The 144,179-nt window shown below is 43.0% G+C and overlaps 4 protein-coding genes and 1 pseudogene across 5 annotated transcripts; 3 read left to right on the forward strand and 2 right to left on the reverse strand.

Annotated features, from left to right (window-relative positions):
- Positions 1-39,562: 39,562 nt before the first annotated feature.
- cd109 (CD109 molecule) lies at positions 39,563-61,657 on the reverse strand. Of its 2 annotated transcripts, none has more exons than XM_029677219.2 (33): positions 61,542-61,657; positions 61,192-61,361; positions 60,958-60,986; positions 60,237-60,476; positions 59,963-60,088; positions 59,485-59,524; positions 57,822-57,903; positions 57,517-57,610; positions 57,233-57,371; positions 56,989-57,098; positions 56,327-56,605; positions 56,068-56,169; positions 55,759-55,821; positions 55,461-55,637; positions 55,105-55,257; positions 53,614-53,691; positions 53,419-53,488; positions 53,203-53,317; positions 52,895-53,012; positions 52,184-52,297; positions 50,678-50,896; positions 50,308-50,449; positions 49,412-49,588; positions 49,243-49,324; positions 48,873-49,101; positions 48,596-48,767; positions 46,627-46,817; positions 45,577-45,732; positions 45,375-45,440; positions 42,889-43,022; positions 42,531-42,687; positions 40,462-40,564; positions 39,563-40,357 (listed from the first exon to the last, which is right to left on the reverse strand). In XM_029677219.2, the coding sequence occupies exons 1-33, from the start codon at positions 61,637-61,639 to the stop codon at positions 40,161-40,163; spliced, it is 4,422 nt and encodes a 1,473-aa protein (XP_029533079.2). In that variant the 5' UTR covers positions 61,640-61,657; the 3' UTR covers positions 39,563-40,160. The 2 variants fall into 2 exon arrangements, with proteins under 2 accessions (XP_029533079.2, XP_029533078.2); XM_029677218.2 differs by having other exon boundaries at positions 53,203-53,320.
- A 520-nt stretch (positions 61,658-62,177) lies between these two features.
- LOC115139623 (N-alpha-acetyltransferase 20-like) lies at positions 62,178-63,908 on the forward strand. The gene is made up of 6 exons (XM_029677223.2): positions 62,178-62,281; positions 62,652-62,676; positions 62,815-62,905; positions 63,019-63,154; positions 63,358-63,503; positions 63,582-63,908. Exons 1-6 carry the CDS (start codon positions 62,229-62,231, stop codon positions 63,665-63,667), a joined length of 537 nt encoding a protein of 178 aa, XP_029533083.1. The 5' UTR covers positions 62,178-62,228; the 3' UTR covers positions 63,668-63,908.
- A 64-nt stretch (positions 63,909-63,972) lies between these two features.
- Positions 63,973-70,117, reverse strand: LOC115139622 (crooked neck-like protein 1). The gene is made up of 14 exons (XM_029677222.2): positions 69,927-70,117; positions 69,377-69,529; positions 69,096-69,187; positions 68,810-68,968; positions 68,445-68,611; positions 67,414-67,592; positions 67,141-67,311; positions 66,820-67,011; positions 66,648-66,707; positions 66,464-66,544; positions 66,140-66,379; positions 65,870-65,971; positions 65,474-65,722; positions 63,973-64,734 (listed from the first exon to the last, which is right to left on the reverse strand). Exons 1-14 carry the CDS (start codon positions 69,972-69,974, stop codon positions 64,147-64,149), a joined length of 2,481 nt encoding a protein of 826 aa, XP_029533082.2. The 5' UTR covers positions 69,975-70,117; the 3' UTR covers positions 63,973-64,146.
- Positions 70,118-72,013: 1,896 nt separating this feature from the next.
- LOC115140625 (cilia- and flagella-associated protein 61-like) lies at positions 72,014-103,298 on the forward strand (annotated as a pseudogene).
- A 7,552-nt stretch (positions 103,299-110,850) lies between these two features.
- Positions 110,851-113,284, forward strand: LOC115140520 (insulinoma-associated protein 1a-like). The gene has a single exon (XM_029678853.2). It carries the CDS (start codon positions 111,005-111,007, stop codon positions 112,421-112,423), a length of 1,419 nt encoding a protein of 472 aa, XP_029534713.1. The 5' UTR covers positions 110,851-111,004; the 3' UTR covers positions 112,424-113,284.
- The last annotated feature ends 30,895 nt before the right edge of the window (positions 113,285-144,179 follow it).

The following is a 144,179-nucleotide window of genomic DNA, read 5'->3' on the forward strand; positions in this document are numbered from 1 at the left end:
CCAGGCTGTGGGGAAGCAGTCACCCCAAATCCCTTTCTAGATGGCATAAAAAAAGACACAAAGTGTGAAGTACATGGAAGGAAACAATGAAAAGACAGGCTGAGCAGGGAAAAAAACAGCCCAGAGGAACACTTTGTAACAAATGTTTACAACGGAGGAAGTGCTGACTCCCAGCCTGCGGAGCATGGAAGAGTGTTGTGGGGAATGTCTGATGGTCTTTTGATGAGCCCAGCCCCTGAGGTGGGTTCACAGTGGTGGTCCTTCGGCGTCTATGATGCGACATACTCAGGTCATAGGGCTCTGGTCAAAAGTAGTGCACTATATAGCGAATAGGGTGCCATTTGGGATGAATCCAAAAGTCAGTGTGCTGGACTGTCTTATGCCACCACTTACAAAAAACAGCTCAGGATCCCAGTTTTATGATTGGTCATTTAAAGGCAGGTGTTGATGTGTCTACAGATGCCCAGCTTCTCTATGAATATTTCCTTCATCACACTGAGAACAGTAGAGCCAAGGAGGGTAAAGGCAATCATGCCATGACTGTTTAACCACATGGATTAAATATGCAAATCCTCAATGATATCATCCATTTGTAAACTTAATAACAAATAACTCCCTTTGGGGCAAGTCATCTGCTGTAGATAAGTAATAACACCTGGATAACTGTGCCGGGCGAGAAACAAGTTTAAGGTAAAAATACATTTCCATTTGGACTTTTTGGCTCCACTCCCAGATATACCGTCCTGTGGATCCATGAAGTTGTGAGGGCAATGAGATAAGCCACCGGCACAGAACCCATTACTCATCCTCACCTTCCTTCCCACTGTGCCCCACAGCAGTGGAAAATAAATAACAAATTGAGCTTGTCAATTCCATACAAGTTTCAGCAGCAGTAGCAGACATTGATGAATTGCCTGGAGACCGTGGCACATACCGGTACACCCGCTGGCCACTGAATAAATATAGCCTAGGAATAGGGCTGTTGCGGTGACCATTTTACCGCCACACCGGCAGTTATGAGTCATGACCGCAGTCAAATTCCACGTGACTGTTGAGTCATGGTAATCTCCTCTTATGGACTTTGGAAATAAGCTAACGATTTTCCCTCTAACCTCTCTGACATCAATGCAAATGCATTAAAAAAATCACATCAAGCACTTCATCAAAACTGTATTACGCATTTATAACTCACTTCACTGAGGTTCAACTGAGTGGAAAACATGGTCGGAGTGGATGTGGTTTAAAGCAGAACACAACAAAATGAACAGTGCTTTCTAAAGTGATGATTCATTCAAAACCCCCATAGGCATATGCTGTGGGGATGATTTTTCAGCGGCAGGGACTGGGAGACTAGTCAGGATCGAGGGAAAGATGAACGCAGCAAAGTACAGAGATATCCGTGAAAACCTGCTGCAGAACTCTCAGGACCTCAGACTGGGGCGAAGGTTCACCTTCCAGCAGGAAAATGACCCTAACCACGCAGCCAAGACAGTGTAGGAGTTGCTTCAGGACAAGTCTCTGAATATAATTGAATGGCCCAGCCAGAGCACGGACTTGAACCTGATCTAACACCTCTGAAGAGACCTGAAAATAGCTGTGCAGCGACGCTCCCCATCCAACCTGATAGAGGTTGAGAGGATCTGCAGAGAAGAATGGGAGAAACTCCCCATATACAGGTGGGCCAAGCTTATAGCGTCATACCCAAGAAGTCTCAAGGTTGTAATCACTGCCAAAGGCACTTCAACAAAGTACTGAGTAAAGGGTCTGAATACTTGCGTAAATGTAGTATTTCAGTAAAAAAATATATAAAATGTTTTTAAAAAACTGTTTTTGCTTTGTCAATATGGGGTGTTGTGTGTAGATTGATGAGAGGGAAAAAACTATTTAATCAATTTTAGAATAAGGCTGTAACATAACAACATGTGTAAAAGTTGAGCGTAAGTCCCCCCCCCAAAAAACAAAATATATGAAGAAGCCCTTTCCTGTAGTCAAATGACCTAGTGGCCTCGTGTGGAATGTTAATAATTAAATCACATTCTTTCAAAAAAACTGTCGAAATTCCAGTATTTCAAATGGTTTTGTTATACACTGTAAAAAACTATAAACGGAACAATTTAAGTTAGAGTTTAAATAAATGTAAATAAATTACCCCTAATCTATGCATATCACACGACTACTGGGAATACAGATACCTTATAAAAAAAAGGTAGGGGCGTGGATCATAAAACCAGTCAGTATTGTAATGAATACTCATGGATAAAAAGGTATAGATTCACGCGCAGAGCATGGAGTGTGTTCATTTCGCCTTTGCAGAAGGCAGGAAATTGTGGTCACAGGCAGGCAATGGTCATACACTGGTAGGCAAACAGGCAGGTGAATCAAAACTAGGACTGAAAGCAATAACTGGTTCTCACAAACGAGCTAGGAAAAGGATTAGTAGAGTCAAAAGGAACAATACCTCAAAGGCACAAACAGAATGAACTGAACTAAATAAGGAGCTGATGAGACCAGGTGAGTAACTTACACAGGTGAAATCAATGAACAAAATGATTGACAGGGCTATGTTCAAGAACACAAAGAAATAGAACACAAGGTTGACTAAGAAAATAAATACAGAACCTTAAAAGTACATGGTGTAACCACCAATTACCTCATGCAACATGACACATCTCCTTCGCATTGTGTTGATCAGGCTGTTGAATGTTGTCTCACTCCTCTTCAATGGCTTTGCGGAGTTGCTGGATATTGACGTGAACTAGAACAAGCTGTTGTAAACGTCAATCCAGAGCATCCCAAACATGCTCATTGGGTGGTATGTCTGGGTGGTATGTCAGGTCATGGAAGAACTAGGACATTTTCAGCTTCCAGGAATTGTGTGCAGATCCTTGCGACATGGGGCCGTACATTATCATGATGAAACATGAGGTGATATGAAATATGTTCAGTTGTGAATCAAATGATATTTGTCACATGCGCCGAACAAAACAGGTGTAGACCTTACAGTGAAATGCTTACTTACAAGCCCTTAACCAACAAAAAAAATATTGAGCAACAATAAAATAACAGTAGCAAGTCTATATACAGGGGGTTCTGGTACATAGTCAATGTGGTTAGTCGAGGTAATTGAAGTAATATGTACATGTAGGTAGAGGTAAAGTGACTATGCAAATAGTAACAGCAGCGTTAAAATTGGGGATGGAGTGGGGACAATGCAAATAGTCCGGGTAGCCATTTGATTAACTGTTCAAGTGTCTTATGGCTTGGGTGTAGAAGCTGTTAAGAAGCCTTTTGACCTAAACTTGGTAGACCCGGTACCACTTGCCATGAGAAAGCAGAGAGAACCGTCTATGACTAGTGTGGCTGGAGCCCTTGGCATTTTTTGGGGGCCTTCCTCTGAAGGCCCCCCAAAAAAGCCATGGATTAGGTGTAGGACTCTAACCCGGAAGCCGATAAGAAATCCTGCTATGTCTTGCAATGAACCATCAAACAGGCAAAGCATCAATACAGGGCTAAGATTGAATCATACTACACCGGCTCCGACGCTCGTCTTATGTGGCAGGGCTTGCAAACTATTACAGACTACAAAGGGAAGCACAGCCGTGAGCTGCCCAGTGAAATGAGCCTACCAGACGAGCTAAATCACTTACAGTGGGGCAAAAAAGTATTTAGTCAGCCACCAATTGTGCAAGTTCTCCCACTTAAAAAGATGAGAGGGGCCTGTAATTTTGAACATAGGTACACTTCAACTATGACAGACAAAATCCAGAAAATCACATTGTAGGATTTTTAATGAATTTATTTGCAAATTATGGTGGAAAATAAGTATTTGGTCACCTACAAACAAGCAAGATTTCTGGCTCTCACAGACCTGTAACTTCTTATTTAAGAGGCTCCTCTGTCCTCCACTCATTACCTGTATTAATGGCACCTGTTTGAACTTGTTATCAGTATAAAAGACACCTGTCCACAACCTCAAACAGTCACACTCCAAACTCCACTATGGCCAAGACCAAAGAGCTGTCAAAGGACACCAGAAACAAAATTGTAGACCTGCACCAGGCTGGGAAGACTGAATCTGCAATAGGTAAGCAGCTTGGTTTGAAGAAATCAACTGTGGGAGCAATTATTAGGAAATGGAAGACATACAAGACCACTGATAATCTCCCTCGATCTGGGGCTCCACGCAAGATCTCACCCCGTGGGGTCAAAATGATCACAAGAACGGTGAGCAAAAATCCCATAACCACACGAGGGGACCTAGTGAATGACCTGCAGAGAGCTGGGACCAAAGTAACAAAGCCTACCATCAGTAACACACTACTCCACCAGGGACTCAAATCCTGCAGTGCCAGACGTGTCCCCCTGCTTAAGCCAGTACATGTCCAGGCCCGTCTGAAGTTTGCTAGAGAGCTTTTTGGTAAAAACTCAACTCGTCGTGTTTGGAGGATAAAGAATGCTGAGTTGCATCCAAAGAACACCATACCTACTGTGAAGCATGGGGGTGGAAACATCATGCTTTGGGGCTGTTTTTCTACAAAGGGACCAGGACGACTGATCCGTGTAAAGAAAAGAATGAATGGGGCCATGTATCGTGAGATTTTGAATGAAAACCTCCTTCCATCAGCAAGGATATTGAAGATGAAACGTGGCTGGGTCTTTCAGCATGACAATGATCCCAAACACACTGCCTGGGCAACAAAGGAGTGGCTTCGTAAGAAGCATTTCAAGGTCCTGGAGTGGCCTAGCCAGTCTCCAGATCTCAACCCCATAGAAAATCTTTGGAGGGAGTTGAAAGTCCGTGTTGCCCAGCAACAGCCCCAAAACATCACGGCTCTAGAGGAGATCTGCATGGAGGAATGGGCCAAAATACCAGCAACAGTGTGTGAAAACCTTGTGAAGACTTACAAAAAAACGTTTGACCTCTGTCATTGCCAACAAAGGGTATATAACAAAGTATTGAGATAAACTTTTGTTTATAGCCACTTCATATTCACACTCGCTCCGGAATGGGAAAATATCCTTTCTATTTTATTCAGCTAAGTTAAATTATATTCTTCTTCCTATAAAATCATATAATATAAAATAATGGCATGGAACTTATAAGCATATCTTGTCTGCTAAATGAACTAACCTACAGCCTATGGCATGGCTCATAGCCAGATAACATTTGTTCTTCTGAAATACGTTTTGTTCATATCCTAATGTTACTTTAGACATGCCTAAAATATATAATGGATTTATTGCGATGGCGTACATTAAATGGGTTTATTCTCATTTTAAATGTAGATGTTCCAAAGGCACGCATCAGCCGTGGAGGCCTGGAGATGCTAAACATGTTTATGTTAATTAACGTTCACTGTGAGACCAGCAGTCATTTGCATGACAATATCTCATGACTGCCACAGCCCTCCCTAGGATCAACAGAAATAACACATGCCAAAAGGGTCTGTGATGAGGTGTGCAGGCTGTCAAATGTCGTTACATCTGTTAGCCAAGTATTCCCACAAATAAAATAAGAGATGTGATCGTGTCCCATTGATTTGAATCTGGATTAGCTATCCAGGCCTCAGAACAATTTAAGGTAATATGCATTGATTGTAATCTGACTCAATTGATCTGGAACTTCACACGGTTAAAGTTGATAAACCCTGTTTGGCTTCTCATTGATTGATTTAGTTCTTACTAACAACCCCCATAAATATTTGTCTAGTATTTGCATATGATCTCAGTAATCATTGTCACATAGCATGTATTAGAGATACGAAACAGCAAAAATACTAATCAGCGTTTAATTAAGAAGATCACTTTTTTAAATGTATCTCCTCAAAGGGTTTTTACATGACATGATTTAGCCACCGTCTCCTGTATTCCTCACTCTGAGTTGGCTCTAGAAAATGTATCCTCCATCTTCATTCCTCTGGTAGGTACACATGCCCCTTTTAAACAATTCAGAGTCAAAGATGGATCTAACCCTTGGTTTTCTTCGGAGCTGTCTGAGCTTATATCAGATGAGAAATGAGGCCTGGCCCAAAACAAGGAAAGCTGACTCTGTAGTGGAATGGGAATCTTTCAGACAATTGAGAAACAGATGTACTATCTCAATCAAGAAAGCTAAATTAATTGAGGAAAATAGGAACAATCCGAAATTCCTTTTTGATACTGTCGCAAAGCTAACTAAAAAGCAGCATTCCCCAAGAGAGGATGGCTTTCACTTTAGCAGTGATAAATTCGTGAACTTCTTTGAGGAAAAGATCATGATTATTAGAAAGCAAATTACGGACTGCTTTAAATCTTAATGGTTGTACAGTCGTCTCAAATAAAACTGTCAAGGACCTTGGCGTTACTCTGGACCCTGATCTCTCTTTTGAAGAACATATCAAGACCATTTCAAGGACAGCTTTTTTCCATCTACATAACATTGCAAATATCAGAAACTTTCTGTCCAAAAATGATGCAGAAAAATTCATCCATGCTTTTGTCACTTCTAGGTTAGACTACTGCAATGCTCTACTTTCCGGCTACCCGGATAAAGCACTAAATAAACTTCAGTTAGTGCTAAATACGGCTGCTAGAATCCTGACTAGAACCAAAACATTTGATCATATTCCTCCAGTGCTAGCCTCCCTACACTGGCTTCCTGTCAAAGCAAGGGCTGATTTCAAGGTTTTACTACTAACCTACAAAGCATTACATGGGCTTGCTCCTACCTATCTCTCTGATTTGGTCCTGCCGTACATACCTACACGTACGCTACGGTCACAAGACGCAGGCCTCCTAATTGTCCCTAGAATTTCTAAACAAACAGCTGGAGGCAGGGCTTTCTCCTATAGAGCTCCATTTTTAAGGAACGGTCTGCCTACCCATGTCAGAGACGCAAACTCGGTCTCAACCTTTAAGTCTGGGTGGGGTTATATCCTTCCTGTTTGGCCCTGTCCGGGGGTGTCCTCGGATGGGGCCACAGTGTCTCCTGACCCCTCCTGTCTCAGCCTCCAGTATTTATGCTGCAGTAGTTTATGTGTCGGGGGGCTAGGGTCAGTTTGTTATATCTGGAGTACTTCTCCTGTCCTATTCGGTGTCCTGTGTGAATTTAAGTGTGCTCTCTCTAATTCTCTCTTTCTCTCTCTCGGAGGACCTGAGCCCTAGGACCATGCCTCAGGACTACCTGACATGATGACTCCTTGCTGTCCCCAGTCCACCTGGCCGTGCTGCTGTTCCAGTTTCAACTGTTCTGCCTTATTATTATTGGACCATGCTGGTCATTTATGAACATTTGAACATCTTGGCCATGTTCTGTTATAATCTCCACCCGGCACAGCCAGAAGAGGACTGGCCACCCCACATAGCCTGGTTCCTCTCTAGGTTTCTTCCTAGGTTTTGGCCTTTCTAGGGAGTTTTTCCTAGCCACCGTGCTTCTACAACTGCATTGCTTGCTGTTTGGGGTTTTAGGCAGGGTTTCTGTACAGCACTTTGAGATATCAAATGATCAGCTGATTTGATTTGATTTGAAATCAAGCAACTTTTTAAGCTCTCTCTGACACTGCTGGTGATCCTTCAAAAACTTTTGAAAACAGTAAATGCACTAAAGCGTACAAATTCCTCTTCTTCCCTGCCTAAGCAAGTTCTTTCTGACTCTGGCATCATAAGAGAAGAATGGGACAAGTGATGCTTTAAATCATAATTTTTTCTCTGTGGGCTTTTTATTTGAGAGAAACAGTGCTTTAATTGACCTTGGTCAGTCCATCGACTGCTCTTCCCTCTGTCAGCCTCTAGCTGACTCAACATTTTTTTCTTCTTTTCAACAATTTACTATCTGTGATGTGCGAGATGCCTTGCTAAAAAAAATCCACTGGGGCTAATATGCTTGTTCCAATTTTTCTGCAGCTCTCTGCCCCCCTGATTGCTAAATAATTAACCAACATGTCTAACCTGACAATTATATCTGGTACTATCCCCAAGGTTTGTAATGTGTCCACGTACTCCCCCTTCACAAAGGTGGTGACCCTTGTGACCTAAATAATTATCGCACCATTTTATTCGAATCCTTGATTCATTCTAAATGTACATCAGTCGGGTTTTAGACCAAGTCATATAACTATCTCTGCTGCATCCCTAGTTATAAATTGTGGTTAACTGTATGGATTAAAGGCAACATTGTGCTGTCCTCATCATTGACCTGTCAAAGGCTTTCAATCCTGTTGATCACAATGCAAATTCAGAGGCCTTCCTCAATTGGCTTAGACCAGGCTGCATGTAACTGCATAAAAAAATGACTTGATAGATATAACTGAATGTGTAACTACTGATGGTGTTAAATCAGGTTTCCTGGATATTACGAAAGGTGTCCTGCAAGGGTTGGTTCTTTGTCCTGTACTTTTGACTGTTTATATTAACAATATCGACTGGTCTGTAAAAAACTGTAACTTGCACTTTTATGCCGATGATACTGTTGTGTATGCTATAGCCCCCACAGTTGACCAGGCTGCCTTCATTGTATTACAAACCTTATTGAATGCAGGTAAAACTAAGTATATGCACAAAAATGACTGATGATTTAAGCATATGTACTTTGGATGGTGTCCATATTGATTATGCTTACAAATTCCTGGGCAACTGGATAGATGGAAAGCTGTGTTTAAAAAGCATATTGATGAGTTAATTAAGAAGCTAAGAATAAAAGTGGGATTCTTCTATAGAAATAGGTCCTGCTTCTCACTAAATAGTAGAAAGCAGATTATTCAGTCGACGTTCCTATTGGTCCTACACTATGGCGACATCATCTACTATATGAACACAGCTGCCATTTCATTAAAGCTGTTAGTTGCAGTTTATCATAGCGCACTGTGCTTTATTGCGGGCAACAATTTTTGTACTCACTGCATTCTCACTGCATCTCTGCATTCTCTATCAGAAAGTTGGTTGGCCGTCTTTGATGTCCCGTAGGTTTATACATTGCTATGTTTTCATTTATAATGCCCTTTTTACAAAAAAATCCCACTCTACCTAACATTTTTACAAAACTTTAGACATAGGAGTTACCACACCCGGTTTCAGGGATGGTTAAATCTAAAAGTTCATTTGGTCTCTACTGAGTTAGGTAAATCAGCTTTTAGTTTTCTTGCACCTTATTTGTGAAACAATCTCCAAAATGTTCTTCAATGTGTTGTTTTGGTGCCTCGAGGGCCATTCAGAAAGCTGATTCAGGAACTTATTACTGATGAACGCGTTTGTATTTTATGGCTGTGTTTTTCTTTCTGCTTGAATTGTATATTTATATTTTGATGTGTGTATTTTCTGTAATTTACGTTATTCAGGGCTCATCTGTAAAAGAGACCTTGGTCTCAGCATGACTCCTTATTAAAATAAAGGTTCGTAAAAAAAAAAGAAAAAATAAGGTTTTAGTTGTGGTCAATTTGCAGTGTACAAATTATTATAATTATGTTCTGGCCCTGCAACCATCCGCTCCGACAAAAAACCCTGCATTACAATATGTGTCCCATTGGGAGACACTGCTGTAAAACAGACAATGAGGATGCCCTTCATCACAGAGACGTGGTTGTTATTGTTACCTCAGAACGCTCCAGGTATGAATTGTGGGTAAGCCTCACTTACATATAGATAGATTGGCACGGTCTGATTTAAATAACACAGATGTTTTGAAACCACAGACTCCCATTTTGGCAAACAAGTTCCTAAAGCTCCAAAAGTATCAGTGGGGTAACGCTTCGCTTTGGGCATCTGACAACTGTGTTTGATCGCACTGATGTTGTTACATCAGAGCAGATGGCATGTGTGTGTGTGTGTGTGTGTGTGTGTGTGTGTGTGTGTGTGTGTGTGTGTGTGTGTGTGTGTGTGTGTGTGTGCGTGTGTGTGTGTGCGCGTCGGCCAGCAGGCGGGCTGGCGGGAGGTGTGTTTGGCTGAGATTCTCAGGGGCAGAGAGCAGTGACGCATTTGGAGCTTTAATTTTAAATACCAAAGGAAGCATTTCCCCATTAAGGGAAATAGTGAAAATTTTTAGACATCTGCATATCCCTGAAAGTATGTCAATGATTAACAATTTCCCTTTATATGACCACCACAACCCATCCATCCAAAATGCTTTTTCCATGAGGTTTCACATTGTGTGAAGTATTCCATCTTTCACACCCCCCCCCCCACCTTTTTCCAGTGACACTCTTTTCCATACAGGAAATTATCAAACAAAACAGGAGTTATTTTCACTAGGACAATCCTAGTTTATTTCTAGACCATTATAATAGAAAGGTATGGAACATGTCTGTCATTTCAAATATACAGCTATCCTCTGAAACCGATTGGAAAGAGATTTAGAATTGCAAACACACGTGCGCGCGCACGCACGCACACACAAGACACTCAGATACATGTGACACTACGTTACAGACACACAGACAGCCTGGTGCCCAAGTTAAATCTGACGTCACTTCAGTAAATGTGCTTGCGCCAGGTTTTTAGCAGCATAGGTTCACTTCAGACTGCGATCACTGGCACTACAGCGGTATTGGGTGCATGTTGCTTGTTCTGATGGATGACCTCTTTGGAGATATTGTGTTTCCAGACGCGGTCGCCCTGAGGTGAAATGCGGTAGTGGAAAAAATGTCCTCCTCTCGTCTGTGTGCCTGTCAAAATGTTCTGCACTGTGGACCAAGAGAGTGGGGAGTAGTGTGGTCTAGGGAGTAAGACCGAGAGGGGAACAGAAACCCTTGAAGTTATATCATGTGAAAAAGCAATATTTAGCGGCTCGTTCGGACCCCCTTATCGGGACTGGAGCCCCAGCAGAGCTATACTGACACCTAGTGGTAGCTCTGGATGAGGGCCAGTAGATTGACAGAGACACGACTCAATCAGCCACCATGATGAGACGGTTCAAACACATAAATCATCTCAGACACACTGCATGCTACTAGAGGGTTTGTGCATGTAGTATGACTGAGCTAAACTAAGAAAAAGGAATTACGATCAGGTTTCATCTCACACTAGTCTTACGGGTTATACAGTGAGTGTACAAAACATTTGGAACACTTTCCATGACATAGACTGGCCAGGTGAATCCAGGTGAAAGCTATAATCCCTTATTGTTGTCACTTGTTAAATCCACTTCAGATCAGTGTAGCTGAAGGGGGGGAGACAGAAGGTTTTTTAAGCCTTGAGACAATTGAGACATGGATTGTTCAAATCCCCGAGCTGACAAGGTACAAATCTGTCGTTCTGCCCCTGAACAGGCAGTTAACCCACTGTTCCTAGGCCGCCATTGAAAATAAGAATTTGTTCTTAACTGACTTGCCTAGTTAAATAAAGGTAAAATTTAAAAAGTTAAAAAAATTGTGTATGTGTTCCATTCAGAGGGTGAATGGGCAAGACAAAAGATTTAAGTGGGGTAAAGTAGGACATGCCAGGCTTACCGATAAGAGTGGGTCAAGAACTGCAATTCTGCTAGGCTTTTCACCCTCAACAGTTTTCCATATGTGTCATGAATGGTCCACTACCTAAAGGACATACAGCCAACTTGACACAACTGTGGGAAGCATTGGAGTAAAAACGTGCCAGCATCCCTGTGGAATCCTATCGGACTTCTGTAGAATCCATGCCCTGACAAATTGAGGCTGTTCTGAGAGCAAAAGGGGGTACAACTCAATATTAGGAAGGTGTTCCTAATGTTTTGTACACTCAGTGTACATCTGTAATATGAATGGTTTAACAGAACAACTAACCAATTGTACTGTAATTCCAGCATACACACTGTGAAAAAACGGTTTAATGGTAATTTTGTTGTTCTTTAATGACAAGTGTAATAAAGTTCATGAACTTTACTTCCAAACTTTCCCGGGTTCCTGATAAGACTTTGGGACACTAAATCAGTAGCAAATGAGATGTCTGACAGAGAAAATCCCGAATGCAATCAAAACCTGTGGAGAAATATTTTGCCCGGCAGATCACTGAAAGAGAGACACTGTGTGCTAAATGAAAAATTGGATATCTGATAACAATGGCAACAGAAATCCTTTCACAACAGTAGCAGGATAATTTCATTTGGATCTCCCAGTAACATTTCGAAGTCCAGTAACAATATACATCATTAGGTTATACTCATTAACTGGTCTCTGTCTACTTTTGCCACGTCTAGGAATAAAAATACCCACTTTTCTCATAGTTAAACGCACACTTTGTCCAACAGAAAAGTATATCAAATTCAAAGAATTTCTAGACAAGTAAACAAATGATCCTTGCAGATAAGTTTTTTTTGTAGTTCATTTGACATATCCAGTCCCCATCCATTTGTGTGTGACCAAGCAGAACCGGTGACCTTTCTGATCTCTGAACTTAACAAAGAATTTGAGGCGTCAGGGTACAAATGAAACCATCAACTCTAATGGCTGAAGTTACATCAACTCTCTGGCATGTGTCTGTCTCTAATGACACCATTATCCGCACGTTCATTCAAAGTGGACCATGTTTCAGTCTAGTCACCACTGTCTGTTTTCCCCCAGCATACTCCACATTCCTCAGGGTTTATCCACCAGCCCTGGTTCTCTTTCCTCTGTGTGTTCTGTTCTGCCACGTAGCTGAATCAGATAGTAGCGCTCTCCACAGGTTATCCCCCAATAATCCCAACATATCATTTCGCTCACAATAATGCAGTTTCTGGAATTGCTCAAATAATTTCCCATATTTATTCATTCACTTTGTATGAATCATTTTCCACCACTAGTACAACACTTGCCTTATAAAATATACTGAACAAAAATTTAAATGCAAAATGAAAAATTTTCTAAGATTTTACTGAGTTACAGTTCAAATAAGGAAATCAGGCAATTTAAATTCATTCATTAGGCCCTAATCTATGGATTTCACATGACTGGGAATACAGATATGCATCTGTTGGTCACAGATACCTTTAAAAAAAGGTAGGGGCGTGGATCAGAAAATCAGTCAGTATCTGGTGTGACACCATTTGCCTCATGCAGTGCGACACATCTCCCTCGCATAGAGTTGATCAGGCTGTTGATTGTGGCCTGTGGAATGTTGTCCCACTCCTCTTCAATGGCTGTGCGAAGTTGCTGGATATTGGCTTGAACTGGAACACGCTGTCGTACACATCGATCCAGAGCATCCCAAATATGCTCAATATCTGGGGAGTGTGCAGGCTAAGGAAGAACTGGGACATTTTCAGCTTCCAGGAATTGTGTACAGATCCTTGCGACATGGGAACGGGCATTATCATGCTGAAACATGAGGTGATGGCGGCGGATGAATGGCACCACAATGAGCATCATGATCTCGTCACGGTGTCTCTGTGCATTTAAATTGCCATCGATAAAATGCATTTGTTTGTTGTCCGTAGCTTATGCCTGCTCATACCATAACCCTACCGCCTCCATGGGGCACTCTGTTCACAACGTTGACATCAGCAAACCGCTTGCCCACACTACGTCATTACATGTGGTCTGCGGTTGTGAGGTCGGTCGGACGTACTGCCAAATTCTCTAAAACAGCTTTGGTGGACATTCCTGCAGTCAGCATGCCAATTTCTCCCTCCAAACTTGATACATCTGTGGCATGGTGTTGTGTCACAAAACTGCACATTTTAGAGTGGCTTTGTATTGTCCCCGGCACAAGGTGCAGCTGTGTAATGATCATGCTGTTTAAGCAGCTTCTTGATATGCCACACCTGTCAGGTGGATGGATTATGTTGGCCAAGGAAAAATCCTCACTAACAGGGATGTAAAGAAATTTGTGTAACAAATTTGAGAGAAATAAGCTTTTTGTGAGTATGGACAATTTCTGGGATCTTTATTTCAGCTCATGAAACATGGGACCAAAACATGTTGCGTTTATATTTTTGTTCAGTGTAGTTGGCCCTCTCATAATTGAGTCTTCTTTTGGGGGTTTTGAGAAACAGAACATCTGTGAGCCGGTCATGAATTGTGCTGAATTGTTAAACTCTTCCAAGCAGTCTCCTCCTCTGGTTTGACCCGAGCCTCAGGGTTCCCCACCTCCCGATGAGACTGCAGAACTGAGCCGATAGTTCTTGAAGGCCGTAGTACTTCAAACAGTTGCAGTTATGCATACCAGTATGCAATGATATGAACTGACAGACAAAGTATGTAAGTCTCTGTCAAGACACACACACACTCAGTCCTGTTGCTGTCTTCCTATGTACAGTATGTCATGGACCAGAAGCACACATATTTCAACATGAAAAACTGTTTCTCATAAATTACAAAACATTCCGGCAGGACCTGTCTTCCCCTCTCAATCTTTCCTTTACATTGTATAATCTGTACAGTAAGACTGCAGGGCAAGAATTTCTCAGGTACAGACCTGACACCCCTTAATCTACTCAGGCAGGCACACTTGAAACAAACCTTAACCTATACACAAACCTTAACCTATACATACTTTCAAACCTTAACCTATACATGTCTTCTCTAACATCTGTCCAGACCACTGTTCAAATGCTATTTGAAATCATTTCAAATGCTTTAGCTGGGCTTGATTGATTGATTGATTGATGAACCAATAGAATAACCGCACAACTATAAACCCTGCCCATCTGGCACTCCAGGAGGAAAGCAAACGTTTAAAGTACTTGAGAGATTTAACTTAGTATTTGAACCCAACTCTATTCCTCCCATGACACAAAATTAAACTGGCCCTCGAGGGGCGCGTTCACACTAACATTAGCCACTATAAAGATATAGCCTACTCATCATATAGATTTATTTGACGGTTTCCTAGCTGTGGGATGTGAAGTTATGTTTGTCAGGGAATTTTAAAAATAGACATAGGAGCACATGGGTAACCATCATATTTGAGTTCTGTTTGGTTTCATACGTTCTGCATCCTTCCATTTGTTGTCCAGTCTCCCCATAGCCCCTCCCATTCCTGCCATAAAGCAGCCGTCATTGTCTGGAATTGAATGACTTCTGCACACTCAATGGGAATACTGAGTCTGGGATGAGGGATACATCTCCAGGCCAAGTTTCAGGAAAAAGCTGCAATAAATGTATGAGCCTTTTCCGTGGATAAAGTTGTGCATGCTGAATAGGAAAGAGAAAGTAGAGACACTTCCATGGTCATAGACCACCTGCAGTCTCAGTCATTCCAGACCTCGTTGGAGAAAGCTTTACGCACTCTCACCGTGCCCCCGCCTCTCACTGTGAAGGGGCTACGGCGGCTATCTGCCAGCACTATCAATCTTCTTTAATGTGCACAACGACAACAATGAGCTAACATGCTATATCCACGGCCATGTGAGCAGGCTTTAATTTGCCTCTGAAGTTTTAGCACACATCTGGGAGACATTTTGTTATGGTTTACATTTTGAAAAAACAAAATAGTTTGTTGCTAGCGCTAGAGCTAGGCTAATGATCCCAGTCTAGTCTAGATTCAGCCGAGGTGTATATACATTTCCCGGGTCGTTTACAGTCCAAAAGTTGTGGGAGTATATGGCAATGTAACCATGGTGACGTAGAATTGTAGGTATGCAAAAAAAGAAAATCAGGACAGCTGGACACAACATGGTTGAACAGTTATACCAAGTTTGTGAACTTGCCTCGTATCCTTCTGTGTATCAGCCCACTACCAGTTGAGTTTAATACACTAAACGTGAGGAGCTGTTACTGCACAAACACGCAAATCAATCATAGCACGAAATAGGATTCCCTGGTTGCAAGACACTAGGTCCACTGAAGGCGTTTTATTAAACCCCAAAGAACCCATTCACCTAATTATCAAACACAAGGATGGACAAGTTCACGGTAGTTAACAATCTAACATCCCTGGGGGAACTTGATCACTAGTGTATCATGTGTAGATCTGCGATGACACTAAAAGTTATAATGCGTGAGCTTTTAATGAGTGGAAAAGAGAATTGAGCAAAGTTTACTTCGCTGGGTTGGAAAGTATTCCAAGCCCTCTGGCAATTGGTAAACCCGAAATGTACATGTAGCGATTAATACAGCTGGCATCCAACACTGCAAGGCCCTAGGGTGATAAAATACCTACTTGTCGAGGGTTTGTGTGTACATGCATTTCACGTTTGTCTACCTGTCTAATCATATGATTGTGGGAGTATCGTTCTCATGTCATTTAAGTGTTTTGAACTCATTTGTTTACCAGTTATGTGGGAGGCATAACAAGCTGAATAAAAAGGCTTTCCTGTATGCTGTAGGGAAAGGGAAGGCAGACTCCCATTACTGATTGTTTTATTCCATGAATACCCTAGTATCCTTTGAGCTGATGTAACGGCTGCATTTCACACATAATAGAAACCCTTGGCATCCAGAGTGTGGTATGATATTATGGCAGATCTTTGGATACCAGAGATAAATACTCTGGGGTCATGAGTAGAATAAGGAAACTAATTGTTTTTGCATGAATGTTGTAATATTACTCACTTTAAAAAATACTTTAATTTTACAACCTATGCCACTTAAAATGTTCATGAAAAGCAGATTTTGGAAGTGAATCATTTGAAGTCCTTCCAGACGAGGGATTTTAACAGCATCTCAGAAGGGCCTTATCAGTCCCATTCATTCATCGGATATTACCTCATCTCTTCCAAAGCTTCTCTAATAGGTCACTGTTCATTTACGAAGCGTTGCATTACATCAGGACATGTAATGGCCTTGATCTAAAGGGGCAAGTATGACATTTAAACTGGAGCTTATGCTAAAATGAAACATTTGTACCGGATTACCAGCTGCTGAGGCTGCAAAAAGTGTCTGAAGGAATGACCACACCAGCTATCTCCCCATCATGCCAGACACGAGGTCACATTTGTTGGCCCCTGCTGCTTCCATCTCTGATCATTTAATTTCATTGGACTACCCATTTAACTTAGTAGCTGAGTAGTTTTGTTGGTGATGACCAAAGAAAGAAGCATGATGGCACAGTAAACAAATGCTTATGCTGAGGTCACGGTCACACACACACACACACCACCCTCCCCCTCCCTCCCTTCATCCCTCCCTCCCTCCCTTCACCACCAAAAGTTGTTAGTGTCTCTCCCTTCTCCCAGACAAAAACACAAAGTATTTGCGACATCCGAACAGAACAGATTGTGACTTTAAATCAAATCACAGATGAATCACTTCAGAATCACCGCCTCTTTTAAATGTTCTGGTCAGTGTGTGGTGCTCACTCAGACAGCGTGGGAACACTATGTCTGCATCCCAAATGGCACCATTCCACTGACTAGCAACAATTATCCCTCTCCCTGATCAGTGACAAGGCATGCTACTGCTGACAGCAGACATGAGGGTTGACAGGCCGGGCCAGTGTTACACAATTCAAGGGAATGATACAATGGGAATTATACAATTCCCTCCTTTTTCATTGTTTTGAAGGTCATTATGTGACAGGTCCTTCTGTCATCTTCTTCTTCTTTTTCTTTCACTTGACCTCCATGTTTCAAGTTCGACCTTGCTGTCCAGACTGTCCGAGCGTTGGATAGGTCAGCTGTAAAACCATGCTAGGTCACCACATCAGAGGACAGAGAGGAGTCCTTCACAGTGACAACATGGTGTGTCGGCACACAAGTACAAGACATCATAGAGCATCCCATCTAGAGAAGAGTGCAAGGGAGGTCAGAGGTCAGGGACATCTGGTTAACGCTTTACATTTGACATTTTCATCATTTAGCAGATGCTCTTATACGGTTAGTACATTCATCTTAAGATAGCTAGGTGAGACAACCACATCTCAGCACCCTTTCAGTCAGTCAACTTCGGTATATACTTGAAGGATTTACAATCACACCTGTAAAGGGCAATGAAATCCGCGCCTTACTGGAAGCCCCGCCTTCCACAAGTGATAAGCGTGAGGCTCAGATTCATTCCTTCAATTATTCTCTCTTCACCTCGGTGTGACCAGGAACGATTCACGCTACTAAAAACAAACAATTGGAACACGAGACTGTCTTACATTGCAACAGCTAAACTGTCCCTTAGTGCTTGAGTATGCTCAACCCCTGGACGCTGTGTGCTAAAGTTGAATGGTTGTCATTAGTTATTATTCAAATTGTTTGGCTATAGCAATAAGTAAGATGGCTAATGCGACTGACACGACGAAGACTAACAAGCCAGGTTTGGGTTCACGACCATACCCCAATTAATTCAATTATACTCATGTTGTTCGCCCAGCATCGTCCCGGGTTAGGGTTTGGCCAGGGTAGTCCGTCATTGTAAATAAGAATTTGATCTTAAGAGAATTAACCAATAGTAAATAGTAACAATAATAGATAGTATTAATATAAATAATAACAGCACAATCTTATAAATGCATCCTCATATTTAGAAAGTTCTAGCAAGGCTAGAAAAGTTTGGAAAAAATGAAGAGAAAACAACCTAAACATATCACAAGACATATTTCATGTAGTCCTTATTATATCCTGTTGTATTCCGACGGAAAAAAGAAGAAGGAAAAAGGAACATAGATTCTAATGGCCGCAAGAAAACAAAGGAATACCTAAGTTTAACTTACAAATCGACTCTGACACAACCATGACACGATAGCCAAGAATACATGCAGTACTGACAATCCAGAGCGAGTAAACCTGGAAAACCAACCCTCTCTCCAACCACACACTTTTAGTTTTTTATTCCAGGGTCTATCACCTTGGCTATTTTACACCTACAGGCCAATATCATTAGGATCAAGAATATAAAAGGTATCATAAATAGCTTATATAGAAATATACAGTTGAAGTCGGAAGTTAAATGTATTTGGCTAAGGTGTATGTAAACTTCCGACTTCAACTGTATAATAATATACCTCTCTGGCTTAGAGAAGTGCTTCCATAAGCCAGTTGTTGTGTTAGTTCTACCGTTAACTGTAATCAGTTTATCCCAGTGTTAACCAGCCCACCACACACTAATAGAGACAACAGCCCTGTTGACAATACCTAATCCATTTGCCGGTATGTATTGGAACAATAATCATTCTTTCATTTTTTAAATATTTATATATATTTGTTAAATGTAAAAGGGTAATGACACCAATCATTTTGGGATCGTTAAGGCCTATTCCAATAGAGAACCTAGGCAGGATCTTCATTCTAAAATCCTTTATCCTTACAATAAATCTATTCATATTTATTCAGTTTATCTTAAAAGCTAATCCTTCCGATTCACATCAGCGAAAAAGGGCCACACTATCTAACAGCTTTTAAGTCATAATATACCCGACCTCTACAATTAGGCCATATCATATCAAACAAAACAAAAACCAATCTTGGTATTTTCAATCTTCAAATTAAATAAATAAACAATCATGTTGGTCCATATAGTCCAACATTCCATTTAGCCTAAATAGAAAAAGGATAAGTTCATCATACCCTTTCTGCATTACCATGAGTCCAACCTTATTTTAAGTCCACGGTTCTGTACTGCATGATTTTTGAATCCATATTTGTACTGTGTAATGCCGGGCAAATACGTATCGGGGACTACTTCAACAGGATGTAGTTATTACTCACAGCCACGTTGTAATCTTCGAGTCCTTTAACATTTGGTGGTTTACGTATAATTTATTGACCACTAGATGAGCATTCTGCTTCTCTGCTCTGAGCCTTTTGAAAGTGGGGTACGGGGCACGTCATCTCTCCACTATTTCATGGTGAAATTGTTCACTAATAGAGAATGGGGTGTTCTGCAACTAAGCACTTAGTTAGTGCCTCAAATTTTGCAACAATGAGATTGTACAACAAAATTTATATACAGTAATAAGCTGTTTTAGATGTGATCAATGTACCCTCAAAACATTTTAGGTGCTGAGAGGTCTGCACAGTGCAAACTTTAATGTTGTGAAAATTCTGTGCAGCTTCCAGTGCGTTTACTGTAAACACTGAGGCTGTATCCGCTTTAAATTACAGTTTTCACAGCGCCAAGTAAGCTACTGTGGCTATTTGATCACAATGTAGGCCTACCAGGGTGGCCTCCCATTAAAAACAATGGAGAACTCACTAACTCGCAAAGGATATGAACAAATGTGCACACGTGGCTACATGCAGCTCTCGCTTTGATCTCAAAACAAAAGCATCTTCTCAGGACCGCCTATGTTGTAAACACAGTCCAGTTCAAAGTGAATGGCACAAATCCATATTTGGCAATGGTCTATTTGCATATAGGCCTACTGGAGCTCTGATTGGTTATGCCACACAGGTGTGTGTAGAGTACAGGCTGAGTCGTGCCTGTCAATGCAATAGAATCCTATTCCGATGTGTTTTGTCTACAACAAAATCTCTTGCATAGTTTGTTTTGTTTGGGTATGTTGCATTGAAAGTGGCTAATATTGTATTAATTCAATCCCAATTCCCACAGTAAGGGGAAACGTTGATAGTGTTAACTCAACTCTAAAAAGTTGAGTGGTATTCAATCTCGTACTTCTCTGCGCTGTCTGATATTTCTCCTGCCCGACAGTCCCAGGGGAGCTGCGTGCCCGCACATGCACGCACATTGGATGGGATCCTTGTGGAATGAAATATGATATAGCAGAATTCCAAAGTAAACACTGAACTCTGACAACTAGATCCTCACTCTGAAGACAAATCCCCTAAAAACATTGTTAGTGTAGATTTACGTTTCATCACCCTTTCAACATACTCAATCTATTCCTCTTGAATGAATGGTTGTTTTGTTACTATGCTAAAAGCCTACAGTAACTAAACCCCAAAGCAGAAACCCAGCCCCAAAGTTCGAATTGTGGTCTGTTATCTACAAGGTTCCCAACCTTTTTTCCCCATGGCCACCTTTTTCACATTTGAAATGGTTTATTTTGAGGGAGCTTGGAAAATGTTGTTGTTCTGAAGCTCATTTCCTGAAATTCCACGTAGTTTAACAAGACACATGACATCTTATAGACAGGCTATTTAATTATGATAAAAATAAAACAAAGTCTCGACCTGATTTCACCCAATGTTATTCCGCTACCAAATATGTTAATTATTATTATAATTTCTATGAACCCTCAATTTAATTACACATATTCTCTTTTACAGAAGGTGAATAGATCAATTGATAGTGACGTTGTATAAGATAACATTTTTTTGGACTCTGTAATTGCAAACCTTTATATTATCTCCAATATATCATCCATGTAAAAAACCTGTCTGATCAGGATGATCAATATCTGATAAAAACCTTTTAATTTTATGTGCTATGCATTTCGCCTGGATAAGTGTTAGAGATGGTTTTTTAAATGGACTGGATCTTTATACTTAAATCCTGAGTCCTGTTGTAGTAGTAAATGAAATCAGGCCTTCTTGTTGAGTACCTGAAAGTCTACCATTTGTATAGGTGTAATTAATCAATTTGCGAGTCCCATAGAGTGGTGCACAGTTGGCCCAGTGCCGTCCGGGTTTGGCCAGGGTAGGCCGTCATTGTAAATAGGAATTTGTACTTAACTGAGGAACCTTGTTAAATAAAGGTAAATAAAACAATTAAAACATGCCAATAATGGATCTATAGGTCTGATATACAGTGGGGAGAACAAGTGTTTGATACACTGCCGATTTTGCAGGTTTTCCAACTTACAAAGCATGTAGAGGTCTGTAATTTTTATCATAGGCAAACTTCAACTGTGAGAGACGGAATCGAAAACAACAATCCAGATAATCACATTGTATTATTTTTAAGTAATTAATTAGCATTTTATTGTATGACATAAGTATTTGATACATCAGAAAAGCAGAACTTGAAATTTGGTACAGAAACCTTTGTTTGCAATTACAGAGATCATACGTTTCCTGTAGTTCTTGCACACACTGCAGCAGGGATTTTGGCCCACTCCTCCATACAGACCTTCTCCAGATCCTTCAGGTTTCGGCGCTGTCGCTGGGCAATACGGACTTTCACGGACTTTCAGCTCCTTCCAACGATTTTCTATTGGGTTCAGGTCTGGAGACTGGCTAGGCCACTCCAGGACCTTGAGATGCTTCTTACGGAGCCACTCCTTAGTTGCCCTGGCTGTGTATTTCGGGTCGTTGTCATGCTGGAAGACCCAGCCACGACCCATCCTCAATGGGGTGGCAGGGTAGCCTAGTGGTTAGAGCGTTGGACTAGTAACCAGAAGGTTGCAAGTTAAAATCACAGAGCTGACGAGGTACAAATCTGTCGTTCTGCCCCTGAACAGGCAGTTCCCTAGGCCGTCATTGAAAATAAGAATTTGTTCTTAACTGACTTGCCTAGTTAAATAAAGGTTTTTAAAAAATATATAAAAAAATGCTCTTACTGAGGGAAGGAGGTTGTTGGCCAAGATCCTCCCCTCAATACGGTGCAGTCGTCCTGTCCCCTTTGCAGAAAAGTATCCCCAAAGAATGATGTTTCCACCTCCATGCTTCACGGTTGGGAGGGTGTTCTTGGGGTTGTACTCATCCTCATCCTCATCATTCTTCTTCCTCCAAACACGGCGAGTGGAGTTTAGACCAAAAAGCTCTATTTTTGTCTCATCAGACCACATGACCTTCTCCCATTCCTCCTCTGGATCATCCAGATGGTCATCAAGAAAATGCAAATTAATTACTAAAAATCATACAATGTGATTTTCTGCATTTTTGTTTTAGATTCCGTCTCTCACAATTGATGCTTTGTAAGTAGGAAAACCTGCAAAATCGGCAGTATATCAAATACTCCCCACTGTACCTCTACTGGTATACTGTCAAGCCCTGGTATTTTTCCAGACTCAAAAAGTTCCTCTTCTGTAAGTTGGCCTTCACACGGGTCTTTATGGAAATTTGTTAACTTTACATTATTATTATTATTAGGAAAGAAAATCCTTAGTTAACATCATTCAGTGGAAATGGAGGAGACTGAAAAGAAAACATATGCTTAAAATATTTTGCTTTCTCTTCCAAAATATAATTTGTTGAATCATGGATGACGCCATCATTTGTACTGACATTCTGTAAATTATTTTCGGTATTATTTCTATGTTGAAGATTCTAGTTCTAATGTATCCATGATCTTCAAGATATCCTTTAGTGCTTGGGGTTGATAGTTTGTAGAGTGATTTCCTTTACGATCCATTGAGGTACTTAAAACCGTATTATAATCTCCCACCATAATAATAGAATCATTCGTTGCTTGTGAGCTCAATAGATTATTATATATATTTCCAAAGAAGTGTGGATCATCGTTATTTGGCCCAAATAGATAAATTAGCCAGATCTGTTTTTATCAAATAGCGTATTTAAAATAATCCATCTTCCTTGAGGATCTGTTTGCACAGTTTGCAGAATCGGATCAAAATTGGTTTCAATTATTATAACCACCCCCTTTGAGTTTCTTTGCCCATGACAAAAATATATTTCTCCCCCCAGTCCTTTTCCACCCCACCTCATCTGTATTTGTAGAATGAGTTTCCTTTAAACAATATATATTATATTCTTTCTATTTTAGCCATGTAAAAATGTACCTTCTTTTTTTATGAAGTGACGCATCTGGCGGGGACAGGGGTCTGCCATCGGCCATTTCATTTAGTATCCATTGGGGTTGGGTTTGGGCGTGATTATATTTCCCCATAATATGTTTTACCCAAGTTGACTGACTGAAAGGGAACGTAAAGATTGGCAGGGACTCTGCTGTCCTCAGGAGGGAGCTTGTTCCACCATTGGGGTACCAGGACAAAGAAGAGCTTTGATTGGGCTGAGCGGGAGCTGGCCACCCACAGAGGTGAGAGGGCCAAGAGACCAGAGGTAGCAGAACTGAGTGCTCGAGTTTGGGTGTAGGGTTTGATCATAGCCTGAAGGTAGGGTGGGGAAGTTCCTGTTGCTGCTCTGTAGGCAAGAACCATGGTCTTGAAGCGGAATGAAACATTTGGCTGGAAGCCAGTGGAGTGTGCAGAGAAGCGGGGGAGACAAGGTACAACACCTGGGAGGGAAGCGAGGTACAACACCTGGGAGGGAAGCGAGGCACAACACCTGGGAGGGAAGCGAGGCACAACACCTGGGAGGGAAGCGAGGCACAACACCTGGGAGGGAAGCGAGGCACAACACCTGGGAGGGAAGCGAGGCACAACACCTGGGAGGGAAGCGAGGCACAACACCTGGGAGGGAAGCGAGGTACAACACCTGGGAGGGAAGCGAGGCACAACACCTGGGAGGGAAGCGAGGCACAACACCTGGGAGGGAAGCGAGGCACAACACCTGAGAGGGAAGCGAGGCACAACACCTGGGAGGGAAGCGAGGCACAACACCTGGGAGGGAAGCGAGGCACAACACCTGGGAGGGAAGCGAGGCACAACACCTGGGAGGGAAGCGAGGCACAACACCTGGGAGGGAAGCGAGGCACAACACCTGGGAGGGAAGCGAGGCACAACACCTGGGAGGGAAGCGAGGCACAACACCTGGGAGGGAAGCGAGGTACAACACCTGGGAGGGAAGCGAGGTACAACACCTGGGAGGGAAGCGAGGCACAACACATGTTGCCTGCCGTATATTCAAGATACAAATAGGCATAAAAGGCATAAATAGAGAAATATACCAGTTTCATTTGAGGACAAAAAACTACACTTGATTCAACACTTAGAGTTTTTCCATTTAAATTATTATATACAATTCTTGCCACCCACAGAATGCTATATATATATATGGGGGATAAACAATCTCAGCTCTAAATTTTGCTGCGAATAGACAGAATCAATAGAAAATGTATTCAGGTATTGCCCCTATGTAGCTTGTTTCTGGTCACAGGTTCAGGAATGGTTAAAAAATTATACACTTAAAGTATATGGAATGGGTGGTGGAGGGGTTAATTAAAAAATTACAAATAATAATAATAACTAAGTGCAGACGTCATTACAAAGTGTATTTTTTATTTGCATTTGGTTGCTGTCAACTAACGTGAATTGAATGTGAAATCAAAAAACATTTCACCATGTCATTAGATTTAGGTTCAAAGGTGAAAATAAATACTAAATTCCCTTACACTGATGACTTTTTACAAATCCAGTTAGTTTTCCACGTTGACTTAACGTCATCCCGTTTTTAGGTTTTGTTGAATTGATGAGGAAACGACATTGATTCAACCAGTTTTTACGTTAAAAAAAGATGTATAAGACCAGTGAGGGCCATTCAAGTTTCAGTCAAGATGAGTTACATTTGGTGAATTAAGATCTTGTGTTAATTTCTTCCAGGGATCATAATTCTATATGTCATCATCATTCTGTGTCATCATGCATGGGAATTTATATGTTCTTTTAGCCGAAACAGATGTATCATAGAGTTTGTCTGACTAGCATGTGGGATTGTTTAAACACATAACAATTCACAACGTAGCTTAATTGTACCATCCTTTCTCTGGTGTTGACCAAAAGATAATGGCCTATAAAATGGTTTGGATGGAGGATCCGTATCACCAGACAGATCGCTTCATGTGGAGCTCAGATGTTCGAAGTGAGCCATCAAACGGAAATTCCTCAGAGCACATAATTCTACAGAATCTGGCAACACCATGGTATGAGGCACCTTACGGACAGACGGACGGAGGGGAATCAAATGCTCAAATCTCCCTGGAAAAACATTCTGTCTGTATATGTGAGGATTCCAAACGCAACCCCATGTTAAAGTGGGCATTGGATGGCCAGAGTCCATGAAGTCATCACAAATCATAACCCACAAGAAAATGTGAATAGTAGCACTCACAGATCAGCTCTCACAGACACAGTGCATGCATTAGTGTTAAGGACATATCATGATATGTAATACAGTAGTTATACCATGTACAGTGCATTCGGAAAGTATTCAGACCCTTTTACTTTTTCTACATTTTGTTAGGTTAGAGCCTTATTCTAAAATTGATTAAATTGTTATTGTTCCTCATCAAGCTACACGCAATACCTGTCACGGTTTTCTTGCGGTGAAGGAGAGTCGGACCAAAATGCGGCGTGGTTATTTAGATACATCTTTAATGAAGATGAAACACGATCAATACAAAAACAATAAATGTAACATGAAAACCGAAACAGCCTATGCTGGTGCAAACTAACACAGAGACAGGAACAATCACCCACGAAACACTCAAAGAATATGGCTGCCTAAATATGGTTCCCAATCAGAGACAACGATAAACACCTGCCTCTGATTGAGAACCACTCCAGACAGCCATAGACTATGCTAGATACTCCTACTAAGCCACAAACCCAATACCTAACAAAAACCCCAAGACAAAACACACCACATACAAAACCCATGTCACACCCTGGCCTGACCAAATTAATAAAGAAAACACAAAATACTAAGACCAGGGCGTGACAATACTCCCATAATGACAACGCAAAAACAGGTTTTTAGACATTTTTGATAATTTATTAAAAATAAAAAACAGAAATATCACATTTACATAAATATTCAGACCCTTTACTTAGTACTTTGTTGAAGCACCTTTGGCAGCAATTACTTGAATCTTCTTGGGTATGACGCTACAAGCGTATCATACTAATTTCAGGGTCACAGATTTACTATGTTACGTGTACCCCACGTAACATTTCCATATGGTGTAAAGTACTTAAGTAAAAATAATAAAGTACTACATAAGTAGGTTTTCAGGGTATTTGTACTTTACTATTTATATTTTGGACTACTTTTACTTCACTACATTCCTTTAGAGAATATTGTAGTTTTTACTCCATACATTTTTCTTGACACCAAAAAGTACTTGTTACATTTGGAATGCTTAGCAGGACAGGAATATGGTCCAATTCACACACTTATCAACAAAACATCCCTGGTCATCCCTACTGCCCCTGATCTGGAGGACTCACTAAACACACACGCTTCATTTGTAAATTATGTCTGTATGTTTGAGCATGCCCCTGGCTATCTGTATATTTAAAAAATGGTGAATTTGAAATTATTTATACTTTGACTTTGACTTTTGATACTTAAGTATATTTCAAACCAAATACTTTTAGAAGTTTACTGGGTGACTTTTACTTGAGACAGTTTCTATTAAGGTATCTTTACTTTTACTCAAGTATAACAATTGGGTACTTTTTCCACTATTGTCCATATCACAGTCGGGTTTACTATATGTTTTTATAAACTCAGCAAGAAAAGAAATGTCCTCTCGCTGTGTTTATTTTCTGCTGCTGTGTTTTTTTTCAGCAAACTTAACATGTGTAAATATTTGTATGAACATAATAAGATTCAACAACTGAGACATAAACTGAACAAGTCCCACAGACATGTGACAAACAGACATGGAATAATGTGTCCCTGAACAAAGGGGGGGTCAAAAGTAACAGTCAGTATCTGGTGTGGCCACCAGCTGCATTAAGTACTGCAGTGCATCTCCTCCTCATGGACTGCACAGGATTTGCCAGTTCTTGCTGTGAGATGTTACCCCACTCTTCCACCAAGGCACCTGCAAGTTCCCAGACCTCTCTGGGGGGAATGGCCCTAGCCCTCACCCTCCGATCCAAAAGGCCCCAGACGTGCTCAATGGTATTGAGATACTGGCTCTTTGCTGGCCATGACAGAACACTGAAATTCTTGTCTTGCAGGAAATCACACACAGAATGAACAGTATGGGTGGTGGCATTGTCATGCTGGAGGGTCATGTCAGGATGAGCCTGTAGGAAGGGTACCACATGAGGGAGGAGGATGTCTTCCCTGTAACGTACAGCATTGAGATTGTCTGCAATGACAACAAGCTCAGTCCGATGATGCTGTGACACACCGCCCCAGACCATGACAGACCCTCCAGCTCCAAATTGATCCTGCTCCAGAGTACAGGCCTTGGTGTAATGCTCATTCCTTCAAAGATAAACGCAAATCCGACCATCACCCCTTGTGAGACAAAACCGTGACTCATCAGTGAAGAGCACTTTTTGCCTGTCCTGTCTGGTCCAGCGATGGTGGGTTTGTGCCCATTGTTGCCAGTGATGTTTGGTGAGGACCTGCCTTACAACAGGCCTACAAGCCCTCAGTCCAGCCTCTCTCAGCCTATTGCGGACAGTCTGAGTACTGATGGAGGGATTGTGCGTTCCTGGTGTAACTCGGGCAATTGTTGTTGCCATCTTGTACCTGTCCCGCAGGTGTGATGTTCGGATGTACCGATACTGTGCAGGTGATGATACACGTGGTCTGCCACTGCGAGGACGATCAGCTGTCCGTCCTGTCTCACTTTAGGGCTGTCTTAGGCGTCTCACAGTACGAACATTGCAATTTATTGCCCTGGCCACATCTGCAGTCCTCATGCCTCCTTGCAGCATGCCTAAGGCACGTTCACGCAGATGAGCAGGGACCCTGGGCATCTTTCTTTTGTTTTTTTCAGAGTCAGCAGAATGGCCTCTTTAGTGTCCTAAGTTTTCATAACTGTGACCTTAATTGTGTCTTAACGACAGTTCCACAGGTGCATGTTCATTAACAGTTTATGGTTCATTGAAAAAGCATGGGAAACAGTGTTTAAACCCTTTACAATGAAGATCTGTCAAGTTATTTGGCGTTTTACGAATTCTTTGAAAGACAGGGTCCTGGAAAAGGGACGTTTCTTTTTTTGCTCAGTTTATAAAGCAGTTGCAGTATAACTGTGCCAATACAGGACCGTTAGAAAACTACATTGACTTCAGAAAGTATTCATACCCGTAGACTTATTCCACATTTTGATGTGTTACAGCCTGAATTCAAAATGGATTAAATATATTTTTTCTCACCCGTCTACACACAATACCCCATAATGACAAAGTGAAAACCCATTTTTAGAAATGCAAATTTCTTTAAAAGGAAAGACAGAAATATCTCATTTACATTACACTTCTGAGTAAATACATGTTAGAATCATCTTTGGCAGTGATTACACCTGTGAGTATTTCTGGATAAGTCTCTAAGATCTTTGCACACCTGGATTGTACAATATTTTCCCATAATTATATTCAAAATTATTCAAGCTCTGTCTAATAGTTTGTTGATCAATGCTGGACAACCATTTTCAAGTCTTGCCATAGAATTTCAAGGAGATTTAAGTCAAAGCTGTAAGTTGGCTACTCAGGAACATTCACTGTCTTCTTGGTAAGAGTAGATTTGGCCTTTTTTTGATCTGCTGAAAGGTGAATTAATCTCTCAGTGTCTGGTGGAAAGCAGACTGAACCAGATTTTCCTCTTGGATTTTGTCTGTGCTTAGCTTCATTACATTTTTTTTATCTTGAAAATCTCCCCAGTCCTTAATAACGATTACAAGCATACCCATAACATGATGCAGCCACCACTATGCTTGAAAATGGTACTCATTAATGTGTTGTATTGGATTTACCCATACAATAACACTTTGTATTCAGGACAAAAGTGAATTGCTTTGCCACATGTTTTGCAGTATTACTTCAGTGCCTTATTGCAAACAGGATGCATGTTTTGGAATATTTGCATTCTATACATGCTTTCTTATTTTCCCTCTGTCATTTAGGTTAGTATTGTGGAGTAACTACAATGTTGTTGATCCATTCTCAGTTTTCTCCAATCAGAGCCATTAAACTCTGTAACTGTTTTAAAGTCACCATTGGCCTCATGGTGAAATCCCTGAGTGGTTTCCTTCCTCTCCGGCAACTGAGTTAGAAAGGATGCCTGTATTTTTTTATTGACTGGGTGTATTGATTCACATACACATAAATCTCACTTGAAAGGTTGATTTACTTTAAATAAATGCAAAACATGTCTGAAATATCCTTGTTGCTGACATGGAGCCTTGCATTTTATCCTCTCTATCCATATTCATGTCATCAGCAACATTTACATCAGTCGGTGCTGGCTGCAAAGCCAAACTGTATGGAGCTTGAGTGTGCTTTTAATTTCTGATAGCTCTTTACTATGCCCCTGAAAAAGGGAGGATTCTAATCTATGTGCTTTCAAGGATGACATATTTGTCCAATCCTCGACAGTATCAAGCAATGGGGAAAGAATGCATATGGTGAGGAGCAGAGGAAGCAATACTTGACCACTGACTGAGGGGTATGTTCTCTACATACATATATATACATAAATGTAATATTAGCTTGTCTCCCTCGCTCACATTTTTATTATATTTTTCCGTCTTTAAAGTTGAGGATGTGCCAAACAGTTTGAGCCAGAAACTGGGGAAATTTATAGCAGTGTGATTGATACCACATTGTGGAAGAAGGCCCCATATTCATTGGGATTTGGAGCCATAGATCCCTTCAGAACTGTTCGTCAAGCTTACATTGTTCAAATGTGACTATTCTAGATTTGAGGGTAAAGACACGGTGGCTAAACCATTAAATTAATGTCATTAGATGATACAGAGTTCTGACATAAAGCAGTTTTTAATTACAATTATAAACAACATGGACGTACCTATACTCCTTATACTGTCTCCTTTGACTTAAACATGAACATAAGCACTTATCAATTTAATAGCAGTTTAATAACAGTTCATCATCATATTGACCTTATAAAGCTACCCTAGCAGCTTTCTGAATGAAAATATCTGCATCAAAGAGGAAGAGGATTTGTACATTCACACGAAAAACATTTTCCCCTATAGTGCAGCAGATCTGCCTGTTCGTCGGTAACTTTCTTTATGGCTTACAATGTAAAAGTGTAGGCAGTCCACATGTCTTCTGGGCCAGAGAATGGCGTCGTCCCAAATAGCACCCTATTCCCTATGTGAACTCCTTTTGACCAGGGCCCATGAGGATCTGGGCAAAAGCAGTGCACTATGTAGGGGGTAGGGTGACATTTGGGACCGAGCCTATATGATACTACCCACCCTGCAGGAATGGGGCATCCGGAAAAATCTCCTCCCTGGGGTCCTGCTCTCCACCCTAAGCCCTAGCTTCCAGCCAGCTCTGCAGCACTGGAAAATGTTGCTTCTGGAAGTCTACATAATCTGGCATCATACCACTGAGGCGTTAAATAAGTGATTCTATCCAGTTCTGCAGCTTTAAAGTGAGAGCCCTCCACAAGGACAAATGTGTTGCCATTACTGTTTTAGGAAATTGTTGTCTTTATTAGAATGTTGGATGAAGATTTGATGTTATGATGCATTCACCCAGAAAGACTGAAGACTGATACTTTTGAGAATGGCTATTGTTTTTGTCACGCACAAGGTGAAGGAAGCAACGCTGTGTGAATCAGGCATGGCCACAGCCGTCATGTTTTCCATACATTAGTCCATTCACATGTGCAGTGGCGACACGTGCCACCGAAGATTAATGCAGTGGCCTGTTTCTCATTATCCTAAATTGGTGATTGTGTTAAGGAAAATGTAGGGCAGCTGTCTAAATTTGTACGAGTAAGCTCATGTTGGGCTTGGGCAAAATAAATGAAAGCTCTTCTGCTAATAAGAGAGCCGGGCTGAAGCGGCAACTTCCCAGCAGCTTCCCTTGCCTGGCAGCATCTAAGAACCTAACAGTTAGCTAAGGCTTTTGAAAGCTCTAAAGCCGTTTTCAATGACTTTAAGCTGAAGCCTCTCGTTTTACCTTTGGTCATATTTGGCCAACCCATGAAGAATTGCCCCCCCCCACCACCACCAACACTACTACTACCACCCAGCCCCTAGCAGCATAGCTAAGCTCCTTTCCCAAATCTTCTCCTTTGAACTCAGTTTTCCCCAAATGAGAAACACTCACACTCCAAGGGACCATAAACGAGCCTCTCCTCCTAGCATGTCGGAGAATGATTTACAACAGACGGCCTGCGGACACTGCCAATCATCCATTCCTTTGGCGTGTATGCAGGGAGAGGGCCACAGGCACTCCTGGGCCTGCCCTTTTGCCCTTTCGGTGGAGATAGGCAGGTTTTTTCCACAAGATGTGGGTTTTTGACCCTGTTAAAGGTTTTCCATTCATAAATCATGGCTCCAATCCATACTTACATCACTGACAGCCATAGTAGTTATCAATGAACTGTATTATTTCATGGGCATCTAAGGAATGGAATGGATATCTAGTTGTAGTACACAATAGTTACTCAGTTATATACTATATGCTATAAGTAGGCAGTAACTTGTGGCGGTAAAAAGTGATTGTGTTGTGCTGCGTTTACCAACAGTGCTCATTATCTTCAGAATGACCATTATCCCATATTTTCAAAGAGCAAAGGTTCCATGGTAATCACAGTGAATAAGTGTAACTGCCTACTAATAGTACTAAATTAACCCAATTTACTTAAATTGACTCAACTGAGAAAACCATCAGATCTGTTCTGGGCTTGCCAAGTGAATCGCTGTCTTGACAGGTACTGTGATCCCCGTTGTAATCACAGCTGTTTCAAGCCTAGCGGCAGAAAAAAAAATAGACATTATTTCCATCGACGCTTTAAGTAAAACGTGTTGTATAACTCCCACAACGTTGTCTCACATCACAACGTTCTCTTTGATCTCTCAGTGGTGCTCCCAGTAGTGTGGCTAGCCTAGTTGACTTGGTGTGCTTGGCCTGCGAAACCCTAGACTGAATTATGAGTTAGCTGGTGGGAAGAGGACCAGAGGACTTTCCATGACTCCCCGGGATGAGATGAGCGAGTCCTGCCAGATGCATGCATCATCATCACCACGTCTGGCGAGCCACACTAAGGTCATGTTTGGTTCTTTGTCAGAAACAAATGAGAGCTCCCCCATGGGCTTTTCCAAGGGATGGGATGACATAATGAGTTGGCTCTGGGCCAAATCAGGGTTATGCGGGTAGGGCATGTTTGCTTTTGATTCTTATGTAGACAGCAGTGGGACTTTGTGTTCGGGGGCTATCAGCTTAATCTAAAGATAATCATTACACAGCTGCAATTTTGGGCTCACAAGATGAAAGGAGGTATGTGAAGGGGATGAGTAGGCTTTTATAGTTTAAGGGAGTTTTAGAGAAATGTAATCAAAGTTCCATCACTTGTCCTGTGAAGCAATTTTGGAATATTAAGATAATGAGACTTGGGTTATTACAGTAAAACATGTATGGCATTGATACTGTAAGCGTTACAGTGCCCCGAAAGCGATTTAGTGATACCTTTTTATAAATATCTATGAAAGCTAGCGCTCAACCTTTGCATTTATTTCCATGGCAATGGTTACGTATGTGGTGGTGTTGCCTTTTATGATTAAGGGCAGGCAAAACAACTGGAAATATTTGTGACTCCAAGGTTGACTTAGTTGCAATTACATTCACCGTTTTAAGTAGCCTACCCACAATTGATCATGCATTAAAGCTCCCTCCAATTCAAATCTGTCAGAGCATTTCTGTATTAAGTGATTCTTGGTAGGTGTTGAATTTTTATTTGTTTATGTCATCTGCATCCTCATGGTAACTCTTTTTTATAGGTGTTCTTTGAGGTCTTTCTTCGTTCCTGGATATCATTAAATGGATGTGCCTCTAGTGAAGTTATTTGATTGTGACACATGCTCTTACCTAGACCTCCTATTGTGTTCTGTTGAACTGCGGTGTGTTACACATCGAGCCAAATACAACTAGCCAATTACAAACTGAATCCAAATGCCTTGGGTAGTGAGCTGTTTTACATACCCCCCAAAATCTGTTAGCTAATAGCATTTTCAAGGTTTAGTGTTCTTGGACCCTGGAACCTTGGAAACACATCCCATAAGCAATGTTTAGACGGGAACATTTTTAGTAATGTTTCCCTTCCCTGATTTCATCAATGTAAACAGCACAAACACATGTCGACATGTGATTGAGTAAATAGCTGCATCCACGACCACTCATGCTTGTTTCCATAAACGGCAACCTCAGCTTGATGCAGTAAGTGCCACTAGGGTAATGGTAATGTATTATTTGGAGACGCAACACAATTATAAAGAGCATGGCCATGGAAACCAATAATTGGAGGCTGGGGTCTCCCATAGTGACTGTAAGTTGTGTGTGGGATAATCAGGGGCCCCAGTGTTGGAACATGTCATCACAACAACAGTAGCTCAAACCTCTGGACAACCAAACCCACCTGGACATACCGGACAGTTTAATAATGATCCTCTAAGGATCCATTTGGATTTTCCTTTCCCTGACCTGCCTCTGCGGATGACCTCGAAGAGGCAGCTTGGGGTGTGCCGAGGGGCCACAGTGGCTTAGTGCTGTAACAGGATCCTGAGAGTCAATAGTCCTTGGAAGCCCCTGGGGTTATGGATTGACTTCTATGACCTGGGCCCCTGAGTCGAGCTGAGCTCAATACTAATGAATGTTATACATCACCTCCAGCCAGGACTGCTCTGCTCTCTCCAATGGTGGGATGGACTTGTGTTGTAACGATGCTTTCACTCCGCAACCCAAATGGTATCCTATCCCTTATATAGTGCACTACTTTTGACCAGAGCCCTGGTTAAAAGCAGTGCCCTGTATTAGGAACAGGTTGCCATTTGGGACGCATCCTGTGTGTTACGTTACCAAACTGCCTCACTCCCATCCCCGGGGAAACCTTAATGATACATTTGTCTTTTATGACTTCCATTATCCTAGTCGGCAAAATGAATGCTACATTCATACAATCACACTTGAGTCGTCGGCCATGTACGTATACATCCAGGCCTGGATCTCATCTGCTAGGCTCTGGGGTTTATGGAAAGCTGCGCTGCAAATCTGCCTGGTTCAGTTCACTCCAGATTCCTGTAAACTGGGGCATGAAGAAGAAGCATCCCTTGTTCTGAGGAGCGCCTAGCTGACCAAGATTCACATGACAGTTTAGTATGAATAAAAGAATGGAACGAATTGAACGATAACACTTGCTGTTGCCAGGCAGTCGTTAAGTAGAATGAGAAAATAACTTCCTTGGTGCATTAACGAGCCTACCACATTTGTTTTTTTTATTGGCTCTCCCCTGACCTTTAGTGAATCTAATTACTAGTATGTTTTAGTTGTGAGAATGCTTTCAAACAGAGCAAGAGCAGTGTTTAATTGTCATGGTTACCCTTAGCCTGGTCCCAGATCTGCTTGTGCTGTTATGGCTGCTTTTACAAAGGCAGCCCAATTCTGATATTTTTTCCATTCATTGGTCTTTTGACCAATCACATCAGATATTTTCACAGCAGATCTTTTTCAGAGCTGATCTGATTGGTCAAATGGCCAATTACTGACAAAAGATGTTGTGTAAATGCATCCATGTCAACGTCGTCTCATCGTGGCATGCCAAGGAGTGGCAAGGAGTAGCATGATGGCACAAACAGACTGATAGCCAAGTTCCTCTCACCCAAGGTCAGTCGTGTCACTTTTCACTGTAGATAGACATTATATGAATACACTTGTAATGTAAAATGGCATGAGGATATCCACCCCAAGAGAACCTTAGCACACTGTGGATTTGTTGCTAGACATCATAGGTGTTTCTGTGTTACGTGCTACACTTCCACTGATTCCATATTTTCTTAATTATTGTGTTGCATTTGGTCTATGAGTCTCTGGCAGTGATCTCGGCCCATCTGCCTTCGATTAACAGGGACAGTCAAAAAGGCTCTCTTCTCACACAGTTTGACTTACACAGGCGATGTGAAAGCATCTATAAAAAGGTTCCTGTTGTTACCTTTTTTTGTCATGGAAAGTCATTAAATTTTTCTTTCTCTCAAAACTTTGCCTTGAGCAAGTTTGCCATCTAGTGGTGAAATGGATGACTATGATGGTCAGCACAGAGGGAAGAACATCCAGGATCCACAATGTATGAATGAAATCTGAGGGAGGGTTATTTGAACTCGTTTTCTCGTTGCCCCAGAAGAAGAGGTGTTGTGATTCTTGTCTCCCTCATCCATCACTAGTAAGACCAATCTTTCCCAATCTTTAGTCCCAGAGTAGCCCAATTGACACTGGTTTTGATTGCAACAACTGCTCTGACGATCAGTTATGTCGGATTGCCTACGAGATAAACTCAAATGGGATGGGTGTCCTTGGTAAATGAATTAGTGTGGCTTGAGCGAAAAATGCTGGATGTCTTGTTGGACAATTGGAGCCAGGTGGTTGCTGACAGTATCACATTATTTTCTTCTCTGAAATAACACTGAACCACAGAGTCATTTTGACATTCCTGCCTGTGCATTGTTTGATGACCAAGGGAATGACCAATGTGGTCTGTGCTACATGTGTCGGTGGGGGTGGAGAGATGTAGGCTATACAAGAGGGTCTGTTCTATTTAGAATGACTAACGATGAACCAGAACTTTGTGTTTGTGTAGAGTAAGATTCTCCACTGAGGAAATATTCAGCCTTTATTGTGTTTATATTCCCACAAGGTCTAGACACACGATTTTCTGGCTGGGCGTGCTGCGAGCAAACGTGTTTATTTACAGGGACGTATCGTCCCTTTTTGTTGGACCTCGTTGGAACCAGAGGTCAGTCTCTCATGACCAGATACACTAACAAGTAAACAACCCTTCCTCTTGTGTCCTTATTGCAGACATAAACCTCACGGTTTTATTCCATACCGAACAGTACTGCAATGTGTGCATGATAAAGCTGGAAAAAACAGGCAAGTTGCTATCAAAGCCAATGTAATTACTATGGTTACGTCCCAAATGATGCCTTATTCACCATATAGTGCACTACTTTTGCCTGGTCAAAAGTAATGCACTAAATAGGTAATAGGGTGTCATTTGGAACAGAGCCTATGAAATAAAGTGCTGCATGCTCTAGTCAGTAACATATGGCCCAAAGTCCACAACACACCTCTGTAATTCACAGCTGCATTGAATATCCCTCTAACTGCTCTGCTTCCTGGTTTGGCTGCTCAGGACTCCCTGGTTGCCTTGGTCATTTCTGAAGGCATATCTCCTGAGCATGACATCCATCTCCGCTATCTCCGACTGAGTCCAATGTTGTTCTGTTAACAGTGGGAGATGACATTCAGACCCATTTCTACTGTTGATATACCCTGAAGCACCTCCTAACTACAGTGCATTCTGAAAGTATTCAGACTCATTCCCCTTTTCCACATTTTGTTACGTGACAGCCTTATTCTTAAACGGATTAAATAAACAAGTTGATCAATTTTAGAATACGGCTGTAACCTAACAAATTGTGGAAAGAATTAAGGGGTCGGAATACTTTCCGAAGGCACGGTATATAGGAAATAGGGTGCTATTTGGGACGCCCCCCTAACTGAGATCAGAGGCAGGCTGAGGGGCAGGAAGTGATTTTTGGACGGACCTAATTGAGAGACGCACCCAAAGTAAAGCCCTGTCTGTGCCATTTGGTGCTGATCAGAGCCCAGGATATGTCCAGGTCAGACCCAGGCCTGCAAGGCCTCAGGTACCGGTAAGCAAAGACAGGGTTCCCCTCCTCTGGAAGAAGCAACACTTCGGCTCATTGACATTTACACATATACAGAACCTTGTGGCTTATTTGATTGTATAGTAGTTTGAAGGTTCTTTAGATGATGGATGGATTACTCTCCATAGACAAACACTGGATGGACACCGATCTCTCTTTTGAGCTGACCATATTCACATCCATGCATCAACTCAACTACTTCTTGTTCTGTCCCAACGATTAGCCTACATCTGAGTAACTAGGTAGATAAGAGCTAAAAAATAAATAAAAAAGTAGCTAGACAGATATTAAATGACCCTTACTATTCCAAAACAACAGATTCACCATATTTGAGAACTACAAAACAGTGACTTAAAATAATCCTACATAATCAACAGGGTAGATGTATGTCAACTCTGCAAAACTATAGGAATGAACAACATCCATCACACTTTCTGAGTAATCAGCGTTACAATGCTGGTACTGAGTACAATATCGAAGAATCGTAACAAAATGATTCTACCAATATCTGCCATGGAAGTACACTACCAGCAAAGGAGTAGTATGTAGTGATAGAAGTGTTTCCCCTGCTGTCAGAAGGAATGCCAATAAATAAAAACAGCAGTGTGAAACAGCATGCCAAGGACCAGAGGGCATCCATCGACCCAGAAAAACCTCAAAGGAACTACGAATATTACAAAGGATCCAGAACATGAGGTCAAAAATGACCTAATAGACTAACGTCATACACTACACTGGGCACAGGCGTCAATTCAACGTCTATTCCACGTTAATTCAGCGTAATTTCCTAACAATGAGGTGGAAACAACGTTGATTCAACCAGTGTGTGCCCAGTGGGTTGGTTCCTTGACTTTGTTCGGTCAGGGCCAGCTCTCCAAACCCACTCATATTTTTTTGTATCGATGGAGAAAAAAAAATGTTATCACCTTATTCACGTAACTCTCTCTTCTTCTCATTCTGCGTCCAGTAAGAGCAGTGTGATTGTTGTAATTCATCGTCATGGAGACAGCTTGCTTGTATTCAACAACAAAATCATAATGGAGACAGCATGCTTGTATTCAAGAAAATATTTACCCGTTTTGAATGATATATTGTTTTCGTGCATCTGTGAGCGATGTTCTATCGATTTCCATTGTCATGTCATGTTTTCATGTGTATCTGAGCTATTCAAGCAGGCAGAAGTACAGTGAGCAAAACTTGTCATACCAGCTGTATTTGTGTCTGCTTAAACGGCTAGCTCAGATACACATGAACACATGAAATGACGCCAGGAATCGACAGAACATCGCTCAGAGATGCACAAAACAATATCAAATGGGTCAATATTTTCTTTAAAGTGCAGTCAAAAGCGCGATTTCCTGTGTTTTATGTATATTTCCATACTATGAGATTGGAATAATACTGTAAGATCCTGAGTTTATAAGAGTGGATATTGACTGCCGCACGAGCATGCTTTTGCGGCACAGTCGATAGCGCGCCAGACCTCGGGCTAGAAGGCCGAGGTGTTCGAAACCTGCTCCCTGCTGTTTCATTACAATACTGTGAAATTACGATAATGATGTTAACGCCCTTTTTTTAATGTAAGAGCTGTTTGAAGAGACTGCCTGAAATTTCAGCTTGTTTTGCATGGGTCGGGTTTTGGACCACCTGGCTACATCAACAGGTGGTATAAATTAATAGGCCAATAACCAAGAGAGTTCACCCTCCCTCTGCCAATAACAGCTAGTTTTCAGGTTACATATCCCTCAAATTAGGCTCCTCAAATTAGGCCCCTAGGTCACTCAGACCACTCCCAGAAGAGTCCTAGCAAAATTCTTGCTTGATAAATAGCTTTTTGCTAAAAAGCATTTTTTTTTAAACAATTTTAATTTAAAACAATCACAGTAAGGTACTTAAGTGTTACCCAGAAATGATTTGATATTGAGATCAAAACAGCTGCATTGGATCTTTAAAACACCACTCTTTCTGCAATGGGTAATTAATTCCCAGAGAGTAGGTCTGCATGAGAGGCTGAGAGTGTTGTGAACTATTTGTTGTCTGATCTGTTCTGCCGTTTCCAGTCGCCAGCCACTTGAGTATATACAGGTGTAGGATCTTAAATTGACCAGTTTGTCACAGCAGGAAAATAATCCTGCAGCAACAGGAAATGTGAATTATTGTGTGGATTATAATGAATAGATATTTTTGTAGAGGTTGATACATTTTTAGTTAGGGCAAATCAAGTCTGACATGTTTAAGTGGAAATTACAAACTTTAGAAGACTTTTTAAACCTTGAACATACTAAACATTTTAATTTCCCACTGTGCAGAACATTTCCTGCAACAACAGGGTGATACAATTAAGATCCTACACCTGTATTACTAAAGTGCTCTCAACTCCTCTCAGGTCAGTCAGTCTACTCTCAGAGAAGGGTGTCTTTCTCTTTATTCAACAGACTTTATATTACATCATACCCAACATATGAAGACATATCAGATTGTGACAGTCAGTCATTATATTAATTGTGAAATACTATATTGTACTTTTCATTAATGCCTTAAAAGTGATGAAGAATTAATTCAAATAAAGAAGAATTCAAATAGAAGAACAAGAAGAATTCAAATAAATGCATAATATGCCTGTAATTTGTATTTATCTGTTATTTTTACCAGGTAAGTCGACTGAGAACACATTCTCATTCACAGCAACGACCTGGGTAATGTTCTGCGCTCTGGTACCTCTATTTATATTTCACTTAAAAGTCCAATAAAAAATTCTAAACAGTATTTACAAACATTCCAGTGCATGACTGAGATGCCTAAGACAAAATATACTGCAGAGCGAGATTTAATAAAACCTTGATTGAAAAAAAAAATACCTCACACTTCCCCAACCTATTCAGTAAAATCACAGTTTCCACTTATTTATTATTAAACAACCTAAATGGTATAAAAAGTCTATACAGATCTATTTTACAAGCTGCAGGCCGCCAGGAGGACAAGGAGAGAACAGGCAAGAGTGGCCACATGGTGGCAATGGTGGGAGACAGATACACTGTTAGACACATAGGCCATCTGTCCTTTACACTGGCTGCAGTCTTCCCCACAGAATGAGCAGGCGTCCATGTCATGCCTCCAATAGGACTGGTATGTCCTCACCATCTTCCTCCCTTGGTATGAGACAAGAAAGGAAACAATTAGTTTACAGGCACAAATCCACCAAGTAATCTCATGCCTCATTTTGAATGTGTGTCGAAACTTAAGTATTGTTTACTGGGCTCGTAGTAATCATAGATGAGAACCGTTGCATCCTGGACGTTGGCAACCTTGAAGTCCATAACTAGAGGGATTTGCACACACATCTCCTCTGTCGTCACCTGAGAGTCAACGTGAGAAATAAAACGAGAGTTGGTTTCCCTGCTGAACAGTGAACTTGAGGTCATGTAACGCAAGTTTTGACTTCTGACTAATGTTTCCAAGGCCTCCATATCTATAATGAGTACCTATGACAACAATTGTGTACTCAAGAGTTTCAAGATCTATCTCAATGAGGGATATGTTTCCTCCTCGCCATTGTCTGAACGAGAATGCCACAGGGTATATCCTATTGACGGTCTTGTTACATGAACCAGTAGACATGCCACACAGTACAGTAGTAGAAGACACACCTCACACCACACATAGACAAACAGAACCACACGGAGGGGAAGAGGTGAGGATATATACAGGGCATTTGGAGAGTACTCAGACCACTTCCCTTTTTCCACATTTTGTTACGTTACAGCTTTATTCTAAAAATAGATTTTCTTTGTATTCCCCTCATCAATCTACACAGAGTACCTCTACAAAGCAAAAAAACGTTTTTTAGAAATTCTTCCAAATGTATTAAAAATAAAAAACAGAAATGCCTTATTTATGTATGTGTTTAAGTATTCAGACCCTTTGCTGTGAGACTCTAAATTGAGATCAGGTGCATCCTGTTTCCATTGATCATCCTTGAGATGTTTCTACAACTTGATTGGAGTCCACTTGTGGTAAATTCAATTGATTGGACATGATTTGGAAAGGCACATACCTGTCTATATAATGTCCCACAGTTGACAGTGCATGCCAGAGCAAAAACCATGGCAAGAGTTCGAAGAGCTCCGAGACAGGAGCTGTAGAGCTCCGAGACAGGATTGTGTCGAGGCACAGATCTTGGGAAGGGTACCAAAAAAATTCTGCAACATTGAAGGTCCCCAAGAACACAGTGGCCTCCATCAATATTAAATGGAAGAAGTTTGGAACCACCAAGACTCTTCCTAGACTTGACGGCCCAGCCAAACTGAGCAATTGGGGGAGGTGACCAAAAACCCAATGGTCACTCTGACAGAGCTCCAGAGTTTCTCTGTGGAGATGGGAGAACCTTCCAGAAGGACAATCATCTCTGCAGCACTCCACCAATCAGGCCTTAATGTGGACAGACGGAAGCCACTCCTCAGTAAAAGGCACATGACAGCCCGATTGGAGTTTGCTAAAAGGCACCTAAAGGACTCTCAAACCATGAGAAACAAGATTCTCTGGTCTGATGAAACCAAGATTGAACTCTTCAGCCTGAATGCCAAGCATCACATCGGGAGGAAACCTGGCACCATCCCTACGGTGAAGCATGGTGGTGGCAGCATCATGCTGTGGGGATGTTTTTCAATGGCAGGGATTGGGAGACTAGTCATGATCGAGGGAAAGATGAACGGAGCAATGTACAGAGAAATTTTTGATGAAAACCTGCTCCAGAGCACTCAGGACCTCAGACTGGGGTGAAGGTTCACCTTCCAACAGTACAACGACTCTAAGTACACAGCCAAGGCAACACAAGAGGGACTTTGGGACAAGTCTCTGAATGTCCTTGAGTAGCCCAGCCAGAGCCCGGACTTGAACTCGATCTAACATCTCTGGAGAGGCCTGAAAATAGCTGTGCGGCGACACTCCCCATCCAACCTGACAGAGCTTGAGAGGATCTGCAGAGAAGAATGGGAGAAACTCCCCAAATACAGGTGTGCCAAGCTTGTAGCATCATACCAAAGAAGACAAGGCTGTAATCACTGCCAAATGTGCTTGAACAAAGTACTGAGTAAGGGTCAGAATACTTATGTAAACGTGATATTTATTTATTTTTTATTTAGCAAAAATGTTTGTTTTTTAAAACAGCTTTTACTTTGTCATTATGGGGTATTGGGTGTATGAGGGAGGAAAAAACTATGTAATACATTTTAGAATAAGGCGGTAGGTAACGTAACAAAATGTGGAAAAAGTAAAGGGGTCTGAATACCTTCCGAATTATATATATATAATAGTAACACTTACAGAGTCCAGGTAGAGGATGACTTTCCCCGGAGGCGTTTCCACTCTCCGAACCAGATCGTTGGTCTCGATGCCATCCTGAGCCAAGATGAAGCCACTGAGAAGGCCCACGTCTAGAATGGCCATGCCAGTCTGGTTAATGCCTTGGCCCTCCAACAGACTGGAGGAGAAAAATACATAAATAGCTGTCTCAAACGTGGCAGGTATTAAACCTTTAGTAGCATACTGGCACGTCAGACCATGTGGTCCTTTCCAATATCTGTCTTATTTAACAGCAGGCGATTGAAAAACAGAGTTGTCTCTCTTGTTTTTCATTTTTAAGTTGTAAATGTGTGTTACCAAGCCAGACCCTAACCCTTACCTTGTGCAAATGTAAAGATGGATGTAGTACATGTTAGTGTCAAACAACTCTATGTGCAAATCAAAAGCCTCCTGTGCAGTGTCTCTCCATTTCCGTGACAACCCTCTGCTCTCTAAATTGTAAAACACATTCATCTAGAGCGAGAGAGAGAGAGAGAGAGACAGAGAGCGAGAGAAAGAGAAAGAGAGAGAGAAAGAGAGAGAGACAGAGAGAGAGAGAGAGACAGAGAGACAGAGAGAGAGAGAGAGAGAGAAAGAGAAAGAGAGAGAGAGAGAGAGAGAGAGAGAGAGAGAGAGAGAGAGAGACAGAGAAACAGAGACAGAGAGACAGAGAGACGAGAGAGAGAGAGCGAGAGAGAGAGAGACAGAGAGCGAGAGAGAGAGACAGAGAGCGAGAGAAAGAGAGAGAGAAAGAGAGAGAGACAGAGAGAGAGACAGAGACAGAGAGAGCGAGAGAGAGAAAGAGAGACAGAGAGAGAGACAGAGAGAGAGACAGAGACAGAGAGAGACAGAGACAGAGAGAGACAGAGACAGAGAGAGAGAGAGAGAGAGAGAGAGAGAGAAACAAATCATTTGAGAGATATAAATAAAGGACAGGAAAAGCAAAACAATTTACAGGCAAGTTTCATTTCCATTGTTTAACTGACAGACAGATTGTTTTCTTCAAAATGACTACGGGCTGATTTATTGCAGCCCGTTCACACAGGGATGAAAACAGGTCAAGAAGACTGAGACTAAAGGCCACTTTCCAGCAGGAGGCTCCACCATAAACTCCCTGGGACACAATCAGACAGTGTCAGCATGAAATAGTTGTACTCAATAACATGGCAAAGTGGACATTTTTACTATATATTTTGGTTATTTCTTATCCTTTTGATATGAGTTTAGTCATTGGTATGATGCAGGAGGCTGTGTAATCATTCATAGCAGTTGAGCTAGCTAAAGCTAACTCTCTCTCCTCTGCTCTCATCCTTCTAGACCTATCGGCTGCCTTCGATACTGTGAACCATCAGATCCTCCTCTCCACCCTCTCCGAGTTGGGCATCTCCGGCGCGGCCCACGCTTGGATTGCGTCCTACCTGACAGGTCGCTCCTACCAGGTGGCGTGGCGAGAATCTGTCTCCTCACCACGTGCTCTCACCACTGGTGTCCCCCAGGGCTCTGTTCTAGGCCCTCTCCTATTCTCGCTATACACCAAGTCACTTGGCTCTGTCATAACCTCACATGGTCTCTCCTATCATTGCTATGCAGACGACACACAATTAATCTTCTCCTTTCCCCTTCTGATGACCAGGTGGCGAATCGCATCTCTGCATGTCTGGCAGACATATCAGTGTGGATGACGGATCACCACCTCAAGCTGAACCTCGGCAAGACGGAGCTGCTCTTCCTCCCGGGGAAGGACTGCCCGTTCCATGATCTCGCCATCACGGTTGACAACTCCATCGTGTCCTCCTCCCAGAGCGCTAAGAACCTTGGCGTGATCCTGGACAACACCCTGTCGTTCTCAACTAACATCAAGGCGGTGGCCCGTTCCTGTAGGTTCATGCTCTACAACATCCGCAGAGTACGACCCTGCCTCACACAGGAAGCGGCGCAGGTCCTAATCCAGGCACTTGTCATCTCCCGTCTGGATTACTGCAACTCGCTGTTGGCTGGGCTCCCTGCCTGTGCCATTAAACCCCTACAACTCATCCAGAACGCCGCAGCCCGTCTGGTGTTCAACCTTCCCAAGTTCTCTCACGTCACCCCGCTCCTCCGCTCTCTCCACTGGCTTCCAGTTGAAGCTCGCATCCGCTACAAGACCATGGTGCTTGCCTACGGAGCTGTGAGGGGAACGGCACCTCAGTACCTCCAGGCTCTGATCAGGCCCTACACCCAAACAAGGGCACTGCGTTCATCCACCTCTGGCCTGCTCGCCTCCCTACCACTGAGGAAGTACAGTTCCCGCTCAGCCCAGTCAAAACTGTTCGCTGCTCTGGCCCCCCAATGGTGGAACAAACTCCCTCACGACGCCAGGACAGCGGAGTCAATCACCACCTTCCGGAGACACCTGAAACCCCACCTCTTTAAGGAATACCTAGGATAGGATAAAGTAATCCTTCTCACCCCCCTTAAAATATTTAGATGCACTATTGTAAAGTGGCTGTTCCACTGGATGTCATAAGGTGAATGCACCAATTTGTAAGTCGCTCTGGATAAGAGCGTCTGCTAAATGACTTAAATGTAAATGTAAATGTTGATAATTACAATGTTCTAGGCACTGGCAACCTCTATGTCATGGGGTTCATGTGAATACTACAATAGCCCAGCAAGGGTGGCTTAGCGTTTGTCTGTAATGTCATGTAATCTCTTACTGACGCAACATTGCTCGGCATGGTGGGGTTACTATTATGATCATAAAACCAGGGTGACAGGTTTTCATTATTGAGATTGATGGAAATTGCTGGCAGACGTGACATCAAGTACATTTAGGATTATCGGTACCTGAAACAGAGCGAATCCTTGGCCCGTGGCAGAAACCTTTAAGCGTACCTCTCTGCCTGTCTCGATCTGAAATGTAAATCACAGCAATCAGTTGCAACATCATCACTAAGGTGTCACCAACCTGGAGAATCATGCGCTGCTTTGTTCTTTATCGGTAGACAGTTTTTAGATATTTATTTGAATGGGGATATTTTTATTTTACCTCTTGGCTTTGGTATAGCAAATAGTTGGTGTAGTTGATGTGGAAGCTGGCCACTGTGGTTGAGGGTGCTGTGTTGACTGTAATGTGGAGATTGATGAGTTGAGACCCACTGTAGGCTGCATACTCAGACAAGGCCTGCAGGGCTATCACTGTATCCTGAGGAGAGAAAGGGACAATAAAGCAGCTAGACTCCGGTTGAGTCCCAAATGGTACACTATTCCCTATATAGGGCACTACGTTTGAACAGGGCCCTAGAGCCCTGGTCAAAAATAGTGCATTATGAAGGGGAATAGGGTACCATTTTGGACAGCCCTAGACTTAATTTCCAAATGTGGAGGCAAGAAGAGGCCATTTTCGGGAAAAACCCTTTCAATAAATGAATGCCAATTCCCACAGAATGAAACCAATATCTGTTTTTTGCTTTGGATGTTGTTTGAGTGTCTGAGCACGAACTGGGCTGCTTACAATAACTTTTATTTTAGCCCAGCCAGCCAAAGACAGTCTCCCTAACGATTTGACACAGACAGAGCAGCTGTTCCCTCTTCCCCATTGGTTATTATTATCCTCTCTCCAGCTCTACGGGTAGCTGCATGCCAGCTCAATATAGCCTGTTGATCCTTACTCCTATCTTCACTGTGTATCTCTTGTAAGCCCTTGGGCCCCTAATATCCTGTTATACCCTAACTCTGTCCGTGGTGGGACTTTGGGTAAAGTGGTCCATTTTATCACAACGTGCCTCACAGTACTTGAGGGACTTCATTTCAATCCCTGTGACTGACACAGAACAGGCTCCATAGACACTAAACTAGAGGATTGTTCTTTTGGGTTTTGTGAATGTTCCTTTTGGTTATATTCAGTGAAACTGGAATAAAGTATGTTCTGAGCCAACTTAACTGATCTGGACTCAGAGATTGACTCTTTAAATGCTTCTATTCTGACCAAGTCTAACAGATCTGGGTTTCGTCACTGACCCACAGTGACCCTTGAAATGCATATGTTCTGAACCAGCCTTGCTGATATGGGATCAGAGACTGACCCTTCCTTCCTTACCTGTGTGGAGCTGTATCCTCCCAAGTAATTCCTCTGCTGGCTGAGCCACTTCATGAGGCTGAAGCCCTCCTCCAGCCTGGATAGCTTGTGGAGGGAGAGCAGCAGGTAGGCAGCCATTTCGATGTCTGCGGAGCGCGGCTGCCATGACTCAGAAAGCCCTATGCCTGATGAACTCCAGGATGGAACACTGTCTGCAAACAGAGGAAGTAATGGTTGGAAACACAAATGAACTACATCAACATTTAGAAGACAAGGCTTGCGCTGTACAGTTGAAGTCGGAGGTTTACAGACACTTAGGTTGGAGTCATTAAAACTCATTTTTCAACCACTCCACAAATTTCTTGTTAAGAAACTATTGTTTTGGCAAGTCGGTTAGAACATCTACTTTGTGCATGACACAAGTAATTTTTCCAACAATTGTTTACAGACAGATTATTTCACTTATAATTCACTGTATCACAATTCTAGTGGGTCAGAAGATTACATGCATAAAGTTGACTGTGCCTTTAAACAGCTTGGAAAATTCCAGAAAATGACATCATGGCTTTAGAAGCTTCTGATAGGCTAATTGACATCATTTGAGTCAATTGGAGGTGTACCTGTGGATGTATTTCAAGGCCTACCTTCAAACTAAGTGCCTCTTTGCTTGACATCATGGGAAAATCAAAAGAAATCAGCCAAGACCTCATCCTTGGGAGCAATTTCCAAACGCCTGAAGTTACCACGTTCATCTGTACAAACAATAGTACGCAAGTATAAACCCCATGGGACCACGCAGCCATCATACCGCTCAGGAAGGAGACGCGTTCTTGTCTTCTAATCCCAGAACAACAGCAAAGGACCTTGTGAAGATGCTAGAGGAAACAGGTACAAAAGTATCTATATCCACAGTAAAACAAGTCCTATGGCTGCATAACCTGAAACGCTGCTCAGCAAGGAAGAAGCCACTGCTCCAAAACCGCAATAAAAAATCCAGACAACGGTTTGCAACTGCACATGGGGACAAAGATCGTACTTTTTGGAGAAATGTCCTCTGGTCTGATGAGACAAAAATAGAACTGTTTGGCCATAATGACCATCGTTATGTTTGGAGGCAAAAGGGGGAGGCTTGCAAGCCGAAGAACACCATAACAACCGTGAAGCACGGGGGTGACAGCATCATGTTGTGAGGGTGCTTCGCTGCAGGAGTGACTGGTGCACTTCACAAAATAGATGGCATCATGAGGCAGGAAAATTATGTGGATATATTGAAGCAACATTTCAAGACATCAGTCAAGAAGTTAAAGCTTGGTCACAAATGTGTCTTCCAAATGGACAATGACTCCAAGCATACTTCCAAAATTGTGGCAAAATGGCTTAAGGACAACAAAGTCAAGGTATTGGAGTGGCCATCACAAAGCCCTGACATCAATTCTACACTAAATTCGTGGACAGACCTGAAAAAGCGTGTGCGAGCAAGGAAGCCTACAAACCTGACTCAGTTACATCAGCTCTGCCAGGAGGAATGGGCCAAAGTTCACCCAACTTCTTGTGGGAGGCTATCCGAAATGTTTGACCCAAGTTAAACAATTTAAAGCCAATGCTACCAAATACTAATTGAGTGTATTTAAACTTCTGACCCACTGGGAATGGAAATAAAACCTGAAGTAAATCATTCTCTCTACTATTATTCTGACATTTCACATTCTTAAAATAAAGTGGTGATCGTAACTGACCAAAGACAGGGAATTTTTACTCTGATTAAATGTCAAAAACCGAGTTTAAATGTATTTGGCTAAGGTGTATGTAAACTTCCGACTTCAACTGTATATAGAATAACATACTATTAAACATGCAGAAATCAAGAAAGTTTAATCAAGAAATAACAATTGTGTGTTTTCTAAATTCCTCTTGAAATGTTTTTAGATGTAACCAGCACCTTAGTAAAGAGGTGTCTCATCCATCCCCATCCAACTCCCCAAGTGTTTACCCTTCATCTCTGCTCGTCCCATCAACTGTGCCAGCGCTCGTTCTGCACTCTCGCTGTTGGCCAGGGTCAGAGCGTAGGTGGTCAGACACAGGCTGTAGTTACTGGAGATGCCTAACGCAAGCCTGGTCTCCAAAAACACCAGGGCCCCGGAAACCTGGCTCGCATACATGTTCTGAATAATAGAAACAGAGAAAACGTCAACCACAGAGATTTAACAGGCTCAGATTTAACAAACCAAATAGTGTAGCACAGAATCTAATGGTAGCATGACTCCCACCTTGTAGATGTCATCCTCCAGTAGAGCCATGAGAACGTAGGCTGTGAGAGATACAGGGCCATCCAGGCCTCCCTGGAGCTCAGTGTGAATGACCCGGCCGGGCTCCAAGAAGGCCCCATCATTCCCCTGCTGGGCCCCCAACCAGGCAGCAGTTCTGACCAGCACTCTGTCATCAATGGAGATGAAGGGCCTCGCCTGCAGGAAGCACTTCAGTACGAACGCAGAGAGCCTTCAGAGAGAAAACATGGATACAGGGTTACAGACGAACAGAACAGAACCGGACGGACGGACGGACGGACGGACGGACGGACGGACGGACGGACAGACAGACAGACAGACAGACAGACAGACAGACGCCAAGTTTTCTCACCATGTGCTTCCAGAGTAGTCACTATCCCCAAAAGCACTGAAGGAACCGTCATCTCTCTGGTAAGACAGTTCACGTTCATAACCTACATGGATAAGGGACAAAAAGGTTGAACTATTCATCTTCATCATACAAATTTCCGCACAATGGAATGAGTTGGTATTATTAGCACCTTTCATCATGTAAGACGTGGCTTTAATCAAGGTATCGTGGTCAGCTTGTCCAGACGCGGTCAGATACTGGATGACATATATGTTGGGAGCAAAGTGGATCATGTTCTGCTCCCCGCAACCAGAAGGCATCTGGATGAGGGACTCCAGGCCCGTGATGGACGGTCCAAGGATGTCACCTTCTCCACCAAGAAGGAAAATGAAGAAAAGACGACAGAAACCAGAGAGAAATCATGAGAAATGACATCTTGGTCTAACTCTCACAATGCATCCCCAGACTGAGACAGCTCATCCCAAAGAATTAGGAATTAGAACACTAACAATTGAATAAGATCTCTATGGCCTGTCAACATCCAAAGGAGCCCACGTGGTGACAACTTAACAAGTTAAAAAAAATTTTAAAAAGGGCTTTCTTTTAATATGGTGACAAACAATTAGTCAAACAAGTAACAACCAGACTTGCTCTTCCCTGACATATTTACAAGATTTGCCACTTAAAACAGCAAGCATGTTTACCGGACAACGAACACAAGCATCCAAAGTAGGCTGCTAGATTGACAGGTTGACTAGAGTGACAGCACTCTTTTAGGATTCCATTCTCCGAAGGGTAAGAAAACACTCACACAGCTGCTGACCATAAAAAGAGAACGAAACATTGCCAAACATGTCCTTATTTTCCACAGAAATCTATGATTCAACGTGTTCAAGGCTTTGTCTTCGCTTGACATTCTTTCTCTGTGTTTTCAAAGTGTTCGCTTCAACATTTTATAGGGGTAAAGTGGTGATAAAAAGGTCTAATATATTGTGACCGTGCTCGTTATAAGACCATCGAAAATGAGTTTTTGGTCACTAGCTTGTGACTGGAGTGGAAGAGGCCAAGCTGGATGTGTTTACGTACCGACTGCAGTCACTTGTGCTCGCTGACTGCCCTCCACAACATCTGTGGGGAAGGTAAACGCCACTTCCCTGGAAAGCATTTTCTCTGACCCCACCAGCTCCAGAAACATGGTCTTCGAAAAAGACTGCTCAAGTCCTTCAGGCTACCAAAACAACATGGACGAAAAATTATTACGCACAAAGGAACAATACTATGCAATACAACCTGGGTGAGACTGAAAAGTCCTTTGAAGAAGTTTAACAAGAATGAGATGTGTGTGTTTGAGCTGAAATAACTAACACATTCATTTGATACTCCAATTAGGAGAAAAATGAATTGCTTTCGCTGACTTGTACGTTCATCAAAGTAAAGTGAAACTTGTGACCTGTACCTTGACCAGAACCATCCGGCGGACGGCGTCAGAGGCCACAGACGATTTGGCTTCGACTGAGATTGGGATCTCCCCCAGGGCCAGTGGCCTGATGGGAAATAAAACAGAGGTCCCATTCTGACTCCCCACAGACACAGTACGTGTACTGGCCATAGAGAGCTCCTCATTGTCAGGGAAGACAAACTCGAACGAGTCACTCTGGGAAACAATCACCATCACCTGGAAGTGGAGAATAAGAGCAAACAAAGAGAGAAAGGGAAGAAATGGAAGTCGCCCAGATCACATCACACGCTTCTCAAAAGACATGGAATGTATTTAGAGGTAAAACAAACGGTTCTTTACCCCCAGATGTTTGTCCCGTAACAATATTACAGATTAGAACTATGATAAATGAATTGTCTTGGGTCCTGCTCCACATAGAGGGGAGTGATATTCCTGGGATAGGTCCCTGTTGGATTAATAGGTACAATGCTTTGTTACCTCTAGCATATAAACATCCAAACTGGTTCATTCTTGTTCTGGCTGCAACTCCATTACAGGATTCTATTTGTAATTGTAAACTGGGTGGTTCGAGCCCTGAATGTTGATTGGCTGAAAGCCGTGGTATAGCAGACCTTATACAACGGGTATGATAAAACCTTTATTTTTACTGCTCTAATTACATTGGTAACCAGTTTTAACAGCTATATGGCACCTTGGGTGTTTGTGGTATATTTCCAATAAACCATAGCTAAGGGCTGTATCCAGGCACTCCGTGTTGCGTCGTGCTTAAGAACAGCCCTTAGCCGTGGTATATTGGCCATATAACCACACCCCCTCGGGCCTTACTGCTTAAATATGTTATGATGAATGTGTCAAAAAAGGAAATAAATACTGTTAGATGTACTATAGTCAGTGGTGGAAAAAGTACCTAATTATCATACTTGAGTAAAAGTAAAGATACCTTAAAAGAAACTGACTCAAGTAAAAGTGAAAGTCACCCAGTAAAATACTACTTGAGTAAAAGTCTAAAAGTATTTGCTTTGAAATGTACTTAAGTATCAAAAGTAAAAGTCTAAATCATTAAATATTTCTTAAACCAGACAACTTTTTAATTTACGGATAGACAGGGGCACAGTTCAACACTCAACATAATTTACAAACGAAGCATTTGTGTTTAGTGAGTCTGACAGATCAGAGACAGCAGGGATGACCAGGGATGTTCTCTTGATAAGTGCGTGAATTAGACCTTCAAAACGTTACGAGTACTTTTGGGTGTCAGGGAAAATGTAAGGAATAAAAAGTACATTATTTTCTTTAGGAATGCAGTGGAGTAAAAGTAAAAGTTGTCAAAAATATAAATAGTAAAGTAAGGCACAGATACCCCAAAAAACGACTTAAGTAGTTCTTTGAAGTATTTGTACTTAAGTACTTTACACCACTGACTGTAGTGAGAGATTCTCAATATCAAAGTGGCTATGCCAGAGACATCTGACAGGCACATTGATGCCAGACAGTGCAGCTCACCTCGAGATCCTGTTCGAGGTAGTTGAAGAGAGTGACCTCCACGACCAGCAGCTCTCCTCGGATGATGAAAGCAGGTAGATTCAAGGACAGAAAGAAGTCCTGGAACACTGTGAGCTGAAAACACAAGAGGGAGGGAGAGGAGAGGAGAGGAGAGGAGAGGAGAGGAGAGGAGAGGAGAGGAGAGGAGAGGAGAGGAGAGGAGAGGAGAGGAGAGGAGGGTATAGTAGAGTACAGTACAGTAGAGTACAGTACAGTAGAGTATCGTAGATGAAAGTAGAGTAGAAAATGGTAGAGAGTAGAGTAAAGTAGAGTCGAATAGAGTAGATGAAGGTAGAGTAAAGTAGAGTAGAGTATTGTAGATTAAAGTAGAGTAGAGAAGGGTAGAGTAGACAAAAGTAGAGTAAAGTAGAGTAGTGTAGAGTAGAGTACCGGAGATGAAAGTAGAGTAGTGTAGTGTAGAGTAGAGTATTGTATAAGAAAGTAGAGTAGTGTAGAGTATCGTACATGAAAGTAGAGTATCATAGAGTAAAGTAGAGTAGAGTAAAGTAGAGTAAGTCTATCTGGGAATGAACAATGACTTGTATGGCGCCAACAATGCAAATCAGGGCGTGTGTGAAGATATAGTACAGGAAAAGTTGGTAAATAAATATTGCATCGGCGCTATTAGAGTGTACAGCTTTTCCTTTTCTTCTAAAGGGTATAGTACAGTACCTTTGCAGGGGTCTCAATGATGCCTATGCCCAGATCAGCAGACATGACAAAGGCAGTGGCTACCCAGGTAGTAATGCTGTCTGGTAAAGTCAGAGGAAACTCAACTGTGGTAGAATCCCTGTGACCAAGATAATGAAATGCATGTTGTCAGTAAAAGTAGAATTAATGCACATTTAATTAAAGTGTGTGTGTCTGTGTGTGTGTGTGTGTGTGTGTGTGTGTGTGTGTGTGTGTTTGCGTGTGTGCGCGTGTGTGTGTGTGTGTGTGTGTGTGCCAGCGTATTATGGACCATGGTTCCTGTCCCTCACCCTGTGTTGGTGTCCAGCCACAGCCAGGTCTCAGGGAAGTCCCTGCGTTCCCGAGGCTCCTGCTCCTCCTGTTCCATATCATCCCCCTCATCTCCAAACAATTGGATTCCCTCCCCTGCTGTAGGGAACACGGGGGTCAATACAGCCAAGACAAATACTGCACATAGGCGTACTGGAATCACAATGTGCTTTGAGGGTCGTTATATCTGAGCTTACGAAATTGAGGTCTCAATTGCTCCCCCATCTTCTCCAACTTGGCATCTGTCAAAACCATGATGCCAGATGTCTGGGGATGTAGCAAACAATCACAAAGAGCATAAGAAACATGCACATTTTCCTAGGAATGTGATATACAGTATGTGTGATGGTGTTATGGCATCTGATATGCCTGTCAAGGTCACAGCTAGCCACCGTAAAGATGGAGTAGGGATCTCCCATTCTCATGTCGCCTGTCGTCTTTCTGCCGTACTCTGCCATCTCCTCCAGCACCTGAGAAAAAACACCTACTGTTACAACCTACACAGCACAACAAAACAGCCAAAGACAAAAATATAATGCATTGTTGGTCAGGTTCAAAACAGACAGTTCATAGTGACTTCGTTTACACTTGACCGATACTTGGGTGGGGGCAATAGAAAGTGATTCATAGGTGTACTTGCACGGGAAATTATATGTTAAATGGCCTACCTGGTTTAAATAAAGATGAAATAAATCAAATAAAAAAATGTGTGGTGCACATTAAAGTCAGACGATGAAAAGCTGTAGGGAATCACAAAACAACAAAAAGCTCCCCCCTTTAGTACGCCCGCGGATCAATTTCCAAATATCACCTGATCCATGAACTGTTGACAGGGGGGTGAGGGAGGACAGGAAAGGAAAGGAGGAGAGGATAGAAGAGGGTTGAAACAACAATAAAAACACTAAACAATATGGGTCTCAACTTACTGTTGAGAGTTAGAATAGTAGAATACACCAGGTGCAATTTAGAAATGTGGTTGTGCATCAGTAGCTTCTCTCATGTTATGTCAGTTACTGACAGTCACTCAATTAACCATGTCAGCTAACAATATTTTGATTGGTGTGTTAGTTTATCCAGCTATCTAAACTTGTATTAAAGTTGGCCGAATACCAACCGTGCATGTGCCCAGGGAACCTGACCTCCAGTGGGCCCCCATTGATTTTGTTTGTCCTTCTCACTCAGATGTAATATTAACATGGCATAAGTCATGGCAAAGTGTGTAGAATTGCAAGACATTAGCTTAAAAACAGCAAAAATGTCTGTAACCCATGGCAAAATGAGTAGAATTGCATTAAATGTGTTATACAGTTGCAAAATGTGTAGATTTGCAGTAAACTGACTTTAAAACTGCAACATTTTCTCTCTGCCCCATGGCAAAATGTGTAGGATTGCAGGAAATTTGCAGGAAAAATATATCTCCACCTTCAAGGCGGCAGGTAGCCTAGTGGTTAGAGCGTTGGGCCAGTAACTGAAAGATCGCTAGATCAAATCCCCGAGCTGACAAGGTAAAAATCCACTGTTCCTAGGCCGTCATTGTAAATAATAATTTGTTCTTAACTGATTTGCCAAGTTAAATAAAGGTTAAATAAAAAGATGGGGGCCAGTAAAATGTTTTGACTAGATGTGTGGGTAAATTCAGATTTTTTTGTGACCCCCACCCCCAACAAAGTTGCCCATCCCTGTGTCATCACTGGTACTATCTAGTCCAAGGTCACAGAATGGATCGCACTCTTTTGTGAAACAAACAATGTCTTTCAAAACAAGAAGTACATACAGTATCTGCTTACATGCATTTTCCTTATATTACTGAAATTCTGTGGCAGTCAAGTTCACGCATGTTTTTAGGTAGTTCTTTTTCCTTTTACAACATTGGTCTTCCTCACCATGTCCTTGGTGATGTCATTGTGTGAGTGGGGCCAGCGTGTTGCCTTATCCACCACCAGGATCCCCACCAGTGAACCGGGCTCAGCAACAGACACCTTGAGAGACACCTCATCAGCAGGCCTGGCCCTGTCCTCACTCCAGCTCAGAGACACCTGCCAGAGAGAGGTCACACCACGATATACAGCGGCAGAATATCACAGTCAGGATCATGAATGACTACACTGCTAGGTTAACTGCTACTTATTCCAACGATTTCAGTTGAGAGATTTGATGAAGGGCAGCGGGGGTCTCAATCTGCACCTTGAACTGGCGCAGCACTACAAATGTTCAAGGTTAAACAGCGGGTGGCAACTACCTTGTTTTTTAGATCTTGGGCGATGGGAACATGCAGTGCATCATTGAAGATCTCGCCATCTGAATGTACACAGTACACGACAATGCAGGCCAAGGGAGCCCAGGACTCCTGTGGGGTCAGGGTGAGGGAAGAAGAGCTGCCTCTTCCAGAAGACAGCACCTGTCCCCTGGACATCACCTGAAAACAGGGGAGACAAGAGAAGAATGCTGGACCTTTGGATACTAACTGATGAGATTAACATGAAGATCAATCTTTTAAGGTATCATTATAAGACAGGTAAACTGCTTGAGGTACTTACCAGGTAGTGAAACTCTTTCAATGGGAAATTGCTCTGCAGTGTCAACTGGAGCGGGACATCAACCTTCAGAAAATCAAAGTTTGGTTTATCACTTAGAGTAAATATATCACGAGGATCTCGCCATGTTGCTAGCATTTATGAAATGGTCCATTTTTAGCACAAGGTGCTCAAGCCTAAAGCATCTCACACATCTATGACATCTAGGGCCTCAGTCTCAGCATGACTTCCTTCAATCTCCTAGGAGGGACAAAGTCATTTGGTAACATGTATTTAATCACTGGATGTCTTAACCATCCCTGTGAGATTTACCTGTGGAGTTGAACGGGACTTCTGGATCTGCAGGTACAATTTACTGGGGGACTTGTAGCTGCTATAGACCTGTAGCATCTTATAGCCGTCCTTGAATGAAGCCTAAAAAATATTAAATATTATCACAAATGATCATATCTTTATTTTGACCACGTACTGCGGTACCTAACCCAGGTACAGTTCAATACAAAGAGAGATACTGTACATTGTTGGAAGTTGGCAGTGATTTTGAAACAGTCATTTTGAAATTGCCACTTACATCTACAGTGAGTGTTGCCACCTTATCTGAGAGCTGTATGTGAATGGGGATGACCCCGCCTGCAGGTACAGGTAAAACCATTGTCTGGACTGGTATCTCATCTGGCATTGGAGGGAGGCCAGGACCAGTAGAGTTCAGCAGCACACGAGGCAGCATTAACCCCAAGTCGTCCAACTTCCAGCTCCATGGACTGTGCCTTTGCTGTGTTACGGAGATTGTAACAGTCTCCCCCTGATCCTCTCGAGTCAGGGGCCACTTGTTGTACGTGGATATTTTCAGCTGCAAGAACAAGGGGTTTGTAACTAAACGTGTTTCAGGACATGACATCCATACTCCAAAGATCATTAATGACTTCTAATGTTTTCTGTGATGAGAATTGGAGTCGTACAGCATTCTGTAGCTCCTGGGTATGGCACAAACACTTACAGTAGTACGTTGGTTTCCATGGCATTGATATGAGGTAGTCTGAAACAATGATATGCCCTACTCATGCATCACTGATCACTCTGCATGAAAACAGGTGCAATAATACAAAACGTGAAAAAGCTACTTAACCTACTTTTGTCAGAGCTGCGCCGATATATTTGGTCATGGAAAGATGAACATTTATTTCCACACACACGCAACTGAACAATACTCTATAGACTTGTAATTTTGCTTACCTCAGCGGTAAAGTTCAAAGAGGGCTTTATATAGCTGGGGTATCCACGGAAGGCAAGGTCATATCTACATTTTACCACACCCACCTCCATAGTGCTGTGATAGGTCAGTCCTTAAAAATCAACACACAAAAGATTCTATAGATCAGTAACAGTCGACTCTGAATGAGAGCGTTATTCTTCATTCTCAATAAGAAATGAGTGTACAGAATCTAACTTATATGGTTTGAAATAACTGTATGATTACCTGTCAGGGACTCTGTGACATAAACTATGATGGTAAGAAACTCATCGTTCTCATAATCCTCATACATGTTGTCTGCAGATCGTTTATACATGACCTGGTAGTCAGGCACATCAAAAGAGAACTCCGTCGAGCCGTAAATCTGTATAAAAATGACAAACAATTAATCATCTTTTAGAGATCTCCACTTCAGGTTTCATGAATGTCATTCAAATGCCAACAGGATCCCTTATGTGATTCATAAGACTAAAACTACAAATTACATTTGGGAGGGGGGGCAAACGTACCTCTTTATAATCATCAGAACTCACACCGATGTCATGAAAACGATGCAAATAGGTTATGTTCATGTGACCTCGTACAGGCTTCCCATACATGTATCTGTGAGAGAGAGAGTAGATTACAATCCCTCTTGCTGCAGTGGGACCTTCAAATGATCGGAACCAAATAGTTTTGATTGAATTTTCAGTGTTATACACCATTTCGCGCCCAGCCCATATGGGCTTATAAGACACTATTTCTTCAAGTATGTGTGCACAAAACACATAGCCTTGTTCAAACCATAAGGTAAAACGTTATCAAACTGATTTACTTAGCAGTGACCACGCCCCTGAGAGTATCATCATGATGAAGGACACTGGGAGCCTCTATCCACACCTCAAACCTGGGCAGCACTGAAACAAACACAAAGAACATTCATTGAAATCGATTACAATCACACACAAACCTCAGCAAAAGCTTTCCAAATGTTTATTTTTATTCAAGATACACTACATGACCAAAAGTATTTGGAAACCTGCTCGTCGAAAATCTCATTCCAAAATCATGGGCATTGGTACCCCCTTTGCTGCTATAACAGCCTCCACTCTTCTGGGAAGGCTTTCCACTAGATGTTGGAACATTGCTGGGGGGACTTGCTTCCATTCAGCCATAAGATCATTAGTGAGGTCGGGTACTGATGTTGGGCATTTAGGCCTGGCTCGCAGTCGGTATTCCAAATCATCCCAAAGGTGTTTGATTGGGTTAAGGTCAGGGCTCTGTGCAGGCCAGTCAAGTTCTTTCACACCAATTTCGACAAACCATTTCCGTATGGACCTAGCTTTGTGCATGAGGGCATTTTCATGCTGAAACATGAAAGGGCATTCCCCAAACTCTTGCCACAAAGTTGGAAGTACAGAATCGTAGAGTGTCATTGTATGCTGTAGCATTAAGATTTCCCTTCACTGGAACTAGGGGGCCTAATCCGACCCATGAAAAACAACCCCAGACCATTATTCCTCCTCCACCAAACTTTACAGTTGGCACTATGCATTTGGGTAGGTAGCGTTCTCCTGGCATCCGCCAAACCCAGAATCATCTGTCGGACTGCCAGATGGTGAAGCGTGATTTATCACTCCCGAGAACGCATTTCCACTACTCGAGTCCAATGTTGCTGAGCTTTAGTCCACTCCAGCCAACGCTTGGCATTGCACATGGTGATCTTAGGCTTGTGTGCAGCTGCTTGGCCATGGAAACCCCTTTCATGAAGCTCCCGATGAATAGTTATTGTGCTGATGTTGCTTCCAGAGGCAGTTTGGAACTCGGTAGTGAGTCTTGCAACTGAGGACAGGCGATTTTTACACGTTAAGCGCTTCAGTACTCGGCGGTCCCGTTCTGTTAGCTTGTGTGGCCTTCCACTTCACGGCAGCCGTTGTTGCTCCTAAACATTTCCACTTCACAATAACAGCACTTACAGTTGACTGGGGCAGCTCTAGCAGGGCAGAAACTTGATGAACTGACTTGTTGGAAAGGTGGCATCCTATGACAGTGCCAGGTTGAAAGTCACTGAGCTCTTCAGTAAGGCCATTCTAATGCCAATGCTTGTCTGTTGAGATGGCATGGCTGTGGGCTCGAATCAGCAACGGGTGTGGCTGAATTAGCCAAATCCACTCATTTGAAGGGGTGACCACATACTTTTGTATATGTAGTGTATATTGAAGTACACAATAAGTAAATGCCATGTACCAATCTAAATGTACCTTATTGAATGTGTTTGGCTTATGTAAATGGGAAATGTATAGCTTATTAGCACTAGTTGAATGTCTGAGTAAATAGTTCAGCTTTAGTCATGTTCAAAATGAGAGAGCATCAGTGAGTATCCCCTGGTGGGTCATCTACCTTTGTTCTGAACAATATAGGGAGGAACCAGAACGTATGGAAAAGGTACAGGAGCCCTAAGTTTAACAATGATGTAACGTTGATGAAAGCGATCTTACCATAATGTTCCACGTTGAATTGGTTTTCACTCACAACTTCCTGCAAGACAGAGATAAAATGTGAGAGGTGACCACATTTCAGCACAATGAACTATGTACTGCTTGTTTCTAGCCCTCCTACAGGAAGACTTTTAAAATGTCTGGACAGTTTTGTTGTAGTTATCTACTCTCCCTTGATTAAAACAACATGAGGGAGGCTGTCTTTGTGTAATAGTTCGCAGAAGACACGTTTCAGTGAAGACACATTTTTTAAATAACACTCATTTATTATGAGTATTTAGTGTCAATTATTCCTGAAGATTTGCAGACAAAAAAACACATTCAAGCCCCAAGGCCATCTGTTAACGAGATGAAATATCGCCAAGATGAAATATATAGCCTGCATAACCCTGAAAAGCCTTAATAAAGCTATAATAACCACTCAATGTTTTGAGCAGCAAAACGTTAGCATAGTCCTTCAAATTGTAAGAGGACTTACATTGACAGAAGTCACAATGGTCCACTTGCCAAGGGATGGATTCTTAGACAGCTGAAACTCTTTGGACAGAACACCCAGAACACTGTCCAATGACAACCACTGCCGGATCATGTTTTCCTTAGGATCCTGGCTCACAGCGTTCATAAAAGGAAATGAGAATGATCAACTGGCCGTCATAGTTTCATATCTCAAGTTTCCATTCCATCCGCCTGCTATCACTTCCACACTGAATGTTCATACAATACCTACTTGACATGGTGACAGTAACACACACCTTAATGATAATATCTATCTTGCCCTTATATGGCTTGCCATCTGGGTAAATGGACACTGCCCGGATCTTCACAACCTGCCCAGGCCTGTAGTTGGCCTTGTCTGTCTGAATAAAAGTGGATGAGCTTTTGGGGTTAAAACTCAGGACCGTAGAGTTGGTGAACACCATATTGCCCATCCCGACATAGCCCTTGACCACCAACGTGTAGGGGTGGCAATAGCTCAGTTCACAGTCGGGGATCTGTAGAGGGGGGGGTAGCAGAATAGGTCAAAGGTCAAAGAGGGTCAGGAAGAAGAAGTATTCAAGTATTCTGACAGACACGAGTCAAGGCTAAGGTGCACTGTTATCTCAGACACAATGGTGGACGGTGATATTTCGAACGCGACTTACTTTGTCATGTTTGTGGTGGTTTATAATAACCCTCTTTTTAATGCTAGGAACCTCAGAGTTGAATATCAACACTGAAGAGGGAGTTTCTATGTGCCTGTGACCAACAATACTGTGATCAACAGCACATACTATAAAAATACTGTCTCAACTTTGAAAGGGGGAATTACAACTCAAGTAACCAAAATGGTAACAACATCACTGCCACTATAACATGTAAATGTGTATCTTCATTCATACCATGTATAGATGATAGGTTTGGCATCTAATTGCTACTTTTATTTCACGAATTGTTTTTATATTGTATAAGCATTTCAGAAAAATACATTCTTACCGGTGAAAGAACCAGCAGCTCAGTCGAACCTGTATGAAGAAAATGGCATAAATAAACAGGGATGTTTATCATCGACTGAGTCATAATCATAATTAGTTAAAGCACTGATAATCATATATCATTTTAGCGAAATGTCAAGGTTGCTGCTTGGCGTGTGAAACAAAATTCAAGCAAACATTTAGCGTATAAACAGTTATAGAAATATGAAAAGTTGAGTTTAAAATAATGTCTTACCTCCTTGAATTGTGGTTGTTTCTGTGACAACAGTATTATTACCATTAACAATCTCAGTAACGACTTGGACTTCCACCGCCTTGGTGAGGATAGTGACTGATAGTGTGAAGGGGACACCAGGCCCTAGGACCCTCGGAACAGAGATCAGGTATGAAGGGCTGGGGGCCATGCTGGGCATGAAAGAAAAGAGGATAGAGAACTTTGAAAATAAGGGAGGCAATTTATTTTTTTAATCCTCTATAACAACAAATATAGAGGATCTTCGATAATGAGCTTCGATAATGGAAAAAGTATAGGATTGCAAATACATTTGTCTAGAATACTTTTGAAGTGCCATTTTTTCCCCATACCTTGGTGTGTTCTGGGCTCCACTGAAAACAACAAATAATCCAAGAAATCCCAACACTTGAAACCACTCCATTTGCATTAACAACACACCAAAGTGCATCACTGATTAATGGAACCAAGTCCTTTCAGTGACAGTCTTCACACATGTTCAAAAGTAACTCCACCTACTCTGCCCCCAGAGAATACATATTATGCTCTCCACCAACCATATCAAAGGAAAAAAACACCTCACTTAAAACCTTTCTTTCCTAAAAAAAATTATTGTTCAATCAATATTTTTATGTTTGGAAATTTGTAGTTCAGTTACTGCAATTAGATGCATGTATTTTTTCCCTCATAGGCTACTTACCCAGGTATTCGTTTTTCATGGAGGAACAGCTAGCTACTGGTTTTTATATTGCCACCTAATGAATGCATTTTAATTGGATCGGACACTACTACAGTATCAAGCATAAGTCAGCCATCCATTTGCTTGTGAATTCACTATTGCAAAGTAATGGATTAATATCTAAACTTTCCCATACAAAACTTGATTAGATAGGTCACACACATCATCGAAATATCTTGTGTATTCTAGCCTGCTATTCCTCAGTCAAACGGAAGATGGCAGTAAATCAGTCAATGACACCTCCCTAACGATAGAGGGCATCGACGTTTTGGTCGCGGCTAAAGTTGAATGGTCAGCGAAAATGACAACGTTACGAGCTTTTACGTGCGATGATTTGTTCAAGTTCAACAACATGTGAGTTCATTTCGATTTGTTTTTAATACTGTTGATAGGCTAACCTTCTAGCTACACAATACCTATGTTTTAGTGGACCATACCAATAGCATTTTGCTTGTTGGCTAGTTGCAAGTATAGCTAGCTAGGCAGAAGCTAATTCTTTGGCCATACAGAGAGATGCATAGACGCTATTTTAATAAACGAGTCAACTCTGTTGCTATAAGATACAGTATTTGGAATGTATGGACAATTGCTCACTAGCTGGCTCTCTCTTTCAAAGGTGGCTAGCTAGGCATAAATACAGTAAACTGAAGTCTGCTGCCCCTCGTCGTCAGGGTCATTGCATTGAATGCATGAAACATCTCAAACTTTGTTTCTACCTTCACAGCAACCTGGATCCATTAACAGAGACTGTATCCTTTCACACGTACAAATTGAACCCCGACATTGTAATAATATACCACCTGTCTATCTATGCATGGAAACCCCAGATAATGTAAGCTTTGTCTTGTTATATTAGAAGACAAGCCGTCCTTAACTTTCTTTTACAGTATGGAATCCCATTTTACCTACAGTACCTGGCCCACTGGCCTGAGTACTTCATTGTTGCAGAGGCCCCTGGTGGAGAATTGATGGGTTACAGTAAGTACATGTCATATGTACCATCCTATATGATGATTGCTTTAGAGAAATGGCAATAGCATACACTGTGGATGGCCTCCATCAAAATGACACTTCTGACTTTGTCCTTGCAGTCATGGGAAAGGCGGAGGGATCAGTGGCGCGAGAAGAGTGGCATGGGCACGTCACAGCTCTCTCAGTGGCCCCAGAGTTCAGACGACTGGGACTGGCAGCCAAGCTTATGGAGATGCTGGAGGAGATCTCAGAAAGGTGGGTCTGACTTTTACTAAGATCAGTGTAATTTGGTACCAATATATATATATTTTGTACTGAAACCAGGTGGGAATACAAATTATAAACCCTTATTGTTTTCTGTTTCAAACCGTTTTGCTGTAGTGCACCCTACTGAACATGACCATGTTATCTAGCATACTTCTTGGCTTATTCTAATCTGTCATGTCTCACTGTTTTAGGAAGGGCGGGTTCTTTGTTGACCTGTTTGTTCGAGTCTCCAATCAAGTGGCGGTGAACATGTACAAACAGCTAGGCTACAGCGTTTACAGAACCGTGATAGAGTACTATTCTGCTAGCAACGGAGAACCGGATGAAGACGCCTATGGTAAGATGAACCCCTTCAAATCAATGTAAACATTACTGTAGCTCAATCATTTTGTTGACATGTGCTCACTCTTTGTAGATATGAGGAAAGCCTTGTCGAGCGACACAGAGAAGAAATCCATCGTTCCTATACCACATCCTGTCAGACCAGAAGATATAGAATAGACGGCGGAACACAGACACTTTTATATTTCTCTCGTCTGCATTGGTGAAGTGTGATTAGGACTAGTTTTGAGGGTGTGATGTGTGAAAGCTGACAGAATATCATTGTACATAATTTTTGAACTATCCAATAACTGGTCCTTTGTGAAACTAAGATTATTTTTGCCAATGAGTCAGTCACTGTTTGGAGCTATATGGAATTGAAAGGACTCATTCAAATTCAATAAATTATCTACTTACTTGACTCACCCAGGGACCTGCTGCTTTGTCACAACAATCAATTATGGTTCATTTTCACACAAAAAATAAATAATGGATATCAGTGTTTATTTATTTACATTGTCATTGCACTACAGTAACTAAAACATGGAATACAAATTCACATTAATAAAAGAGGTGTTTGTAAAAAAAAAAAAAAAAGCACTAGAAATTACCTGATGAGGTACTCAACTTGTCACGAGTGAAACATTTTCCCAGACAAGCTAATCATTCACTGAATCCTTTTTGCTCTTCCTGGGCTGTTTCTCACTGCCATCTTTGTCACGATCACTACCGCTGCTGCCACTACTACTGCTGCTGCTGCTGCTGCTGCTTTCATCAGAATCATCGCTGTCATCATATGTGCTCTCTTTGGAGTCTTTTTCAGGCACAGGCTCACTGACCATAGGATTTTCTGATGGTGATGCAGAGTCTTCGGACATTTCTTTGTCTCTACTCCTCTCCCCTCTTCCATTTTCTTCTCCATCTCTCTCCACTCTTCTGTTATCTTCTTTCTCCATTTCTTTGTCTCTACTCCTTTCCCCTCTTCCATTTTCTTCTCCATCCATTTTTTCATCTCCATCTCTCTCCACTCTTCTGTTATCTTCTTCCTCCATTTCTTTGCCACTACCTCTATCCAGTCCTCCGTTGTTTTCGCCTTCCTCATCTTCTTCCTCCTCCTCGTCGTCGTCTTCTTCTTCTTGTTGCTGCCTCTTCCACATCTTGGCCATGGCGAGCAGCTTGAGGTTGGGCTGGTTGGCTGCATCCTCAGGGAAGATATAGTCGTAGTACTCCTCCCACCCTGCATCCGACTGTTGAATCAAAAATGAAAAGTAAATTAGTGATCAATCGAACCACATCATGACAAACTTGCTGAGTACCTCGACTCCAACTAACCGCTGACTCAATATGCGTGGATAATTCAAAAATGCAAATTCTTAAACCCTTTACTGCGTACCTATGTTTTTGCGTGCCTTTGCTGAAATCCATACTTTTTAATCAAATGTTAAATACAACCACTGACTGTTTCATTACTGCTGTTGCTCTAAGATGGCAACTTAGCATGGAAGGTTATCACTAGCTTCTATAGCCACAGTCATAAAACCCACCCATTTCTACAATTTCTTATTCAAATTGATTTTAAAACTTAACCACACTGCTAACCTTATGCCTAACCCAAATTCAAAGGCATATTTTTATAGCCCAGGTTGTGGCTGTGGAATTTGACTGTGGCTATAGAAGCTAGTGGAAACCAGTGTGAATACGCATTTGTATCTCAACAAGGAAACAGTCTGTCTGTATTTGATTCATGTTTAATTAAAAAGTATGGATTTCAGCAAACGAAGAAAAGCATGCAACAAGAGGACAAAACATAGGTACACGGTAAGGGTTTTAGAATGGACATTTTTTAAGTGTCGACGCATAACGAGTCAGAGATTTGAAAAACTATATTCTGCTCTCAACTCCGTGGAGGAGTTGAAGTACTCGGTAAGACAAACAAGGGTAATGAATTGATATTGGATTGGTATGACCAAAGGAAACAACACTTACCCCGTCCTCTGCTGTGAGCTTTCTCCTCTTCTTCACCTTCTCCGGCAGCAGTTTCTTGACCCTCTCCCTGGTCGTGTCCGAACCAAACTCCTGCTCAAACTCCTTCCACGACTCCAACATCATCAGACGCTCCTCCTTCTCCTCACAGCTTCTCAGGCCCTTGTTGCCCTCCTCAAAGATCCCCCTACACCTCTGCAGCCGGTCCGAGGTATCGATGGACAGCTCATACTGGGCATAGCTGATCCAGACCTGCAGGTAACATTTAGCTAAATTACACAATGAACGAGTAAATGTTCGAGGAGTTGCTGCGCCACAGTGAGTGTTTGGCAGGTGAGTTGTAGCATGGGACTGTTGGTAGCAAGACGGTCACTTCAAGGTTAAAGGGACAGCTCTCACCTTTACGTGCTGTGTGCGCTGCAAAAGTCTCTTGTAGAGGCCCCTGGTGTTGTCAAACTCTTCCTGCTCAATTTCAAAGTCAATGTAGGACTTCCACAACACCTAAGATTAAAAAGGAAATTGAATATATTAAAGTAAAATACTGTTCAGAGGTACCTTCATTACATTTCCACGACAACACTTCTCACTTGAAGTCTTCAGACGTGCTAAACGACAGACAGTGGAACGTCAATACTGAGTAAATGCCCTGGGTGAGCGTTTGAGCCTGACCTCTGGCATGTCTAGTCGTGGCTGTCCGATGGCCAGCTCGAAGATGGCCCGGGCCCTCTCTGTGTCTCCTAGAATGGTCTCCAGCTCAGAGAACTTGATCCAGGTGGTGCAGTTCTCTGGGGCAAACTCCAGGTACTTCTCGTAGAGCTTTCTGCATCGGTCAAACTCTCGGAGCTGCAGCTCCAGCTCAATGTAGCCCTTGAACAGCTTGTTTTTTGGACATTTACCAATGGCTGTGCCCTGGGGGAGAGGAAGAAGCCCAAATTAGAGAGAAGTTTGATACAATAAAAAACATACATCTTCAGCAATCAGTAGGGATCTTACCAAGCCTCGCCTGGCAGCTTGAAGGTTCTTCTGGCGGATTTCAAACTGTCCGTAGAGTAGCCAAATCTTGGCAAATGTGAACTATGAGGAAGGATGCAAAGTAATAAATATGATAATTTGTTGATGATTCATGTTTATGTCCCATTTCAGAAAGGACATGCCACTGATTGCAAACTGCCAATACCTTTTTGTGAGGAATGAGATCCAGACATGCCTGGTACACCTGTCTTGTTCTCTCCGGGTCCTGCCAATCCAACAAAATAAGCACTGAAATCCACAGCTATGTGCACAATGTCACACATAGCAATGTGAGAATTATAGCCATTCCATAAAACACACAGAGGAAGCAGGCTTACCTTGACCTCCAGTTCTTCATATAAAGCATAGTTTATCCACAGGTAAATGTATCTTCTCCAGTGCCTCTTCTCCTGTATAGGAGGGATGTTGGCGATGGCTCTCTCATACACCTCTCTGGCAGTGTCAGGATCCGAATCACTCTCCACCAGGCGTAGGTAATCAAACCAAGCGTCGTAATTGTGTGGGCTTGCCTACACAGGAAACAAAACACAATCCAATGGAAAGCAATTAGGGGTATGAAATGTTGAACCATAATAGTGTTTTAATGGTTTATTTGGAGTGAAATCGTTGCACATTTTTACAGGTTCAATTGAACGTACCTTGACTTCCTCCTCATACTGAAATCTCCGCTTGCTGACGATAACGTCCTCAATTCCCCTCCGGTCTCCAAACTTCTTCTCAAATACTGTGTAGAATTTGAAGAGCTCCTGAGCCTGATGCTTGGGGATTCTGTCCAAGGCGTATTTGTAGATGACTCGAACACGCTCAAACTAAGAGACAAAGGGGGAGAAAGGTTGTGTTGTGTTCTGTTGACCACAGTATAAATGTGTGGGAATAAAACTGACATGGTTCAAAGTGTCAGATTTAGATACCTCTTTCTGTTTCTCTTCAAATCTGGCGAAGGCCACAAAGAGGTTCTCGTTGACATGCTCCTCGCCAAAGAACTCCACTGATCTCTCAAACACCTTCCTCCCGTGGGCTATGTAGCCATGCTTCTCTTCAAAACGGGCATACTTGATCCAATTCTTCACGTCAGGGTGGACAATCACAAGTGCACTGGAGTTAAGGAGCTTTAAAAGAGATGCACTCTACAGGCATGATGACAATATGAAGGTAATACCACTACAGTAAGTTGCTATAAATCATAAATGTAATCAATTGCTAAACTGCTACAAGTCTCTGCTAGGTAAAGCCCCGCCTTATCTCAGCTCACTGGTTACCGTAGCACCACCCACTCGTAGCACGCGCTCCAGTAGGTACATCTCACTGGTCACCCCCAAAGCCAATTCCTCCTTTGGTCACCTTTCCTTCCAGTTCTCTGCTGCCAATGACTGGAACGAACTGCAAAAATCACTGAAGCTGGAGACTCATATCTCCCTCACCAGCTGTCAGAGCAGCTCACTGATCACTGCACCTGTACATAGCCCATCTGTAAACAGCCCATCTATCTACCTCATCCCCATACTGTATTTATTTATTTATCTTGCTCCTTTACACCCCAGTATCTCTACTTGCACATTCATCTCCTGCACATCTACCATTCCAGTGTTTAATTGTTATATTGTAATTACTTCACCACCATGGCCTATTTATTGCCTTAACTCCCTTATCTTACCTCATTTGCACTCACTGTATATAGACTTTTTGTTTTCTTTATTCTATTGTATTATTGACTATATGTTTTGTTTATTCCATGTGTAACTCTTTGTTGTTGCATGTGTCGAATTGCTATGCTTTATCTTGGCCAGGTTGCAGTTGCAAATGAGAACTTGTTCTCAACTAGCCTACCTGGTTTAATAAAGGTGAGAAAAAAAATCAAACACCTGTCAATTAATGACACACTCTACAGCAACCACATCTCATAGTAAGTAAATGTTTCAAGCACCTCCCATCAAAAGGGTATATCTCTCATAGATGGAGCGGGCCTTGTCGACCTCCTTGTAGCGCAGCTCGAAGTTGATGTAGGAGTGCCAGGCTTGTTCCTCTGGTTCCCACTCTGTCCAGCGCTCAAACACCTGTCTGCAGCCAGCAATGTTGCCCAGCATCTCCTCCATGTAACTGTACTTGTACCTGAAACGGGGGGGAAACAGAAAAAGAACAGATGAGCCGCAACAAGATTGTGCACATTGGTGGTAAACTCTGCATGCTTTAGTCATTATTCTGCAAGAGCCTGATTCATTGAGGATCAAAACACTAATGTGACCACATCAATCAGATGTAGTTTTCTAAACAGATATCAACGGTTTAGGAGGTAAAGTTGTTCAGTACCAGAACTGGTTGACACGAGGCAAGATGGTGATGGCTCTGTCCCAAATGTTGCGGGCGTGGTTCACTTGCCGGTTCTTCATCTCCATCTCGGCATACTTCAGCCATAGAGCAATGTTCCGGTGGTCTACATCCAGAGCACGCTCGTAAATAGAGCGAGCCCTGGGCGGGGGGGTTAGACAACAAGTATCCCAGTCAAAATTCATCTGTAACATTCACATCAGATTTCAAATAGGTATGGTTCACAATCATCACCTTCACAAAGTGAAATTGACAAGCATTAGCTTACCTCTGGACTTCTTTCAGGCTCTCCTCCCATTGTGCGTATTTTATCCAGTTGCTGATAACAGTACGATTCTTTCTGATGTTGTCTTCAAATCCCTATGAGAAGGAGAATCCAATATGCATCCAAATTAGATCAATGTATTTACTGTATTCTTCACAGGATTCGCAGACAATCGGAAATGATGAAACTGGCAGGCTGGCAGACCAACAGAATATCAAGAGTAAAAGTGAAGTAACAGTAAACGTGAAGTGTAACCTGTGTGTCCACTGTCACAGGGGTCTTACCTTCCGCTTCTTCAACTTGTAATCGTTCAACTCTTCTTCATCAGTGATTTTCTGTTTGGGCGGTGGTGGCAAAAGCTCGAGCTCCCTCTCCTTTGCCTCCCTGAGCAACTGCTCAGCTGTGATTTGTACCTCTGCTGGAGCCTTGTTTTTCACCTACACAAAACAAATTAATACATGAATTTAAGAATGGGTTAAATTAATTGGAGATAATACTAGCTAGTTACATAGTACATGTTCCAAAAGGAAACAGTTCGAACTCGCGAGCTAATTACGTAACTAGCTAACTTCATCACATACACTGACTTGGGTCAGAGTATCTAGTTAACGTTAGTTACGTTAGCTTGCTAAATACAAGAATTTGCAGTGCTTAGCTACCCTTTCGTTCGTCGCAAGTAGCTAAAAGTAATTGAACATTTGTACCAAAACAAAGGACACGTCTTGTTGTGGTTAGCTAGCTTGATACCTGGCTAGGCCCATATAGACATGGCTAGCCAATAACTTACAAATTCGCTAACGTTAGATAGCTAACTGTTTTTAAATGTTTTGTTACCTTAGCCACTTTCGGTATCCTCTGTTTCCCTGCTGCAGTGGATGCCATTTTGCTCGGTACTATGGCAGAGTCAATGAGAAACAACTGTTACAATTGAATCTATAAAACACAACGAACAGATAATAGTTTAGAATATTTTCACAGCGCCAGTGAGCTCCGCCATGACACCTTCAAAAACGTGCGTCAAACTTAACCTATGAACTGTAACCTTTCACCCCAAGACGTCACTGGCGGTTGTTTCTATGGCTACACACCACAACCCCATTAGCAACGTTCCTTTACTTTCTTCCTTCGTTTATTACAGGAGGACAAATATGTATTGACACTTTATGTTTCAATAATTAGCTAACCGTTAAAGAAGATACACCCTGATTTGCATCATTGATGTAAATTCAGAAGAATACATAGAGCTTGAAAAAGTTTCCATTATGCTAATTTTACAAGAATGCTGGAGTTGTCTTCAAACGTAAACACTTATTGATATTATACCCCATAGCTATTGAATTGTTAACTATTACAGAAATACATTTGTTGTGTTTTGTTAAAATTCCCAACGTGTACACCCTGTATCCTGTGCACGTGACCAATAAACTTTGATTTGATGATAATTTAGTTGGTTTGCTTCTCATTTGCTTTTCTCTCCCAAAATCAGAGAAAGATGACTACCATAACTTCCTCAGGTGGCAAAGTTAAGACTGTGACTGTGAGGAGAACAGTGTCATTGGATGCACATGAGATCAATAGCCTGATCAGTTCTGCCACAGTACCAGTATTTGGAAGAGTAAACGTCATTCATCTACTGGGAGTATGCTTAACCTTACTCATGCCAAATGCATGCAACAGATATTGACACTTAAGGTGAGACAGATTTTTCGATACATCATTCGTTTACTTTTACCATATCAGAATGCATGAACTTGCACGCGTCAATCCATTACATTAGCCACAATAATGTATCCTGGCCTCAATGTCTGTATGTTGGTATCCTCAGAGAGAAGGCTAATCTGGCAGTGACCCTGAACAATGCAAAGAATGAGGTGCTGGCCCATACTGCCTTCTCTGTTCACCCCATTGGAAACACTGTGGATCAAGCTTTTTGGGAACCATTCGACAGCCTCTGAACACACTCTTCCTGCACTTCAACGGACTGAGGGAGGGCGGAGGGATGGTGAGTCATGTGAGAGGCTGGCTCACCACTGCTCCCTCCCTCCCCTCAGACCAACCATTAGATACAGGCCATCAGTCCAATAAAAACAGAAGCAAATTACTATGCTTCCTTAGCTGTGCTTCACAAGTAACACAACAAATGATCTATTACCAATGTACTGTACCTACATTTTTTTCAATATAATTTCAAAATGGTCTGAGAAGAACAACAAGAACAACATTGGCAGGGCAATTCAAGCACAGCCAATATGCAGGGATAATGTATTGGACCTATAGCCTACCGCACAAACCTCATTGCTATAGAACTGTTTTAAAAAAACTTTTTTTCAAAACTCTACACACAATTCCCAAAACTGCACACACAAAATGCTAAATGCCTCATATCTCCTTCAAAATGTAACACTGCATTCAAAATGCCATAAACACATGTCAGAATGAAGCATTTGCATCAAATGGCAAACACTGCTTTCATAATAGTACATTTTTGGACATACCATGTAAACACTGTTGTTCTAAATCTAAAGCTCTTTGGTCTTTCATAGGCTTATATCTACATTTCAATACAATGTTCTACAGTGAAAGTAATCTGCTGAGAGGGGTAACAAGTACACTGTAAACACCAATGCAATGTAGAAACAGAACATATTTATTAGGCTAAACATTACTGCTGTATACAGTAGCATACAACAAAACCATAAACATATGTAAACCAAAAGTATATTCTTTAGAATACAGTAAAGAACACAATTGTGTGTGTGATGTCCCAGGGGGCAGTCCAGGAATTGGTAGGGGGGGGGGGGGCAGACACCAGTGCTAAGCTACGCTTAATCTCTTCTCCGGCCTGGGTCTGGCCACAATACTTCGTCCACATCACAAGATAAGTTTTCTCTTGCCAAACATCGAGGGAAGTATCTCCTAGCATGGCGTATCTAACCTTGGACAGAGGCAACCTCTATGTCCCCACATGCGTCCTCCATTGCCTGGAGAAGCAGCATGCGGGTATAGGGTTGGCGATCATTATATAGTTATATACCTGTTCTCATTTCTGAAGGTTCGAATTATGGACGCCACTGTAAATCGACTCAAGTTGGGCTGGACTCTCCGTCCAGCCTCTCTCATGGTCAAACCAAGTGTTGCCCTAATCTCATCAGAGATGGCTCTCCTTCCTTCTCTTCTTCTTCCTCTTCCTCTCCGTCCTACTCCTCTTGCTCTCTGTCCATTGTTGGCATCCATTGTTCAAAACAGGTCATCTGACCTTTGACCTATTTACAGGCCTATACTACAGTAAAGCAGTGATTGGTTAGTGATCAGTTAAGCTAGTAGTGTTTGCACATGTGAGGAGTGTGTGTGTGACCTGGTGAATAAGTGTAGCATTTTGATTGGTTGTGTTTGGAAAAGGAAAGCAAGTCACTTCCTGTTAGATTTTTGTGTTTTTGGTAGAGAATTGTGTGTAGTGTTTTGAAAAAAGTGTTTTATGCAATTGACAACTGAGTCAAAAGCTGAGAAATAGCTTATGGTTTTGGATATTTGGTGTGTAGTTTAGCACTTAGAGTGAGAGGTTTAAAAAATCGTGTGAGATGAAAAGATTTTGTGTGTAAGCAGTTGGAAAAAATGGTAAATAAAGGTGAAATGTCCAACGAGTCAGGTCCTCATAGTCATTTTAACACACCTATGTTCTGTACCCCTTTGCTTTATATGAAGGAGCACTTTAGCAATAGATTTAGTCTCAAATTTGATTTTGCAGTTCTCGGGTATGATAAATTCCTAAATTCCAAAAAGTAATTTATTGTTTATTTCAACACGTTCACACGTTTTTCTATTCTAATTTTGGTGAGTGATGAGCGATCCTTGGGTTGCTCGTGGCATTCAGCAAATGATTGAGGCTTCCATTACAGGGTGGAGGATCATGACAACCTCGCACACATCTTTACGGAGCAGACAAAGGTCCTCACAGGATCCTATGGATCTTACTTCCTGGCTGAGCTCATCGAGGCTCAGGATGAGGAGAATCATTCAGCTGTTTGTAAGGTTAGCTATGTTTAAAGTTGTGTTTCTTTGTTGTCATGAGAATATCTTTGTTTCTCCTTAATACAACTTCAGCCAAAACCACAGGCGAGAAGAAAAAAAACACGTTATGATTATTAAGCTCTAGATCAAGTCAGCCATGTTGTTGTTTCTGACGTTGTCTCTGTTTTTTTTTTTATCTCTGGCATCAGTAATCTCTGATCCACTGTCAGAGCGGTAAAGGCCATTTAAAATGTAATTGCGGCGGTGCAGATGCTATTGCCTGGTTCACAGAAATCCTGCTGGGGTGCATTCCCCAGGGACTTAGAAGTTGGCAGATCTTTCCTCCCCTCCCTTCAACTCAAGCTGACATGTGTTCATGGAAACATATGGCAGATGAGAGTTGACACTCTGCCAAGACATGCTCTCACTAAACATATTGTGTTCAGACATCTAGCAAAAAAAAAAAAAAAACGTCAGGCTCTGTTCTCCGTTCAGAGAATAAACAGCACAACATTGCCCAAGAGGGTTGTACTATTCAGTCCTCTCTTCCTCTTAGGAACATCGTACATTATTTACTTTCATTTGCACACCCCGTGGCACCATCAGTTTATAAAGGTCTAATTTGGAAACCAATCATCTTTCATGAGGCCACAGCTCAAATGAAAGTTGTAGCCGAAACAACGTATTTGGTCAGCGTTGATAGTATGCACATGTATATTACTAGTGTTCAAACTCACAGGAAATATGCTATCTATTTAATTACAAATGGCATTACAGTATAATGACTGTGTCGGTCTGTGCACTGTCTTCACAGAATGAGGGAACCGCAGTGGGTTTCATCAGTGTGAGTGGTGACATCAACTTGAAGCTGCTCAAGGAGTGCTTTGAACTTGAGCCCTTCAACCGTCTGTATAAGCCCAGCCCAGAGGACCTGATTGAGACGGCCCCTGAGCCAGAGGTAAAGGGGCCTCCAGGGAACACCAACACCACCAGCCCACAGGGATGGAATATGACCACAAGGAGGATCCATGTGTTCAACCTACTGTTAGGCTATAACACAATACTGCAATACTGTAAGGCTATAATGGATCTATAATGGATCACTGTCAGGCACAATGTAACATTTATTGGTTTGATTATGTGAATTGCAAGGTGTAATCACGTGACGTAAACCAGAGCTTGGATTTGGATCAAAGCCATACCCAGTGAAGTATCAGAGGTAAATCAATTATGACGTCCTTATGGTATACCTTCATGTCCACCTAGCTATGTGCTCTCCTTCATCTCATACGGATATATTAACATCGTGATGCTCTCATTGCAGCCGGTGGACACTCAGGCGTGTGCTGCAGAGCTTCGGGATTCAGAAGTGGCTCTGCAACCAAGAGTCTCAGAAACACCCAATGTTTTCTGTATTCAGTTAGTTGTCATCAATAAGAAGTTTGAAATTAGGTAAGTTCAGGGGAAGATCACAAGCATGATTTGATTACTAAATAATTAATTGACAAATTAATGACCTAGTCATTGACAGAAGGGTTACTATTTCGAAAAATAAAGAGGAAAAACATTCCCATGAATCAAAGGTGATCACATTTAATATGTCTTTCTCCATTTTATGAATATGTGGAAACCTTTCACTTATCATGGCAGCCCTCCAGTGTGTATCAGTCTTGTGCTGTGTGAAGGAGAGCGAGGGATTGTTAGCTGGCTCCCGCTGGGTCCCTCTCTCTGTCGCCTTACTGCCCAGCTGTTCTGGAATATGGAAGCCAGTCACTCCCCACCGAGAATGAGCATGTAATTAATGAGTATGGCGCTTAAAGTGACAGTAACTTGAAGGAGAGAAGTTGAGCCGAGACCAACGGGCATTGTACTGAGACGGGCAGCTTGCTTGGCCAGTTGTTCCACCGCTATGATCTCCATATTGGCTCTGGTTAGAGCTTTGGCAGAAACACAGTTTCACTTCACTTCCCTCGTTCAACTACAGATCGGTGGACTTCCTGCCCAATATATTAAAACCTTTCCCTGTAAGTACACTCTATAAGGCTTATTACTAAACCCATGTATGACTGACATCCTATAGTGATTTCCTTATTGTGGAGGGTCTTTGAACCTGAGGTTATGTGATAAGCATGAAGCCAATCTCCTTGCCTCATCCAGGACCTGCATCATCTCTGTGCCCAAGCTGCCCCCTGAGTTATCCCTCCTCCAGAGCTTCCTCAAGGTGGTACCACACCACACCAGCAGTCTGCCCCAGGAGCTCTTACATCTTCCACTGCTCTGGTCTGCTTATAAGTGGGTGTAATATAAAAATGTGATTGGGTACAAAGTGCATTGTCTTAGCATGCATCTAATTGCTTATCTTAGGATCAAACCGAGATGGATGTTAATAGGGATTGAAGAGAGACATGCCCTAGATCAGTGTTCACAAAACCTTTTCGGAGTCAAGATCACTTTCTGAGTCAAAATGCAAGGCGAGATCTACCGCTCAGATAAAAAAATAATAACATGACTTATAAAATGTAAGCACATGCAACATTAACCAATTAAAAACAGTTCTGTAGCAATGAGGTTTGTGCAGTAGGCTATAGGCCCAATACAATATCACTACATTTGGCCATTATTTAATTGCCCTGCCAATGTTGTTCTAAGACCATTTTTATACTATGTTGAAAAACATGTAGGTACATGATCACACTGGAAATAGATAATTTGTTGTATTACTTGTGAGGTACAGCTGAGTGAGCATGATAATGTGCTCTTTAAAAAAACTGAACTGGTGGCCAGTTAAAAAGGGAGGGCGCAGCGGTGAGGCTGCCTCTCAGTCGACTCACCATTCTTCCTCTCTCCCTCCCTCCGCTGGCAGAAAGGGGACACAGTCTTCCAGCTGATGGCGAAACTCAAGTCGCACTGCGTTATTTCCGCCTCATGTACTAATTCATGTTGTTACTCCCTATGACAAAAGAAAGTGAAATAATCCTCGATATTAAAAAGACACAAGCCGGCAATAATAACAACGCAAGCTTATCGGAAGACTTTGCGATACTCATTCATTGCAGCTGCAGTGCAGGTTGTAGCGTGAGTGGAAGTAGGGAGAACGCGCATTTAATGGTTTGTAAAACTGCTGAGTAACAACTTAAACATGAACTTACTCATCAAAACAGCAGCTCTTTGCTGTATTCGTTGAGTCTCCCTCTAGTGTTGATTTTAAAAGTTTTGAAATCTCACCGTATCAACTTTGCTGTGCGTTCAAGTTTTCTTTTTACAGTCTGTGGCTCGAGGAAACTGTGCAGACATGGTGATCTGAGCTATCTGATTGGCCAGCGGTAGACCTATAGCTGCACTTGGTTTGCTCTCTAGGCCTGCTGGGTAGGCGGAGTTCTACCTTCGGACACATGAAATGGTTCAAAATGGGAACACTATGCCTTCCCGGCTCTAGGGCTGCTGAATCAAGTGCACCTACTGCCAACAGCACAATTTTTTATTAATTTTTTAAATAGGAATGGTTTTTTTAACAAAAATGTTTGTTGATCGACTAGAAATGTCTTGGAGATCGACCAGTCGATCGCAATCGACCAATTTATTGACCACTGCCCCAGATGTACTGTATATTGCTTGTGTAATGTCAATCATGGTCTTGTTGTCGTCTCAGGACATTTGACATGAGGCTGATAGTGTCTGCAGATAGGCCTGCTGTCTGTGACATGGTAAAGAGACTCGTCTGCATGTGAACCCTGCTGGAGGACCTGGACATGTTCTTCAAGGTCAACAGAGACATGGTCAGTCACAGACACACAGGGCATACTACTGCAAATAGGACAAAGGATAGTACAATAACCACTAGCTCCATTTACCTTAGCTAGTCTCCGTTTATCAATCAATCACACAAAACTGTTCCAGTGATTACAATTATTATGTTGGAAGACTTGGAGTATCACTGATTGATTGATGTTTTGTTGCAAAGAACCAACTAATTACCATGTAAACCACTTTACCAGTGGTGATTGACACCCCAGATGTCAAACATGATTATGGCAGAGCTCCAACACAGATAATTACTTTGGAAATGAAAATGGAACCACATGTATGTGTAATATCTCATCTCCCATCCTCTCTTTCTCTTGGTCTGTCTTCCAGGATGGAACACCCTTGCAGGTGTTTGTGGCCAAAGTTCCGAAACAACTAGTTGGGATTTTAATTATTAGAAATTAGGAAGCAATTTTCTTTCTTTTTTTATCTTCGCTAGACAGACTTCAATGGTATTTTGCTTTCATAGATTTAGTACTACTTAACATCTCTCTCTCTCTCTCGATAGATGACGTTTTTGATGTTATGGTTGGCTCAGATGTAATCTACTTCAGCCACCACTGCTTTGAGGAGTACGGCAAACAATGTCACTTTGCCCTCAACCCCATCTTCCAGCACTACGCCAAACACTTCCCGAAGGAGGCGCTGCAGCTCGCCCACAAATCTTGCCTCTACTACCCCAGTCTACCCCTCCTACCACAGCCAGAGGGTGAGAGAAACAGCCTCGGGACCGTAAAGCTCACATTGAGTGACTCCTCAATGTGCTCATTCCAGAGTGTGTGCGTGCGTTCAGTACCAGATAGCGCCTGCCCAGCCACCAGCAGCTCTCTCCGGGGTTAAGGCAGCAGGTGCTGATATAAGACTGCCAGCTCCAGCTCTCTGGACTGTGAGAAGACATTTCCTCAGTGTGTAGAGGCCTCCTCCTCTTGCTAATTACCTTCTACAAACATGCACCAGATTGGGAGATGATGAGGTGTAAATAGAATGATGGAATTATGGAAAAGCTAATGGGAGAAGGAATCATCATTTGGGCAGTGGATGGTGGAGCATTGGGTTGGCCTGCCATGAAGGGGTTTCTTTCTATTCAAGAGCACGTTGAAGGGCGTGTAAATTGTGTAAACCAACGTGTTCATCTGAACTAATTATGTCTGCTTCCCAAATGGCACCGTATCCCTTTACAGACCTTTTATGGGTCCTGGTGAAAGGTAGTGCACTATATAGGGAAAAGGGTGGCATTTGGAATGCATCCTATATCACCTTAGACTTGGCACCTGTTAGTCACCACCCGCCCTTGCCTCCATCAATAGTATAGCTCATAGGTATCACCTCACCTGACCTTTTCCCCTTTTCTTCTCCCCTCAGAACTCCTGTGCCCATTACCTGACCTCTGTCCCGAACTGTATGGTCCCAGGTGCGCCCACGACGCCAGATTGTTTACCCTCTGGACGAGCTGGGCATCAACACACCAACCAAGCAGATCACCAAGGACCAGGTGGGCACAGCAGCAGCTGGTGAACATGTTTTAACATGCCAGGGAATGCAAATGGGAAATACCCACTGTCTCCAGGTTAACAGAATGAGCGGGAGAGAGATGATATGAGACAGAGCTAGAGCAGGGAGAAAGACAGGAAGCATCTTTAGTGTGAGTAATTTACATGCCCACAAGAGGGCGCTGCTTTAAAATTGATGGATTCCCCACTTAGCATGGAGTGTTTATAACTGATATTTGTGTCAAACAGTAAAATATTGTGAAGGATAATATGATTTTATGTGACTGATAATTATTCAATCAAGAGTAAGGCGTGCCATGTACAAACAGCATTGCAGTTTTGAACATTGCATATAATGAGTTGTCGAGCTGTTTCAGTGGTATTGTATATGCACAGCCTTTCTTTAATAGTCTTTCCAACCCAACCTTCGCAGGTTATTTTTAAAGGGCTTTATATTTATATAGATGAGGGCAGCAGATGGTTGCTGTGACAGACGGTTGGGAGTGTTTGCCTCTGCTGTTTTAACAAGGTAAAGCAGCATAGTCCACTTATCACACTGTCATAAACCAGTGTCTGTCGCACCTGGGCTACATCTCAATAGTTGTAACTATCTTCCTCTCCTTGTGTCCTTTTTCCTCCATGGTCATTGATCTGGCTGGACAGAACAGGTGGAAGCAAAATAGTCTAAAGTAAACCTAACCCGTCTGTTCACCTATAAAAGGTAGGTCATGGAGAAAACAAAAGGAGACAAGAGAAGGAAGCCATTTCAGACTAACAAAACCCTGGACCTGTCCTTATCCGCATAATGAAATACTTGTGTTGGATTATGCTGCAAATGCAATGTTAAGTCAGAACTTTATACGGTAACACTTTCACCATTTGACTTTTTGCTAATCACAGCACGTTCTGCTCTCACATCAGTCTATATTCTCAACCTTTTGTAAAATATAATATCAATGGAGCTTTAGTCCACAGCATGTTCTGAACCATAAAATGGGAGCAGCACAGTTATGCAACATGTTGCTGTGCTTTTTTAACCTGAGATCGATCATAGATTTAAATCGGAGACTAATGGTTCCTATATGTGTCACGTCTATCACGCATCACTCCCCTTGCCCTCAGTGCATTTGCAGATACACCTGCATTCGCCCATTCCAGCCCATCCAATTTAAAAGCTCCATTTAGTAACACGGCAACCATCATATCCAGGCTGCCATGCAGATAAGAGGAGAGCAGAGCGCTGCCTCGCAGCTTTGTCTGTCTGGGTGCATCGCAAATGCCACCCTATTCCCCATACTTTTGACCAGAGCTCTGTGGGCCCCTGGTCAAAAGTAGTGCACTATGGGAATCGGGTGCCATTTAGGACGCAGGCTCCGCTTTGTGATGTAAGCCTGGTGTCTAGCACAGATGTATTAATCAGATTTAAAGCACCTGTTCCCTCTCTATCAATACGGGATCATATTACACAGTGCCATGGTCACAGCACCCGGCCATTATGTTAGAGAAAAGGTTAGGCAGCATCTACACAGGGATAGGAAATAGGGACAGCTGCACCTGCCCCACACTATACCTACCTGCACATGACAAATCACAAAGCAGACCTGCCCTGTGTTGTTTGACGGTCTGGAGTATTTCAGGTGATTCTTTTTGAGGGTGTTCTTGACAAATGCTAAATAAAGATATCGATAGCTGAACTGACAATGCTCCTTGCACTTTAATGACATAGGTTTGATAACATTTGCTCATTTTCACATGAAGAGTTTGCATTTACGTTTTGTTGACGTGTTCTTTTAAAGAACGGAAGTAACATAACTATTACTCAAAGGTTCATTCCACACCCGTTCCCCACTTCCTTTGTGGTGTGCTGCCATTTTCCATCCAACAAGGTGTGCAGGGAAACCAATCTAGCTCCTTCTGAATGCTCAAAGACCAGTTAGCGCTCTAAGATCACTGTGTGGTTAGTAGTGATCCATGGAAGAATTTGGAGAAATTGACAATTCTGTGGATAACACAATGTTCTCTTGCAACCATTCTCACTCCGTACCTTGTGTTGAATGCTCTGACTTTTGGACATTTATTTTCAACAGAGCCAGTACCCATAATAAATGTGTTAGTATTTAAGTTTCACTCAGTGCTTCCAGTGGCGCCATCATAATACTAAGAAATGTCCATATTGTTTGGTATGAACACTGCTAAAATAATAATAGAATGTTTGAGCTGAAAGCTGGTACTCTCTTTTAGGTAGTTTAGTGCTCAAATCGCTGCAGAATGCTGTGGTAGCCATGCTGGTTAAGTGTGCCTTGAATTCTAAATAAATCACAGACAGTGTCACCAGCAAAGCACCCCCACACCGTCACACCTCCTCCTCCATACTTCACTGTGGGACCACACATGCAGAAATCATCCGTTCACCTTATCTGTGTTCACCTTGTCATCCGTTCACCTTATTTGGTTCCAAGCGGTTGGAACCAAAAACCTCAAATTTAGACTAATCAGACCAAGGGACAGATTTCCACCGTTCTAATGTCCATTGCTCGTGTTTCTTGGCCCAAGCAAGTCTCTTCTTATTATCGGTGTCCTTTAGTAGTGGTTTCTTTGCAGCAATTTGACCATGAAGGCCTGATTCACGTAGTCTCATCTGAACAGTTGATGTTGAGATGGGTCTGTTACTTGAACTTTGTGAAGCATTTATTTGGTCTGCAATCTGAGGTGCAGTTAACTCTAATGAACTTGTCCTCTGCAGCAGTGGTAACTGGGTCTTCCTTTCCTGTGACGGTCCTCATGAGAGCCAGTTTCATCATAGCGCTTGATGGTTTTTGCGACTAAACCTGAAGAAACGTTCAAAGTTCTTGACATTTTTCAGATTGACTGACCTTCATGTCTTAAAGTAATGATGGACTGTTGTTTGTCTTTGCTTATTTGAGTTGTTCTTGCTATAATATGGACTTGGTCTTTTACCAAATAGGGCTATCTTCTGTATTCTGTATCTTCTGTATTCTAGAAAATAGTAAAAATACAGAAAAACCCTTGAAGGAGTAGGTGTGTCCCAACTTTTGACTGGTACTGTATATTGGTTAAAAATACTAGAGTGACTGAAATATTAACATTTTAGGAGAGACATTTTTTGAGGTAATCAAACAAATGAATATTTTACTTTTACGGACACTCTCTGCCACGTCGCCTCAGGCAACATATGCACTCAACCACATCAACTGAAAACTAACCATGGAACCAAAAGTCACCATCATTGTGGTAGTGGGGTCATCAGACACTGGCTTCACCTTTTTTGAAGTATTGAGAAATTGTATACAAGCATTCGTGTGTGTTTTGGTCCAGTTGAGAGGTGCTTAGATTTGAACCCATCTCTGAAGGGCACAACCGCCAGATTATAGGATTTAATACAGAACATTAATCTGCCTTCCTGGGCAAATGCAAAATCTGCATGAGAGCAAGACATGGGTGCCGAGCTACCCGATGACATATGGCAACACAGTATTGGGCGTACTCACACCTCATCATTTTGCACAAGGCACAAGGCTCATTCAGTTCAACGTTTTGCACTGTCTCCATTCTCAAATGACAGACTGGCAAACATATATCCAAATGTTGACCTCAAGTGTTTGAAATACCACCAGAGTCCAGCGACTGTGGGACAGATGTTTTGGTCGTGCCAGTCTTTGAGTCTTTTTTGCCATTCCCATTCACTGCTATTTTTGGAGTACTTCCCCTAGATCAGGGCAAAGCCTCCCTCCTTTATGCAGTGGGTTAAGGAGGTGATGTCATCCCTGCCTCTGGAGAAGGTTAGGTACACTATGCATGGGTCCCCATTCATACAATATGTGGAAAGCCTGTCTTTTACATAGTGTAACTTGTATATTTTAGTAAGCGGCCATGTCTAATCTAGTGGCCATATATTGTGTTGATAAATTTAAACTATAATTACAATACCGATTTTTGTATTTTATATATATTTTTTCCATTGTTTTGTCTTATTACATTTTCTGTGATATATTTGTATGACACCTTGGTGGAGGGATGGGTGGGTGGATGGGAGGGAAAGGTTGGTGGTTGGGAGGGAAAGGTGGGTGGATGGGAGGGAAAGATGGGTGGGTGGATGGGAGGAAAGGTGGGTGGATGGGAGGGAAAGGTGGGTGGTTGGGATGGAAAGGTGGGTGGATGGGAGGGAAAGATGGGTGGGTGGATGGGAGGGAAAGGTGGGTGGATGGGAGGGAAAGGTGGGTGGATGGGAGGGGAAAGGTGTGTGGATGGGAGGGAAAGGTGGGTGGTTGGGAGGGAAAGGTGGGTGGTTGGGAGGGAAAGGTGGGTGGGTGGATGGGAGGGAAAGGTGGGTGGATGGGAGGGAAAGGTGTGTGGATGGGAGGGAAAGATGGGTGGTTGGGAGGGAAAGGTGGGTGGTTGGGAGGGAAAGGTGGGTGGTTGGGAAGGAAAGGTGGGTGGATGGGAGGAAAGGTGGGTGGATGGGAGGGAAAGGTGGGTGGATGGGAGGGAAAGGTGGGTGGTTGGGAGGGAAAGGTGGGTGGATGGGAGGGTGGGTGGATTGGAGGAAAGGTGGGTGGATGGGAGGGAAAGGTGGGTGGTTGGGAGGGAAAGGTGGGTGGTTGGGAGGGAAAGGTGGGTGGTTGGGAGGGAAAGGTGGGTGGTTGAGAGGGAAAGGTGGGTGGATGGGAGGGAAAGGTGGGTGGATGGGAGGGAAAGGTGGGTGGTTGGGGAATAAGGGGTTGGGGTTATTGTACGTTTTTTCTTTTCTCATATCTGAAAATCGTTAAATAAAATGCATTTAAAAAAAAAGAAATGTGTGTTTTAGAGGAGGCTCAATGACATCCAGATGATTGTAATTAGTGGGGAGTGACTGGTCGGTATTAGAGCAGCAGCTTGTGCTGCTTTATCAGCAGTGATTAGTAGAAATATGAGTGGAGAAGATAATAGGTATACCCACCCAGAGCAACATGTGTGAACACACTATCATCCCCTTTCCCACCAAGGCAATGTATACAACCAGCTTACTATTGGTATTACTCTGGATTCATGGTTACCTTCAAATAAACGCCAATTCAACACCTTTTGTTATTACCGTATTTTTTGCATTGTCATAAATACGTTTTTTTTTTTTTACTCTTCTTAATCTATCTGCGCGTGCAGTGTGTGCAGATTCTTGCTTCTCAAAGTCTTGATGCTTTGTCGATTGGATAAATGAGGCTTTATAGTTTTAGGCTTGGATGAAAGCCTGAACACACACACACACACACACACGCACACACACACACACGACAACCCTCCATGACCACGAGTAAAAACACTTGTCTAAAGTGTATGTCAACAGCATTCACTTGCAGAAAGAGTTCTCCAGCATTTGACTTTTATTCCAGGAATCCAATCTCTGGAAATGTCACCAGACCTTTGATCGGTTAGAAAGTGGAGGCGCTGCTATGTTTGCACTCATCCCATCTTTGAGATTAACTGTTCCTCCAAACAATTTGACGTTTAGGCCTGCTCATTCACCATGAGCCGATAACTGCCAGGCAACCGGGTCATTGTGTGTGGATGTGAAAGCAGCGCGGAGGGAGGGCGTGTGCATAACGCAGGGAGGGGGTTGGCAGGCAGGAGCGGAGGAGCGATGGGCACACAGCTGCCTGGGGCTGGCATTCAGGAGGGCCGAGCGCTGGCCCTTTAATTAGCCACTCCACTGTTCTCCTGTCAGGGATCTTCTGCAGCGATCTGTGTTTGCTGTCACTAATGACTTGACTAATGAGGCAGTTAGTGTCCACTAAAATAATGGCGAGGCTCTGCTAGCAGTGGGCCTGGGTGAGTGATGGATCAGCTTGGGCCCTGCTGGGCCCCCCCTTATCAGGCCAACCCAAACGGCTGGCCTCCAGCTTTCCATCCCCCTCCATGCAGCCCACCCCCCTCCTCCATTACTCAGTGCGACAGGGTCAGAGTTGGGGGGGGCAGGCAGATAAAGAGGTGGTGGGACTGCTCTGCCTCTCTGCCTGGTGGTCAGTGGGGTGGGGGGAGTGGGGCGCCGGGGTCACAGCGGTCGTCTGTCAGCGTCTGATAACAGACAGACAGAAAGCCAGGAGCTGGTGATTTGGTCGTGTCCAGAACCCAATCACAGGCCTTAATGCCTCAGTGCTGGGAGTTAAACCCACCTTCTGGCTCAGATTAACACGGAAAATTTGATTGAAATGAGCTCCGATTATTCTCTGTTCACCAGAAAAAGTAATGTTATGACTGTAACTACTGTTCCCTGAAGAAAGGAAACAATGTACAACATACTATGGGGGAGTCGCAATCTCGCAACTTCGGTTGAAGGATCTACAATCACGCCTGTCAAGGCCAATGAAAAATGCGCCTCACTGGAAGCCCCACCTTCCACAGGTGATAAGCGTGAGGCTCGGATTCATTCCTTCCTTCAATTAAATACCGCACTTCACCAAGCTCAGGAACGGGCAGTGTTGGGCCGGAGATATGTTGTACCTTGTTTCCCTCCTTCAGGAAACAGTAGTTATAGTCATAACGTTACGTTCCCTTTCAGTCAGTCAATTTGGGTAAAACATATTATGGGGAAATATAATCACGCCCAAACCCGACCCAAATCGATAATAAATGAAATGGCCGATGTCAGACCCCTCAGACTTGTCCCGGCCAGATGCAGCGGTCTGGGTATTGCGCACACGAATGCTGCCTAGTGACTTTCCCCTGTCCCAGCCATAAGCACACTGTGGGCTACACAGGGAGCATTGACATCCAATGTATGCGGATGACTCAACACTATACAAGTCGGCTACTACAGCGACTGAAATGACTGCAACACTCAGCAAATAGCTGCAGTTAGTTTCAGAGTGGGTGGCAAGGAACAAGTTGGCCCTAAATATTTCTAAAACTAAAAGAATTGCATTTGGAACAAAAAACACTCACTAAACCCTAAACCTCAACTAAATCTTGTAATAAATAAATGTATAAATTGAGCACGTTGAGATGACTAAACTGCTTGGAGTAACCCTAGATTGTAAGCTATCATGGTCAAAACATATTGATGCAGTAGTAGCTAAGATGGGGAGAAGTCTGTCTATCAACAAGGCAGGTCCTACAGACCCTAGTTTTGTCGCACCTTGACCACTGTTCAGTCGTGTGGTCAGGTGCCACAAAAAAGGACTTAGGAAAATTGCAATTGGCTCAGAACAGGGCAGCACGGCTGGCCCTTGGATGTACACAGAGAGCTAATATTAATTATATGCATGTCAATCTCTCCTGGCTGAAAGTGGAATAGAGATTGACTTCATCACTACTTTTATTTATGAGACATATTGACTTGTTGAATGCACCGAACTGTCTGTCTAAACTACTGGCACACAGCTCGAACACCCATGCATATCCCACAAGAGGTCTCTTCACAGTCCTCAAGTTTATAACAGACTTTGGGAGGCACACAGTACTACATAGAGCCATGACTACATGGCACTCTATTCCACATAAAGTAACTGATGCCAGCAGTAAAATTAGAGCAAAATAAAAAAACAGATAAAAAAACACCTTATGGAACAGCGGGGACTGTGAAGCATCACAAACATTGGCACAGACACATGCACACACACACACGATAACATTCATACATGGATTTAGTAATGTAGATATGTAGTGGAGTAGGGGGCTGAGGGCACACAGTGTGTTGTGAAATCTGTGAATGTATTGTAATGTTTTAAAATTGTATAAACTGCCTTAACTCTGCTGGACCCCAGGAAGAGTAGCTGCTGCTTTGGCAGCAGCTAATGGGAATCCATAATAAATACAAATACAAACGACAGAAGTGTGTAGTGATGCCCAACTTGCCGCAGCACAAATATCTCCTATAGTCAACCCTTTAAACAATGCGCAAGACACTGTGAGGCAATTCCCACATGACCCGCTGAGATAGTGGCCATGGACACTTTTAATATTCAGAATGCCTGTCCCTGCTCCAAAAGCTCCTGTAGGGATATACGGATGTCCCTCACCGCACACTGAAAAGGAACAAGTCTTTTCTCTTGGCACCAGAGCTCAAGCGCTTGCCACTTATACCCATACAGTCCTCTCATGGAGGGCGCCCTTGCAGACTGAATGGTAGTAATGACATTCAGAGGTAAACCTCTAGTCTTCAGATTGGCCTTCTCAGGGGCCAGGCCCATAGGAGCCAAATCTCCAGCCTGGGACAACAGGTGCGCCTGGGACAACAGGTCCCTGTTGGGAGTTGCCACAGGTCCCCACCTAAAAGGTGAACGATCTCCACGAACCAAGGCTGCCTGGGCCAACGGGGAGCTACAACAATAGCTACAATTTTTAAAAAAGTTACATCAGAAACACTGGCAGAAACGCCTAAAGGACGACACTGCACGTTTTCTCGCGTTGCGTAAAGGTCTACGTCAGTCTGCCGAAAATGTCCCATACCTAGGAGACTCCACTCCTGAGAGTGTGTTCCACCTGGATAAAAGATCTGCAACCAAGTTGAAGCAACCGGGGACATGCGTCACCCAAAGCGAGAGTATATGCGCACTGCTCCCCATCAACAGGGAGCGAGCCAAGGTTCGGAGGGAGAGAGACAGCATCTCTCCCCGTCTGTTGATACACGCCACCACTGACATATTGCCGGTTCTGACCAGCACAAGCTGGCCCGACAAAAGCAGGGGGAAGCACCTGGGCACCAGATACGGCGTTAGGAGATCCGGGTAACTGATATGCAGTGCACTCCGCACCAGTTTCCATACCCCGGATTCGAGTTGCCTTTGTACAGCGCCCTCGGGGGGGGGGGGGGGGGGGTGCATCTGTCGTGATCACTTTGCACCATACAACTAAGCCCATGGAAGCCCCCTAACAATAGCAGAGGGTCCCAACCACTGGGTCACCCGAAGTGACCGACTTAGGCTGCGAGATGAGTCCAAGTGAGTGGCTAGCACTCAGAGCTGGAAGGGCCGCATCAACAATAGCCCCATGGGAGCGACTTCCATTACAGAAGCCATCATTCCCAGTAGGTGTAGGCACTGGAGAAAGCGCACTGAGTGACCCAGCCGAAATGAAATGTAGCTAAGCAGAGCCGGAGCCCGGACACCCTCCATTGGGATAGAAAAGCATGATACATGAGCGAGTCAACGGAATGCAGTGAGACTGTGCCAGACAGCTCTTTTTCTGGTTTCCTATGAAGCCTAGAGACTGAATACAGGACAGTAGCATGGATGTGTGTAACGCTGCTTGCCGCCTCGACCCCCGTCGTCACTAGTCACTCTCAGCTGCTTGCTGAGGGCACGTACAGTACCAGTCAAAAGTTTGGAAACACCTACTCATTCCGTGGTTTTTCTTTATTTGTACTATTTTCTACATTGTAGAATAATAGTGAAGACATCAAAACTATGAAATAACACATATGGAATTATGTAGAAACCAAAACAAGTGTTAAACAAATCAAAATATATTTTATATTTGAGATTCTTCAAAGTAGTCACCCTTTGCCTTGATGGCAGCTTTGCACACTATTGGCATTCTCTCAACCAGCTTCATGCAGTAGTCACCTGTAATGCATTTCAATTAACAGGTTGTTAAAAGTGAATTTGTGGAATTTCTTTCCTTCTTAATGCGTTTGAGCCAATCAGTTGTGTTGTGACAAGGTAGAGGTAAGATAGCCCTATTTGGTAAAATACTATTATGGCAAAAACAGCTCAAATAAGCAAAGAGAAACGACAATACATCATTACTTTAAGTCATGAAGGTCAGTCAATGCAGAAAATGTCAAGATCTTTGAAAAAGTTTATTGATGTGCAGGCTCTCATGAGGACCGCTACAGGAAAGGAAGACCCAGAGTTACCTCTGCTGCAGAGGATAAGTTCATTAGAGTTACCAGCCTCAGAAATTGCAGCCCAAATAAATGCTAAGTAACAGACACATCTCAACATCAACTGTTCAGAGGAGACTGCGTGAATCAGGCCATTAGACCAGTGGAAATCTGTCCTTTGGTCCGAGGTGTCTAAATTTGATTTGTGTCTTTGTGAGACGCAGAATAGGTGAGTGCATGATCTCCGCATGTGTGGATCCCACCGTGAAGCATGGAGGAGGTGTGATGGTGTGGGGGTGCTTTGCTGGTGACACTCTCTGTGATTTAATGAGATTGCAAGGCACCCTTAACCAGAATGGCTACCACAGTACTCTGCAATGATACACAATCCCATCTGGTTTGTGCTTAGTGGGACTATCCTTTGTTCTTCAACAGGACAATGACCCAACACACCTCCAGGCTGTGTAAGGGCTATTTGACCAAGGAGAGTGATGGAGTGCTGCATCAGATGACCTGGCCTACACAATCACCAGACATCAAATCAAATTTTATTTGACACATACACATGGTTAGCAGATGTTAATGCGAGTGTAGCAAAATGCTTGTGCTTCTAGTTCCGACAATGCAGTAGTATCCAACGAGTAATCTAACCTAACAATTTCACAACAATTACCTTATACACACAAGTGTAAAGGAATGAATAAGAATATGTACATAAAATAATATATGAATGAGTGATGGCCGAACAGCATAGGCAAGATGCAGTGGATGGTATAGAGTAGTACAGTATATACCTGTACATATGAGATGAGTAATGTAGGGTATGTAAACATATAAAAGTGTCATTGTTTAAAGTGGCTAGTGATACATTACATCAAGATGGCAAGATCCAGTAGATGGTATAGAGTACAGTATATACATATGAGATGAGTATTGTAGGGTATGTAAACATTATATGAAGTGGCATTGTTTAAAGTGGCTAGTGATACATGTATTATATAATTTTTTCCATTATTAAAGTGGCTGGAGTTGAGTCAGTATGTTGGCAGCAGCCACTCAATGTCAGTGATGGCTGTTTAACAGTCTGATGGCCTTGAGATAAAAGCTGTTTTTCAGTCTCTCGGTTCCTGCTTTGATGCACCTGTACTGACCTCGCCTTCTGGATGATAGCGGGGTGAATAGGCAGTGGCTCAGGTGGTTGTTGTCCTTGATGATCTTTTTGGCCTTCCTGTGACATCGGGTGGTGTAGGTGTCCTGGAGGGCAGGTAGTTTTCCCCCGGTGATGCGTTGTGCAGACCTCACTACCCTCTGGAGAGCCTTACGGTTATGGGCGGAGCAGTTACTGTATCAGGCGGTGATACTGTGATACTGTGATATTGTGCATCTGTAAAAGTTTGTGAGTGTTTTTGGTGACAAGCCGAATTTCTTCAGCCTCCTGAGGTTGAAGAGGCGCTGCTGCACCTTCTTCACCACGCTGTCTGTGTGGTTGGACCATTTCAGTTTGTCCGTGATGTGTACGCCGAGGAACTTAAAACGTTCTACCCTCTCCACTACTGTCCCATCGATGTGGTTAGGGGGGTGCTCCCTCTGCTGTTTCATGAAGTCCACAATCATCTCCTTTGTTTTGTTGACGTTGAGTGTGAGGTTCCTGACACCACACTCCGAGGGCCCTCACCTCCTCCCTGTAGGCCGTCTCGTCGTTGTTGGTAATCAAGCCTACCACTGTATTGTCGTCTGCAAACTTGATGATTGAGTTGGAGGCGTGCATGGCCACGCAGTCGTGGGTGAACAGGGAGTACAGGAGAGGGCTAAGAACGCACCCTTGTGGGGCCCCAGTGTTGAGGATCAGCGGGGTGGAGATGTTGTTACCTACCCTCACCACCTGGAGGCGGCCCGTCAGGAAGTCCAGGACCCAGTTGCACAGGGCAGGGTCGAGACCCAGGGTGAGTGCTACGGGGCGGGGCGGTAGTCATTTAGCTCAGTTACCTTAGCTTTCTTGGCAACATGAACAATGGTTGAAGCATGTGGGGACAGCAGACTGTGATAAGGATTGATTGAATATGTCTGTAAACACAAGCCAGCTGGTCTGCGCATGCTCTGAGTACGCGGCTGGGGATGCCGTCTGGGCCTGCAGCCTTGCGAGGGTTGACACATTTAAATGTTTTGCTCACGTCGGCTGCAGTGAAGAAGAGCACACAGGTTTTGGTAGCGGGCAGTGTCAGTGGAACTGTATTATCCTCAAAGCAAGCAAAGAAGTTGTTTAGTCTGTCTAGGAGCAAGACATCCTGGTCCGCGTCGGGGCTGGTTTTCCTTTTATAGTCCGTGATTGACTGTAGACCATGCCACATACCTCTTGTATCTGAGTCGTTGAAATGCGACTCTACTTTGTCTCTATGGTGATGCTTAGCTTGTTTGATTGCCTTGCGGAGGGAATAGCTACACTGTTTGTATTCGGTCATGTTTCCGGTCACCTTAACCCAACTGAGATGGTTTGGGATGAGTTGGAACGCAGAGTGAAGGAAAAGCAGCCAACAAGTGCTCAGCATATGTGGGAACTCCTTCAAGACTGTTGGAAAAGCATTCCAGGTGAAGCTGGTTGCTAGAATGCCAAGAGTGTGCAAAGCTTTCATCAAGGCAAAGGGTTGCTACTTTGAATAATCTCAAATTATTTGTTTCACACGTTTTTGGTTCATACATGATTCCATGTGTTATTTCATGGATTTGATGTCTTCACTCTTGTTCTACAATGTAAAAAAATTTAAATGAAAGGAAAAACCCTGGAAGGAGTAGGTGTGTCCAAACCTTTGACTGGTACTGTAGGTCTAGAATGGGACCCAATGTTCCGTCCATTTTTGGAACCAGGAAACACTGGCTGTACCAGCGTCCTGGATCTTCGACATAGGAACCACACGTGTTGCCTGTTTCTGGAGACAGGAGAATATTTACTAACTCAAAACGTGCGCTGAGGCCTCAAGAATAGTCAATGTGATGAAGCTGCAGAAGACACACAATAGGAGAGAGGGAGACACACAATAAATTGTAGCCTGTACCCTGGCATCACTGTTCACATGATCAAGGGTGACTGTTACGGATACAGGTATCCTGTGTGTGTATCCTGTGTTCTTTTCTCTCCTTCTCCCCTCACAGATGAAAATCATCACTCCCCAATCAGTCAACAATCAATCATCAATCAGAAGACACACCTCCTCCTGTTTCCTACCCAATCACAGTTCCTTTCCCTTGGTTTAAAAACCCCATCAGTTGTTTGCTCAAGAGCTCAATTTCTCTGTAAATGCCATGTCTGTAGGTCTCTGTGTTTCACTCGCTCTTTGTGTATTAACCTCTCTTTTGTTTGAGCACCTCCATAGCACTTTTTCATCACCTGTGAGTATTGTTTTGGTTATGGTGTTTGTTTGTTTGCTGGTGGGAAAAGGGGAAACCAAGACAAGTCGCCCATGGGCATACACTACCCGTAGGTAGACTTTGTTAAATACACTAGTTAGAACTGGGCGGACCACCCACTGTATTTTTGTTTAGTTAGCTATTGTTAAAGTAGGCTAGTCTAGCTTAGGGGTGTTTTTGAATACTTATTGTTTCTTTCCTTGGGTCCAGCTCAGCCCCTTTTCCTGCTCCCCCTATTACCGTGTGTTTACAAATAAACCTTGAGTTTGACGGTAGATTTCAGTTGTCCTGGTTATTTCGTTCACACTTTTACTTTGTCACTATTATAATTTGCATGGGTTATGTTACGGGTCTCAATACCATCCCCCCTAGACTGTCGGGCCAAAAAGGGATTCGTAACAGTGACGCTGCACATGCGCGCCACTGGACGGAGCAGACAGCGAGCCTCCCGATGTCATCTGAATGGACAGGACACCACTTTGTGGCCTGGGAGAGATTGGTTCTTCTTCCATTTCCACCACTCTTGACAACTGTTACGGATACAGTTATCCTGTGTGTGTGTGTATCCTGTGTTTTTTCTCTCCTTCTCCCCTCACAGGTGAAAATCATCACTCTCCAATCAATCAACAATCAATCATCAATCAGAAGACACACCTCCTATTTCCTACCCTATCACAGTTCCTTCCCCATGGTTTGAAAACCCCATCATTTGTTTGCTCTGGAGCAATCTCTAGCTCAATCTCTCTGTAAATGCCATGTCTGTAGGTCTCTGTGTTTCACTCTCGCTTTTTGTCTTAACCTCTCTTTTGTTTAAGCACCTCCATAGCACTTTCATCACCTGTGAGTATTGTTTTTGGATATGGTGTTTGTTTGCTGGTGGGAAAAGGGGAAACCAAGACAAGTCGCCCTTGGGCATACACTACCCGTAGGTGAACTTTGTTAAATACACTAGTTAGAACTGGGCGGACCACCCACTGTATTTTTGGTTAGTTAGTTAGCTGTTGTTAAAGTAGGTTAGCCTAGCTTAGGGGTGTTTTTGAATACTTATTGTTTCTTTTCTTGGGTCCAGCTCAGCCCCTTTTCCTGCTCCCCCATTACCGTGAGTTTATAATTAAACCTAGAGTTTGACGGTAGATTCCTGTTGTCGTGGTTATTTCGTGCACACTTTTACTTTGTCACAATAATAATTTGCATGAGTTATGTTACGGGTCTCATTACCATCCCCCCTAGACTGTCGGGCCAAAAGGGATTCGTAACAACAACCATCAAACTCACATGTTGAAGACAACACTTTTGACACCCGTGAACACTGTGGAACTTCGAGGTTGTTAAAATTGTGCCAAGGTTAGCTTAAAGCCCGGCCCACTCTGGGCACAAGGGCTTCGGTGATCAGTGATGTCCCCGATTGGCAGTACTGTCACAATGAGCCTCACTCGTTTTAGGTGGTAAGATGCATTCCGGTAACAAGCTGGCTCCCAGCACTGGGCGATTTCGAGGTTCATATGAATCCCAGAGACTGTGTGTTGGATAATAGCATTGTCATGTCCAACCCTGCTTGTTCCCTCGACTTCGCTACCAATCACCTACACGGCCCATAACCTGTATCACTAGACACCTCATAGGGAATAGTGAGCTACAGGCAGGAATCAGCAATATGAATCCCAATAATGCCCCCTCCCCATAGGGAGCGAATTCCCCCAACTTATTACTCCCACGCTGGGGAGATTGATTTACACTTTGAACCCCGTGAACAGCATGGGACGCGGGGTACGAGAGGAGCATTAAACATAGACAAGCTTCCAACACGCGTTGTGTTTCCGTGAGATTGTATAGCCCTGCATGAACCCCGGCTCCCTTGTGGACATGTAGCACCCAGTTTGACATAACAAAATGTGGAGGAACTGTCATCACAGCAATGGTTTTTTGTGGAGCAGCGCAGATTCCTCATCGGAGGAACATGCAAGCCCTGCTCTCTCTACTTTCTCAAACTCCAGGAATTGAAAATAGGAATGGGGTTGCCATATTCCCAGGGGAACGCTAGTAAGTTTCATTCAGTGGGAGTTATGCATGCTAGCAGATGTTATTTTTGATTTATTTTATTAAAAATATATATATTTCACCTTTATTTAACCAGGTAAACCAAGATAAAGCAAAGCAGTGCGACAAAAACATCACACATAAACAAACGTACCGTCAATAACACAATAAAACAATATATGTACAGTGTGTGCAATTATTTATTTATTTTTAACCTTTATTTAACTAGGCAAGTCAGTTAAGAATAAATTCTTATTTTCAATGACTGCCTAGGAACAGTGGTTTAACTGCCTGTTCAGGGGCAGAACAACAGATTTGTACCTTGTCAGCTCAGGGATTTGAACTTGCAACCTTTCGGTTACTAGTCCAACACTCTAACCGCTAGGTAAGGTAATAAATAGGCCACAGAGGTGAAATAATTACAATTTAGCATTAACACTAGAGTGATAGATATGCAGATGATGATGATGTGCAAGTAGAGATACTGGGGTGCAAAATAGCAAGAGGGTAAGTAATAATATGGGGATGAGGTAGTTGGTGTGCTATTTTCAGATGGGCTGTGTACAGGTACAGTGATCGTTAAGCTGCTCTGACAGCTGATGCTTAAAGTTAAAGAGGGAGATTTTTGCAATTCGTTCCAGTCATTGGCAGCAGAGAACTGGAACCATCTCTGCGTCCCGCAACTCGGACGAGGTACGTGCATGCGGGAGAGGAAGTCACTACCGGAAACACAAAGCCCCCTAAAGAATGTTACACTATTGTGAAGAGAACCTGTGCCACGGATTAGTAAGGGAACATTGCCAGCCGTCCCCTAGTCTTGCACACAAAATGATTCGAGCGAGGGCAGCCTGAGCATGCACCGAGCCATACAAGACAATCAACATGAGTATCTTTTGAATTGATTGGGACATGGTTGTTAATAATCCCCAGTTTACAATTGGCTCATTCATCCCCCCCTCCTCTCCCCTGTAACGATTCCCCAGGTCATTTCTGTAAATGAGAATTTGTTCTCAGTCATCTTACCTCGTACAATAAGGGTTAAATACAAAAACAAACCCGGCGTGTTAGCTTTCGTCATTTCAGGTACGTTAGCCATCTTACTTATTGCTATAGCCAGGCCAATCAATTACAAAGAATAACTAATTCTTCGTTATTAGGAGACTTTTGAGAAGCATTACAAACTTCAGCACACAACTTCCAGTGGCTGAGCACGCCAACTAAGGGACAATTTAGTTGGCGCAACGTAAAACAGTCTCGTGTTCCAATGGCTTGTTTTAGTAGTGTGCACACTGAGGTGTGATTAAAGTAATGAATCCGAGCCTCACTGTTCTCACCTGTGGAAGGCGGGGCTCACAGCGAGGTGAGGAATTCCTTGACCTTTGGCGGGCGTGACTGTAGATCCTTCAACCGAAGCCGCGAGAGTGCGAACATAGTACGTGGTACCGAAGTTGACTGACTGAAAAGGAACACACTGGATTTGGCTGCCATTGTGAACAAAGACCATTGGTTGAGTTATTTATTCTACACGTCAAACCGAGTGTTAAAATCTATTGACATTAAAGGGTCGTAATAAATATTGCGTTGGCACGTCTGTTTGTGTTGCATGAAAAGGTGTTTTTTTTCCCACCACTTCATTCACAAATGTGCAACTTAGACCAGATCTATCACTTTCCCTGCCAGAGACCGGCAGCAGACTTGCAGGCGATCTAAAGCTTGACATGACATGGCTCAGCCCAGTGTACATCTCCTTTTCACTCAGCACCATTGAGGCTTTCTCTGTTGTATTACCAATGAGAATAATGTCCATTTGGCACAGAACAAAGGAGGACATTTACATCACAAGAGACCTTTTACACTCCTGATAGTAAACGCATAAGAGGAACACTACAAGCTGGGGACAAAAGCAGACGAAACAAAGGGCTTTTAGTACGAGGCTTAGAAAATAAAGGATTTTTAATGTATACCGATGGAGATGAAATGCAATAAGGGCATTAGATGGAGGCATTCAGTTGCATCTGCGCCCTCTCACTCAGCTCTCAGAGAATAACAACACACTGCAGATAGAGCCGTAGCTCATATCTCTGTGATTCCCTCTGTTCTTCCTGAACCAATGTACTGCATGTCTAGTATTTCGATTTTTCCGCTACTACAAAATGGAACAGGAACTCTGAGATAACTGTTGCACCCATTTATATACACCCATTTGTTCATCAGGGCAAGACCATTTGTGTTAAGGTGTGATGAGGTCATCATCTCTCAGAAAATACACGTTCTCGTATTCACTGGACATTGTTAATCTATCTATGCATTATTCCTAGGCTGGCTGAAGGCCACTGTGTTGTCAGAAGCAAGGTCATCTTCCCAGAAATCGTTGTGTTTCTTTCCTGATCAAGGCCCACACCTGCAGGTTCAATAACATGACTCTGATCTCCACGCAAGGCTTCCCGGGCTACTACACCAATGAAAAGATGAGATTCCTGTCCACAAGATGAGATACCTGCAGCTTACCTTACTGTCATTCAAGGTCTACATGGAAGACTGTCGTCATCAATGTCAATGGAAATCAGAGCTTGGGAGTCATTTTGATCTCATGGACACAGAAATGGCCTGTACTACAAATGTATAATACCTAGACTAACTCCACTCGCCCTGTCCACTACCCACAGCCATGGCTACTGGGACAATACCCATCTGTCTCTCCGCGGGCAAGATGGTGGGCATCGACAGGGCAGTCAAGCACGTGCTGGTGTCTGGGGGCAGGAAGGTGCCCTATGATCACCTCATCTTCTATACAGGCCAGCAGTACCAGGTTAGAGGGAAATATGGCACACTGGTCTACTACAGGGGTGACCATTTTTTTTTGCCTCGGAAGCCGCATTCGGTCTTCAGTGAGGTCCGCAATGATCATTTCCTCGCTGTCAAAATGTGCAAAAGAAATTGTCCTCTTAATATCAATATCTATGCTCCCTGACTGTCTATATTTCATTTAGGGGATTATTAGTGAGCTGAACACTGTCAAGAAACTGTTCTGATTTGGTTTAAGTTATTTTAAAGTATATTAAGTTTGAATTGGACCCCCTTGCGCGGGCCGGATGTTTGACACTTCTGGTCTACTATGTAATAGTGTCAGGTGAAAAGCACACTGTGCTCCATTGTAAAAAAAAACGCAATAGTAAATCTTAGCACTGGTGGTAGCGTTATAGGGTTTAGGGGTGTGTCAGAAATATTTTTGCTATTTTCACAACCGTACAGTAAGGATGGGCGCAATAGCTGGCGGTGGCGCTAAAGGACTAGATTTTGATGAATAAGTTGTAGGTGTGTCAAGGCTTGGCCCCTGACTGGCCAATCAGAACGTGCTCCATGGCTAAATATGTGGTTGCTTCAAGTTGTGTATTTACCTTTTTATATGTATTCCATTGTCATCAATTCCAATTCAAATGCTAGTCCGTTATAGCCTAGTTCGTTAAATAGCCTTCCCCGTATTTGATCATGTTGAACATGTCTGTAGTCCACATTGATCTAATTGCATTGCTTCAATATGGAAATACATTTGTTAAACATAGGCTATAGCATTCACACTGACGTAGGGGCTAGGCCTACTGTAAACTGCCGCCTGGACATGGGACATGGCAAAAGTAGTCAATCATCAAGATTCAATTATCTAAGCTACTGACGAAACAAGTACTTGCTTTAAATAGGCTGTGTCTAAATACAGTTACAGGCACCACAATTGCTCTCCGTTGGGCGTGTAACACAGACAAGGCAACTAAGACCAAGGAGGGTTTTACGCACATCCCATCTATTCAGAAGCTGGATAAAGATCCAATATAAAGACAAAATGGGGAATGTCCACTCTCCATTACACTGCTGGCAAATGTGATGTTTTTATAAACCTCATGGAACCATCTCACAGATCGGATTTGCACTTCTCCAGAAATAGCAGACGAAATTGAATTGCATTCGAGCAATGCACATTCTCACCTTAGACGGGTTGGCAGAAGGCCACGTGGTGTTGCGATTCTGAACGGTCAGATAACTAGCAGCAACGACAAGAAGCTTGTCATGTGGGGAATCGTAGGTGGCTCGTTTCTGCGCGTTGTATCGTGTTATTGATATCATTGACTTGTTTTGAGGTGTTTCTGACTCTTGTCATGTCAACGCTAATATGGCAGAAATGAGCTATCTAGAAAAACCAACAACTTAAATGATGTATTGGAGAGGCAACAAGTGGTCATGGTGCAAATGTATTTCTGTTTTCAATAAACGTTTGGAGACAAAATAGTTTACGTGACGGTCAACAGTCTAAGCCAACCCCGCCTGATAGTTGAGCATGCTTCAGTTTTGTTACTAAACAACCAACCCGTCTATAAACCCATGGGCAGTGAATCTTTATAATAAGTGTTTTTTAATCAAATTAGATGAAAAACAAATCTGTTTTTCAAACAAACAACAACATCTCTAAATAGGATTGGGTCAGAAGCACGATATCATATACCACTTCTCTCGCGGCACTGTAGGCCTACATTTCTGCTATACATTCACACGTCTATATCGAAATACTAGCTCCTGTCAATTGTATCATTGCCTATGTGTGAGGGCAGATTCTCAAACAAGTCTGCCGTTGATGTGGCATTATAGGTTAAATAGTTTGGAGGAGCTTGTCTTTGGTAATCAGACGAGGGGCACTCTCTGAAAATGGGGATGGATAGCCTACTTCAACAAGCAAAATGCAGTTATGTGAATTGTGAATAATAAAAAAAGGGGAAAAATGTCCAAAATACTTCAACGCCCTCTCAGTAAAGCCCCTTTATTCATAGACTACTCAGCTAATGGACAAGATGTCACGCCCTGGTCGAAGTATTTTGTGTTTTTCTTTATGTTTTGGTCAGGCCAGGGTGTGACATGGGTTTTTGTATGTGGTGTGTAGCTTAGTGGGATTGTAGCTTAGTGGGGTGTTCTGGGAGAGTCTATGGCTGTCTGAAGTGGTTCTCAATCAGAGGCAGGTGTTTACCGTTGTCTCTGATTGGGAACCATATTTAGGCAGCCATATTCTTTGGTTGTATTGTGGGTGATTGTCCTGTGTGTCTTGATGTCCTTGTTAGAGGTTTGTAGACACATGTATAGGCTGTTTTCGGTTTTCGTTTCGTTTATTGTTTTGTTGAGTTTGTGTGTTGATTCGTGTTAAGTTGTTTTATTAAACATGGATCGAAATCTACATGCTGCAGTTTGGTCCGACTCTCCTTCACCAGTAGAAAGCCGTTACACAAGATAAAAAGACAAACCAATGCTGCTAAACCAGCCTTAAATGAGGGTAGGCTATGCTTCATTATTTGTAAAAAATAAAAATAAAAAATGGGGGGAAACAAATACTTATTTTATGTTTCTAAATATGAGATTCTAAATATGAGATTCACCACATCATTCCTTCAATGGGCACTGTGTGTCAAGGCTGGATAGGCTTCGCTTCCGCTCTCAAAATCCATGATACCATTATCAACCGCTTTACTGTTAGGACCTGCTTTTTGTGGGTCTTCAAACTCCCCATTAGTGAAATTGTCATGTTTGTGCTTGTTTTTAAGGACAAACCTCAAATATTGCCACCCCTCCTACCTCAGCTCAAGTGAGCTGGTGATACACAGGTAAATTTCCAAACCTGGTGTTTGGATGGAAAATGCCAAAAGCGGCAGCTTTTTCATGACTAAAAAATGAACGTGCTTTTGGACGAAAATAGAGCCCTATGTTTCTATAGGTAGAGCAAGTTATTTCGACATAATCATCATAATTTCTTAACGCCCTGATGCTGTACTGATGACATACTGTGCTTTTTCTTTTCACGTGCACAATGTTGAATGATTGCTGTGAGGATTTCTAGATTCATCCCTGCTAGGTTCCCTGTCCCGCTGGTGCGGACATAAGCCAACTTCCTCCCAACAGCCAGCTCCTAGCCCCGCCGTAGATAGACCTCTTCACCCTCAACAACCACCTACAGTCTACCAGTGGCTGCTGATGAACTTTGTAGAGCTGGAGGGTTTGAATGTAGCCTGGGTACCAGTCTGTTTGTGCCAACATTCCAGTCCTTGCCACTCCTTGTCATGCCAAGCAAATGTTGAGGAGTGGCACAAACAGACTAGTAACCAGGCTAACTCCTGAGAGTATTCAGACCCCTTGACTTTTTCCACAGTTTGTTACGTTACGGTCTTATACTAAAATGGATTAAATAAAAAATGGTCCTCTTCAATCTACACACAATCTACCCACGATGAAAAAGTAAAAACAGGTTTTTATACATTTTTAGGTCAAATAAATTGTCCGTAGAGCTCCGAGACAGGATTGTGTCGAGACATTTCTGCAGCATTGAAGGTCCCCCAAGAACACAGTGGCCTCCATCATTCTGAAATGGAATAAGTTTGGGCCCACCAAGACTCTTCCTGGAGCTGGCCACCTGGACAAACTGAGCAATCAGGGGAGAAGGGCCTTGGTCAGGGAGGTGAGCAAGAACTAATGGTCACTCTGACAAAGCTCCAGAGTTCATCTGTGGAGATGGGAGAACCTTCCAGAAGGACAACCATCTCTGCAGCACTCCACCAATCAGGCCTTTCTGTTAGAGTGGCCAGACGGAAGCCACTCCTCAGTAAAAGGCACATGACAGCCCGCTTGGAGTTTTTCAAGACACCTAAAGGACTCTCAGACCATGAGAAACAAGATTCTCTGGTCTGATGAAACCAAAATCTAACTCTTTGGCCTGAATGCCAAGCGTCATGTCTGGAGGAAACCTGGCACCATCCCTACGGTGAAGCATAGTGGTGACAGCATCATGCTGTGGGGTTGTTTTTAAGCGGCAGGGATGGTGAGACTAGTCAGGATTGAGGAAAAGATGAACGGAGCAAAGTACAGAGAGACTCTTGATGAAAACCTGCTCCAGAGCGCTCAAAACCTCAGACTAGGGCGAAGGTTCACCTTCCAACAGGACAATGACCCTAAGCACACAGCCAAGACATTGCAAGAGGGGCCTCGGGATAAGTCTCTGAATGTCCTTGAATGGCCCAGCCAGAGCTCGGACTTGAACCCGGTCGAACATCTCTGGAGAGACCTTAAAATAGCTGTGCAGCGACGCTCCCCATCCAACCTGACAGAGCTTGAGAGTATCTGTAGAGAAGAATGGGAGAAACTTCTCTAATACAGGTGTACCTAGCTTGTCGCGTCATACCCAAGAAGACTCGAGGCTGTAATCGCTGCCATAGGTGCTTCAACAAAGTACTGAGTAAAGGGTCTGACTACATATGTAAATGTTCTATTTCAGTGTTTTTACTTTTAATATATTTGCTAAAACCTGTTTTTGCTTTGTCATTATGGAGTATTGTGTGTAGATTGATGAGGGAAAGAAACAATGTAATCCATTTTAGAATAAGGCTGTAACGTAACAAAATGTGTAAAAAGTCAAGGCGTCTGAATACTTTCCGAATGCACTGTATGTACTGTATGTAGGAAGTGCTAAAGGCATGATAACCCCCTTACATTAATTCCCACTGATGTGCCATTATTCAATAGGATATGAATAATAACGGTAATTAGTGAGAAGGGGGAAATCTTTCTTCTCTCTCAACCAGGTCTGCCTCCTCCATCTCTCTCCATTTACAGGGTGACATTAATTTCTGAGAGGCTGTGTCCCAAATGGTAATCTATTCCTTATATAGGGCACTACTTTTGACCAGAGCCTATGGGCCCTGGTCAAAAGTAGTGCACTATAAAGGGAATATGGTGCCATTTGGAACGTAGGTGGAGAAAAGGTTTTCTGTTTTCTGCTGATGAAATGACTGATGTCATTAAGTGGAATTAATCTTTTTCCTCTGAAGGAATATGATATGTGCAGTGATCCAGATTAAGCCTATTATATTCACTAATTAGGGGATCTGTTCATTATGGAGGATATCATTACAAAATGCAAATTACTGTTACTACGAATTGAATGTTATAGACAGAATGAAAATGTTTTGGAAATTGCTGTATTTTATTTGTTCCTTATTCCCTCTCAAAACAAATTAAAGGAATGGAAGAATAAGAAAGAGGAAGGAGGAATAATAATGAATAGAAATCATAGAAATATAGCATGCATTTAATGTGCAGTATTGTACTATGCAGTGGCTTTGCTGTAGCTATCCACTTCAGCACCATGGACAGGGGCACAGAAAATAACTGGAAAACAGTGAGGGCCTTCAATAAACTGCTTTCTGTTTCTACAAAAGTAATTTTAAATAAATTACTTCATTCAGGCACAAGCTCTAATCAACTGGGACGCAATCATTGTTGTTCCTCCCATTTAGGATAATACGCCCAAGGGTAGGAATGCCTACCTCGAGCAGAAAGCTGTCACTTCCGAAGCCTGTGCATCAAAGAACCCATTCACTGAGGCTAAACTCATTTAGATCCTCCTTTTGCTGTCATTATTAGCATAATTGTGTTTTCATCACCAAGGCATGTCTTACATACAGAGGCTGAGCTGTAAGAATTCAGAGGTCACTGGGATAGCTGCTCTCATCTCACCCTGACAAGGGGAAGATTAGGCAGTATTTGTTTGGTTGCCTTGCCCCCTTGTTGCCAAGTGACCTGATCTTCCCCATCCACGTAGCGTCTGAGTAATTTGGTTGGCTGTGATAGATTTCAATCAATCCTCTTTTTGTGATTGTAAATTGCATCAAGCTCACTATTCATTCAATCTCTGTTCTTTGTTTGAATGTCTAGTTTTTATGTCGGCGCGACAGGTAATACCATCATCACAGCAACACCATCGATGTGTACACCTGTGTGAGGATTCTGTTAAGCCTGGGTGTTGAAGGCTTTCGTATCCACTTGTCCACTGATGAAGGCTCTAGCTGCAGCCCCAGCTCCTGCTTCAGTAACCACACGGTGGAGAAGGCCTTGAAGAAGTGGGGTCCATGTTCACCACAACTGCTTTCTGGCCAAGATGAATGACGGACAGCGCCCTGAGTCAATCACCTTTGTGTCCTTCACCAGTGACAGTCAACCTCTCAGGCTGGAGTGCTCTTTAAGTCCAACTCAACAGCTCTGAGAGAAAAGAGGGGCTCTGACTAGGGTGCAGTAACCTTATACTTGATTCAGTGAATTGTTGAAGAGATCTCTAAAATGGATTGTACAAAAGTGGTTTTGTGGTCTTTTTTCTCCAAAGTGCTTCAATCATTGTTGTTTTCTTATTGTCCATTTTCATTGTCGATTTCATCCTCTTATGAGCAGTGTAAAATAGCTGGTAGAAAAGGGTTTTGATACAAATTTAGTAAAACTGTTCACATCCTTGATTTCTTGTGGGTTTTCATGAACCTCTCCTCCAATGGGGTGGACTACGATGCCTTTAAGTCCAACAACAATGCCTTTCTGGTGTACGATGGTCGACTGGTCATAGACACCACCTTCCATACCAGCGACTCCACCATCCGTGCCGTTGGGCCTCTGACCAAGTTTCCCCGGCACTACCACTCAGACCAGTGGTCACACTCCAGATTCAACTCTAGGGAGGTGGACCAGGAGCTGGCTGCTATTCTGCTGCCCTTCTTCGACCTCACCCTGGAACTGGCCATCAACCCTCCAGCCGACCTGGACCGCCTCATCACCAACTACACACAGGCCAAGATTTAAGGCCTGCTGCCGTCCAACAAGTGCCTTATGATGCTTATCCAAAAATAATGCATTAAATCACAGATTGGGCACATGTTGGACAGTACAGCAGATTGGACAGAACAGCAGCCTCTGGCAAGAAACGGGGCGGGGGACTATGCATTTATGTAAACAACAGCTGGTGCACGATATCTAAGGGAGTCTCAAGGTTTTGCTCGCATGAGGTAGAGTATCTCATGATAAGCTGTAGACCACACTATCTACCTAGAGAGTTTTCAACTATATTTTTCGTAGCTGTCTACATACCACCACAATTCGATACTGACACTAAAACCGCACTCAATGAGCTGTATACCACCATGAGCAAACAGGAAAATGCTCATCCAGAAGCGGCTCTCCTAGTGGCCAAGGATTCTAATGCAGGGAAACTTAAATCAGTTTTACCTCATTTCTATACTATACTGGCTTTGACACTCGTCGGATGTGGCAGGGCCTGAAAACTATTACAGACTATAAAGGGAAGCACAGGTGAGAACTGCCCAATGAAATGAGCCTACCCGATGAGCTAAATAACTTCTATGCTCGCTTCGAGGCTAGTAACACTGAAACATGCATGAGAGCATCAGCTGTTCCGGACGACTGTGTGATCACGATCTCCGCAGCTGACGTAAGATCTATACAGGTCAACATTCACAAGACTGCAGGGCCTGACGGTTTACCAGGACGTGTACTCTGAGCATGCACTGACCAACTGGCAAGTGTCTTCACTGACATTTTCAACCTCTCCCTGTCTGAGTCTGTAATACCAACATATTTCAAGCAGACCACCATAGTTCCTGTGCCCAAGAACACAAAGGTAACCTGCCTGTATGACTACCGACCCGTAGCACTCATGTCTGTAGCCATGAAATGTTTTGACATCAACACCATTATCCCAGAAACCCTAGACCCACTCCAATTTGCATACCGCACCAACAGATTCACAGATAATGCAATCTCTATTGCACTCCACACTGCCCTTTCACACCTGGACAAAAGGAACACCTATGTGAGAATGCTATTCATTGACAACAGCTAAGCTAAGGACCCTGGGACTAAACACCTCCCTCTGCAACTGGATCCTGGACTTCCTGACGGGCCACCCCCACATGGTAAGGGTAGGTAACGGCACATCCGCCATGCTGATCCTCAACACGGGGGCCCCTCAGGGGTGCGTGCTCAGCCCCCTCCTGTACTCCCTGTTCACTCATGACTGCACGGCCAGGCACGACTCCAACACCATCATTAAGTTTGCTGATGACACAACAGTGGTAGGCCTGATCACCGACAACAATGAGACAGCCTATAGGGAGGAGGTCAAAGACCTGACCGTGTGGTGCAAGGACAACAACATCTCCCTCAATGTGATCAAGACAAAGGAGATGATTGTGGACTACAGGAAAAGGAGGGCCGAGCACTCCCCCATTCTCATCGACGGGGCTGTAGTGGAGCAGGTGGAGAGCTGTGTCCACATCACCAACAAACTAATATGGTCCAAGCACATCAAGACAGTCGTGAAAAGGGCACAACAAAACCTATTCCCCCTCAGGAGACTGAAAATATTTGGCATGGGTCCTCAGATCCTGAAAATGTTCTACAGCTGCACCATCGAGAGCATCCTGATGGGTTGCATCACTGCCTGGTATGGCAACTGCTCGGCCTCTGACTGCAAGGCACTACTGAGGGTAGTGCGTACGGCCCAGTACATCACGGGAGCCAAGCTTCCTGCCATCCAGGACCTCTATACCTGGCGGTGTCAGAGGAAGGCCCTAAAAATTGTCAAAGACGCCAGCTACCCTAGTCATAGACTGTTCTCTCTGCTACCGCACGGCAAGTGGTACTGGAGCGCCAGGTCTAGGTCCAAGAGGCTCCTAAATAGCTTCTACCCCCAATCCATAAGACTCCTGAACAGCTAATCAAATGGCTACCCAGACTATTTGCTACTCTCTGTTTATTATCTATGCATTGTCACTTTAATAACTCTTCCTACATGTACATATTACCTCAATTACCTCGACACCGGTGCCCCTGCACATTGACTCTGTACCAGTACCCCCTGTATATCGCCCCGCTATTGTTATTTACTGCTGCTCTTTAATAATTTGTTTTTCTTATTTCTTACTTTTTAAAAAGTTTTTTTCCTAAAACTGCATTGTTGGTTAAAGGGCTTGTACGTAAGCATTTCACTGAAAGGTCTACATCTGATGTATTCGGCGCATGTGACGATTTGATTTGTCTCACATCATGGAACACATTGAGCGAAATATTAGAGACAGCCTAGACGCAAAATCGAACTCAATTGATTGAACATGGAATTGATTTCAATATGATTCAAAGAGCTGATATAGGCCCATGTACCCCATGTATCTTTCTCAGTTTTCATTTGAAGAATCATTTTATCCTTCACTTGTTTTTGTAACAATTTCAAATACTTTAGCAACTTTGTATTTTTGTTATTGTAAGTTATCGGCAGTCACTGTCAGACGGATAGAATCAAGATGTTTAGGCTATCTGTGACTAATGTGACGAGGAAGGGCAAAAGAAAACATCTAACGATGCTCTATGAGTGGTCAAGATGAGCGTTTTTAAGAGCCACGTTACTAACAAAGGCTCTAGGAAATGCTTCAGCTACTAAAGATACATCGTAAGAAGGTTCTAACGATTATCTTAATGCTACAAAGGCTCTGGGATACGAGGCCCTGATTGAGTCATAATTCTGATTAGAACTAATTGTACTTTTTTCTGTCACTGTGTTGATGTATTGAAAAACACACATTAGCACATTGTCTACCCTGTTATGCAACCTCAGTTCAGGAGGACTGTATTCCAAATTTTTATGCAATGCTCCATTGTTCCCTGGTAATGGAATCTCTGAGCTACTCAGTTCTTTGTCATACTGTGTTTGATAATCAAACAACATTGACCTAGTCTGCATTAGGTTAGTCACATGGTAAACAAGGTTATGTCAAGCAGTGTGTTTACAATACAATCACTTCTCTTTTTTCGAATGAATGAAATAGCTTTTCACATTTTTTTTTGTGGTAGAAATTCAATATCATCACCAGGCATTTCACTGCTAATTCTAAAGCATTTTCTGTTCCGCAGTGATAGTCATCCACACATACACAATTCTGTTCATTTGAAAATGCATACTGTAACTATTTATTGCTCATCAAGTTACTAAGTTCCAAGTTATTATTATTGTCAGTATTATTATTTGTTTTATTATTATTACTAATATTATTATTAATTATTACAATTTGCTTTTGGGAATATTAAACTAATTAGGTACACTACATGACCATAAGTATGTGGACACCTGCTAGTCAAACATCTCATTCCAAAATCATGGGCATTAATATGGAGTTGGGCCCCCTTTGCTGCTATAACAACTTCCACTCTTCTAGGAAGGCTTTCCACTAGATGTTGGAACATTGCTGCTGGGACTTCCATTGAGCCACTCAACCATTCCTATATGGACCTCGCTTTGTGCACGGGGGCATTGTCATGCTGAAACAGGGAAGGGCCTTCCCCAAACTGTTGCCACAAAGTTGGAAGCACAGAATAATCTAGAATGTCATTGTATGCTATAGAGTTAAGATTTCCTTTCACTGGAACTAAGGGGCCTTGCCCAAACCATGAAAAACAGCCCCAGACCATTATTCCTCCTCCACCAAACTTTACAGTTGGTACTATGCATTCGGGTAGGTAGCGTTCTCCTGGCATTCGCCAAACCCAGATTTGTCCGTTGTTGAAGCGTCATCACTCCAGAGAATGCTCACTAGAAAGTGCATGGCTCAATCATTTTTTTCCACATCGCTATGCATTTCTCTTTGTGACGTAATTCGACTGCTCCTTTTGCAAAGTAAGATCTATGATTTCTCTCTCAATTAGTTTGATCATTGTAACATTTTTTAAAGAGATATGAAAAGGATAGGGATCATTTTTTTGAAGTTCTCATACAAGTTGTGCTGTTAACAGCAACACGGGAATCTATCTGATCCATCCTATTTTCCCCATGGCTGAGAAATGCTTAGAGACTGGCAACTACTTCCACCTGCACCTGAACCAGTATGACATGGTGGAGACCATCACTTGTTTGTCACTGAAGCCTCTCCCAGTGTCCAACTACATGTGTCTCTATGGAAAACATGAGCTGTTGCTGTTGCATACCTGTGTTCCCGGTATGATGAAGACCTGGTCACGACCTCTACAGGTAGCTGCTGGGGCTGTTTACATGACAGAGAGGAGAGGGAGGAAGTGGGGGTGTTCAGGTCACTGGAAAGATATAGTTACATTTCAAATGCTTACAGACAAGTATGGTATAGGGAGTCGTAAAGCAATGCTTGTCTTTATTAGTTGTATAAATCAGCCTCTTGAAGTAGGCAGCTCTCTCAGATATTATCCCCTGTCAGTGTTTCCTGGTTGGCTAGAATTTGAAGATCTGTGTGTGGGTGACCTCATTTCTGATGTTTCAACACAAACGACCCCCAGATATAGGAGCCATTGTCCCTGGGTCTAATCTGTTTATGCAGGTCCCTAATCTGCTTTTCTGCTCTATGGAGGAGACAATGGCTTAGCCACCCTGCAGTGGTCATAAGGCTCTGTAACACATATTAAATCTGGATTTTTCACTGGACCTTGTCATGGCTCTGAATAAGGCCACTCTCAATGTCATTATTGGAGCTGACTGAACACATCATGAACCGGTAAAATAATTGATTGACCATGTTGCTGCTGCTGTTGTTGGGGGTTATTAGATGAAGCACTAACTATGTGTGTGTGTGTGTGTGTGTATGTATGTGTGTGTGTGTGTGTGTGTGTGTGTGTGTGTGTGTGTGTGTACGTGTTTAGCTATACGATCTGGGTGCGTGCCTGTGTGCGTGCGTAGTTTTGTAGTTATTTCAAGGAGAAATGGTGCTTGGCAATATATCATGATCACTTTGCGGACTTTGAGCAGGAAATGGAATCAAGTGCAGGTTTGAATGTGGGATGTTTGTCGGGGGGATGGGTGGGTGTATAACGTGAACGTTTAGCAACCCAAAGGTTGTGTGTTCAAATCACATCAAGGACAACTATTTGGCATGTTAGCTAACCCTGATGCCTAACCTTAACCCTTATATAATGTTCACCTAGCCAACGTTAGCCACAAAAAAAAATGAATTTGTAACATGTCATACATATTGCAAATTGGTAACATATTGTAGTAATTGCAATTCGTAACATATCATACAAATTTTAACAAAAGGGGTTTCCTGTTAGTAACATACTGTATCATATGAAATGGATTATGGATATCCATAAATTAATAGATATCATATAAACATAACATTTCATACTAACTTGAGGGAGACAGATTTGCGTTTTCTATTTACATCTACCCCAGAGAAAACAAAACAGAATCCTAAAATAAATATTCTCTTTAAGTAAAAAAAAAAATTTTTTTTTTTAAAGTGACAAGGAATTGTCAAATTCAGTTTTCTCACAACAAGTCAACAGTTTTTTTTCCTTCTGAAATTCGCCTTGAATAGGCTAGGCCTACTCGAATTTGTGACTGGAAAGGTAATTGGAATGACTGATAAGGACCTGACCTAGGCCTGGAGATGAAAGTGTGATGGCGAGGAGGGGGTTCTATATTCTACAGCTGTATGGTAATGTGCCTGAAATCTTCACTGCCTCTCTTTGCGCAGCACACGCCACCAAACAAATAGCCGCACACGCGCCTCAGTGTATTGGGTCGTTCACGCGTTTATCACATAGCTCGGTAAGATAAACGTTAATGGGGAGAACGAGAATATATTAATTTATAAAATGACACGGCTCAATGACACCCAATGAATTGTGTCGTATCTTGATTCGCCAGTTTTAATGTGAACAATTTGACAGAGGAAGGCAATGTAAACCTATAAACATTTCCCAAACACTTTAAGAGTTTTTCCAATGAAATGTTATTTTTTTTGCATTATACGGGCCTAGGCTAATTACCCTTTTCCTAACTAAATGAAATCTTCCAGATGTGTGTGATTGTTTTAATTCGTAGCTCATTTGTGTGATTTCATTAGGATTATTTGATAATTATGTTGTCGAAGGCCTAAACTTAATACTCAAAGGAGCTTTTGCCTCGACATATTTGCTTTTTCTGAATTGATCATTAATAATTTCACGTAGCTCCATTTCAGATTACTTTGACCGAGTTTTTGTTGTTGTAGCCTATACATATTTAGGCCTATTAACAACGGGTGAGGTCTAGGCCATTCCAATAACCAATTCCATTGCATACAAAAAAAATATTGTTGGGTTAAATTCTGTCAACAGTGTGTCATCGAAATAGACACTAGAAAAACACTTGCTAGACATGTGGTTTATGGCACAATGGAATTAAATCTTGTCGCATTAACCAAAATAGACAAATCTTCTCATTCATCGCGATGGTGGTGGGTAGCCTAAGCTATATTTTAGAGATAGGATATGATTTGACCCTGAAGGAATTGGGTTTGACTGTTTTAACGGAGAGATAATCATGGTTTGGCCCATTTAGAGACCGTCCGCTTTGTCCAAACTGCACTGATTACGCACAGCACGCGCCGACAGTATCTCTTGGCCAGATTGCTTTTGGGGCCCATTTTACCGTGCAATTTCCTTTTCAATCACAAGCGGTATAGGCCTACAGCTTGCACAAGCGCGGCCATTGTAATGCAAAACAGGAAACCCCTTTTGTTAATTATGTATGCGTAAAATGACTGCTTCATATGTCCAGATTTCAACTGTCGTATCCAACACATGTCGCTATGAATGCCTTAAAATGTTTCTTTGTCGCTGCTTAATATATATATATATATATTTGCTTGTTTGGGATTTGTGTGTTTTTATGGGATAGCCTAATCTATACAACTTGTTTGAATATAGGTTGGCAATAAATAATTTGCCGAAACGGTTTAGCCTCGAATAAGGTTGAATATGGATGCAATTGAAGCAGACTAAAACATGCCACTCAACATTGTGTGTGTGCGTGTGTCTGCACTGAAGATAATATTTTGAGTAGGGCCTACTAATAAACAACACCAACCCCAGAATGTTAGTCATTGTCCGTTAATCAGGCACCCCTACCCAATTTGGATTTTAGATTCTGATGGTTGTTGTGTAGTGACGGATGTCTCCTTTTGGCAGATCAGAGCCCCCCCCCCCCCCCCCCTCCAAAGGAGACACAAAGCCGAGGCACGTGTGCATTTCTATACAAACTCATCAGACCGTAAAAAAGGAGGGTCCCGGCGTGTGCCTTTAACGGGATAGGGAGGGGGCGGGGGGGGGGGGGGGGGGCAATGAGCACATAGTAATATAATACAAACTCAGGTACATCTGTTTAGAAATCTGCAAATCCTCCTACATTTCCACCCGAAACCAAGCCCACCTCTCCACCCTCCCCACCCACTCGCAAATCCATAGGGATGTTGGTTCCATCTGATTGGTTGGGGATGAGGCAACAAGGGGCGAGAACAATGTCATCATGTCTCCTTAAAAAGAGTGCAGCTATGTCGTGGTAAAAGCATCTCGGGAAGAGAACGAATCAATAACAGGGGACGGTGAAAATCAAAGTGTCCGATGTGTCTGCAATAATAACCTGAACCTGGATTTTATTTCAACATCATCTGTGGGTCCAAAGTGCCTTATTCGTTCCGTCCACCGCAAAAATGCCAAGAGGGTTTTTAGTGAAAAGGAACAAGAAAGCGAACCCTGTGTCTTACAGGGTGCGCTCTGACGAAGAGGAGCAGGGACAACAAATACACGCTTTACAGAGTCCAAAAGACGCACTACAGTCGGAGGCTCTCGCATCCTTCCCTGAGCGCGCAGCAGCAGCCTCCGTGTTCTGCGAGGCATCAGCCACAGCAGCGGCACCCGGACATGACGCTAAACCCGTTCAGTTTGGGAACCCGGAGGCATTGTACCAGGCGCTCTACAGCCCCACCCGGCCCGTCAGTAAGGACCATGAACGGGCATATTTTGAGAGACGTTTAAATATAGGCTCACCTGTGTCTGCTGAATCCTTTCCCACACCCGCAGCGCTTACCACTTTAGATAATCTCTTTGCCCCAGTGGACCTAAAAATCGGTACCAGTAACAGCAACCGGACCGGGACAACCACGAACCCAATCCCACCCGCTGTTACCGGGAATGGCACCAAAAGGCCTTCAAGCGACACCGAGCGTAAAAACAAGCCTCCATCAAAAAAAAACAAAGCTATCAGGAAACTACACTTCGAAGACGAGATGACCACATCACCCGTGCTTGGCCTCAAAATTAAAGAGGCGCCTGTCGACCAAAAACCCAGACCACAGCCGGCAGCAGGTGACAAACCCCTCGGTGAGTTCGTCTGTCAACTGTGCAGAGAAGCATATGGCAACCCGTTCGCGCTGGCCCAGCACAAGTGCTCCAGGATTGTGAGAGTTGAATACAGATGCCCTGAATGCGATAAGGTGTTCAGCTGCCCGGCGAACCTAGCCTCCCACAGGCGCTGGCACAAACCAAAGCCACAGAATACAGCGTCCATATCTGGTGCGCAAAATATTAAATCCCAGAGTGATAAGATGCCGGCGATTGATAAGGCTGTGTCTGTGTCTGAAGAAATAAAGCTCCGGAGCGAAAGAGACACACCCAGCCCCGGGCTGTCAGAGTCGGGATCAGTTGGATCAGAGGAGGGTCTCTATGATTGTCATCACTGTGGGAAAAAGTTTAAACGCCAGGCATACCTGAGAAAGCACATCCTATCTCAACATGCCACATCCTCCCACAACACCAGCAGCGAGGACCACGATGCCTATCCATCATCCCAAAGCGAGGGAAAGCCCAGTGACCAAACTCCAAGCCACGCACCATTGAATCTGAGTTCCTCAGGGTGCCACCTGTGCCCTGTTTGTGGAGAGAACTTCCCCAACAGAGTCAACCAGGAAAGGCATATCCGTCTCCTCCACTCCTCGCAGGTCTACCCATGCAAATATTGCCCTGCCATGTTCTACAGTTCACCGGGACTTACACGGCACATCAACAAATGTCATCCCTCAGAAAACAGGCAGGTGATCCTCCTTCAGATGCCTGTGCGCCCAGCCTGTTGAACCTGTGCCTGTACGCATGGAAGTCATGTGCGTGAGTTCGACTCCATCCTCAGCCTGTGCATTTAGTAAAGGGGATTTTAAATCCTGTTTGGAGCTTGAATTCTATATTTTTCAGACTCATCTTAGTTGATCGAAAGAAAGTAAAGCATTAGACTGTTAACTTATTTTTCTAGTATCTCTGCACAAGTGCTTTTGCATTAGCTTCTAGACCTAAGAAAGGGATATCCTAGCTGTACCGTTGTCATAAAATTGCCTTTTAATTCACAGGCTGGAAATGTATCTATTAGCTTTATTATAGCTTGTGAATCTGTGGACATTCCATTTTAGCTTTGTCTCTGAACATAATACAATTTGAAAGGTTTTCCCGATCCATCAATGCCTTGGATTAGAGCTCTTGTACACACCTGCTGTAAAACTGCCTTAATTTACGTGTCGAATAATGATTGTTTTTAATGTCTTATTTATCCTTGGCCAGATATTGTATCATCACTGTTATTTGCATACTGTATTGCCAATATACTACAAGTAAACCATCATGATTTTTATTTATTTATTTATTGAATTTATCTTATGTAAATGATTGTTTTGTGTGATTTATGTGTGACTCATTAATGAATTTCTTCATGCCATAGCAAAGTATCATTTTTACTTATTTATGTCAAGTTTACATAGATACAGAGAATGGTGTATGAGTGAAGTAGGCTACAATCTAATGACCATGAGCTTATAAAACATTCTCTTCAATGCTCTTAAATGCAATCATATTTTTTTCCCCTCTGATTGTTTTGTATCTATAAGCTCTTACCGCGTTTGTATGTTTCTGCAGTATTTGCTAAATGTCCAAATAATAAAAGCAAAAAAAATCCATATTGTTTGACTAACTTGGACTAATTGATGTTTTCTGACCTGAGTTTAGGTAGGACCTTGCAGCCATAGTGCTGGTGTCAACACCATATTGTAGTGCATGTCACTATTGTCCGTAAGTAAATGGACACAGCCTCGACTTGGCACTGCATGGTCAGTCAGTGAGGGAGCACAGGGCAGTTGCAGGTGTTTAGCAGGTGGCAAGACAGACACTTTGACTTGAGTTTGTTGAGGCTCCCCCTCACTACACTGACGTTGGGTCTCAGGCTATCGTCTTCACACAAGAGGCAGCATCCATTAGCGACATCCCATCCCAGCCTAGCAGCACAGAGCAGACCAACAGGAAGCAGAGATGGCACTACTGCACCAGATAGTGTGTGTGTGTGTGTGTGGGGGGGGGAGCTGTATGTTTATTCACTGCACCCCATCAGCACGGCAGAGGGTAGTTAGAGAGAGAGGATACTGTGCTAGAGTAGGTTCTGTCACTACTAGGGCTACTTAGAGGTCACATACATGTTTTAGATATTATCAGACATTTAATTATTATCCACATAACTATAGTACATTTCCTAAAGAAAATATGTGTGCTTGCTAGCTTGTCTTAAGGTATTTACGGTTGTGAAATAAGTTCTAGCAGTGGTAGTGACTACCATAGTAATAGTAGTGACCTTTTATAGTTGAAAAAGTAGGTCGATGGAAAGATTGATTGATTGCTTGATTGACTGATAGATAGCATGAGATAGCATGCCCGGAACATGTGAAAGTTGGTTTGGTGTCTCTAGCTTGAATGGTTTAAGCGTTACTTTAACTGTGGGTTATTATTTTATGCTAATGTTTAATAGTTATAATTGCTCTAGTTTAGGACATGTTAAAGTTGTTTTAATGTTTGAAGCTGAAATGGTTCAAGAGTAGTAGCATTTAAAATGTCTACCACGGTCTTCTTGTGGTTGGCATCAAGGTTATTATAGCAAACTAAAGCTGAAATTAAAACTAACACTAATCATGAAAAAACTATGTAGTAAACTGAAAAAAAATGGAGAAAAAAAACCCTGCTTGAAAAACTAAAACTATATTAAACTATTATCCTTGACTCCAAAACAAACTCAAATCTGGGGGTTAAATGTGGCCAGGAAATAGCAATGTTTCAAATAGGCCTAGTTTGTGAATCACTATCACTGGCTTACCGGAAAACATTTTCTAGGTAACTAACTTGATTCTTCTTGCATGTACCACTAAAGTTAAAAAGCATTGGATTGGTGTAAACATGGGCGAGAGAGATTTTCCTTACGCCATATTTTTTTTGCACCAGCCTCTGCACTATTCCTTTTCAATCCAAGTCACATTGAGATTGGGTATGTTCCTGACGCATGCCAGATCTTTCAATGCCTGGATAGGTATTTTACATATCAGCTAACCACATCATATATTATAGCAATCTGGTGCCAAACTGCACATTAGATGACATAGCATGCACCCATTGGTTGATGCATGCAACGTCTGAGCAAAAGACCATTACCATTTTAATTTAAACCTAACCTATGACCTGACCTATGACCTGACCCATCACCTTATGTATTACTGCCTCCTAGTTGCAAGAAGTGACATCCCGAAAAACACACAAAAGACACGAATGGCTTCTAGCCTCCCGGTCATGATTTCTGTCCCTAACACTACAACTAAAACTGACAACAAATAATATTTGTTTATTTTATTTATACAACTGAAACTAAATAAAACTAGCAAATCAGGTCATAAAACGAATAGAAATAAAAACAAATATAAAATCAAAAAACTATAATAACCTTGCTTGGCATTGAATCTCTGAAGTTGTATGCTAATTTATGCAAATTACATTTAGTAATAGTTTATAGAAGTGTTAGAGAATGTGAGCAGGGATGTTTTAATATCTTGTAGCTTAATTGGCAGGGGCATTTTGAATAGCTACCACTGCACTCCTATGGTTCTCAATCAAACCCATTCATTTATGCAAATTTCAAATGGTTTTATTTTAAAAGGGATAAATAGTATAACAATTCTGAATCCAAACACACTAAGTTGAGTCAGTCTGCACATTTCAACTTTGGTTTGGAGTTGATTGCTTAAAACAGAGGAAATAGGTCTATATTCTTTTCTTTTTCTACCATTTAAGTATAGCTGTACTATAAAAATGATAAAAGTATCACTTTTCAGAAAGCACATTAATAATCATGCAATGACATTGTATTTGGCTTAGTGATACTGAGTACAGTGTTTTAAAAAAAATAAATAAGGGGACCTTTTTAACATTGCAACTAAAGGGGTAAGAAAATGGCCCCCCGGCTCAGTGTGTCTTAGTAGCTGAGCACGTCTGTACAGCTCACACTACTCTTCACACCTGGGCTGCACCTGGTTCTCCATGGCAACCAGATCACTGGAGGAGTAAAAAGGTGTGATGGCTGGGCCAGCCACACCCTCACACAGTACCTGCTGCCTGTGATAGGGGCCTACATGCTGTCAATCACACATATGGTCATTGCCACTGGGAGTGGCATGGGTCAGGAACTTAAGGCATGGCCCTATTATGGTTGTTTCTAACCTCAGCTTATAAAATGATTGGACAAAAAAAACTTAAGCTGGATGCTTAAAAACAGAAAATGTATAGATTAAGATCAGGCACCACACTATAATAAGGATTTTTAAAAACTTAATCATGTCACAATCAACTTTTACCAGCTGAATGTAGACACAAATATAATCATTTTTTTGTATTAACAATTTTCTGCATTTTTTATGATAGGATATGCAAATCAGTTTATATTGAATTAAATATGTACATATTTGCATATACAGTTGGCCTAAAAAATACATGCTAAGACATATACGTAAAATGCATTTTGGGAAGAAAATTTGGTCTAGAATAATAAATTGACAACATATCAACAATTCCCTCTAAGTCTGGAGAATATTTCCAAGGATGCAGTGTTGAATGATAGCCACACGAACTTTGATGAATGACGATGCTTCCGAAGCTGAGAATAATGAGTTGACATGTGGGAAGAGTCTCACTTTCGGGAAGTGGCATTTAAAGACATGTATACTGAATTTAGCAATAGCCAAATGCCTATTTTGACCCAATCACCATCTCTTCAAAGTAATTTCCTACATGTCGTCCAGTTTGCAACATTCTCTATGAAATGGACCATTATGAGTGAATCACTGAGCTTTGAAATTATGGATACCAGTCAAAGGTTTCGACACACCTACTCATTCAAGGGTTTTTCTTTATTTTTACATTGTAGCATAATAGCGAAGACATCAAAACTATGAAATAACACATATGGAATCATGTAGTAACCAAAAAAGTGTTAAACAAATCAAAATATATTTTATATTTGAAATTCTTCAAAGTAGCCACCCTTTGCCTTGATGACAGCTTTACACACTCTTGGCATTCTCTCAATTCCATATGTGTTATTTCATAGTTTTGATGTCTTCACTATTATTCTGTAATGTAGGAAACAAGAAGACGGTCGTGGTAAACCGTCACATAATCATGCTGAAAATTCTTGGACTCTCTTTAAAAATAAAAAAAACACTGACGAGGAAATGTCCCTCAACTGCACTTCACAAACGCCCTGCGCTGACCACAAAGTATGTCCTCACTAATCACAACACATTCCTTCAGTTCCCCCTGAACCCCAAACCCCACTCCTCACACAGCGACGGCCTGGCCAACAGCCTGCACCCCCCCCATCCACACACCTCCTCCCACTGGGTCTGACAGACAGACAGGTGTAGGGCAGGCAGCTGTGGAGCGGGCCAAAGATAAGAGCTCCAGATAAAGCCTTTCACACAAACATTACAGACTGCTGCTGCACTATAATAGAGCTGTCTGTCGCAGTCTACATCTACACAGAAGAAGAAAAAAAACTTTGGGGAAAGATAAAAAAAAAACGTAGCATTTACAAATAGTCACACGTCTACTATTCAAATATGACAGCTAATCTGATCTCCATTGAAGGAGAGAGGAGTGAGACTGTTAATATAACAGGGACATGGAGTATATGTATCCTGGCACTACTGACTCTGTAATTAAGGAAGGGTTAAGTGTCACAGAGCTGAAACCCCAGTCTTGTTTACAATTGCATTGTGTGTTGTCTTTAAGTGTGCATTGCAGAGGCTTCACAGTCAGCATCCCAAGGCAGTTCTACTCCTCTCTGGTCCTGTTCAAATACACCTTTATTTTCTCCTGTGAGCTGACTCGATATCTCACATGAAAGCAACACAGAGTTATTTAATTTAGCTGATGTAATCAGACATCCATCGCGGTGTAATGCGGTTAGCCAGACCTGGGGAGTAGTGTTACATGGTTGGATGTGTTACTGTGTGTGAGGGCATACATGTGGGTGTGTGTGTGTGTGTTTTAACCACACACACACACACACACACACACACACACACACACACACACACACACACACACACACACACACACACACACACACACACACACACACACACACACGGTGGTGGAAGTTACACCTGCCCTTTGCTTGTCAGCCACACCCCCAATTTCCTTTCCTCTCTTTTCGATTCACATCCTCCATCTACTTATCGGCTCCATCCTTCCTGAAAAAAAGGAAAAGTGAACAGACAGTCTTTCAGCTTAGTCCACAGCAGAGTGCAGCACAGCGCGTGCCTCTTATCTTCACCGTTCTAAGAAAAAGACAAAAGAAGAAAAGTAAACACACTCTCATCCACTCCCCCCGGCTGCCCATGGCAAGTCAAACAAACCTCCAGGCATTTTCCAGTACGGCAGGTGTTGGTGTCAGGTCCAGGCAACCCCAAGGAGAGTCAACAAACACACACACACACACTCACACACACACACACACACACACACAGAAAAAATGGTTATGACTACAACTGCATTGTTTGTTTTTGGGGGCTGGTAATCCGTGTGTCATTAATAGCCTGCATCCTTTTTTTTTTACAATCACATTTTAATATTTCAATTTCCATCATGAAAAATGTCCTGTAAACGTTTCAAATGTTCTGTATTCTTTTTATGTCATGCATGATGTGTTACGTTTTTTAAATGAGTGTTTTGTAATTATTAGTATTGTAAATTCGGCATTTCATCAGTTTTACCTGTGAGCAAGAATCAAAAAATCAAACTCAGCATCTGACCCTGTCAAATGACATTATACATGCGGTGGCAAAATTGGGGTGAGCTGTTGTAACTTCTCAAGGTCTATGCGCTGTCTCTGCCTTAGATCTTTGAATCGACTTTTCCACAACATATAGAACAGCTGTAGGAAGAGGTTCCTTGTTGTTGTTGTTGCTGTTTGGATAGTGCACGTATCTCTACATTATCACTTGTCCACAGTTTTACAAGGTGAGTTGTGAGAGCTTGCCCCTGCCTATATGACTGAAACATGTCATTCGGATGTTACGGAGAGTGGCACATCGACCACGGGAAAATGAAGACAGCATAGAGGAGCTCCCGAAACTTGAATGACTGTTGCTGCTAAAGAATTAAGTCCAATTTCCACTCTTACATAATCATCCCCCCCCCCCCCCCCCCCAGCCCTTCTTGTTCCTAGCCTAGCTACAGATCCCTGACACAGCTCAAGGCTGTTGGAGTCTAGTCCTGCAGATGGCCACTGATCCTTTTTGTGGCGTTCAGGATACAGGTGGCTCTGATACCCATCTTTCTCTGTGGAACGAGCACGGCTCAAACAATAAGCTCCAATCCCCCTGTTGACCTGACACACTCTCAAAGTGAAAGACTCATTATTTCAACCAAGAGACCAGAGAGGAGGGAACGGTCTGTTTGGATCCTAATGACAAGAGAGATAGGCCTCCAGACAATTGTTGTGACACTGTCATCAGGTGATGTGAAGGTATACTGTCTCAAACCGTCACGACTTTGAAGTATTTTATCGTTTTAAATATCTCCATATATTTTTAAAAAAAAATCACGACATCCTCGCCCAACCACCGTTCAACCCCACAATCTCAAGCGCATCGCCCGCATTTATTTGTACATGCACATGAGTCTGTAGCCTACGTGTTAACAGCTTGCTTGTTTAGAGCGAGACACAGTCTAAAGCTGGCACATGTCTACTTGGTGATTCCTGAAAACACCGCGACACATTTCTCTGTTGTGTTCCTCCAAGCAGACGGCTTTTGTGGAGGGGACAGCTGATTCCAACCCCAGCACACACAAAAGACCCCGGACGTCCTCCACACATGCCCCACACAATGCCCCGGCCCTAATGCTTGTAAATCTATTCACACATCCAGAGGCCAAGATAATAACAAGCTATTCAGAATGAATTTCCAATAAGGCAGGAGAGGCCTCTCACATTAGAGCCTGATTATGTTGCAGACGTGGTCCTGTTTTATGGAGGGATGAGAGATACAAATCCCCCATTTACGATCAATGCCGATAAATGTGTATTCTTAGACTAACCAATGGCTGGGTGATCGTCCTGACGGCCAATAGGGGCTTGACTACAAAGGAATCCTACCTGAATTGAAGACGCAGAGATAACATCCATGAAACACATAGGCAACACATACTGTAACTAGCCTAAACAAACTCACACACACACACACACACACACACACACACACACACACACACACACACTCACAAGGTACACACACAACCTTGCACAATACAACTGAATAATACTACAGATTTTTGGTAACCTCTCTTTATTTTCCTCTTTTTCTCCCTCTGTCCCTGTGCTGTTCAGTATTCCAGTTCATGAAAGGTCGATAGAGGTTAGAGAAGTGTTTCTCATTGCCTCTCCAGGAAGCAGGGGCATAATTATGCAAATAGCCCTGGCTCCCCTCTGTTCCTGCCAGTCTGCTGTTCTGGCCTGCCCTCTGCTCTGTGAGCCTGTGCAGATGATCCCCTGACATGCACACACACTAATAAACACACACACACACACACACACAAATATGGCACGTACACACACACTTACAGAAACAAATGTGTCATATCATATGAAAAAGCAACCAAGTGTACAAAGACTGATTTTATTAGTGGTTGATTGAATCTGTGCAAATTCAATAACTCAATAACAAATAGCTTTTATGGCATTGATGTACGTTTTTGGTAATGTGATGTGAGTGTACGTGGGGAATGTAAGCAGGTGACTGACAATGTCCAATGTCTGGATGGTGGCAGTGTGGAATGGACCAGACCAAAGCAGAACAAAGACCATGTATGCGTACCAAATGGCACGCTATTCCCTATTTTGTGCACTACGTTTGACCAGGCCCTGATTGAAAGTAGTGCACTATATAGGAAATGGGGTGCATTTGGGACATATCACACATTATAAAGTGCTACATTTTAGTATAGAATTTCGTTGTAAACTGTACTATACTGTAGAATACTATACTACACTGTAGTGTCCCCCGATCATGTGTAGTGCTACTATAGCATGTTGTAGTATACTGTAGAATACTATAGTAAATACTACAGTGTACTGCAGTCCACAAAAACACTGCAGTAAACACTACAGTAAGGCCCGCAAAAACACTACAGTAAATACTACAGTAATGTCAGCAAAAACACTACAGTAAACACTACTGTAAGGTCAGCAAAAACACTGCAGTAAACACTACAGTAAGGTCCTCAAAAACACTACAGTAGATACTACAGTAATGTCAGCAAAAACACTGCAGTAAACACTACAGTAAGGTCCTCAAAAACACTACAGTAAATACTACAGTAATGTCAGCAAAACACTGCAGTAAACACTACAGCAAGGTCCGCAAAAACACTGCAGTAAACACTACAGTAAGGTCCGCAAAAACACTACAGTAAATACTACAGTAATGTCAGCAAAACACTGCAGTAAACACTACAGTAAATACTACAGTAATGTCAGCAAAAACACTGCAGTAAACACTACAGTAAGGTACTCAAAAACACTACAGTAAATACTACACTAATGTCAGCAAAACACTGCAGTAAACACTACAGTAAGGTCCGCAAAAACACTGCAGTAAACACTACAGTAAGGTCCGCAAAAACACTACAGTAAATACTACAGTAATGTCAGCAAAACACTGCAGTAAACACTACAGTAAGGTCCGCAAAAACACTACAGTAAATACTACAGTAATGTCAGCAAAACACTGCAGTAAACACTACAGTAAGGTCCGCAAAAACACTACAGTAAATACTACAGTAATGTCAGCAAAAACACTGCAGTAAACACTACAGTAAGGTCCGCAAAAACACTACAGTAAATACTACAGTAATGTCAGCAAAAACACTACAGTAAACACTACAGTAAGGTCCGCAAAAACACTATAGTAAATACTACAGTAATGTCAGCAAAAACACTACAGTAAGGTCCGCAAAAACACTACAGTAAATACTGCAGTAATGTCAGCAAAAACACTACAGTCCACAAAAACACTACAGTAATTACTATAGTATATACTGTACTACAGTATTTAATTTGCATATACCCTGCTCATTCCCCTCCCCCATATCCCAATTTGTGCCACCCATAAGTGAGGAACCTACATGCCAAGTATAGACCATATACTGTGTTCACTACAGGTTATAGTTAACACTGAACTATCTGTTCAGGGCTACCCATGGCTGTAACCAGTGGCAATTTTAGCATGTAAGTCTTGGTGGGGCATGCATGCCAGCAAAGCCACGACACAACACAACACTAAACAATACATTAATTGCACTATAACTGTGACAAACTGTGCCCACACACTGTTAGGGCCTACATAAAGCTGTCCCAACAGCAGAGTCCCTACACTTTACCACTGCTCCACCTGGCTATCAGCAGAGCCTTGTCCGGCAGCCAAACAGTTCATTCAGCCTCATTTACTGCCTTTTAAAAAACATAGCTGAAATGGCTGACTTTCTTAAACAAATGTGGTTTCTACTGACAATTGAGATGTACAAACTATGGCATAAGGGGACAACAAGCGGATCAGAGACAATCTGTAGTTTCGATGAAGACATTAATGAGCGAGCTAGGACAGACATAGTCAATGTAACTATTTGTTCAGCACTTTTGAAATGTACAGCGACATAATTCTAAAACAGGCTATAGGCTACATGTGCACCACCAAGTCAGAACAGTAGGTGAAATTATGAGGGGAAAAGTGTCCAAATGATTAGGATGGGCTGCTAACAGCTTACTACACAACATACACCCAGTATTACTTTCTTAACCACAGACAGTGTACATATCTTCCTGGCATATTACATCATTTATGCAGCAGTATACAAGACATTTTCGGACTCACCTTGTTGTGCTGTGCTCACTTGAACAGGAAGGTGGCGCGGCGGTGCTTCATGGGAAAATGTTGTCATCAAAAGTCTGGCATTCTCTGGATTTATGGTGCTTTCAAGACAACTGGGAACTCTGGAAAAAAACAAGGTTGATAACATTAGTGATCTTCAGGTCAGAGCTCTAGAAAGAGGCCCGAGTTACATACTTGCAATTCCGAATTGGATGACCGTTTAAAACATATTTTTCCAGTCAGAGCATGTTTTTTCAGAGTTCCCAGTTGTCTTGAACTCACTGAAGTCAGATTTCCCAGTTCCCAGTTGTCTAGAACTCACTGAAGTCAGATTTCCAAGTTCCCAGTTGTCTTGAACTCACTGAAGTCAGATTTCCCAGTTCCCAGTTGTCTTGAACTCACTGAAGTCAGATTTCCCAGTTCCGAGTTGTTTTGAGCGTGGCAGAAGACATGCTGGATTGACAGCATGGACAATGTTGAATTTTGTTGACCCTTTTAAGCTTGGAAAAGAGAACTTTAAACCCAGACTTGGGACCACACACCCACTCCACTGAATAGCAGGCTAGTGATTGCTTTGCAATGCTTGCAGTTAGCCTCTGATTCCTTCCAAACCACTCATTGTTGAATTTGCGATTTCCAACTTGTGTGATGTTTATGTCCAATGGCTGATGAGCACCGACACGTTTTATGTATAATTTCTCTTCATTATTTCTCTTCACATGATAAGGAGTAAAAAGGATTTGACAGTAGATTGTCGACGTGATTCATGATGATGACTGCTAGCTTGCTAGCTGAGATTTTGAAAGTATGATGTTGACATGTCCAATCAAAGCTACTGTATATATAATATTATTGGATGTCATTTTATCTGTTGGCAATGATCTTGAGCCTTCTTGGATGAGAACTTTTAATGTAACTCTATGGTAGCACCCAAGGGGCTTGAATTTTCGAGCTCTACCCATAGATTATGCGGTGACGTGGTGTCCCCATCAGTGACAGAACACTGAGCCAATCACGGCGCAACTAAAGAACATTACCAACCTACACTCGCTGGCTGCCCCTCCACTACAGAAAACATTGAGCTAAGCTGAAAGACCTGCATTTTGGAGCTGCCTTACTCAAGAAAGCAAAAAAGAGACCAATTATTAAGACTATCTTTTGCAAATTCATACGTGACACATATTAATGCCAAAATAACATGCAAAACAGGCAAAAAATATATATTTATTTTTGTTATTATAATTTGTTTGCCAAACAGGTGGGGTTCAAAACAGGTTAGTGGCCATAACTACATATGAGGACCCCGAGGTCCATTTGATGTCCATTAAAATAACATCAAATTGATCAAGTCCAGTTGAGGACTTGTGAGGCGTCTGTTTCTCAAACTAGACACTCTAATGTACTTCTCCTCTTGCTCAGTTGTGTACCGGGGCCTCCCACTCCTCTTTCTATTCTGGGAAACAACTCAAACTGTTGTTTGAGTTTTCAAACAACAGTTTTCAGCTGTGCTAACATAATTGCAAAAGGGTTTTCTAAAGATCAATTAGCTTTTTAAAATTATAAACTTGGATTAGCTAACACAACGTGCCATTGGAACACAGGAGTGATGGTTGCTGATAATGGGCCTCTGTACACCTATGTAGATATTCCATAAAAATCAGCCATTTCCAGCTACAATAGTCATTTACAACATTAAACAATGTCTACACTGTATTTCTGATCAATTTGATGTTATTTTAATGGACAAAAATGTTGCTTTTCTTTCAAAAAAAAATAAGTGACCTCAAACTTTTGAACAGTTGTGTATATACTTGTTTTTTTACTACAGTATTTATACTATAGTAAACTGTAAATACTACAGTATACTACATCCATGTCTACAACACTACAGTAAAGTCCACAAAAACACTACAGTGAATATTATAGTATTTCTACCGTAGTATATTTGAGTATTTTTTTATGTGGGACCCCATGAAGGGTCTGATGATGTTATGCATACAGCCAGACGGACAGGGGGGGCGGGCATCGACACCATGAGGGGACCAGCTGGGCACCCCATGCCACAGGCTGACACCAGACCCAGTTCAGCCAAGAGTCATTTCTCTCTATAAACAGTCAATTAATGCATTTGTACATTTTATCATTGTAAAATTGTTGTTGTATATTGTTGATGTTGATTGTTCAGAATTTGCTCTCTTGAAAAAATTGTGCAATATTATTATTCATTGAACGAAACAGATTGTGAACAGTCAGATCTAGTAGAATCCTTATATTTCCTCCTTTAAAAGACAAGCTCTAATCCAACTGATATGACAGCAGACAGGATTTGATAGACCTTGCCCTCATTGACTCTGATGTTCTGAACCACCTCAGTGTTCTATTCATATAGCTGTGTTCATCACAACAGCAGAGTGACCTGTGACTGTAGCCGTGACCTTTCTGACAGAGATAGCTGTTAATCACCACAGAGCAGTGAACCCAGTTAAACACTCCCTCTCTGCTGTGTTCCTCACACAGCTCCGATTCTAACAGCCACGGTCTGTCTGCTCTCTCTGCAGTGTGCATTTGGTTCCCTCCACTTGTCCTTGTCTCATTGAGACACTGAACTCCTGATGACTCGGGCTAATGAATAGCCTGCCGGGCTGCAGGGGAGAATAGAGAGGCCCTTCACCTCCTCCTTCTCCTCCTCTTCTTCCAGAGGGGACCCTCCATGCCCTTCGGGGCTCTGCCTATTCTTGTCCTGGGCTGGGGTTGGGCGGGGAGGTGGTGGGGTGGGGTGGTGAGGCTGCCGGGCCGGACGGTTGCCAGGGTCCCTGTGTGTGACTCCTTGCTAAAGTCTGGCACGTGCCGGCGCAGCAGGCCTGGCCCAAGGCATAACGAATCGCTGAAAGAGGTTGCTGCAACTCTGAGCCAAGGAGCACCTGAGCCTGGGGTCTGGACCGCCACAGAGGGGGCCACAGAGGGAGCCACAAAGGGTGCCACAGAGGGGGCCCTTCGGTCTGTAAGATCAAGATGGTCCACTAGAGAACAAGCATTTCACAGTCCACTTCCAGAACGACCTTCCTGCTGCTTAAGAGAATCCCTCAAGTGCATGACACTACTGTCCGAGGCTAACTTGTCCCCTGCACAGTGCACACTTTGCGTTTGTAAGAAATGGCAAAAGTAAAGTAAATTGTTTTTGGTACAAAAGGTACAAACAGTGTGGTTTGTTCATAAGCAATACTAAAGGAGCAAAAGATAGCTCTACACACTCCATTGTTTGGTTATCATTATATGAAATACAGGACGGATTTAAAAAGCACTAAGTGGCAATACTGAACAATAGAGTTGAAAGCACCTGCGGAGAGGCTTTTTATCCTGAGGGTTTTGTACAGGGCTCAGTGGTTTCATAATCTGGCCACTCTGGATTTCACCGGGTGAATTAGGACACCAAAAGAGCATCACAGGTTTAGCTGCCATGGCAACCAGGGCCATATCACAACAGCAGGTTTTCTGCAAAATATTTCCTGATGAAATTAAATGGTCTTCATTCTGAAAATGAACTGCGTTTTTGCACATTATTTGTCATTTGATATTGTAAGCTATGAGGCAATGAGAAGATTCAGTTCAACAACAGAAGTTGGATCTTATCTTTGACAAGCAGCCTGCCTATCCATTACCTGGAGTAAGGAGGACACCAGTAAACCTGTTAATCACACTCCCTTGGGCAAATATTGATCCCGGACAGACACATGCTTTCAAGTCACATCAGATGAAATATGAAACAAACATCAAATCACTCTTGTTGGAGTTATCAACACTGGTTCCTCTCTTCAGTCCTGTGGTCGTAGGACACCATATCCTAACTGTCCTGTCTGAAAAACCCTACTTTGGGCGGATGCCGGATGGACCACAAAAGGTACCACTCAGCAATTAGAGATGGATCTCCCCTGTCACGGCCAGACAATGAAAGGGTTCAGTAATTGAAACATTACGGCACCCCATTGTTGTAGCCCGAGGGGCAGGGCTCTTTGGTGACTGCAGGGGGCTGTTTGGTGCAGACCACAATCAATAAAGGTCAGTGGAGGGGGTCTGGAATCTCCATAAACTGACAGAGGTTGTCAAAGGCCCGGGATGGTGGCAGCTGATGCTTTTTAAAGAGATGCTGACGGCTCAACCCCCTTTAGCCCCACAGTGGGACGACTGTTTTCATTGCCTAATGGAGTCACTGAGTGTGGACGCCATGTAGCAGGACAGACATTCTGTCTTTCTACTCAGAATATAGAATATAGAATTATAAAAGGAGTCATTCTTGATTGCTAACAGTTCACTCAAGGCTACTTCTTTTGTATTCAGGTTTTTGAAGGCCCTCAAGATTCATCCTTGGTCATTTTAGATTTCTTTCCAGGAAATTTCTGGAAATTCCCTCACTACCTTAGTATACCTCAATGTTGTCCTCAGTCGATGCGCAATTCGAATCAAATCCAATATCATTTGTCACATGCTTCGTAAACAACAGGTGTAGACTAACAGTGAAATGATTACTCACGGCCCCTTCCAAACAATGTAGAGAGAAAGAAAATAGAGAAATAATATATGTAATAAGAAATACACAATGAGTACAAAAATGACAAACAGGAAACCATTTATTTCTGTAAGAAGCAGTTCATTCCTTGAATGGCAGAAATGAGAAACTCCCCTGATGGCAGAGGGGTTGGGGCTCGGGACAGAGGCTGCTCACACTCGACTGTCTCTTGAGCTACTGTTGGTTAATTAACCCCCGTCAATCGCATTGACCTTCCCTGCGACGCGCTCAAGAGGCCCACGACCACGCCGACCCTCCCTGAGAGGGATAATTGGCTTATAAAAGTGCAGCCAATCATAGACAGGGGCCAGAGACGGTAGCTAGCTAGCTATCGGCACATCGACACAGACTGTGCCCCAAATAGCACCCTATTCCCTATATAGTGCACTACTTTTGACCATGGGCCCTGGTCAGAAGTAGTGCACTATATAAGGAATAGGGTGCCATTTGGGGGTGCAGCCACAGTCAGCCATAGAGCACACTTGCCCTTCTTCCTGAGAGAAACCTCTGAATGTCATTAAGGAGGCTGAAAGCATCCAATTAACCTCATCAGCTCCCGGCTACTAACGAGGTGCTAAAAGGGACTTGGGTAACGAGGCAAAGCCTGAGTCAGCCCGCCGCCATGGAGAGTACTGGAGACAGCCAGGCGAGGAGAGAAAAGCGTAATCCAATTTCATCGCCATTACCCAAATAAGTGAGCTGATTACATTTTCATATGCGTTTTGGGATGTGCTGTAAAGCGAGATGAGACTTGATCACTGCTGAAAAACAGTTTCGGCACTAGTTGCATCATTAGCGTGATTCCTGTGTAGTGTAAACAAAACACAATCCATTTTTGATGATCATAAAAAGAGGTGCGAAATAGTCCCACGGAAAATGAATATCGTTATCAACCTTTCCTCCCTCTGCAGCACGCTTAGACTACATAATGAAATGCTGAAACCACCAAGCTACCAAAACCACCCAAAACCAGAATACGTCCCAATTGGCACCGTATGTCCTACATAGTGCACTTCTTTTGATCAGAACCATATGGACCCTTGTCAAAAGTAGTGCACTATTAAGGGAATCGGGTGACATTTGGTAAGCACACCCAGGCTTTATTGGTCTGTTCAGCACTGACCCTGCCTGTACACGCCAAGGCCCATGCGTCTCGTTAGCTGGCTTGTTCCCTGGGTGTGGCCGGCAGTGAGACACCACATGCTGGGCAAGCAGGAAGAGGGAGGGCCTGACAAGCAAGCACCTCCCTGCGGTACAACCGAGTCTGCGTCTCAAATGGCACCCTACTCCCTAGCGCACTACTTTTGAACAGGGCACATAGGGTTCTGGTTAAAATTAGTGCACTATTTAGGTTATAGGGTGCCATTTGGGATGTGGCCTGAATAACAGCACAGAACAACACCTCTCTATTGCCAGAGAAGTGTAGCTCGATCAGTAGGGACTGAGGGAGAGAAGGCACAGGCATTGAGTCTTAGCGTAACCACCTCCCAGAGGTTTAACAGCCCAATACAACAGCCCAACAGTTCTTCCAAGGTGTGTCTGCTGCTACACCAGTCATCTAATGATTACATGCGAGACCTGTGGTGACTAGCTAATTGAGCCTCGGGGACATTCTCTCACTCTACATCAGCATTCACTCTCTTACTAACGCTTATGTTTAACGGCATGCCGTTTCAAATGACAGTTTTGAACATTCAGATTGTCAAATGACTATTTATTCCCATTGTCTGTATTCACATTTGATAATGCTGTCTAATCATATCAATTACTATCTGAGAGCTGCTACCTGTAGTAAAATGTACAGGATACAGTATATCTGTTTCCTTCTGTTTGTGCTATAAAGTCATGTTCCGCACGTCATGGAGTCATGGCTGTAGACCACATTTGGGGTGATAGACAGAACCAAAGATCAAGGTCCTTGAAGAGTGCTGTGACCAACCAACCCTCTGTCCTCTCTTGGATGGCCTGGTGGTGGTGGTGGGTATGATGCCATCTCAACTTGGCACTGCCTAAGAGAGATAACCAGGGGGAATCGCCCATGTGTGTCACACAGATGGCCCACCCGGCTCCCTCCGTCCGGTGGCCAGGCCAGTCCAGGCTAGTCTGCCCTGGTCTCTGCTAGCCTCAATGGAGGTCCATGCCATGAGATGCCAATGTGCCCCCCTTGCCATCCTTGGTCCTGGCACGGGGCAAAACACTAACTCCCCTCACTCATCTCATCTGACTGGTTTCGTAAATAAATAACAACAACAAATAGCAACAAGAGAGGCGACACCCGGCAGACCCTGTCTGCCATATGGGACCTGCTAGTTTCAGGCGCCGCACGATGATACACAGACCCCAGATGGCGACACAGTGCCCTGTCTCACTTTGCGGGACTATCAAAGGGCCGCTGTGGCTGTGTATTCAAATTAGCCTCCCAATATTACAAAGCCTTTCCTTTCAACTTCCATTCAATTGTTGACTGCTGATGCGGGCTCAGATGTGTAAAACACAATGGCCAACAATTAACCAAGCCAGCCTTAGTAAAAAGGGTTGAATTAAGTAGAAAGTTATAACAAGACGGTCGGTTGGTGGATGACTCATTGTACACTAGGCTTTGAAGACGTCCCTGGTGGCTGGTGCTGGGTTGGTTTAACATTAAAAGCCTGACTGTCTTAGTACCTTGTTCATGGGTAGAAGCAGTGGTTTGATCTCTACTGCATTAGTGCTAAGCCTTTGTTCTCCTGAGGACTGTCAAATGGACTGACAGACCACTTCCTGAAACATTTCTAGTGAGTTCCAAATGGCACCCTGTTCCATATGTGCACTACTTTTAACCAGGGGCTCTGGTAAAAAATGTGTGCACTATATATGGAATAGAGTGCCACTTGGAATACAACCTTCACCTCTGATACAACCTTATCACAGCTGACCAAGGTTATTATAGTAAAACAGTGGTGTGAAGTAAATAAGTCAAAATACTTTAAAGTACTACTTAAGTCGTTTTTGGGGGTATCTGTACTTAACATGTAATGTTGGGTGTCAGGGAAAATTTATGGAGTAAAAAGTACATTATTTTCTTTAGGAATGTAGTAAAGTAAAGTGCTTAGCAGGACAGGAAAATTGTCAAATTCACACACTTATCAAGAGAACACGTGGTCATCCCTACTGCCTCTGATCTGGCGGACTCACTAAACACAAATGCATCGTTTGTAAATGATGTCTGAGTGTTGGACTGTACCCCTGGCTATCCGTACATTTTAAAAACAAGAAAATGGTGCCATCTGCTTTGCAGATGAATTTGAAAATAAGGAATTTGAAATTATTTACACTTTTACTTTTGGTACTTAAGCATATGTGAGCAATTACATTTACATTTGATACTTAAGTATATTTAAAACCAAATATCTTTATACTTTTACTGAAGTAGTATTTTACTGGGTCATTTTCACTTTCACTTGAGTAACTTTCTCTTAAGGTATCTATACTTTTACTCAAGCATAACAATTGGGTACTTTTTCCACTGTAGTAAACTTAAACTACAATGAAAGCGAATAATTTAAAAACTATTTTGTAAACTGAAATAAAACAATTATCAAACCCGTTTGAAGGTACTGTCTTTTACTCCAATACTAACTAAAATAGAAACCATATGAATTATGTTCCGTGTTCATTTTTTACCTCTAAACTTTTGGCAGAAATCACATGGTGTTTTCAAGGTTATTTCTTTCTTGTGGAGTTTTCAAGCTTCTGAATCTGGCAGGTAAATGCTGCCAGGATACAAACCCTTTATAATTTAGGATTTTTCCTTAATATTACCATTCAATTACTTATGTGAACATGAACATTAGTTAAAGCTATTTTGATTTGATTGGCTTCTAAAGAATCGGCTCTTAATAATATTGTAATACTCTTAATAATAATACTCTTAATAATATTATTATCTAGGATTTCATGAGTATTCTTCTGGAATGAGATCAGCAGGATACCTGAGCTCATCTACAGTCTCCAGTAATTGCCCTGTTCTCATTCCTCTGAGAGAGAGAGATAGAGAATGGTGGCTCTGTGGGCTTGTTACCACAGCAGAGGGTACATGAGGGAGGCCAGTCTGCTGCTGTGAAAGCTGAGGACAGCTCCCAGAACACAACACATAGCAGCTCACTCTACCTTCTCAGAGCGGTGTTTCACTCTGTGGACCCTACCTACTTCAGTATTCTGCACAGCTCTGTTGCGACAGGCAGTCTTAGATTGTACTCTGCACAATAAGGAAACCAAACAAATCAAGTAAGGTTTACAATATCAGCACCATTATCATCAGAATGCAGACTAGTCAGTACGATCCATTTTAAACAAAACTCACACCACAATGCACACAGTAATTGACTCCACTCCAATACCTTGACTTTGTTGTCCTATGCTGCCACCCCCGTGCTTCACGGTTGGGATGGTGTTCTTCGGCTTGCAAGCCTCCTCGTTTTTCCTCCAAACATAACGATGGTCACTATGGCCAAACAGTCATAGTTTTGTTTCATCAGACCAGAGGACACTTCTCCAAAAAGTACGATCTTTGTCCCTATATGCAGTTGCAAACCGTAGTCTGGTATTTTTATTGCGGTTTTGGAGCTTAGGCTTCTTCCTTGCTGAGCGGCCTTTCAGGTTATGTTGATATAGGACTCGTTTTACTATGGATATAGATACTTGTGTACCTGTTTCCTCCAGCATCTTCACAAGGTCCTTTGCTGTTGTTCTGGGATTGATTTTCACTTTTTTTTTTTTTTCTCTATGAGACAGAGAACGTCTCCTTCCTGAGCGGTATGACGACTGCGTGGTCCCATGGTGTTTATACTCGCATACTATTGTTTGTACAGATAAACGTGGTACCTTCAGGCGTTTGGAAATTGCTCCCAAGGATGAACCAGACTTGTTTCTTTTGATTTTCCCATGATGCCAAGCAAAGAGGCACTGAGTTTGAAGGTAGGCCTTGAAATACATCCACAGGTACACCTCCAATTGACTCAAATGATGTCCATTAGCATATCAGAAGCTTCTAAAGCCATGACATAATTTTCTGGAATTTTCCAAGCTGTTTAAAGGCACAGTCAACTAAGTGTTTGTAAACTTCTGACCCGCTGGAATTGTGATACAGTGAATTATAAGTGAAATAATCTGTCTGTAAACAATTGTTGGAAAAATGACTTGTGTCATGCACAAAGTAGATGTCCTAACCAACTCGCCAAAACTATAGTTTGTTAACAAGACGTGTGGAGTGGTTGATAAACGAGTTTTAATGACTCCAACCTAAGTGCATGTAAACTTCCGACTTCAACTGTAGCTCAATGACTATAGTCATCAGAGAAGAGTAGATGATGAATGGAAATGCCTGAGATAGTCCATTTCTAACAGGAGGTTCAGAGCACGACAAATGACAAGATCATGCAACCAACAGAAAGAGAGAAAACCATGGAACATGTCATCCTCCTCCAATGAAATGAAAACAAAAAGACCCATCATGCCATCTGCTGTGGCACTGCTCACAGCCAGCCAGAAGGAACAAAACGGTCTATTATGGGACAGGGCAGACCACAATATTGCTGCACGCAAAGAGAAACTAAAGAAGATGGGAAGATGCTTTGTATGTTTAGGACAGAAACACATAGCAAAGTTCTGGAAAGTCAAAGGTGTATCATGTGCAACATGTGGAAGGAGACATCACATTGCTGTGTGTACCGGTAAGAGGAGTGAGCTGCAACCCCTTACTGTTTCTGCAGATGCTGTTGTTTCCTCAGTTATTCCCCATTCAGTGAAGGTGATACCAGACGGACAGAACACTGTGTTGCTACCAACGGCATGGGCATGGGTAGAAGGCCCATCGGGCAGGAAGATAGCTTGTTGCTTACTAGATGGAGGCAGTCAGAGAAGCTTCGTACATAAAAACGTTGTGAAGGGCCTGAAGCTTCCAGTAATCAGACAAGAGGCACTCGCTCTTCACCCATTTGGCTCCTCTGCTCAAGCAACGTCCCAACGCAACACAGCAAAAGTCGTCTTGGAGAATGTCTGGGACAAACAGCAGAGAGTTTAAATAGAGGCAAATGAAACCCCACAAGTGTGCCCAGCTGTGATGAAAATTCCTGGCGAGCAGATTCAACATGAGCTCAATAGAAAAGGGACTGCAGCTCGCAGACTTTCCAGGAGATGACAACGATCCTGAACTCTTGGACTACTACTGACAGATAGTATCAGGCCGAGTGGAGCGACTGACGGAGACGCTGGTTTAGAGAGCACCTTTGGATGGTCGGTGCAGGGACCCGTGTCCATGTCAAGTGTCGCCGAGGCAACATGCAGGCAACTAGTCTCCAAGCAACTTCATGCATTCTGGGAGCTTGAGTCTCTGGGTATCACAACCAAGAAAACACATAACCCAGAGGAAGAGGAGGCTCTACAGAGGTTTGAGAGAGCAACCACCGTCAAAGATGGACGATACCACGTGGAGTTGCAATGGAAGCGAGAAATGCTTAAAGTCCAAGACAACTATAGTCGCCAAGAAATGGTTTGAAGGTTTTGAAAAAAAGAACTGAAGAAGGATGTGACATTGTACCACAGATACACAGGAGTAGTGGAGGACTACTTACAACATGACGTGTCCAAGGACAGCGCATCAAGTGCCGACAACGTGAAATACCACTTACCTCTCTATGTAGTACTCTGAGAGGACAAGGTGACGACAAAACGGATTGATGCCTCATCCCATTAAGATGGCTGTCCATCCCTCAATGTCTACTCACAGGACCGAACCTGATTGCGGATCTACTCAGCGTTCTGCTACTGTTCAGACTAAACGAGATCACATTCATTTCAGACATCAAGACCTTCCTGCAGATCTCTCTCGCAGAGAGAGACAGAGACGTCGTGTGGATTCGTGTGGATCACAGGGGAGAAAATGAAGAGGAGCAGCACATGCTGAGGATGAAAAGGGGGTATTTGAAGCTTCCCCAAGTCCATTCTTGCTCGCTGCTACATTCAGCAAGCACCTCACAACAAACAGCACATACATCACCGAAACCGTGTTGGAGCTTGAACGGTACAGCAAACTGAAAAGACTGTTCAGCAAACTGAAAAGACTGTTCAGCAAACTGAAAAGACTGTTCAGCAAACTGAAAAGACTGTTCAGCAAACTGAAAAGCCAATCCTCCTACAAACATAAAGATGTAAGGTGAGCTGACTGCTGTCGAACTGTTGGAGGTAGAAAAGTACTGGATCAAGGTAAGACAACAACAGAGTTTCAGTCAGGAGATCAAACTACTGAAGGCAGGAAAAGGCCTAAACAAGGACTGTGAAATCAGAGAACTGAAACCGTTCCTGGACTAACACGAACTACTCAGTGTAGGAGGAAGACAGCAACAGTCCAACTTCACATTCAGAGAGAAGCACCCATGGGTTCTGCCCAACAAGCACAGATACTCAGAAATGCTGATACAGTACCATCATGAGAAGGAGATGCATTCTGGAGTAAGAGACACTAGTACAAATCAGAGAGAGATACTGGATCGTGTGTGCTAAGCAGCTAGTCAAGAGCAAAGTGGCAAGATGTATAGTCTGCAAGAGATTCAAGGCAAGGGCCGGACAGCAGGTCACTGCGCCTTTACCAAAAGACAAAATAACTGAATCCAAACCACTTGAAGTCCCAGGTGTGGACTTTGCAGGACCGCTCTATGTGAAATAAAATGTTTCTGTGAAGAAGTCATTCGTTGAGCTGTTCACTTGTGCTGTAACCAGAGCAGTGCATTTGGAACTGCTCTCAGATCAGTCAACAGAGACATTCCTGTTAGCACTGAAAGGATTCATCTCAAGGAGAGGATTATGCAAGGTAATCTATTAGGACAATGCAAAAATGTTCAAGAGAGCTGATCAGGACTTAAAAGAGCTGTGGGAGGCAATCAAAGTGCCCCAACACTTGGTGTTCTTCTCAGAAAGGGGCATCATCTGGAGGTTCATTACCGAGCGAGCAGCCTGGTGAGGCGGATTCTGGGAAAGCCTCGTCAGGTCAGTGAAAACATGCCTGAGAAAGGTTCTTGGGAGAGCTTCGATTAACTTTGAAGAGATGTGCACAGTCCTGACAGAGGTTGAAGCTGTCCTAAATTCTAGGCCTCTGACCTACGTGTACAATGAAGTGGATGAACTACAACCCCTGACACCAGCACACTTCCTGGTGGGTAAAACACTAACCTCTTTGCCGCCCAAGCCATTTACAGCTGACACTCAGCACCCAATGCTCAACAAGGAGGAAGTGACACGCAGATAGGAGTACAGGCAGAGACTTGTGACCAGCTTCTGGAACAGCTGGTGAGCCTACTTGCTGGACCTATAGTCAGCACACCGCTGTGACACACCACAGACAACCCCAATTAATGTGGGTGACGTTGCACTCATCGAAGATAACACACCCAGACAAACCTGGAAACGAGGGAAGATTGAGGAACTGTTTCAAGGCTGAGATGGCCTAGTTAGGTCATGTTCAGTTCATATTAACTCAGGGACTTGAGGATACCTATTCAGTTGATATACTGATTAGAGATTTAGATGAACACAGTTGCTCATCGGGGGGAGGATGTTTACAGTTAATTCATTGACATGTATCGAAAAATGTTTTTATTTTACAGTTATTTACATATTTTCAAGAGTGATTGTATTAGAATTCAATTGATGGAGATTGAGAGAATGTACATATTTCTGTCGTATTGGTTAGTATAGGATTACGCTATTGACTGCAAGTACCAGAATGCCTTGCGACAGGAAGTAAAAAATAAATAAAAAAGAATGCTCAAATTATTACAAGTGATTATCCTGGCTTTCAATAGCAACTTTTTATTATTACTTTTTATTATTTATTATTAACAAGGATTATTACTAAAAAATTATCTTTCACCTTATAACCGACATCCCGAGTCATTACTTTGAAGATAGTTATTCTGTAGAGAGAGAAAGAGAGAAAGAGGAGGGAGAGAAGGATAGAGAAAAAGGGAGAGAGCGAGAGCGAGAGAGCGAAAGAGAGAGAGAGAGAAAGAGAGCGCAGCTGTGTGTGAGAGAGAAAAATCATAAGATCATTACATGCATTGCCAGTATAATTATCCATAGGTAGAGAGACTAGTAAGACAGAAGCCCCAGAGCTTTGTGGACCTTGAGCAGATGGAGGCAGATCTTCCCCTAATCACAGTGGCTGTACACCTAAGATTACTACCTCAAGATAAAATAAAAAGCACTCCTTCCAGGCTTCTTTCATTCGTTCTCTTTCGTTCCCTTTCTATCGTAGCCAATGGCAGAGAGGGAGGGGCCATAGGGCTAGGGAACTGGAAGAGAAAAGAAAATGGACTTCTGTGTGTTAGTAACAGCGTTTTTAATCCTAGCCCCAAGCCGTACTGTGCAGTCAAGCAACCCATTACATGGCAACAATTAAGAGGGCCGGAGCCCAGCACCTGGTCTCTCCCCATTTGTGGCCTTCAGTGGCAGCTGACTGTACACTGTCCCCTGCCAGGTGGTCCCACTTCAATCACATTAGCTAGTCACTCTAGGGTTAATAAAGAGGTTGTGCCGGCCCAATCTGCCTGCCTGCCTGCCCACAGCCCCACAACTACACCCAGCCTTTCCACCCACAGCAGACACACTAGGTCGTTTTTATGGGTTCCGGAGACAATGCATTTTAAAACTCGATAAAATTAAGATCCGCAGAGCTGGATAATTAAACTAGGGGACGGGGCTCCCTGGAATCTGAGGGGCTAATGCTTTTCGTGGGGGGGGGGGGGGGGGGGGGCGGCCCGATCCGCTTAGCCAGTCTATTTGTACCGAGAGCAGAGGATCATAATAGACCTTTTCATAGACACACAAAACAGATGGAGGCCAATTGAAATGAGACAGCGAGGCACTGTACATATCTGCCTGGATGCGGACAATGTGGAGAGATGCACAAAAACAAGTGGGAGCATGTTTTTGACGCAGCGAACAATGACAACACAGAAAGAATTATGGACAAATCTGTCAGGATTCCAATCAATAGTCATTAGTAACCACACATTATATGACAAATGAAGACAAGCTAATGCATCTGGTTTCCCCTTTTAGCATGCCATTTAGAACATACGTTTTACAACCTGTACTGCCTGTTGTCGTTGCAGTTACATAGTGGTTGTTGGGGTTTTTGATGTTAGGTGTTGTGTGTTCATCAATGGGAAGGTTTTGGTAAAATCATTCAATATAAGGGTACACAGGCAGATACAAATGTTCCGTTTGCTGGCGTGGGTTTGTAGAGGGCCAAGAAAACAACTTGTTTTATTCCCTAAATCAACCATCCTTTTTGTGTGATTCATGAAGAAACGTATGCCATCCCCGTTGCAATGACATCATCAGTCAACATGAGCAGTAACCTTCATGTCATTATTTTGGCTTGTGTTTATTTTTTCCCTGCCTTAATTCATATTTTCACATATGTTCTTCCATTCCCTCCACAGGTGTAACTCGTTCATGTTTCCCCATCTTTCAGAAGCGTCATTAAACAAAACCCATCAAACACTGAAGGCTGGATTCCGGATCGAGGAGAGGATGAAAAGGAGGAAAGGGGGAATGCAGGAGGCTCACAATTGAATCTTCTTTATTCACTGATGTGAGGTGGTGGAGACGGTCTTAAATGACATTTAAAACCAACGTGCTAATACTAAAAGTTTGAGATGTCTTTTTTTTTTACACCAGGGTGAACAGACAAAGGCTTCGTCCCAAATGGCATCCCCATTCCCTATGTAGGGCACCACTTTTGACCCAGCGCCTATAAAAGTAGTGCACTAAATAGGGAAGAGGGTATCATTTGGGACGCAGTACCTAGACAGGGATGCTGATTCAGATCCAGAGCCTTTGAACTGTGTAAAGTGGCATAATGCGCTAACCCATCAATTATTAATTACTCCTGGTGCAAAATAAACAGAGCAGATGGATGACATCATCATTTTAACACGTGTTGTTGTAGCCGATGGAGGGGTGATATTGTGGCTGTGTCCCAAATGGATGCCTATTCCCTATGTAGTGCACTACTTTTGACTAGGGCTCTGTTGCAAAGTAGGGCACTATATAGGGAATGTGGTGCCATTTGGGACGCGGAGGTAAAGCAAGGTCACATCTCGCAGGGTTAACCTATAGGCAGGTCAGCCGTGAGATTTTATGGAGTCACTGAGGTTAAACAGTATACACTCTCAGAGACGTGACATTTCGCTGGCATTCTCAACAGGGCTTCAGCTATACTGAAACCATACTGCAACACTCAGTGGAAGACAGGGATTTATTGACGGCAAGCCAAAGGGTTCTGCTCTGGTGACACGCTCCATAAACTGTGACATTATTACCCTAATAATCATTGTTGCACTTTTCGTCACAGATGATAGATGCTTGCTCCTTATATAGGTTGCATTATTGCGTCAATGAGATCATTAATGTTGACCCTTTATACTGGGGGTAAATAGGATGTTTTTTCGCAGAGGCAACATAACAGGGAACATAAAGCTGTTCATTTCTCCTTTATTACAGCATTTCTACCTCCCTGGCTTGCTTCCCTGCCTGTGTTTATGAGTTCCTCTACCTGCCTCCCCTCGTGAACCTTTGTGTTCAGAGAATCTCCCTGGGGTATCGATGCGCATACACTGAGTGTACAAAACATTATGTTGAGAAGCACCCCCTTTTGCCCTCAGAACAGCCTCAATTCGTCTGGGCAAGGTGTCGAAAGAGTTCCACAGGGACGCTGGCCCATGTTGACTCCAATACTCCCCACAGATGTGGCACCCTCTGAACGGTACACATACCTGTCTCAAATGTCTCAAGGCGTAAAACTCCTTCTTTAACCGGTCTCCTCCCCTTCGTCTACACTAAATTGGATTGTACAAGTGACAACAGAAAGGGATCCTAGCTTTACACCTGGATTCACCTGGTCAGTGGATGTCGTTCCTCATGTTTTGTGCACTCGGTGTAGGTCCCTTTGTTTGGGAGACTGGATTAGTGATGCTCTGGGTGACTCTGCATGACGGAGGGGCAGTTATGGAACTCTGCGACGGTTTGCATGAGGAGGTTCCAATTCCAAACCACATGCCATCCCAGGACTAGCAGACTGGAGCCCCCACTGTCATGGCTGTTAGGCGTGGACACACACAAACACACACACACACACACACACACACACACACACACACACACCCCGAGGAGGCCCAGGCTATGGGTTTCTAAAGTTACAGTATCTGTCCAAGCCAGGCCAGACTCAGGAGCAGCTGGTCAGTTAGCAGGCCACATCAGCGTCAGGCCGCTTGACTGGTAATGGGATTAGTTTAAGCCATGCAGTGGGGGAAAGCAGAATCAGGGAGACAGACAGGGGGGACAGACAGCGGGGACAGGGAGGGAGGGCAAATAGGGGTACTACAAACCCCCCATCCACCCATCCCTTTCCCCTTGTTCCATCCCTCTTTCGAAATCCATACCATAACTATACCACCCTGGATTGTAGAGAGACACTACAGGTATGCCAATCATTACCAAGCCCTTTGCGGGGCTTCTGGGGTTCACAGCGATGTGGTGGTGCCAGTGTTAGAAGGTGAGCCAAAAGGAATTGGTCACGCAGGATCAGCCTAATGGCATTTTCACTCATCTCAGATTTACTGGCCTAGAGCAGAGAAGAGCCTCTCTTTCTTTCAGCACAACGATGCCATTTGAACTTGTATTCTACTTTCAAATCTGATATTTGACGTGTTTAGCACTAATGAAACCTGTACATTTATACAACTTCTCGTGTCCTGTTTCTGGTGTCTCCCTTATAAGGGAATCCTTATTTGAACATAAGGTGGGCTGTTTAGACACATAAGGGTTTGTGCTTATATGGTGAAAGGATCAGAGTCATTCCGAACAGGCGGACCAGCAGACGGACAACATCCCATAACCCAGCGGTTCTCAACCAGGGGTACTAGGACCCCTGGGGGTACTTGGCCTATCCACTGTGGGTACTTGAGAAGCCTCATGAGACCATAGGTGTACTGGTAAAATACACACGAGGGGGTACTTCAGGGGTACTCCGGGCAGAGCAAAATTCAGTTGTCGGTACAGTAACCAAAAAAGGTTGGGAATCACTGATCGAACTAACCAATCCCCCCCAGACCCACTTCTCTGTTCTCCCTCTGATTACTACATTACCCTCTACAGGTCAATCTGTTGTTTTTGTAGTCATTAAAGGGATTCTTATGCAACGCAACGGAGTTTCAACAGACAGGTGAGACTACGAAGTGCTACCACTTACACCCCGACAACCTGTTCCCTTCTTAGTGCACTACTTTTGGCCAGGGAATAGGGTGCCATTTGGAACGCAGCCCCTGAACGTGCTACAAAGGCCCATGAGCCACCGCACCCCGCCCCTCCCTTAAATGAACGACTGCGGTAAGCACTTCTACAGTGGAGGCAGTTCAAACACTTTAGGACTTAATGGTTCTTCCAGCACCAGAAGGTAACAACCACTTTCTCGCTGTGAGGCTATTATCACAACCAATCTCACTGATCCCCGTCCTGATATTCCACGGCCACAGACAGGGTTTTTGATGGGGATGGAGAAAGCCTTTGCTCTCTGCCTGGAGAAGTGCTTGCAGCAGCAGCAGCAGCATTAATACCAACAACATGTTAGCACTGTGAGAAAGCCCTGAAGTGCACAACGCATTATTTCTCTCTCCAGCTATGCATGTGTGTCTAGACATCTCTCCACTACCACCACTACCGCCTCATAATTCCAGCTAAAAGCCCCAGGTGAATGCTGTGGGGTTGGTGATGATTGTGGAGATCGATCTGTGCCAGGAGATGGCTGTGGTGATGGCTGATGTGGTCGTTGTGGGGGGTGAAAGCTATCGATCACAGAAGCAAGGGAACCTCTATCAACCACCGTTCAATCAGGAGAGGAGTAGCCTCCATCCATCAAGCCGCACGTACCACTACTTACAGAATACAGGCTGAAGGACAAGACAGACAGCTGTCCATCTACCATTCCTTCTCATCACTACCCACAGAGACTCCAGTTGGAGGATGGTGGCGTCTGAAAGTCATGTATTATCTCCCTTCTGTAAACATGAAGCTCAGGATTTAGAACCGCTTTCAGAGTACAAAATGAAAGTGGCACTCAGAACCCAATGAAACATGCAGAGGGTTGAATCCCTTGGTGTGGAGATTGGAGTCGCCAGACAGAAGGATTGTTTGGAGCCAGTCGCCTGGGTGAGAAGACGGAGGTTCTGGCAGAGAGGGTCCCACCATGGCGATGGCCATCTACTCCCTCCCAGCACAGAAGGTCTGAGGATCCTGTCTTCCAGGCTGATGGCACACACTGATTGAATCCCAAATGGTACCCTATTCCCTACATAGTGCACTACTTTTGACCAGGGCCCTCTGGTCAAAAGTAGCGCGGTATGTATGGAATAGGGTGCCATTTGGGTCGTAGCCACAGAAATGAGCAGATAGAGGCCCCTCAGCCCTGCTGGCCGCTGGGGAGGGGCCTAGGACAGAGCTGGCTGGGCGCTTACCTACTGATAAATCACTTGGCTTCCTGTGACCGACAGCTGCCTACACTCCAATCACACCAGAACCCCAGGGGTCCGCAGCGGACAAATGGAACAAGCAGCACTCTGCGCTTACATACAGAACACAAAGCTGAGGGGCCTGTCATATGGGACTATGGGGCGAGAGAAAAGCCCCCACTGATCCAGTGACTTACAGATGAGTCCTCTCAAGCAGAAACAGTCACTCACTCAGTCCCCATTCCATTGAAGCAGAGAATATGATTAGAATTGTCTTAAAACATTGCATGGTGGTTCCACAACCACGTTGGAAATGGAAAGCACCACCCACTCATTGCCATTCACCGTAGCTTTCGCGGTCCCAACCAAGATTGCCGGTAGTCTTATTAGGCCATCTCCTCGTCTCCATTGGCAACGGCCCACCATCCATATCCTTTCCATAATTAAGATGCAAATACATCTCCATTGAGTGATTATATTGTCCTTCAATCCACGGATTTGCACTGCTGTAATTGGGAATCAACAACATGCCATATTGGTGAAAGAGGGGGTTATTACAGCTATTAAGGGCACTGGAGAAAAAGCAAGAAACACCCAGACACAACACAGTCATAGCTGAGAAACACACCCAACACACACATAGCATTATCTAATCATTCCATGCTTGTGAGCTGCAGATTACCAGAGGCCTCATGGCTTGATGTGTGTCATTCCCAAGAGGAGAACATATTTAAATGCTGGTATTGAAGCGTGTAAATGCATAACACAAATGGCAGGTCCTCTCAGGTGCAACGCACTTTGCCAAATTTCAGATGATTGCCGCTTTCTAATAACAGAATGCAATGTGAGAGTAGTACAAATATGCTGAATACGATTTCTCAGAATTCATAGAGCACGAAATTCACCAAAGTTACAAGGATTCTCTGAACCAAGACATTCAAAGCTCTGTTTCACATTGATTAAAAAAGTGGCGGATGAGACCTTTTAAAGTACCCTGCATAAAGCCATAACACACACACACACACACACCGCACCGAGTCATAGCGAGAACAAAAGTGTTTTGCACGGCCCTGATTTTTCATTACGATGTTGGACAGAGCAGATGAGGGAGGTAGTGGTGAGAGGATGCAGGCATCAGTTGAGCTTCCCTGGGATAGGAGGGCAGGACCGGGCACTGTTCTGCTGGCATTACCCACTGCCCCCACCCTGCCAGGCATCATCCTCCAGGTTTGGCCACAGAGGGAGGGGGGGGCACAGAGGGAGGGAGGAATAATGAGCTCCATGCAGGATTCCACTGACTAAAGGCGACATTCACACACACACATACATACATGCACGGACGGGTACACACACACACACACGCGGAGGCACACACACACACAAACAAACAGACAGTGCGGTCCTCATCAGGCACTTGACAGAAGCAGCTGTCGCTAACAGTGGCATGTTCATACACGGCACGTCATTCCAACGTGCTGCTGGTCTGATACTGGCAGGTAGGACAAAGCACAACACATTGTCCCACAACAAACACTTCACTAACTGCATTGTTGATAGGGTAGAGAGAAAACACTTTAGAGAATAGCACCGCTTGCCCATTACTTGCAGTTTTATTCAATGGGTATGCTGTCGTGTTACTGTTATTATGTGTGCCATTCATTCATTTATTCATAAAGCACAGGGTAAATAGGTCAGAGTAAAGGTTCGGAATGACAAATGTCCTCTGCCAACATAATTTTTTTCCCACCAAATCTATTGTAAAACATATAGCCGACTACAAAATGCAGGACTGACGGTCCATTTTAATCCATGCTTACAATAGCTCCACCTATTTGGACCTGGTTCAGAAAGGCCTTTAGGCAGTTGGCCTGAAACCCTGCCCCTGCTGTTCACTATTCATTTCAAATGTATTGGCAGAGATGCTCCGTAATCTATTTAATGTATATTGTCGACAAAGTGGAATTTCTTCTGAATTAAAACCGTACTGATTAAAATACCCCCTACCTCCATTCTCATTCTTTGTTATATCTAACCATACAAGTTAGAAAATCAAGTTGAAGAATCCACAGCATATTCATGGTCTGGTCCTGCCGTCTTCACCAGAACAGTCATCTAGACTGTGTCTGCGTCCCAAATGGCACCCTATTCCCTATGTAGTGCACTACTTTTGAAAAGGGCCCATACGGGCTTTGTTCAAAAGTAGAACACTATATTGGGAATAGGGTGCCATTTGGGACGCGCACACAGTCTAGATGACTGGCTACGGAGCCAGAGAGCCAGAGTCAGACATCCATTAGCAGGCTGGGCCTGGCGCTGCAGGAGTTTTGACAGGTCTGTGTGTGAGCATTAGGGCTGGGGATGCAGGGGGCTGCTGAGACCCACTGGTGCCGTGGAGCTGGGCCTGGCCAGCCAGCAGCACTCCTCCACGTCTGTGTCGGACGCAAGCTGCCGTTCGCCTGGGCCCCTGCCGCCCCTCCGCCCCACAGCACTTGGGCAT

Source organism: Oncorhynchus nerka, linkage group LG13, assembly GCF_034236695.1.
Source record: "Oncorhynchus nerka isolate Pitt River linkage group LG13, Oner_Uvic_2.0, whole genome shotgun sequence".
In the NCBI taxonomy this organism is placed as follows: Eukaryota; Metazoa; Chordata; class Actinopteri; order Salmoniformes; family Salmonidae; genus Oncorhynchus; species Oncorhynchus nerka.

What these genes read in the sequence shown, in the direction of transcription:
- cd109 (XM_029677218.2), bottom strand. Translation starts at nt 61,639, where the DNA reads ATGCACTTTGGTGTGTTGTTAATGCAAATGGAGTGGTTTCAAGTGTTG. An exon ending in ATTCAACGTGGAACATTATG is followed by an intron (nt 57,904 to 59,484) that starts GTAAGATCGCTT and finishes TGTTTGTTTCAG; the next exon opens with TGCTGCCCAGGTTTGAGGTG. An exon ending in AGTCCCGTTCAACTCCACAG is followed by an intron (nt 55,822 to 56,067) that starts GTAAATCTCACA and finishes GATTTTCTGAAG; the next exon opens with GTTGATGTCCCGCTCCAGTT.
- LOC115139623 (XM_029677223.2), top strand. Translation starts at nt 62,229, where the DNA reads ATGACAACGTTACGAGCTTTTACGTGCGATGATTTGTTCAAGTTCAAC. An exon ending in TTGTTCAAGTTCAACAACAT is followed by an intron (nt 62,282 to 62,651) that starts GTGAGTTCATTT and finishes CTACCTTCACAG; the next exon opens with CAACCTGGATCCATTAACAG. An exon ending in ACCGGATGAAGACGCCTATG is followed by an intron (nt 63,504 to 63,581) that starts GTAAGATGAACC and finishes CACTCTTTGTAG; the next exon opens with ATATGAGGAAAGCCTTGTCG.
- LOC115139622 (XM_029677222.2), bottom strand. Translation starts at nt 69,974, where the DNA reads ATGGCATCCACTGCAGCAGGGAAACAGAGGATACCGAAAGTGGCTAAG. An exon ending in ATGAAGAACTGGAGGTCAAG is followed by an intron (nt 66,708 to 66,819) that starts GTAAGCCTGCTT and finishes TTGGATTGGCAG; the next exon opens with GACCCGGAGAGAACAAGACA. An exon ending in ATCTCATTCCTCACAAAAAG is followed by an intron (nt 66,545 to 66,647) that starts GTATTGGCAGTT and finishes CCTTCCTCATAG; the next exon opens with TTCACATTTGCCAAGATTTG.
- LOC115140520 (XM_029678853.2), top strand. Translation starts at nt 111,005, where the DNA reads ATGCCAAGAGGGTTTTTAGTGAAAAGGAACAAGAAAGCGAACCCTGTG.